General features: G+C 40.8%; 13 protein-coding genes across 16 annotated transcripts; 5 read left to right on the forward strand and 8 right to left on the reverse strand.

Annotated features, from left to right (window-relative positions):
* Positions 1-1,351: 1,351 nt before the first annotated feature.
* Positions 1,352-3,419, reverse strand: LOC104443543 (RING-H2 finger protein ATL51). Of its 2 annotated transcripts, none has more exons than XM_010057011.3 (2): positions 2,948-3,419; positions 1,352-2,847 (listed from the first exon to the last, which is right to left on the reverse strand). In XM_010057011.3, exons 1-2 carry the CDS (start codon positions 2,996-2,998, stop codon positions 1,645-1,647), a joined length of 1,254 nt encoding a protein of 417 aa, XP_010055313.2. In that variant the 5' UTR covers positions 2,999-3,419; the 3' UTR covers positions 1,352-1,644. The 2 variants fall into 2 exon arrangements, with proteins under 2 accessions (XP_010055313.2, XP_010055314.2); XM_010057012.3 differs by having other exon boundaries at positions 1,352-2,862; positions 2,948-3,413.
* Positions 3,420-5,164: 1,745 nt separating this feature from the next.
* LOC104443545 (protein TORNADO 2) lies at positions 5,165-7,402 on the forward strand. Its single transcript, XM_010057013.3, has 2 exons — positions 5,165-6,228; positions 6,782-7,402. The coding sequence occupies exons 1-2, from the start codon at positions 5,731-5,733 to the stop codon at positions 7,091-7,093; spliced, it is 810 nt and encodes a 269-aa protein (XP_010055315.1). The 5' UTR covers positions 5,165-5,730; the 3' UTR covers positions 7,094-7,402.
* An 8,552-nt stretch (positions 7,403-15,954) lies between these two features.
* Positions 15,955-18,682, reverse strand: LOC104443546. The gene is made up of 4 exons (XM_010057014.3): positions 18,454-18,682; positions 17,862-18,062; positions 17,217-17,432; positions 15,955-16,683 (listed from the first exon to the last, which is right to left on the reverse strand). The coding sequence occupies exons 1-4, from the start codon at positions 18,454-18,456 to the stop codon at positions 16,402-16,404; spliced, it is 702 nt and encodes a 233-aa protein (XP_010055316.1). The 5' UTR covers positions 18,457-18,682; the 3' UTR covers positions 15,955-16,401.
* A 10,732-nt stretch (positions 18,683-29,414) lies between these two features.
* Positions 29,415-31,166, reverse strand: LOC104443547. Its single transcript, XM_010057015.3, has 4 exons — positions 30,879-31,166; positions 30,471-30,604; positions 30,246-30,343; positions 29,415-29,909 (listed from the first exon to the last, which is right to left on the reverse strand). Exons 1-4 carry the CDS (start codon positions 31,090-31,092, stop codon positions 29,696-29,698), a joined length of 660 nt encoding a protein of 219 aa, XP_010055317.3. The 5' UTR covers positions 31,093-31,166; the 3' UTR covers positions 29,415-29,695.
* Positions 31,167-44,772: 13,606 nt separating this feature from the next.
* LOC104445939 (transcription factor MYC2) lies at positions 44,773-47,537 on the forward strand. The gene is made up of 2 exons (XM_039311798.1): positions 44,773-45,151; positions 45,199-47,537. Exons 1-2 carry the CDS (start codon positions 44,962-44,964, stop codon positions 47,085-47,087), a joined length of 2,079 nt encoding a protein of 692 aa, XP_039167732.1. The 5' UTR covers positions 44,773-44,961; the 3' UTR covers positions 47,088-47,537.
* A 2,561-nt stretch (positions 47,538-50,098) lies between these two features.
* Positions 50,099-50,479, forward strand: LOC104443548. Its single transcript, XM_039312807.1, has one exon. It carries the CDS (start codon positions 50,099-50,101, stop codon positions 50,477-50,479), a length of 381 nt encoding a protein of 126 aa, XP_039168741.1.
* A 4,078-nt stretch (positions 50,480-54,557) lies between these two features.
* Positions 54,558-55,761, reverse strand: LOC104443549 (abscisic acid receptor PYR1). The gene has a single exon (XM_018874083.2). It carries the CDS (start codon positions 55,658-55,660, stop codon positions 55,019-55,021), a length of 642 nt encoding a protein of 213 aa, XP_018729628.2. The 5' UTR covers positions 55,661-55,761; the 3' UTR covers positions 54,558-55,018.
* Positions 55,762-57,749: 1,988 nt separating this feature from the next.
* LOC104443550 lies at positions 57,750-58,655 on the reverse strand. Its single transcript, XM_010057019.3, has 3 exons — positions 58,488-58,655; positions 58,028-58,198; positions 57,750-57,926 (listed from the first exon to the last, which is right to left on the reverse strand). Exons 1-3 carry the CDS (start codon positions 58,653-58,655, stop codon positions 57,750-57,752), a joined length of 516 nt encoding a protein of 171 aa, XP_010055321.2.
* A 1,001-nt stretch (positions 58,656-59,656) lies between these two features.
* LOC104443551 (mitochondrial carnitine/acylcarnitine carrier-like protein) lies at positions 59,657-63,283 on the reverse strand. 3 transcript variants are annotated; one of them, XM_010057020.3, is made up of 4 exons: positions 62,918-63,283; positions 62,432-62,545; positions 60,697-61,088; positions 59,657-60,352 (listed from the first exon to the last, which is right to left on the reverse strand). In XM_010057020.3, the coding sequence occupies exons 3-4, from the start codon at positions 61,086-61,088 to the stop codon at positions 59,848-59,850; spliced, it is 897 nt and encodes a 298-aa protein (XP_010055322.1). In that variant the 5' UTR covers positions 62,432-62,545; positions 62,918-63,283; the 3' UTR covers positions 59,657-59,847. The 3 variants fall into 3 exon arrangements, with proteins under 3 accessions (XP_010055322.1, XP_018729627.1, XP_010055323.1); XM_018874082.2 differs by having other exon boundaries at positions 62,787-62,921; XM_010057021.3 differs by lacking the exon at positions 62,918-63,283 and adding an exon at positions 62,656-62,908.
* A 1,121-nt stretch (positions 63,284-64,404) lies between these two features.
* On the reverse strand, positions 64,405-66,777 carry LOC104443552. The gene is made up of 2 exons (XM_010057022.3): positions 65,760-66,777; positions 64,405-65,226 (listed from the first exon to the last, which is right to left on the reverse strand). The coding sequence occupies exons 1-2, from the start codon at positions 66,357-66,359 to the stop codon at positions 64,585-64,587; spliced, it is 1,242 nt and encodes a 413-aa protein (XP_010055324.1). The 5' UTR covers positions 66,360-66,777; the 3' UTR covers positions 64,405-64,584.
* A 2,870-nt stretch (positions 66,778-69,647) lies between these two features.
* On the forward strand, positions 69,648-74,582 carry LOC104443553 (flap endonuclease GEN-like 1). The gene is made up of 8 exons (XM_010057024.3): positions 69,648-70,024; positions 70,435-70,611; positions 70,787-70,957; positions 71,473-71,654; positions 72,341-72,587; positions 72,716-72,851; positions 73,087-73,562; positions 74,099-74,582. Exons 1-8 carry the CDS (start codon positions 69,824-69,826, stop codon positions 74,357-74,359), a joined length of 1,851 nt encoding a protein of 616 aa, XP_010055326.2. The 5' UTR covers positions 69,648-69,823; the 3' UTR covers positions 74,360-74,582.
* A 1,494-nt stretch (positions 74,583-76,076) lies between these two features.
* Positions 76,077-76,739, reverse strand: LOC104445940 (zinc finger protein 6). Its single transcript, XM_010059869.2, has one exon. The coding sequence runs from the start codon at positions 76,737-76,739 to the stop codon at positions 76,077-76,079; it is 663 nt and encodes a 220-aa protein (XP_010058171.2).
* Positions 76,740-92,338: 15,599 nt separating this feature from the next.
* LOC104443555 (AT-hook motif nuclear-localized protein 23) lies at positions 92,339-94,047 on the forward strand. Its single transcript, XM_010057025.3, is given in 2 exon segments — positions 92,339-93,009; positions 93,012-94,047. Coding segments are annotated over 2 exon segments (846 nt in total). The 5' UTR covers positions 92,339-92,795; the 3' UTR covers positions 93,644-94,047.
* Positions 94,048-108,800: the final 14,753 nt, after the last annotated feature.

A 108,800-nucleotide genomic window follows, 5' to 3' on the forward strand; every position in this document is an offset into this window, starting at 1 on the left:
AATGTCTCTCCAGATGTATCTCCCGTATAGATGCCCGCTACAAGTACTCATGTCCATTCGTCTACAGTCTTCCTTCCTTCTTTCCTCCGTCGAGTTACAGTGTTTCGCGTCAGTTCCTAGATCAAGGCTCGATTCTAGGGAATGTACTTTGTTTCGCGGAGCGTGCTGTGCATGAGCTTAGAGGATGCCATCTTCACACGGTTTTCTTCACGAAAAACATGGATTCGTTGCGAGAACATGCGTGTCCAAGCTGCACGGGAGAAAGTGATGATGGTTTGTGGGATCGGGGCGATGGAAAGGATGTGGGGTTTTCTAATGTTAGTGGGATCGATGCTTTTCCCTTATGCAGAGGGTTTCGAAAATCATATTCAGTCTTCAGATTTGTTTCCATGCGTGATAGGGAATCCACATGCCCCGCCACATTAAGGCTCGTGTCTTCTTGCGCGCCACTAGGACACACGATCCGAGAGAGAGAGAGAGAGAGACAGAGAGATGGTGCCTGGATTGGACAAAAGAATTCGTGCTCACGAGTGACTAAACATGGAATCACGGAGGAGTTAATGAAGGACGTAACAGCTAGATGGTGCTGGATCTTTTGCGAGAGACGAGACAATCAATGGAAGTACATTCCGCCTATATACATTCCCCAAAGCACAACACTCTTACTTAATGTCCCATCATAATTCACGGTTTGTCCTGTAACCATTGGCATGTCGATGATGGGTTGGAGCTACTGGACAAGGGTTTAATCAAGGAACTCTGTACACTGACTTTAAGAGTGCATGTATTAGGAGAGAAATTATGGCTATGATTCATTCTAGTAGAGTAGACCAATAGACTTTGAAGATTATAAGAGCAAAATTTCTTAGGCTAAACTCCAGCAACGATAAAACCCATGATGGCACATTTCTTAAGTTTTGATTGATTATATCAATCGTGTTATTTAGTGAAATGAAACTTAATGAAAAGCCTGTCGAACTAGAAAAAATGACATACATAAGATAATTGATGTAAAATGAGCTCAGTGCTCTCAATCATGGATTTGACCATAATAGGATGTCTTTCCGACATTTGGTTTTTCGAAAGCTTAAACTTTTCTTTAACCCTATATGAACTTATGGCGATTATACTTTTGTATTTCAATCTAAGTTGGAATGGGAAGACTTGAAAAGCATGTCCATTTGCTCCTCCAAGCAAGCCCATTTATATTAGTATGGGGTTGGCCCCATCTTTTCATTATTTTCTATGGACTTTGTTCATCGATTGATCAATGGATGGGCCTGGATAATTTCAAGCTCAGCCCGTTCGACAGAAGATGCTTTGTGGTGATGCTAACGTTGGACCTAGAAGGTGAATTCTCCATATAAAGCATGCTCCTTTCTACTAAAAGAGTTCATATTTCTTGCAATGATCTACCTTACAATGGGCAGCTAGATTCCTTCACTATACTCAACCGTAGCTCAATGCTCATGACAGTGTAGTGCCATGACAGCCATGGCATTCATACTTTTGTGGGCATATATAACCATCTCGCTGATGGAGACAAGGAATTACGCCCCAAACTGATGACGCTGCAATCACTCTCCCCACAAAAAAAAAAAAAGAGCAAAATTCAGCTGCCGTTTGTCCCCACTTACATTTATTTTAGACAGGAATTGTAGCATTCCTCGGCCTTCCGTGCCGGGAGAGGAAGGAAATCCTCCCGCTCGATAGTGATCTCTTCAGGGTCGCCGGACTCACTGCACATGCACAGTGCAAGTACGAAGGGCTTCTCTTATTATCTGCCTTTGGTACTTCCCCTAGCGAATGCTTCACCGGTCCTGGTTCCGCATTTCCTGTGCACTCGTCCACTCCGATGACTAGCTGCTCTTCGCCGTTCGCCTGAAGCGATATGCCGGCGACTGAAACGCAGGTTCGACACGAGTGATCCATAGAAAACGATCTCCTGACATGCTGCGACTGCGAGCTTCCTTCCCTCACCTCAATTACGGTATGTGTGCGTTCAGGGTTTGCCAAATCGCTAGAAATCTGCGATGGGGTTCCAGGACTGTTACTTATGTGCACTGTCTTGTGGGCTGAGCCTGGATCTTGTGCGGCCGGTGAATTATCATCTTCACTTTCTTCCTGGTGGATCTCTGGGGAGGATTCAGTTCCTAACGAGCTCCCATCGGTCGCAAGAGCAGGAGTCAGAGCTGGCGAAGCACTAGGAGCACTGGAAATGACGTCAGAGCGGCACAGCGGGCAGTTTGAATGGGACTTCAGCCATGTGTCGATGCACGGCACATGGAAAACGTGAGTGCACTTGGGCAAGAGCCTGATGCTCTCATCCTCCTGGAACTCGCTGAGGCACACCGAGCAGGTCCCTTCTATTAGCCCACCATCGTGCTTCTTGTACCTGCACATCGTGATCGACTTGATCAGGGCCTCATCCAATCCCCCGGTCGCGATCTGCCAGGGCTCTTGGACCGACGGGGGGCGGTTTTCTTCAAGTTGCGCATCCAGGTCATAGATTTCACTTCTTCTCGAGTTGGTGCCGCGCCAGCACTTGGAGATTAGGGTATAGTAACTCACTAGGAGGAAAGCACTGGCCAAAATTCCAATGATTGCTATGACGAGTGGGGAAAAAGTTGGGCCTGAATTGTCATCATCTGGAAATCGAAAAGTTGGTGGAGGAGGCAAAGCAAAATTGCACCACTGTGTACAGTAAAAGCTGCAGAGACCTCGTGAGCAATCTTTAGTGGTCAAGTATGGAATCCAAGTTTTGGGGTATCCTGGAGACTCCATAATTGGATCATAAGTAGAGTGACCGGGAGGCTCTAGGAAATTCTCCTCCGCTTTTTGGACAAGCTAGAGAGAAAAACTCTGAAATGTTTCAGAAGATGCTATTAAATTGAGACAGTTCTCACTTGATGTTTATACCAACTAACCAGACAGAAGCAAAGAATACCTGGAATTGCAAGGGGATTGGAAGGCTTGTGGCTCGTGGCTCGTGGCTCATTCCACTGGCTCTGAGTCTGAGCAAGGAGTGATCTAACTGTCAAACTTGTGTGAATGGACAACTTCTCAGGCACAAAGATAGAGATATGAGGATTGAGGCAAAGCTGAAAAGCAGCAGCTGAGTTGGAACAGCATAGGAAAGAGGAAGGTGTGGGGCTGCCGATGGGGTAATATTCTCTTCCTCTCATTTCTTTTGCTTTTGGTGCTCTCTTCTTTTTCTTTTGGTTTCCATCTCTCCTTTTTTGCCCTATTCAATTGCTTCTTTTTTTCTTTCCGAGGGGATGCTGGTTTGTTGACTAAGGTGGGAATTCATTGAAAGTAATGAATGCTTTCATTGTTGCTGTCCAAGCCTGCTGTAATTGCAGCTGAGTGGGAGTATATGGCATGACCCCATAAGAGACATTGCAATGTTTTCCTCTTTTTTCTTTTCCCTGGATAAGCTTTGAGTACTTTGCAGATCAAAAGAAAAAAAAAAGCGGGAGGAGCTGAAAATTGTGAGAGAACAAGAGAAGTAGTATAATACCAACTTTTCAAAAAAAAATATGGTGCCAAAACTCACAAGTCAGAGGATCACGCTCGAGATCTTTATACACAGCATCTGATTCTCTCTAGAGTTGGCAACTTTTGTTAAAGATTTCAAAGATTCTCCATCAACGTTTCGAATTTCTTTGATCTAGACAATGTTCATCTTTCTACACATGCTACAAGGGCCATCTGACCATTGTGCCTACGCCAACAATGTCACTCATGTCATCAACTGATGTTATAAACGATAACCAATGATAACACGTCAATGCACCGGCCCATCTTAGTGTCTTTCTATCTTTAAGTATGAATTCCACAACCTCCATAGATGACATTGATTGGTGACATATTGATGGTACTTTTCCAGCACTACCTCATTTCATTCAATCCTCTGAAACCTTTTTTTATTTATTCATAAATTTCTTTAACAGCATCGAGTTCCATTAGCTTTTTCTCCCATTTTTCTATGAGTAAGAAACCCCTTTTCTTTTTCCAATATCAGAATATTTAAGTATCATCTAATAATTTAAGTTCTTAGAATAATTAGTAGTGATATCACAAATGTATTAGAGTTAGAAGGTCATGAGTTCAAATTTTCTAGGCCCTTATTTGTCTTATCAATCATACATTTCTATGCTTCAACCAAAGTCTAGTCTATGAGTGAAGAGAAATTTTAATTTAAATATTAAAGCACGCCTTGCCCACCTATGTATTAGTGTGCTCTACCATTGCCTTAGGACATGTGTAATTCACCTTTTTCACCAAATTACATGTGGAGGCAGTGTTTCTTAAAAAATCCATTGTCACGGGTAGAACCTGCACCTGGCAAAGTTTCTTTGCCATGACCAGCAACACATTGAATCGGGGGCTTCACGTCAGCCCTCAACATCGAGAATTTCCTCCCAACACGAGAGGAAGATGCAGACTAAGTCATCTGCTCAGAAACTTCTGCGCTTCAACCAATGTGCCTTGATCCAAGAGGGCCATAGAGAGCCAGCTCTCACGAGTTACATCCATGTTAGCTTCATGGCAATAGCTTTATTCCACTAATAAGTTTGTTTTGAGGCACCCAACCTACCCTCCTAAAGAATGCTTTTATTCTGGCAAGTGAGTATAAGAGCTTATACTTCAATCTTGAGACCAAATCAGCTGAGCGGAAGCTAGATATCCGCATTTTCTTTAAGACCCTACATTTTGTTAGAATTGTTATAGCTCTAGCACCGTGTACTATGCATATCTTCTATTGAAAAGGAATTCAAGCAAGAATGTGCATCAAAAGAAGGTATATTATGATTCAAGGTGAGCAATTCCTTGTCCTTTCTTTTTTTTCCCTTCTCTATCTTATGGAAATATCACACAAAACCCACCGATGGACAGTTGAGTTGGTTGGACTTCAATTACTTCATTGTAAGATCTCAGAGTCGAAACTCCACAATTGCTAACATATCTTAAATAAGGGGCTATAGTCCGGGGTGCACCACGCACTTTACGGGCCTTGGGCTGCCCGGCGTAAGCCCGACGAGCTTAGCGGATCCTGAGCATAAAAAAAAAAAAAAAAAAAAGTAATGTCACGCAAATCTTGATTATGGGATTTATATGACCTTTATGTAAATGTAGTCTCCATCAATCTGTTAATTAAAAACTTTTAGATTAGATTTTCTAACTATTAGAATCTGATTCTACACTGTTAATTTCGCGTTTCCGTGTTCCTCCATCATACCGTTTCCTTGTCAATTAAGGACTGAACCTGGATTTGATGCATAAAGCCATAGGTCCTCTTTCTTCATATAGTTAATTCTAACTTTTATTTATGTATTTCTCTTTAGTTTTCGTTTCAAATCTTTTCACGTCTCTCTATGCACGGTATTCCTTTTTCAAAAGGGAGTCCTAAAGTGATTTGACGTATGGAAGCAACCCGACAATCAACACGAAACACGTATATACAACACATCATCATTCGATCATGGTTTTTCTTTTCTTGGCTTTTGTCCTGCATCCAAGGCAGGGGAACCGAAACCCTCAGAGCAAGCGTGGCGGACAGCAAAAAAGCTCGATCTTGTGTCCACATTTCAACATCTCTCTCCATCACTGTACTGTACTATACCTTTTACCCTCATCATTCTCCATGACAAATCTCCCTTGGCTTCCTAAATCCTGAGCCCCTAGATACATTCTTGGCTTGCATAGTTTCCTCGGAACGAAATAATTATGGCGCTAAGCAACAACGTGATCGGGGCCATAAACTTCGTGGCCGTCCTCCTGTCGATCCCAGTCATCGGGGCGGGGATCTGGCTGTCCACGGAGGCCGACAACGCGTGCGTGAAGATCTTGCAATGGCCGGTCATCATCCTCGGGGTCCTGATCCTGGTGGTGGCGCTCGCCGGATTCATCGGAGGGATCTGGAGGATCCAGTGGCTCCTGATATTCTACCTCGTGGCAATGCTGGTCATGATAGTGCTGCTCGGTTGCCTGGTGGTGTTCGTGTACATGGTGACGGTGCGAGGCCACGGCCACCCGGAGCCGAGCCGGGCCTACTTGGAGTACGATTTGAACGACTACTCGGGGTGGATGAGGAGGCGGGTCAAGAGCTCGTTCAAGTGGGACAAGATTAGGAGCTGCCTGAGCTCCACCAGCATGTGTGCCGAGCTGAACCAGAGCTACAGGATGGCTCAGGATTTCTTCGACGCCAGGATCAGTCCGTTGCAGGTAATTTTTTATCCATGTATTAATCTTCGTCGTTCTTCCGAAACTGATGTTTCCCCTCGAGTTGGCGTGTGAGAAAACACCGTTATGGTCGTGACTTTGTTGTGACCTTGTTTCTAACGAAAGAAGAAGAATCCGCCTTGCGTATAAACCTTCCAAAACAGCTCTTTTTCAGCATTCTCACTCTAAAGTACACAGTGCATAGACCGTCTCCTTCCCGGTCTTCTGGATGCTCATACACGAGTTGAGATGGGGGAATCGCGATGGCCGTCGATTAAGGTTTTCTTCCCAGGGTTTTACGGGCCAGGTCGTTCTTGATTAATAAATTCCTAGAGCTTAACTAGCATCTTAGGCTGGGGTGTTTTCTTGAACAACGGTGAACAGCAAAAACGAGAGAGAAAAGTAAAGCGAAACTGGGGTTAAAGGTTCTCGAGCCATGTGCTATCATCTTCTTTTCCAAATATTCCTCGACTTTACCATCAAATGTCTTTTCTTTTTTTTGGGGGGTTCTTGCATCTTTTCAAATCTTTTATCCTTTTTCTTTCTCATTAAACAGTCGGGATGTTGTAAGCCGCCGACGGAGTGCGGGTACACCTTCATCAACCCGACGTACTGGATCAGCCCGATCAACAATGCCGCCGACATGGACTGCCTGAACTGGAGCAACGACCAGAACCAGCTCTGCTACAATTGCAACTCGTGCAAGGCCGGCCTGCTCGCGAACCTGAAGAAAGAATGGAGAAGGGCCGACGTTGTCTTGCTCATAACGCTCGTGGCATTGATCTCTGTCTACCTGATCGGGTGCTGTGCCTTCAGGAACGCCAAGACCGAGGACCTCTTCCGCAGGTACAAGCAAGGCTACACTTAGTACGTAAGAGAGAGTGATGCTGGTGGAGTTTTCTGAGTGGAGATAAGTGGGAAATGGGTTTAGGGTTTGGATTGAATTGGAGGGTTCTTAGTTTGTTGACTTTTTTTCTTGCTCATTCATCATCGCTTTCAATACGTGGGGTCCTACTTTCTTGTTCATATATGTTCTAAAATCGTGGCTTGGGATGGAAAATCATGGTACAATTTCGAGTGTCCAAGATATAATTCTATATCATAGAGTATGAAATATGCGAAAAGTTGTTATTTCTCAAGAAGAAATAACACAAGCATCGAGAAAGTGCGTTTGATATAATACATCAATGAGACACTACGTGTTCAAGTGATATAATGCCATGTAAGCAATCGCATTATGCTTCTCGTTTTGTTAGATATAAACCAAACAATCTTGAAGGTGATATGGAAAAATTATATTTCTTTTATAGATCTCACTTTTTGGTCAATTCACAATGGAATCATATTTTGTACCTTCATGAAATGGACATTATTAAATGGGGCCTGTGGATATTTATTATGTCCTCAGAAGTAAGTAATTTTATTGAAATGTGTGAATTATTTTATTTTTTATTTTCTAGGTGTCTTGCATTTAGTTAAGGGATAATGACATGATGATTGAACATTATATTTGTTTAATGTGGTCTATGAATTTTAATTCAATATGTAATGTTGCCGTTGAATTTTTAATTATTTCAACGTGATCACTCAACTTTTAATACATATTTAATTTAGTCTATGAAAAAATAACATTAAATATTTTTGAATAATTTAGAGACTAAATTAAACGTGTATCATAAGTTTAGGGATCACATTTTAAAGATAATGTTATACATTAAGCTCTTAATTTATGGATCAAATTGAAGAAATTTAAACTTTAGGACATATTAGACCAAAATTTACCGTCTAATTTACCTTTCAGTTAACTTGACTAGTTGACAAAAAACTCTTGGACACATTTGCGGATAGGGTCCAGAGCTTCGAAACTCGAGCTTTGAATGGTGAAGGTGATATGGAAAAATTATATTTCTTTTATAGATCTCACTTTTTGGTCAATTCACAATGGAATCATATTTTGTACCTTCATGAAATGGACATTATTAAATGGGGCCTGTGGATATTTATTATGTCCCCAGAAATAAGTAATTTTATTGAAATGTGTGATTCTTTTATTTTTTAGGTGTCTTGCATTTAGTTAAGGGATAATGACATGATCATTGAACATTATATTTGTTTAATACGGTCTATGAATTTTGACTCAATATATAATGTTGTCGTTGAATTTTTAATTATTTCATCGTCATCACTTAACTTTTGATACATATTTAATTTAGTCTATGAAAAAATAACATTAAATATTTTTATATGAATTAGAGACTAAATTAAACGTGTATCATAAGTTTAGGGATCACATTTTAGAGATAATATTATACATTAAGCTCTTAATTTGTGGATCAAATTGAAGAAAATTAAACTTTAGGACATATTAGACCAAAATTTACCGTCTAATTTACCTTTTAGTTAACTTGACTAGTTGAGAAACAACTCTTGGACACATTTGCGGATAGGGTCCAGAGCTTCGAAACTCGAGCTTTTTGAATGGTGAAGGTCAGGAGCTGCACGAGATTTGCGGAGCGCACCGAAAGCTGATCACTTTTTGACAATTTCGAGCGCATCTATTATCGTACCCGGCCACATAAATGCCACCTCGATAACGATGCATGGATTCAAACTTGAATAATTGGGGGGAAAAACCACGAAAGGACGGGAAAACCTTTTGCACTCGAATGGCGCCGAGGACGCAATACGACATCGTATATTCAGAAGACTGTGTTCTAGGAATGATAATCTGCTTTTTTCAAGCTAAGTGCTATAAAATAACATCGATTTAACACAACCACAAAATTTGTAAACCAAACTCGGAGAATGATACGATTTCCCTTGTTGTTCCAATTCTGTGAGGAGTAATTGAGGAAGAGGAAACTATGTGAGAATGTATATTATTTTCCTTTGGTCAGGTTTGCTTGGTTTAGTTTAATTTTTCCCTTTCTTCGCTTTTTAATTCATTTTCGATGATTGCAAAAGTGCTAAATGATATGCATGTATTTCTTAGTAAAAGTTTGATGGGTGCGGCATCGCTCTATATCTTGAAAATCCTCTTTTTCATACTTATGTTTTAAGAAAAGTATCACTTGCGCATGAGAGTTGCAACCAAATGGTTGCGATCAGCTTTAGCATTATTCGCGCCTTTTGTCAATGGTTGGAATTCCGTCCCTTGAGATAGTACTGCTTTAAATGATGGGACAGAAGAAATCGGTGAGCAATGGAGTAAGTTTGGTTTTGGCATGCGGCTTTATCCAAGTCAAAATCAATGTTCAAGTTTAGTTTATTCAAAGAGGTCAATCATCTGCAATGGAGTTGTAGCTTTCTAAGGCCTTCAGGCCCGCCCAGCAGATTGAAGGCGATAACCACAAATGATCGTGGGCCTCCATTGTAACTTCAAGAACCATGTTTATGTCCCAAGGTTCAGCCCAATGCTCACAATTAGGTTAAAGGATCACCGTTTTATTCGATGCTTATATTATGCGACGTGCCATGCCGACGTTCCACGGAATTTACGCATCCTTCAAAACTAGGATGCATGGCCGGATGAGAAACATCGCGTCGGCACATCACTCGATTGCTTGCGGACTGTCTCCTCCCCTCGATAGTCCATCCAACCTTCTACTTTTCCTGATTTTGAAAAGTAAATGAAATTTGGGATTCCCTAAAGTTTTCATGGCATGGCATGGCATGGCATTTTCTCCGTCCCAAATATGAAATGCTAGCTTCAAGACCAGCAGCGTCATAACTTGTCTCATTCTACGTAAAATTCGCTTACAACATCACTTATATTCCATTCAGCTAAATCATAAGGTGTTAGCTTCTTCATTCATGGCCCGAACGTGGGACACGAAGCAATTAAATCACCCCACAGCTAGGCCCTCTGTCAGAACCCGACCTCCGAAACACTAGACTAGTCGCATATGTTAGGTCCGCCGAACAATTCGAGTAGGCAGGCAGTCGCACGGAAACAACATATGGTACTATGCAGCAATAATCGAACCTGGGTCAATGCGACAAAACACGAAGAATTAGGTAGCGAAAGCAGCAAACACAGAAGTTCGGCCTTTCCTTTTCCTCTCATTTGGAGCTTTCCACGAACATCATGAGGCGAGTCAAGTCCACATTGATAGACAGGTCCCTCCAACTTGTGCGCTCGAGAGTTATCATCATCATTCACCGATCAGCCTCGAGCTATTATAATGGGGGGAGGAAAAGGAGGGTGGTGCGGATTGCGCTGAGACGACCAGTGAGATCGGCGGGGAAGCGTTCTTGCATCATCACCTTTTGGTATTATTATGTAAACGAAAGAAAGGGAAAGAGCAGTGGAAAAAGCCACTTTAGGGTTTCGGCATATTCGAGGGGTATGGGCAGTTTGCTCTTATCTGAGTTTCCTCAATTGAATTTTTTTTTACTTGATCGATCGATCGATGGATCGATTGATTGATTCCGCATGGGCCCCAACGCACGACCGAAACGTGAGATGCTGTTGATCCTGAACTTAGCAAGTTGGGTAACCTAACCCTCAGGACATTGCCTCCTAATCTCATGCTTAGTTGATGTTGATGGCTGATGGTGGAATTGTCGTGTGGGGTAGCAGTAGTTCGCTTGGCTTATTTTTCTCCCATTATAATCAGGGACTTTCTTTCTTTTTCCTGTGAGAAAATCCGACTTCGAGTCGGTGCTCGTGAATCGAATAATGCGCAAGTCAATTAGGTAATGTGACCATATCAAAATGTCATAATTTATCCGTACAACAAAAGCAGGAAATGCGGATTTTCAAGAAATCAACACGTTAGAGAAGTCACGCATGTCGATTAGTTCCGCTCCTTCAATTCAGTGGATCCAAATCAGTGAACGCTGAATGGGTAGGCATCGACGATCATAGTACGATTAATATGCAACAAACCAGCGCATTAGATCAAGAGGATTCAGAGGCGTTCGCTTGCAATCTGCCAAAGTTTTGCAGCACGAGAGTTCTTGTGCAACGTATTCTCCACTGAGTATTATTGTCAAAACATGAATGATCTAATGCCCACGATCAAAGCCTCGAGCTGGAACACTTCGTGTGGGCCGCCTGTATTATTGTAATAGTAGATTAGGTAAATGTTGGTGACCAGACACAACATCATTGGCCAATCAGCTCGAGCCGAGGAGGATGCTGATGAATACGTGAGAGAGAGAGAGAGAGAGAGAAAGAGTCGCGGTCATCGTCGTGTTCAGATGGACTCTGAGTTTCTTGCTCGATTATAAAACCCTAAAAAGACTTGGTAAACGATACATGTAGTGGTCAGGCCATCTATTCCATGTTGGAAACCCTCGTGTACATTACGATCGAGACAAATTGCTACTTCTAGCGAAACCCAGATGCCCTGTGGGGATTATTGATATGGGTTTGCTACATGCCAGGATGATGGGATGGCAAAAATACAATTAGTCTAATTCTTTTTCTACGTCGACAGAGACTTTTGAAGCATCGGTTGACAAACGGCTAATCTCTTGTCGTCATTAACCTTGTCAATACACTCCAAGGTAGAATTTAAAGCGTTATCACGCGACTTCACGAGCATCGATTAGCCAACTCTTAACCTAAGCTCAATTTATTGGCTCATAAACGAACGTAAAAAAGAACGAAATTTACATTAAATGACGCCTAAAAGATATTTACGTTGTCGAGTGGCGTTTGATGCAAAGAATAAGAAAAGCATTTCAATGCAAAATGATCTCTTCATTAGCCTCGCAAACATCATCGCCAGGCTTCCTTTCATCTTTGAAATTCAATAAATCTTCATATGACATCAATAACATCTTTTTTGCGACATAATTTTCGTGGCTTATCTATCTTCGATTCTCTTGAATCTATCTACTTCCCTTATCATCGACCTTTTTCTTTAGACGATACTTTTCTCTCTCTCCCTTTGCTAAGAGACAATTCAGTCGGATGTGCGACGGCACCAAATTCGGACCGATGAGAACACATCGCGAGAAAAACTCGTACGTTGCCAACTCTCTAGCTTCCGGACAAAAGCGGGGGGCGCATCAAATTCGTCGCGTTGTTTTTAGCGCGCCCAGTGGGGGCCCAGCCACCTGCAAATTCGCCGTCGTTTTTGGGCATCGCGATGTGACGCATCCAAATAATTCATCTTGTCTGCTCGTCCATTTTCCTACCTCCCGCTGTCGAGGATATCTTGGCTTTATACCATATAGTCCTCATTTAATGGTTCCTCACTTACCTTATCCTGGAAGTTAGGGGGGAGGAACGTGCCATCTCATCATGAAGAACAAGAAACATCTTCATTATTTCATTTAATATTGAAAAAAAAAAGTGGCAATCCATCCAGAGTCTGAAAACAACTTGTGCCTTATCGTTTGAATTCTCAGACAGGGTTATCAAGCATACTCGATTCGAAATATTGTATTATTCTAAAAAGATTGTAAATATGAATTACAAGAACAATTGAAGTAATGAAAATTGTCGATGATTGAGTATTTCAGAACCATTGTTGGTTTCAATCGTAGAGGTTAGAAAAAGCAAGTGATTGATAGGCACTCAACTCCTCATTCACGGCAAGTTCAACTTCTATTTTTGGTGGAAAAAAATTTGAAGCTACATTTTACTATTTATGCACCTTCTACCAACGAGATCCAAAAGCGTAAGCATTTGAGATCCTAATAGGAAAATAGCAAGGTCTTGAAATTCGAACTCATTTAGGGGTTAATGAGGAATCTCATTATAGTTGTCAAAAAGCCTCGTAATTCATCACGCCACTTCAATCGTGTAATCATCATATGAATTATGTTTCATTCTTGAAGTTAGGGATTGCGACTTTAGGTTATCACGACAGAGTGTCGAAACGTGGTATAGCATGAGGTACATCCTGTATTCGTCATCAGATTAAGTGCATACCAATCAGGAAAGAGCACGGCTTACTGATTTAATAGGCCCGAACTCATAAGCGAGGGCGGCCCCCACAGTTTTTCCTCGGGTGGACCACCGGCTTTACCGGTCCCAAAGCCTCAATCGCCAAAAGGGAGCTGCGGACTCTTCCTTGCTCTCGAAGGAACGCCCCCGACGTGGCACATTGATTTCGCCGCCCACCGGCACGTGGTGGTGCGGTGTACGGCTCCCGAGCCCCCCCCGATGCCCGGAATCTCCACCCACACGTGGCAGTCCCTTTTCCACTATTTTCCCCTGTCCCGGTAGAAGTAGATGCGGACAAAGGAGGGGGAGGCTAGTGCTACGCGTTCGTCCGGTCGCTTTCGTCAGACATCGGCCCCAAGATGCCCTCTACCGGAAATACCGGTAAAAACAGTGCTCCCCCTCCGCACGTGTGGGCGGTCGTTCGGTTTCCCGTCCGGGTTGCACGTGGCTACCCCGCCTGAAGAAGGGGTCATCAGGACTCACGGACGGAAGGGCTCTACCCCTCTTTAGTCTTTAATTGACGGAAATTTCTTTCAATTATTGACTTTTTCAACTCCGCCCGCATATAATTTTGATTAAATATATATATAATCTTAGACAATAGCGCACTAACCCAAAAGAAGGACACTAAAAAACAGATTCGGGAAAATTTCCTCGAGTTTCATATCGAGAAACATGACCTATGACCCTCCACCAGAGATGAATGCCGTAATTGATTAATTAAGATTTCCAATTGACCACGCTGTACCTCTGTATTTTCAACGGAAAAAACTTCCTCTCATCAATTTCCGTAGTCTTTCGTTTCATGTCTCCATTGTCAAAGCGAAAAGCAACCCTTTTCTTGCTTTTTACCTTTTTCTAAAGCTAGCCCTCTACATAAGGTAATGAGGAATTAACCCGCTCGTTCCCAAAGAAAAGTTACCATTTTTGATTTTACACTGTTAAATCATGGAACTTAAAATACGGACTTCCAATATTCAACTTTGCATGAGGAAAGGAGACTCGATTAAGCACGTTAAGATCGGAGCCAAGCCAGGACGAATGATTCAATCATTAATTTGTTTTTGCATTTAATTATTGCAGCCGGACCTATGATCTAGCCAATGTACTCCTATCCTAAGTAAAGGTGCTAACATGACATGAAAAGCTAAAAACCATCATTATGATTTTTTTGTATAATTTAAGTTTTTTTTTTTTTTTTTGCCAACGTATAATATAAGTTATCGAGGGTGCTTTCATTCATATGGTCAAAAGTTGGCACGTGAAAACAGCGGAAAAAGAATTAGGGGATTAGGTGGTACGAGAGGGCCAGGCATGGCGAATCTCGTGTTGCATGGTGATTTTCCCCACGTAAATAAAATTTTTACGCGACGGTCGAGTGGGAAAAGGGAGGAGGGGACAAACGCTGCTCGGTCAAAAAGGTGAAAATCGCGCTGTCCCATAAACTTTTTGACGGCGAGAAAAAGAAGAAGGTGGACAGACAAGAGAGAGGGAAAAGGATCGAGCAACGTGGACGGCGATGGGATCATCCCAACGTCCGACGTCCCCGTAAGGAAAGGCTTTCCCTTCACCGCTTTCTTCGCTTCGATCTCAAAGCACGGACGTGCCGTCTCGCGTTCTTCGATCAAGGCCTCCGGTCAGTGGACCGCCGTGCCGACAACCGGTCGAAAACCCCGCCCGAAAAACCCAGTTAACCCATCGAAGACGGAGGAGAAAACGAAAGACCCCCGTCCCACCCCAATCTCGACAATTCTTGAACCCGACCCGTTTGCTCCAAACGCGAGCATTTCAACAATTTGTCCTTTGCGTGGACCCAAGTGCCGAGAACCGGTCGAAAACCCCGCCCGAAAACCCTGTTAACCCATCGAAGACGGAGGACAAAACGAAAGACCCCCTTCCCCTCCCATCCCGACAATTCTTGAACCCGACCCGTTTGCTCCAAACACGACCATTTTTAACAATTTGTCCTTTTGCGTGGACTGAACTCCCATAGGATCGAACCGGGTCCGACTGGATTTTACCAACGAGAAACACGAATTTCCACCTTTTTTGGTCCTAATAAGCTCGTGGGGCTAATGTCGATGGCTTTGCAACCCCTTTTTCTTATCGCGTCGACAAGGGGGGTTGGGCCGACGACGTGCATCGGGATCGTAACACGATCGGGCAAAAAAGAGAGCTCGGATCGCGCGCCCGGAACGAGGGGATTCCCCCACTTCGAACTTTAACCCGTCCGAACGACAAGACCGGACCCCACGGCCGAGTTCAGCTCCACTCACTTCCGCCGGCGGGCCCCCACCACCACCTTCCCCACCATGGACGATGCCCCAAGGGGCGGCTGGTGTTTATCATCGCGTTCGCCCCCGAATCCGGACAAAATTAGATTTCGGCCCACCAACCGCTTCCCGACACGTCACGTCCCGGCCCCGCCCCCAACAGGGACCACCGGCTTTGACCGCATCCCGCAACACGCCGCCTCAAGCCGGCCGCCGTGGGCCCCCACCACCACCACCACCACCACCTCCGCGGACTATTAGCTCACAATATCGACACGATTTACGCATTCATTATCTAGTCAGTAGTCACGAACTTCACGAATCTTCTGCTGAAGACTTACCTCGATTTCCCACTTTTCTTTAATGGAAAACGGACGTTTTCCTCGATTTCGTATCGTCTCGCCATTAGAGCAATGGAAATGAGTCGAAAAAGGACAGAGAGCTTCTAAAAATGGAAACCCAAAACGCGAAAATTAGTAAATCCTTCTTTCTTTCTTTTTTTCTTTTTTTCAACTTCACTTCCAATCCACATATATATTACATGCACTGACATCTTTTTTTTCCTTTTTTTTTTTTTTTTGGCTTTCTCCCTGGAAATACTAAAAGCTGAAGTGAACCCCAACAAAACCCCGTATTCACATTTTCCCCCCCTTACAAAACCTATATGTATAAAAGCCCTCACTCTAAAAACCTAAAAGCTCACTTCATCTATACGCTTGTTTATTGCTATTATTACTTGGTCTTCTTTTTGCCTTGTGGTCCTTGACTTCTTAGCTTATTGCATCTTTCACCCCCATCTATGCTTCTATGTACAAAAGAAAAAGAGGAAAAAGAAGAAAAGTCTAGAGAGAGAGAGAGAGAGAGAGAGAGGGCCCCACTCCCCATACCGGCCTCTCTCCTTGGTGAGAAGCTCGGGTACGGAATCGCAAGGACCTCGACTTGCTCGGCGTTGACTTCGTGGCAGCGGACCGTAATTACGCGTTGAGATGGAGGCTTTGATCAGTACTCGATGATGAACCCGCCCGTCGGGGCACGGTGCGGGATCCCCTTCCGGCGCTTGGCGATCCGGTAGTTGGTGGCCGTCGGCGGCGGCGTCGACGGCGTGAAGCTGTGGACCTTGTGGTGGTGGTGGTGGCCACCGCGGAAGGGGCTCTTGTGGCGGCGGCGGCTGCTGCTGCTGTTGCTGCTGTATGAGTCCTCCTCGGAGTCGTCGGAGGCCATCGCCCGTTGCTTCTTCAGCTTCATCGGCTTCTTCACGAAGTTCTTCGATGTCCCCACAATCTGAAACGAAACAAGCGAGAAAATTAATCGCTTTGAGCGTACCCGTCGTCGTTCCAGAGAGAAAAAACGAGAACTTTCGACAAATTTGACCGGCTGAATGAGAAAGTTCTTTTCTTGAACAAAATGTTCATTGACCCAGAAAGCCAAATCTCCCATTTGAACAAATCGAAGAGTCTCTTTCTAGCACAAGTTTTGATCAAAAATGGAATTCTCGAATTCAGAGAAGCGGACTGATCGGGTAAAAGGTTTTAACTCCCTCTTCATTGGCAAAGCAACAGGACATATAACCAAGTACTTTTTGTGAAATTTCCGACATTGAAAGAACAATCTTGCATAGAAATATTCCAAAATACATGTGCATTTTGGCAACAATCAAAAGAAGCAATGGACAGCTGTTGAAACGTTGTGCTTTCGGCAAAAAACTTCTTCATTAAATGCCCTTCGTTTTCTTGGTTTGGCACACCAAACAAAACTGTTTCGACTGCAAGAAAAGTCCAAAACTTTTTCCTTTCTTCTTTTGCTTTTAATGTTACCTTGCAACCGAGCGAGCAGAAACGGAAGGAATCAAGGAGGCTGCGCTCGCAGACTTCACAGGTGTTGGTGACGCCCTTCCCGGGCCTTGGCTGAGGTCGCTCGTTCAAGAACACGACCCGGGCACTGTTGATGATGTAGGTCTGGACACCAGTTATGTCCAGCACTTTCTGTATCTCGGACACTCTGATCACATCGTGGTACGACGACCTCCTTATCTGCACAATGAATCACGAAAGCCATCAGAAGACGGTATAGCTGAAATTTGCAGATTTGCGGGGCTCATTCAAATATGAACGAGTGTGAATGCCCATAAAAATGAGAACTTTATTGAGGCAAGTGGGGAAAGAGGAAAAAGAGGTAACTTTGATATTGCGTGCGAATTAGAAAGATGCGATGAACCGGTTTTAATGCTGAGATAACCAAGATTCAGGGGATCAGCTAAAAATGTTGAATTTGGGTAATCAGTTAAAAAGAGGAGGAAAGGAGTATAAGATTGGGAAAGGAAAAGAGCCGGACCCAAGCCGGGCAACAAAACTTAAGCATTGACGAGCGGAAAGAAGACCCAGACGAAAATGGTTAAAAAGGGAATCGTATCGAGAAAATCTCACAAAATAATGGCGGAGAGAGATTTGTGGGATTGGGACCTGAATGGCACGATGATCCTTGTGTTGAGACACGAGGCAGAGAGAGCAGAGAGCTCCGTTCATGCAGTCCAAGCAGTACATGTTGCACTCGCTCTTGTGCGAGTCAGCGTGCGTCTTGCATTGCACGAAGAAGCTCTCGCTGAGCAGAGGCTTCAGCCATGGCGGCCACCTGTTGTCGTCATCATCTGGACCTCCAGCACCCTGTTTTTTGTTCAATCCAATACAACAAACCACAGAACCCAACATCAATCGAAACTCGAAAAGAAACAAAAAAAGACGGGAAAAAATCACAGCGGAAGGACGATCAACGATCCTAGAAAGAATCTGGATCCCTTTTTTCAACAAGGACCAGAGAAAACAGAGTTCACTTTCAGAAAAGCAGAGGAGATAAACAACACCCATCAGAGATACCAAGAAAAGGCTCAGTTTCTTTCTGCTGAATGCAGCCTCCGAAAGGAGATTGAAAAACGATGAATTCGACACCCATTTGATGTCGCGGTTGATAAAAAAACAGCATTTTTCAGCAGACCCAAGAACAGAGCACGGAAAACAAAGAAGAAAACGAGAGCAAGAAACGATTTTTCCACAATACCATGATCCTGCGGTTCTTCGGCTTGATTTCGCGGACGGTGGTGTCTTGATTTTCGATCGCCAGCTTGAAGATTGAGCACTCCAAGTGTCTGGAGAGGGAGGGAGGTAGAGAGAGAGAGAGAGAGAGTAATAGTGGGAGCAGCAAAGCTTCCTAGAGAGAGAGAGAGGGAGCTGTGGAAAGTGGAGGAGATGGTGGTGGAAGAAGAAAAATGGGTTTCGCCGTAGCGAGAGGGAATGGGAACAGGTCGTTCTTATCCGCTCGTGCTGATCGTCCGAACCCGGCGCCCGAGCCCGAACCCGGACCCGAACCTGCCCCCTTCCGCAAGAAAAAAATACTTCGGTGGACGATGATCCTGGGTCACGTTCAGATTATACGAATTGAACATCATCGTATCTTAGATTAATGTCGCCACGGCGCACATCACTAAACTTTCGACTGGGAAAAAGATCTTTAAATAATCCCGGGGGATTCTACGTATTTTTTTCCTTGATATTCAATGCTAATTGCGACAAAATAAAACAGGGATTCCTAAAACGCGATTGGCCCCGGCCTCGGTCCGTGGCGTTAATAATGGAATAAACTAAATTAAGCTTTACACTAAAGAAGCATTTAGTCGGCTAAAAATGCGTTGGGTGCAAGGAACCAACCTCCTCCTTTCCTTTTTCCACATAATTTTTTTTATAATGAATTATTTTATTCCCTTCTGCCCTTTCATTTTCATGCTCGCCTTGGTCTTGTCAAAAAAGAATTAATGCATTTTTTTAAAAATAATTCTTTTTCCCTCTCGGCAATATTATAATATCAGCTTTTTGCCCTCCGTCCATTATTGGGGATCAAATTAAATTTCCTAAAAATTTAATTCCGCAATTGCCAATTTCCGGGCACACCTGTCCCATGTCGTCACTGCTCAGGATAAGCATCGCGGGAATTTTGGTGTCTTGGCTTTTCTTTTCTTTTTTTATTCTCTTTTTGAATTACTTAAATGTGGAGCTGGTTTATGTTGCAAATTATATATTAAAAAATACCCTCTTTTTTTCTAACGATTATCGCCGAATTTTGGCAGGGTTTTGTCTGTGGTTTGGCTCTGTTGACTAATGAGATTGTCGATTATTCGCCGGGTCTTGGGGCAAATTTCTTTTTCGGTTCTTGTCGTGTATTAATTTTTTCTTTTACAATTTTTAGACTTTTCTTGGTTTTAGCTTAGCGTAGGTCCTACACTTGGCTCTAATATTAAGGTCCTATTCGCAATTACGTATGGCTGGAGCAATGTCGACGTCCGCCGACTCAAAATTGGAGTTGAATTTTTTTTTTTTTTTTTTTTAATTTCGACGGCATCAACCGTCGAAAGTATACGGTGAACAAGGCCGAATGATGCAATGGAAGATGGGAGAAGATACGTGCATGACACACGTACGTATGTGTGAGAAAGAATTGACTTGCGGGTTCCTTTGGACTTTGCTTTCTGGAACGTATCCGTGATGTAATGCGATGTATCGGAAAGATACGTTTTGATAATTTGACAAGGACGTGTACAGCGAAACATAACCGTGGCGGTTTGGACTTTGGATTGTGGAGTAGTTAGTTCGAGGATCCGTTTCGGCCCAAGTCAACGAAGATAGTCGAAATTATCAAATGCGTCGAGATTGTGCAAATTGCATTGATCCTTGTGGCAATGGAAATTCGAAACGATGAATCCCGCTCCTACTATAACATGCCCACTTTTGGCAAATTATTTGGTATAAAGAGAAGCGCATTGCTTTTCGGAACATTGGTCTTCAAATTCTTGCTATTACGATTCAAGGAAAATCAATCAAATGGTCTCAATTCATTGTTGGCCATTCTTCCTATGTGACATATTACATTAGAATTTCACACAAAAGTTTGGTACTAAATTGACAAAAATTGAAAAGTTTCAAATTGAATTAACATTTGCATAACAAGTTTAAAAATTGATTGGACAATTACCCCCATCATCAAGTATGCAGCTATCCCTTTAAGGTGGTACGGAGATTCTCGAGGGTAATCAAATAATTAGATGTTTATATAATTAGATTCTCTAAACTTTTAGCCATTGCAACTGCTCAGCGTTATGAACCCGCTGAGGAATAGAATTAAAGTATTAGAGTGCTAAGATCGACGTGGCCATCCATCGTTTGATTTAAGGGGAACAAGATGTGTACTAAAAAAGTAATAAAGTCATTAGTGGTTTTGTCATAGCACACTTTAAAAAAATAATAAGACCTTACGAGAAAGTTCAAAAGGTTATTCACTCGGTTAAGCAAGTGATTATGCAGACACGACGGCCTCCGGTGGAAATCACATTGTCTAGTACAACAAGCAAAGGTCTAATCTGACACTTAATTTCTTGAGCAACTTCTCAAGACTCAGCCAAAAGCTCAATAAAATTGTTTCTTCTCTCTTGTGTGTATTTCGAAATAGTCCTTCTGGCTGCCACGTAGGATAAATAGTAATGATTGGACCGTCATGCAAATCAAGCAAAAATTGATCAGAAGATTGGGGGTGATTAATTTCAGAATAGGTCGATTCCCACCTTAAAACTAGATCGAGTACGGTTAGTTCCCCGTTTGTGGAACTGTGAAACGACTCACCCAATCTTATCTTGGACTGGATTGATGATTTTTTATTTGGTCTCTTCTATCCCTACAAGTGGGAGTTTTCCAACATTAAAAGAAAAAAAAAATTCTAATTAGGATTGCTTTAGAATAATAATAATAATAAATATTGATTGGTTTGTCAATTTGGTTGGTACAATTTGGTCGGTTCAGTTCCTTATGTGGAACCAAGAATCAAACCGGTCCCTCCGAGAATCCTCATGAACTGGCCAGTATGATTTTCGAAATTAATCGAGATCGATGCACACCTCTATGAATGATTACATTGGAATTTCGTGTAAAAAGCTAAGTTGACAAAAATGAAAGGCTAAAAATGGAATTGACTTTTGCACAATCATTTTAAGATTGATTGGATAATTTTCTTATGGTATTTATAGATTGTGTCGATTTTCAAAAGTCATGTAATCCACAAGAGACAAGAAACGATGAATCCGGAGATGGTTGTGTTTATGGCAGTCCTTGTCACCTAATGGTTTGCTTTGGACAAAGCCATTACCGAGTTTTCATGATGATAATGAAAGAACCAATTAATGTAATTGTTGGTATCAATAGACTTGTAGCTAGTACATAGAAAATTAGGTGTATAGGCGTGTGCCTTAATACAAGTTGCGAGCAACTTGATGACATCGCATGTGCCGTTCGGTTTTCTCTCCAGAGTTATATAATGAAGAAATTACCTGGATTCAAATTATAATCGAATTTATCTGACCGGTTAGAATTCTATTTTGTGATTCTTTATGATCGAGCATGGTAGCCCAAATAAGGGTTGCCACCGTTTCTCATTTTATCATAAACTCGAGCATTCTCGAAGGAACCTCTTATCAACTTATATCTTTGACATCGACATTTCGAGACGTTTGGAAAGCCACGGTGACGAGCTCGTCGATCTTGGAGTTCCTGATCTAAGTATACAGTGTAACGACGATTCTAAACCGAGCATTTTGCACGGATAGGGGACCCGACCCTTGTTTTTCATAATCCAGGGTGCATTTAAGTGGGGGCATTATAAAGTGTTGCGATATTCATAGGCATATTTGACAGCACTTCTCCATCAATCACAATTGTTATTAATAGCACGGAAAACCGATTTTTTTCAAGTTGATTATGACTTGACGGGAAGACCTTAACATCCTTTCTAGTGCTCCAAACTATTTTGGTGAACATCGTCCAGATTTGCAAAATTTGCTTTCTCCTTTAATAATTCGGAAAGAGAAAGGAACCCTCCTCCTCTGAATGCCTTCTTGAATGGATTTTGAAAATGATTTGCTCGCAAAGGTGTTGGGAGTTGATGTAGGTTGCGAGGTTTTAGTGAATATAATTTGATATTAAGTAGTTGAAATATGAATTTAGTATATTAGTATGAGTAAGCTCGAGAGGTAGTAAGTTCACCAAAAAAATGACACAATTGGACTATGATTTTGGCTCCACGTGCAATGTTATCCTCGAACTTTTAGTTTATTCAATATAATATTTGAACTTTTAGCAAATGTTCAATCTAGCCAAGAACTATATGAAAACATTTAACTCAATCTCCGAACTTAAATCAATGAGAGGATAATATTAGATATTTTTATATAACTAAGGATTAGATTGAATATTTACTAAAAATTCAATGATCACATTGAACACATTAAAAGTTTAGGTACAAGTCCATCGAATAGATTAAAAGTTTAAAAAAAGTATTAACCATTGATCAAAGTTCGAGGATCATTTATGTAATAATCCTCAAGTTCATTTAGGTATGTCGATAGGCTAATAATTCGAAATTCCACTCTCCATATCTCATTCAAGATATTAAACTTTCATTATTTCGAATAATGGGAAGGTTCATTCAATTCGATCTCATGCAAGCTCGAGATGGACAAAACCTACAACATATGATAACATAGAAAGGCGTGGATCATCAAGTTTTGCTAATTTGTTATATCTTGTCTTTGTCATTGCATTGGCATAAATTGCCAAGTTTTGCTAATTTGTTATATGTTGTCTTCGTCATTGCATTGGCATAAATCACCAATCGAACTCCTCCTAGGGGTGGCGACTCATCATGAGAAGTGTGAAGTCGCAAGTTTAATTATTATTCAATCGAATCTCTGTATTACAATACGGAAGTAAGCCCTAGAAATCCCTCATCTCAATGTGAATGGCTTTGTACTCGATAGAGCTATTCCTTCTCTCATTAGTGTTATCATTAGCGTGTGTGTATATATAAATATATATATACATATGTTTTTTTTTTAAAAAGGGCCTTATATGCAAGAGATATTATCGAGATTATTAGACACTAATCACTAAAGTCTAGAGTGGGGTTGGACCACGATTCCATCCCGGAGAAAAGTCAGAGAGAGAGACAATGTATGGACGTATTCAACCGGGGTTTTCAATGCTCCCAAGAAAAAATATCAAGAGGAGACTTCAAAGATCAATCCACTCGTACCACAGCCATCCAAAAAGCTGCCATTACAAACGAGGCCTAATCCCACATTTCATTTTTTTTTTCTTTCAATAAAATATCTGGAGATACCCAACAACAAAAGATTAAATAATATCTAACTAGGACTCAATGGACAATTTTTCGACACTTGGTCATCCTAGTCGGCAGCAACATGGTCGGGCCAAAAGGGCAATAAAAAGAAAAGTAAAAATAGACAGCCATTTGTACGGGTCTTTGTTCTTGAGAAGATCATCTTTGTGTTCGTCGATTCCCCTTATTGTCTAAACCGTGTGTGAATATTACTTCCTTATCAACATGATTAGCATGCATAGCATCATTCGTGTGTTGATGTCGGCTAGGTCATTTTCCGCTTGTCGATTGGACATTTACTTTTTATCTAATGAACAATGGTTTATCTTCGACGTTGGCGTTCTGAAAATTACGGTCGATAAAATTGTAACGGCCGACAACAAATGAGAAATAATAGGATCAGATGCTTCTAGGGAAAAATGATTTGGCGATGTCGCTTTTGCTAATGGATACTTAACCCACATAAAATCTTAACTCCCCTCCCCCAAAAAGAAAAAAAAGAAAAAAGAACACCATCCTTGCTATGAGTGCCTAATCAATCAAATCTCAGTAGCCTTTTGCTAAAAATTACACGGGCGGTACGGGCTTAATCATGTGGTTCTTAGGGGACGGCCCGTTGGACACGAAATAAAGGTTTATCTTTTCCTTTTACTCAGTTGGAAAACAATACCAAAAGAGTACCCAAAAAAAAAAAAAAGTGGGAAAAAACTATATAATTAATATAATTTTAAATATTATTTTTAAAAAGTAATGGGGATGGTCCGAATTTGACTGAGGAATGCGGGGTGGTGGGTACATTGAGTCAAAGTAAGCCCTTGCAAACCCCACTTGCTATTTATTTATTGATTAGTTTATTATTATTTTATTAAACGCGTGGCGCGGCACGCCACGCTTGACCAACCGAAAAAGGAAGAGGCTTCGTCCGCCGTGTTCCGCACTTTGCTTTTTTTCTTGCCGTTTTATGGACTGTTGCCCGCCTCGTGCTGTCGTTTCGGGTCCCGGCTTCAATAATTGAAAGCCCCCCGCGTTGGGCCCCACCTCTGTGGGCCCCGGAACGCTACGCTTAACTTCCTTGAACGGCCGGCCGACCTGGTCCTCTTTTTCAACATCAGTCTCATTTTTTTTTATAAATATCTTTTTATTCTTATTGCGTCGTTTTTATTTTATTTTTATTATTTTTTATCATTAGGGCCAGGTGATATCCGGAATTAGTTTTCAGACGACCGGCCACGGGCTCCAGGCTCTCCGGCCGATCAAGCCCTCGATTTTCCTAGATTCTTGACATGTGTCGATCGAGCACATATATAGTCTTCGTTTGAGCCATGGAGGTTATTGTGGTGGCGAGGCGGCATTCCTAATCCAAACCTTGCGCACTAGATGGCTCCCTGATTCATCAAAGTGAAATATCCAAATCAGAATAAGGGGATTGACGATTATCTAGGTATAAAATTGAATTCATTCTTCATTTATCCTCAGTTGATAACTCAATCGTGTGGTGCCTTAAAGCGTGAAAAAGGAAGAGCTTTCACCAATAAATTTGTATTATTTGTTTTTTTTTATAAACTAGTATCGGTTATTTACTGAACATCACACTACACTTCACTGTGAATGAGATCAAATAAAAGTGACAACATGATGGGACTCGAGTCCACTTTAATAGAAACTTATACTGTATACTTAATTTTTTCCACACATGGCAATTGATGGCTTTTGTTCATGTCAATTGCATTTGACCTTTTAATTATATCACTCAACTCCTAAACCTTTCGATAATTTATTAATGTAGTCCATTCAATTAGTTTTGGCTAAAAATTATTGACATGATGCCGTCCTACCTATTTGACATAATTGGTATTGACATTAACAATTTTTTATTACTTTTTTTATTTTCTTTCCTTTCCCTTTTTCTCCCACCCACGGATCGATGAGGGCATTGGCCCTCGCCCATATCCAGGAGAGGCCACAACTCTCACCTATTGGCTAGCAAATGACACAAGCTCCTTGCCGGTGGCTAGCAAGGGCATTGCATCTCTTGCTTGGATCTTAGCGAAGGCGTGGGGAAGATGTTGGCCATCGATTGGATCTAGACGAGGGGTTGATGCTCTGCCTATGGCCAACAAGGGCCACAACACCTTTCGCCTGTGGCTAGCGACAGTTAGTTAACATTATCATCTCAAAATTGTAAAACATAGAAAATTAAATAAAACAAAAAAAAATATTTTGAAATTTTAAAATCAATCCACGTCAATATTGGTCATATCACGTAAGACAATCCTTATCTATGTTAGAATTAACTAGATGGATAACATTGGTAAATTATCATAAAATTTAGGATTCAATCAATACAATTAATAAATTTAGGATTGAATTGGCATAAGTTCAATAGATTTAGAACTTTTTTGTACTTTTCCCCCAATAATTTGCCCGTGCATCGAAAGGAAATGTGTAATGAACCCTAATCAAAGGGCATCATCTTCATCTTCTTCCTTCTTAACTAGCAAGTTGCCAAGGGAGTGCGAAGACTTTAGGAACGCTCACGATGGTCCAGCAACTTGTACTTCGCCTTTTTCGTCGCTTTCTCTCCCTCTCTTTCTCAAAAGCAAGCATTAACAATACTTTGCCCAAAAAATAATTTATAAAATTTTGGGAATGTGACTTCTTGACTCTTTTAATCGATAATGGGACAGATCGAAAGATATTGCTTTTCCATTCATCAAGCCCACTGATCTAAGTATCTATTTTATCTTTCTTTTTTTTTTTTTTGATTTAAGGATTTGAGCAAGAACAAGTAAAAGTGAGTAGGTAAGCATTCTGTAGATGACTCCATGCTCTATCGCTTGATGTTATCATACTATTATATGTTGTTATCGTAATTGCATGTCGCTCTTGGCATCGCCCTCATTTGATGACATTGTACTTAGTTTTTCTTTTTTTCTTTTTTCTTTTTGGTTTGTTTCTTTTCTAGTGGCTAGCCCCTATGCATTCCACCAAAAATATCCCTTTCTCCACAGTTAATTTAAGGTTTCCCGGAAAGTATCTCTTGAAGATTTAGGTGATAGATATCCAAGCATTTAATGTTTTCATTTATGTGTCTAGAGACTAAATATCTCGAACCGTGCACGTTAGGATCTGTCGCTCCAAGTATATGAGTCAAATTTTACTTTAAGTTGAAAGCTGCAAAAGAATGGTGTAAAACTAAAATCTTGGTTCTGCAAAACAGTTAAACCTGATAATCGGGTGTTTCCGATTAATAAATTCGACGGTTGTTAGAGTTAATAAATTGAAAACCTAACTCATTGTGGAAAAACAGGATTTTCCAAGATTACTATGTCAAAAATCTTGGACTGATTGGCTTAAGAGATTGGTGAGATGGGACCAAAATCTGTCGTCGTTAGAAAATCTAATGGACAATCTAGATCGAGGGAATGTTCTGCGCTTGTTTTTCAAGGGATTTGATAGAGAATTAGATTAATATAAGATAAGATCCAAGTGCGAAGTTTGGACTTGGAGCTCTATACATCGGATGGCCATAAGTCATATATAGTCGCAAAGGCAAATACAAGAGAAAATGAGCATCGTTAAGATGTTTTTTCGTCCTTCTCTTTAAAGGCCTGTGACACACAATTAAGTGGTGTTCTTGAGAGCTAGTAAGAGCAACAAATTCATTTTTTAAGCACACAAGAGCAGTGGTTGTACTTAGAATGAAGGCATTAGTTTAGGTGAGAAACAAAAGGTATGAAGAACTCTTAAAAGCACTTAAGACCCGCAATTTTAGTTTGGAGAGAAGATCTATTATGCTATGTGTACAAGATATGAGAACATCTATTGGGTGGTCCATAAGTTACTTAAACTATAGTGGGGCTATTGTAAAAGGAAGTCAGGATCAACGCTGTACCAAGTTCTACACTTATAAGAATGTGGTATTAAACTCTTGGTGTAAATAGTGGAATTAAGCCTATTTAGACCTTTAGAACTAGAAAGAGAGGAGTTCACACACCCAAGGCGATCCCCTATAAATCTCGCTTGTAATTTCTCTTTCCCTAAACTTGTCAATTGCCACCGCTTATATTGCTAGTTATTTATTGAGGGTTACTTCTACAAAATTAGTTTGTATTTTCTAGAATAACCCTTGAGCCCCTTTTTTTGTTGGTTATGTGGATCTAACAAGGTAATCATCTTAAAGAGAAAGGAAACCGAGAAGTCCCTAAAATCCTTGTGGATGAGCACCAGCGTCATTATCCACTGATGCTTTTCTAATTCCCTTAAATTAACTAAACTTGAGTACTTTAATCAAAGTTAGGGATTCTTTCAAACCATCTTTAAAGGATCATATGATTATGTCAGCATTCCAAAATCTAGGCATGAATGCTCCAGCTAGGCTTCTCTCCCTGACTAACTATTCTTTAAGCATGCCACTTGAATGCATAAGTGATAATAATTACTATGTATCTGCCTTTATAGATTGGCAAAATATCAATATCCAACCCAAGTCATACCGAATTTCATAGGAAAATTTTGTTTGTGCAACCTCTAATTAACTTTTTTGATCTATTTGTAGCAAATGGGCACGGCGGGTATCGACCGATAGTGCTGCCCAATCTCATGCATTCGGCGCCTCCCCGGTTGGAATCCCGGGTTCGTTCATCAGGGGGTTGCGAACGCCGTTTGACCGGGCATGGATCCTCCATGATATTGAAAAAAGAAAAAAAGAAGAAGAATATTTTACCTATTTGAAACTTCCTGTGGTGGTGGATTTTTTCTATAGATGCTAATTTATGCAGCTACTATTTGTTGAGGTGGAAAGGAACATATGCCGAGGAAAACAAGATAATAGCAATGCGCAAGATTCCAAAGGGGCTCTCCCACACATGGTGAAAAATTCATCTGTCATGGAATAAGAAAAGGCGTGTGGAATCTAAATGATGAAGCATATATGGAATGTGATGGGGATTTCTAGGGAAAAGAGAAATAAGTCTAATGCATACTACAGGAAGAGATATATTCCCATCATGAATGATCATTACATGCGATGACCATAGGATAATTATGCTCTCTCTCTCTCTCTCTCTCTCTCTGTACTTATGCAGAATTGCATCTTCTTTTGTGTCGGCTTGCATCCCATCACTAGAGCTGCATAGTGAATATCGTGTGGAGCTTTGCTAGCTCGAGATGAGTCGGCCGAACCCACGACCAGTTCTACCTTTCAACACTAGTTTTGAGGGAAAAAAAAAAAAAATTTGATTAATCATACACGGCACGAGATCTAGTCACATGTTAGCAGTGACTAGCATCGATATCTGCCTGAAAATGAATGTTTTCGGCATTTTTTTCCACTTTGGCCACGGTTCAACCCCAGAGGCAGTCCCATGCAAGAACCGTTACTCAATTTGCAGGAAGAAGTTGAGTGTCTTATGTCTAATTTCTCTTCTTCGTCGTTAGATTTCGTAACTACTTCTTTCTGACCTTGTTCGGGGTTCGTTTTTACAGTTGGAAGGAAGTACAGATTTTAGCACAGGGATCTATATGCTTCGTCGACGACTGTTCTTATGATTGAAATCCGACCACAAGTTTTCGTGAGGATCCAATGAATATCATTACTTCTGCTGGTGGCACTACCGTGAGAATCTTCAGTCTGCTTTAAAGCTACAACCTTTTGGTTAATGCTTTATTTCACTGTCCACTTATTTGTGGTCATCATCACCGAGTTCCACGACACTTAAGAATCTCTCCTTGCCTAACTTCTTTCCATTTCTTCACTTAAATCATTCAAACTTAAAACGATTCGGAAAGAGATAACTCCAGAATAAACTTAGAATCCAATTTTGACTTCTCTTATTCATATATCCGCAACAGAAGAAGATAAAAAGAAAAGGTTGCAACTTTGCTTAAAAAAGCATCAAGCGCAAATGGTCAGAAACAGGACCGAGGCAGTACAAGAAAGAATCAGACAGCACAATCAATTTTAGAGTGTGGCCGTGGTCGATTAGATGCTATTACAAGCTGTCTATCCGCAAAAATTTTCATTTAGTGATTGCGGATTAAATCCAACCAGCTAGTAACATGGAACGCGAAATACGGTTCGGGCTCATGGTTTCTGCCTGAGGATTTTCCTGAGTTCTTCAGAGATCAAAACCTCCGGAGTGGGCACAAAGGACGCAGGAGACTCCCCCGGAGTGCTGCCTTCGCAGTCGCTCATGCAGCTTCTGCCTCTGAACATGTCTCCCTCTCCGTTCTGATTCATCATCACCATGTTGCACGGGATTCTCTCAGCATAGAACTGCCTGTTCTTTCTCTGATGCCTGCCACAACACCATCGACCAAAGTTTAACTAGTCCTCGGACAACCTATCCTTTCATGTGCATCCGCTGCTTAAAAATGATCGTCTTGTAATGAACATTGATGGGTTGTGCCGTGTCGATGCGACGGTGGTCATAATCACGCATTTTACAGTTCGTGGGTAGTCGATGCGCCTTACACAGGCGGTCCGCTTAGGGACCTCACTTTCTCTTGGTCAGAGAGTGTTACTTGGGCTAAATCTAGAGTGATGCAACATGTGCGCGCTCATGTGAAAAACAGTTCACCGTATAAAGGCGAAGGGAGCAAATCTTTTCAAACAAATTCTGATGGTGTATTACCTATCAAAGACAACCCATGTGGCATGGAGGCTTGTAATTTTCTCCACAACCAGAAGCTTTGGAGGATATCCCATCACCAAATCCTTCTGTGGCACCACCTGCAATTACCCATCATACATAAGTAAAATTCTCTAATTCGAACCCCTAAATTTTAAGTTTACCAAGACACTTCCTTTTCAGGGCAAGAAGTTCATCAGGAGAGAGTTGATCTTCGAGCTAATTTACCCCATATTTCTTGCAGAGATCAATCACTGCCTGCAACTTTAGATATTTCACATCACTTCTCCACTCACTCTCTTGTAGATTCGCCAAGGCCTCCCATTCCACCGGCCAAACATCAGACCAGATCTTGCCAGAAACTGTTAGCACCAATACCCAAAGAAACATCTGAGATCATGAAAGCAGAAATAGTGGAAGTCGTGGAATCTAAGTAATTAGATTAGCCCATTGGGTTCAACCCAGTAGAAAACGATAAAGCAAGGCAAGCCCAACTTTGAGGCCAGCCTATAAAGCTCCCTGCAATTCTCTAGCGATAATATCGGCGTCCGCTTGTCCGGTCCGTGCCAGTAGGTCGGGTTCTCGACAAGTAATTAGCGGGCTCACACAATATTCGAAGAGAAATTAAGGACTCACGAGGAATGTTCAGCCATGGCATCACGCCTATAAGGGTGACAGTACAGCCGGTGCTGATCAGATTCTCAAGCGCCCACTCCAGCGGAGCCGTCGTGAAGCTCTTCATGCCGTCCATGACTATGACCACGTGCCTCGGGCAGTTGGCCGAGGCTGGCGACTCTTTCGGCAGAAGGGCTTCGCCAATCCTTCTCTTCTGGAACCTCACCAATCCCATACTTGGATCTCACGAAACTAGAAGATGAGCCCAGGAATGTTGAGTAGAGGGATAGTCCTGAGTGGGAGAAGGATCAAAGGAGGCTGCACACAAATTTATATAACCAACACGTTCTTGTCATGAATGTAGGCTGAGATAGCAAGGAAATGGTTTTGTCCTGCTTTGACAAGATCAAGAAGCTTCCTCGTACAACTGTCGAGGGAAGCGGCACGCCTGGAGTTTCGGTTCTTTTGGCTTTTTTAGTACTTGTTCATGCTTTCAGATATCCTACCGTGCGTTTCCTATGTATCCTAATCATTGTAAACAAGTCGCGTTGCGCACAAAGCCATCGGAGGTGTCCTGCCTCGTTGTCTTTCTGGAACCTCTTGCTTCTATATTCTCGGAGAGGCGAGGAATGCGAAGTTTTGGCATCTCCAAGGACAGCGTGGTGAGATCAAGGAAGAATCAAAGGCGATTAGATCTTAGAAAGGTTAAATTTCGTTTCTTTTGCTGGAAAGGTGCATCGCGCGCAGGAAATTTAAGGCTGTGCAGGTCTGCTTGTCGAGTTTGCTCGGACCATTTTGTTTGGTCGAGATGTCCATGCTATTCGCAATAAGGAAATGCGTACAAGAAACTATCCCATGAAGCTCAAGGCCCCATTAGGGGGAGCCTGCGCCGAGCATTGTGGCCGACTGAGGCCGAGGCCGACTTCCCGATGTAGGACAAATTGAGCGATTCTAATTATGTGTTGAATAACAGAATTCAAGCATCAATCAGAGTTGCATGCAGAAAACAGGACATAAAATAAACCAGACCTCCAGCCATTGTTCTAGTTTGGGTGGGGAGATCTAACGGCAATTCAACAACAATTATGGGCGCACTCTACTAACGCAATCCCCTCATGTAGTAATGGTGTATTTCCAAAAGAGAGGGTTTGATTTAGATCTCATCAGGCCCTAACGAAAATGATCGATCGTCTTTTATAAATTACCATCCATCGAGGCGATTCCCAATGGGTAGTTGCCATAAAAAATTTATGAATGTGAAAAACTGTCTGGTGGAATAACCGGTGCTCAAGAAAGAGCATGTGACTAAAATAGCAGATCCTTCGAGGGTTGATGCTAGTGGAAATCCCACAAGAAAAACTATCCTAAATTGGCATCCTGAGAAGGCCCTTTTTCAAAACAAGGTGCTTGCTTCTCATACCATTGCTTTTCAACAAATTGTTACAACTCTTGAAACCATCCATGCATGAAGGTTTCAGTGCGATGTGAGAACGGCTTGATCGTGTACACCAGAGAACTGACCGAAGTGTAGAAGCTTCCATCGATATTGAGGAGATGATTAGAAACCTTGAAGAAAGGCTCCCAAATCTTGAAGTTGGAAGAATCCAACATCATTATTGGGAAAACTCGAGGGAAGAAATAGTGAAGGTGAAACAACAATTTGCTGAACTTAAAGAGCATCATGGTCTTCCCCAGCATCCGAAGCAACTAGCTGATCCTTTTGCCTCAATTACTGCCTCAAACTCTGCAGCTTAGTAGTTCTCCTTTGAGTTCTAGCAGAAATATCTTAGAAGAAATCTCGGCCAGGCAAGACTTGGCGCCTTGACGCCCTAGTATCAAAACTCTATGAGATTGCGTTGGAGACTCGAAAAAGAAAAGGAAAGTTTCAGAAGCCAAGGATGGAGATCTTCCTTCATCATTTATGATCTCTAATCCTATTAAGTCCTTTTTACGACAACGGCACCAGCAAATTCTTCCAGCTATCACAATAATTGTAGTCGAGTCATCTCAAGTTGAAGAAAGTTTTGATGATGATTTGAGTACTTATTTGAAACATTTCATAACATTAGTCCAGAGTGGAGGTGTAACACCTTGGATCCACCACTGTATACATTTTATCCGCTTTAGACACTAAATCCTTTCGATTTTGCTCTTCTCAGAGTAGTCCATACTATCCCAAGAAAATGTGTATACACAGTTAGAGAACCTAGAACCTTATAAGCCAATCCAGGATTCCCCTTAAGCGATATTGGACAAGAGATATGAATTTAGCCTCATCCATGTACTGCCGAGGTGCAGCCTCTCCTGCTATTCCTTCATATTGCCCAAGGTCTAGGTCATCATAGAAGTGATGATGGTAAATGAAGATGAACACATGGAGCCAACTGTAGAATAGTTTCAACCAAGCTCATTCAATGTGCTTCAAACAGAAGCTAAAAACACAACCTCCCAAAGGTTGGTTTACTTTGGATGATATTCCATGCTCAAAGTGAAAAAATCGGTTGCAAGAATTAAATGCTTTGATGACTACCGGATAACTAGACCCAGAATTATCCAAATGGGATATTCTATCCGAATATGTTAGTTAGTTTACAGGAAGTCTAAGAGGATGGTGGAATTGTCTCACGCCTGTAGACCAGAATCGTTTTCTGGCATTTGAAGGTTTCTGCCATGCCATCAGTTTGATTCACCAATTCTTTATTGGTGATTTCAAGGACCAAAAGGAATTGAAACGAAGAGAATTCTTTGATAGGAAATGTTGTTCCTATAAAATAAATTATCTAGATCGACCCTTAAAATAAATAATTAAGCTCTTCTATGATATAGGAGTTGACCCAGCCCTCAAGACGGTCTTCTTAATGTCCATTCTAAAGAGCTTTCCACAGCCGTTGAAAGAGATTTTCAAATTAAAAGAAGAAGAATTTTGGATGCTATGCTTAGTGAAATCTAGCCAGAAATTCATTTAGCCATTGATGATCTTTGCCATAAAAGACAGACCATCAAATCCTACCTCAAAGCTCATGCTCGGTTCGATAAAGCTTGCTAGAAGCCTGAATTGCAAATCAAGTGTCCAAAAGGACATGCTAATTGTAAGTGCTCTAAAAATAAGCGGAAGCATTTCAGGAAGATTAAAATCAAATCTTCCAGGAAGAAGAGATATAGTTTCTTCGCAAGTCAAAATTTCCAAGAAGAAATAAGAAATGAAATAGATGTTTTATTTGCGGACAAAATGGACATTTCGCTAAAAAGTGTCCCAAGGCAGCTAAGAAGAATAAGCATATCAAGGTGATCTAGAATCTCGAGAAAACAATAGGTATTTCTCTTAACGATGATCTTGAATCCGTCTTCTCTCTTGAAAATGAACCCTGAGAGATTATTATCTGTGCTATCGAAACTTTGGAAAGTGACGGTGAAACATCTAGTGACATTGATGGCCTATGATTTCTCAACATCGAATTATCCCTGAAGTCCATAGACCTGCCACTTGAAACCACCTCCAACAATCCAAATTCTGAAACCCTTGAAAACTTTGAGAATTTTAAAATCACCTCCTCTCATGATCCATATCTTCCCATACACATCATGCCCACTAAGTGTATGCCTATCTAGGTTATCGCACTTGCTGATATTGGAGCCAGTGCATCTATCCTTGATCCTAAAATTCTTCCCGATGAATTTGGGAACCACAAATCAGATACTTCCAACTTGCATCTGAAATAGGATTCTCTACAAAAGTAAGGAGCAAGCCCATAAAAATCTAGTTTTTCCCTAAATGTTATATTACTACTAGAATCCTTGGTTCCTCATATCCCAATAGAGATCTCATCATTGAATGGGATATTCTCAACCAACTCCCTGCTCTTTGAATATTTCCAAATGGTCAATGTTTCAAAGACCAATTCAAGGAGTTTGTGGACATCAGAAGGATGTTTTCCTCGCAAGCAACCCAAAAATGAAGATATCGACCCAATTAAGGTAACTCACTCCGAGATGAAACCAGAAGATACAACCTTAGCTCATCAAAAATGCCAGTAGTTAAATTTCTTTTTTCGCTAGAAAGATGCATCAATCGCAAGAAATTTAAGCATGTGCAGGTCTGCTTGTCCAGTTTGTTCGGATCATCTTCTTTGATCGAGATGTCCGTAAGATTTGCAATTAGGAAATGGATACAAGAAACCATCCCATGAAGCTTAAGGCCCCATTAGGAGGAGCCTACACCGAGTGCCGTGGCCAACCAAGACCGAGGCGGACTTCCCGATGCAAGACAAATTGAGCGATTTCATCATGTATTGAGGAACAAAATTCAAGCATCAATTAGAGTCACATGATATAAAATAGATCTAACCTTTAGCCATCATTCTAGTTTGTGTCTACGGAGATTCGATGGCAATTATGGGCGCACTCTACTAATCCAATCGCCTCACGTATTAATGATTTAATTCCGAAAGAGAATATTTGGTTTAGACCGTGTCATGCTCTTAATAGAACGATCGTTTGTCTTTTATAAACTGTCTTCTATCGAGGCAATGTCCAATGGACAGTTGTCAACGAACACAAAAAATCGTACGGTGAAATAGCCATTGCTCAAGAGAGAAAATGTGGGTCAATGTCAAGAGGACAAGAGCGGACGGCCGAGAACTCTTCGGCATTCTGCGCATGCCACGTTCAACCCACATGGGGACTAGCAGTGAATCCTCAGTACCGATTCACGCACGTCGAACTAAGTATAAATCCTAATCAGGGCCGATGTACCTTAGGGGGACCGACTTGAATTAAGTCTTTACACTTCAAGCCAAGCACTCGCAAAAGGGTCGGCAACCGAAGTGTACGTCGATCCCGATACCGACTCGAGCCCTAATCCGTAAACTTGCTCGCCGGAAGGATCGTTCTGTCTTTGCTGTGCAGAGAATAGGAAGAGAGCAAAGGGACGAACTCGCGCAGCATCGACATGGAGAGGTCTCCCGAAGTTTTCCAAGGGATGGCAGCATAACAGTGATATGGTGAACGAGAGAAAGGGAGAGACGGAGAGACGGAGAGACACAGAGTCCAGTTTTGGGCCCAAACAAAAGAGCAGAGCAGCCCAGCCTACTGAACCGAACCAGTCCCCGACCTGACAGTGACAGGTCATGCAGCTTCGATCGAGCAGGACAACGTACGACCCACGACGATAAGGCTAACCGGCCATAATCATGAGGTTTTGCGAAAGATTCCTTTGACAAAACCATTTGCATTACATCCTAGTGCCAACTAGGTCGAACTTTTCGACCCAAAAAAAAAAAAAAAAAAACTAGGTTGAACTTATGATAGAGTTCAATATAGGAAAGACCCTTCCGCTCAAAGCAAGGCCTAATTTATGCTTGATTAAGAAAGAACGAGCCACATGGGTAATGGAATACAGTTCGATTGCAAGCCCGATGGATTCCATCCACCCATTGGGCATCTCTATAAATATCCATACTTTTGCCATTTTGCAATGGATATTGTCCTTGAAATTCATTAACAGATCTCATGTTTTGTACTGAATTTTATAGTTTAACTTGTTAGGTCAATTTGAGAATGTGCTTTATGAACTGGTTTTTTTTTTTTTTTTTTTTTTGTGTCAAAGTGCTCTATGAGCTGGATGAGGAGCGCAAAAATTGATTTGAACGCCCTCTAATCACTAAACCTCCAAAAACATAATATCATATGAATTGCATTAATCTCGAAGCGAAGCTTTATATTTCTTTATTTCTTTAATATAGACATCGCATGGCACTTTATTATCGCCTTGTCATCATTGTATCTTTTTTTTTTTACTTTGAGGTTAAAATAATGACAGGACATTTTAACCTTGACGTGCATTTTAACCTCGCGGTTGTTACCTTGATGTGCATTTTAACTTTAAAGTAAAAATCGAATGATGACAAGTGCACGGACGTTGTTGAAAGTGAAGTGTCGGTGCCACGTCGGACGCCTCCGACAAGGGACAACCTGGAGGTTGATCGAAATTAGAATCACGTGCTGGTAATTCAAATGCAAGGTCAAGGTTGCCCACCATCATCATTTGGCTGTTGATAACTCTCTTTGCGTGTTTAGACTCCTCGCAATCATGGTTACTAAAAATAAATCACTATTTCCTAATGTATTAACTATACATAACATGAGGGAAAACATGTATCGATTACAACCAGTTCGACAATGAAAAGAATCACTTTTGGTCGAATCCCAATACATTTAATCATGTGTGACAGGTGCAAACGCATCGCATCAAAAATTGTTGGCTCTACTTTTCACTATCGATATTATCAACTCGCCCACTTATTCCTTCACATCCACAGTAAATTTCTTTTTTCCATTATAGATTCGTACTCACCACTTGCCGCATTGTAGGAAAAAAAAAAAAAAAAAAAAGCCACATCGACCGCTCTCATGACACTGTATCGATTACGGCCAATATACATTTTTCTCTCATGACACTGTATCGATTATATAAAAGATGTCGCTTTAGATTGGATCCCGATTCATTTAATCATGTTCGGTAGGCAGCTGTGAATGGGTCGCATCGAAATTGCCGACACTACTTTTGACGAGCGATATTGTCAGTTCGCCCACTTATTCCTCCACATTCACAGTAAATTTCTTTTCCTCGTTATGGATTCGCACCCGCCACCTACCGAGTTGTAAAAAAAAATAAAAAAAAATAACCACATCGACCACTCCCATCATTGTGATGACCGCTACCATCTTCGGGGCATTGGTCAGGGACAAATTCAATGTGCTCAAAAAGCATAGGAAAGAAATTATAAACTTTCCTTCTAGATCGCCGATATTTTACAATTTGTAAAGTCGTGAAATCAACACCCTTCGTTTGTATGTTTATAATCTGTAAATGCATTAATTGGAGATATCTTTTTTACAGTAAGTCAGCTCAGGATTTCTCCGCGTCGTTAACCCCCCAAAAAACATGAAGCACGAACGAAAGCGGGCGTTGCGTTGGACTGATGCAGAATCCATGGACGGAAGGTGGCCCCGGGCCGCACTTCGATCCGGGCGTCTGGGAATCGGGGACGGATTCATGCATCTCCCTCGTCCCGCTGACTCGATTTTTGTACCATCGCCCCCTCCCCCTCGATGATCACGTGGTGCTTGGGTTTGTCCGTGGGCCAACGCGGGGGGCGCTTCCATCTTCGAGAGATTCCCGAGTCCTGTCGCCCCCTCCCCCCTCCCCTTTTCTGGCCACGCACGACTCGCCTTGACCCTCTCTGCTTTTTGCCCATTCCATTATCAGAAACTTGTCAATTTTGGACCACGCCCACAGGACGCCATTGCTTTCGCGGCCCCCCTTGCGTTGATGTCGGCTTTAGATTCCGATATCTTAGTCTCGTCCCTCCTCCTCGTTTGGATCTATTCGCAACTAGAAGAAGACGTGATTTATTATCCAAATATTTGAACATACGCGTGAGGATTAGTATTCGAATGGGAAACGAGACCTTCCGGGCGAATCTGCTATGGAATTATCATGCGGGTTGGTGCATCCATGATGTGGCTCGGTGAAGTCGGCACGAGCCTCGAAACGGCGAAAAATCGATTCGCCCCGACCGACCACCGGCCGGCCAATCCTCCGCGGCGAGACTCGGACCAGGACCAGTCAAGGTCAAAAATGGCGGGCTTATGGGGGCGGGAACAGCGCGGCGGCTTTTTCTGGGGTTTGTTGGATAGGCATGAACGCGGTCGTGCGGCCAGCCCGGCGGGGCCGACGTCACCGCCGACGTTGCAAAGTTTGCGGATGCCGCTGGAAGGGTATGAATCACGTGCATCTGCCGTCCATCGAGTGGGGAAATTTTATACACATATTTAATTATTTTTATAAATATATTTTATATTAAAATTAGGACCCCACTCCCACATGCGTGCACGTTTATTTTTCTGTCAATCGTCCCCCTTTGTCGTTCCTATTTTCCTTAATTTCTTCTTCTTCTGTTTTCCGGGTAGAGTTAAGCCCTATCATACGGACAGACCAGGGGTGGGCCCCGCCGACGGGTGCCCCTGCGCTTCCGGTGAGGCCCCCCCCCCGGGCCCGTCGCCATATAGAGCCACGCCGCGTCGGTGTCGCCACATAATACCGTTTGGACCACAACCGCAAGCGACGGAGGGATGGGCGGGCGGCCGCCAGCGAAGGGCAGTTTCGTAATTTTGCCCCCCTGAATATGAAAGTCATAACCATTTTGGAGTTATTGCGCAAAGTCCTTGCTCGAGTTATATTATTTCCCCCGACACTGGTCGATATCCTTTTAAGATGGTCGACTGAAAGGATTACTTAGGCAATTCAGTAAGAATCAATCGAGAGAGGGTTCATTGCACGGTGTCGAGATTTCGCCCCGCTGTCGAAGCCGTGTAAGTTTTACTTTCGTTGCTATGGCTGCTTTCGAAATTTCACGTCGGACTGTGACGAAGGCAAAATCCCTGATCTGATTGGTCGTCGCCGCCGCCCTACGAGGGTACGGGTGTCGAGGAGGTGCGGTGTCGACGTGACCGATTGTGTCGCAGCGCCGAGAGAGGCGGATTCCGAATGGCCGTGGCGTCTGAAAGCGCACCCTGATTTGGCGCTTGGTTTTAGCGTGCGGTGCAATGCATGTAATAAAGCGTGACCTGTTTGTTTTCCACACTTTGAAAAGCCCAAGGAAGGTAATGATTTGGGTGACGCGTCAGCTAAAATAGTCAGCACCTGAAGATGCTGTAATGTGACATATTGAGAGCACATGCAGTTTCCTTTGACTTTACACTTGGACAAGACCGTACCAGGGGAAATCCAGGGAACCGAGACTATGTTTCGAAAAATTCAACGAAGAGTAAAAGAAGCATCCGGCTCCCTTCGTGCACGCTCCACTTGGTTCGAGAGGAAATAAAACTCGGTTGGTAAAAAGCTCTGATCTTGCAATTGGGCAATTGCGATTTCGATTTGGATGTTTGATTGTGTAATAATGATATCCCGTGTCTGAACCGCCAGCTCACTTTTTATAAATAATGGGAAAGAAGACGGAAGCACGCAATTAAAAAAATTTATTGAGATGAATATGGGCTGCTAAGGACTTAGAGGAGGTAGATCCAAAAGTTGGAATATAATAACACTTCATTATCATTCGATTCTCGTATTACATAATTGCAAGATAAGTATGAGTGTTGTCCACATGGCTAATGATATGTGATAAGAGTATACTTTTAAAGTAAATGACAAATCTACCATCTATCCCATCCAGTCACATGCAAAAGAAGAAGAATAAATAAGTAATCTATTTGATTATTGAAGTCATTTGATTCCATGCGGCACCAATCAATGTGTTTCGGTATATTTTCGAAGCTATTTATTTACATTTATGTAAAAACACTTTCTAAAGTAAAGAAGTGAACTACTTTTTGTATAGGATCACTTTTTCGGCAATCATAGGTAAAATCAGTTATTAAAAAATTAAGCATAATTTATTCTCTTGAAAGTAGAAATTAGAGTGCAAAAGAACATATGTTTTCCTCTTCTTCTTCGAGATGACACAAAAGATATTGTTGTCTCGAAATTGTTGTTTTTTTTTTTCCTTTTTTCAATAGTTCGTCCTGTGAGTGATAAGATTATGAACCAATGAGGTTGTTGATCAGGTGGTCCAGGATTTGATTTATAAGTTGAAAGTCATAGGTGGGATTCTTTAGGTTATTTTCGATTTTAGGAAACCTTGGTTAGTTTAATTTGCTAAGGACAACGGTGTATTGCCAATATGGGACTTCTCATTTTATATTCAGTGGGCAATGGGTGCTTCGATAGAGCCTTAAAACGAATATTTCAATAACAATGAGGTTCTTAACCTATTCCAAACTTTTTTTATGAACAAAAAAAAGAAAAAAAAAAAAAGTGATAGGTTTATGGATTACCAAAGTGCACTAATTCATCTAGGTTTTAATGTGTGTTGCCCTAGAATTCACGGAATGCTACTAGCTTCTTTGCATGTGTCAAAAATCCTCTACACTAACGGTGGATCTAATAAAAATATTTTGTCTTTTTAAAAGTTTATGCGATGGAAAATGTATTATATAATTATTGCTTCCTTTGTCTTTAAATATTAATACCGAAACGTGCTTCTCTTGTCTTATGGAGCAATAGAACAAAAACAAAATAAAATTAGCCGGCGGTTTAGACATGACAGATGTGATTTAAAAAGAATGATGTTAATTAAGCATCTATTATCAGATGTGATCAAAAGAAATCTCTGAACCGAGGAATGTTTAGACAAACTAAAAACGAGTCATATGATTTGATTATTTATAAATGAAAATAAATATAAATTTTAAAGTGGTAATCATATGGATTTTGTCGCTAAGCCGCGAAACCCTCTATGGTATTTTGCCGACACTGCCTTTTCGTCCACTTAGCAAAGGAAAAAGCACAATTATCATGATTAGGTTCCAATAAAGCACAAGCGACCCGGTCCATTCATTCTGCAATCACCCCATTTTTAAAACAAGAGAATCCTCAAATTTAAAATTTAATTTAAGATATGATCTCTAAATTCTTAATTTTTCCAATGTGGTCTCTTGACTTTAATTTACCATACAATGTCATCTTTAAATTTTCGATTTGTTTAATGTGATTTGTAAACTTTTGGTACATATTTAATTTAGTTTATGGATTGATATTGAATTTGAATTAATGAAATGACAACATTTAATATTTTCATATAGTTAAAGGATTAAATTGAATATATACCAAAAGCTTATGGAATACATTGAATGATTTGAAAATTTATGAATCACATTACATATTAAACTATAATTCAATAATTGTATTGAACAAATTAAAAATTTATGGACCACGTTGAACATTTAGCTTGAGCTTAAAAATCACTTGTGTCATTATTCCTTTTAAAAATGTGATAATACTTGGCAAAATAATTCACTAATATTTTGAAACACTAATTAAAGCCTATAAAATTTAATAATCAATCATATCGAATTGGATCATGTTGACTATTATTATTATTATTTTTTCAGTCACGACAACTCTACGAGATGCTTCCTTTTGAAATTAGCGAACTTGCGGCTAACAATTCCACACGATTTCCTCTATGTGAATTGAGTTCTCTACGAACAGACAAGCTTAGCTTCATCAAGCATTCTTCCTCTCTTGAATTATCCGATTGGGTGCGCCACGAATTACATTAAACATGTACAGCAAAAATAAACTTTGTTACAACTATTTATCGGGTCATCCTTTTCTAATCAGCAATTTTTTTTTTTTAATCGACGTGTTGTGATTCGATCGGTAATTGGCTAGCTATTTGCATATTTCCGATGCAATGCATCCAGACGATGCAGTGCATCCGGACTAACCTTAGTTGGTAAAGAATGGAGACCAACATGAAATTCGTCTAATGTATAAGCTTGGTAATCATGTGGTAAACATTTGTAAGAAAATAATCGAGGTATGCCTGAAATTCAGAAAAGTTCAAGGACATTTTAGCAAACTAAGATTTTGTTGAATGCAGAAAACAAAATGCCTAATTCCCTAATAATCCCTAAACTTTAAGTTAAGTCAAAATTTTGTCGTGAATTTTATTTTGTCTAAATAAAACCCATAAATTATAGGTCTAGTACATAATATGCCCCAAACTTTTTTTTTTGGTCTAAAAAAATCACAAAATTTAACTCTAGTCCTAAATCTACCAAGAACTCTTTTCTTTTTAAGAGTAAAGTCATAAACTTTCAATTTAATCTCAAATTTGCACTTGCTAAACCCTCTGTCCTTTGACAAAAAAAAAAAAATCCTCTGTCCAAAAATCACAATTTGTTATTTGTCATGGCATTCCCATGTTAGTGATGTGGAAATGAAACCCTTTTTTGATACGAAAATTAAGGAGATTAGGGACAGCTAATGGTGATTTTTGAATGGATGGCTAACGGGATAGATTTTGGTGGGTTTTTCAAGATAAAAATAAGTTTGAGATAGATTTGCAATTGAACTTAAAGCTAGAATTTTTATTTTAACTAAAAAAATATAAGGTAGAATGGGGACCAAATTTATAATTGGCTGTTTTTTTTTTTGTTTGAAGGGATAGGGCTGAAAACAGAAGAGGACAAAAGCAGATATATCGTTATAAAATATGAGGTGGTGGTGGTGGGGCGTTTGATCACATGGGAAAGCGGTTTCAACCACGTGCCCCCACAAAAACGTAGGTTCAAAAAGAAAAAGACAACAAACGTTGTCGTCATTTCCCCACGCGCATCAAGCAAAACGTGCTCCAATATAATTGCCATTTTTTTTCTTCCCAAAAAATTAAAAAATACATATCCCCCGAAACTACTTGCTTAGCGTCTAATTAATTAACTTATTAATTTATTGATTAAACGTTGCGAGAATCGGACGGAGGTTGGATGAGCCGATCGAGGGTCTGGATTCGAATGGTCCCTCTTGATGTGTACTCGTCCCTAACCTTTTGCAATTGTCCCCACACGTATCGTTTATTTAATTAATAGTGATTAATTAATTAACTCGGGTATATATTCGTGAACTGTTATTGTCTTAATCTGATTTTTTTTTTTCTCCCACAGGAATTATCAAACTAGAGTTTAAGGGGAAAGGGCTTAACTCGAGTCAAGGTGACTAGTGGTTAGTTGGACCATGCTGCCAATTTTTCCACATAACAGCCTAGGGAACTAAAATTGATTGACGTTATATTATCAAACTAGAGATAATTAGAAAGTGCCCATGGACTCCATTAAGATATTTTCACATGATTTTTTTTTTTTTGGTCGGTGATTTTTTTTCACACGAATGTACATCAAGATTAATGATGCTAAAGGGGTCGTTTGTGGTGGACTCATTGACCTTTTTATTTCCTCGTCAAAATCAAGAAGAGGGTTAGAGTTTTAAAAATTATGACAAAAAGTATAAATAAATTAATGGGTCAATGTTTGTATATATTATGAAAGTTTCAGATGTTGAAAATTATATAAAAAAAAGAAGAAGTCGAAGTGCACTTACCGTGAAATTTACAAAAAGAGGAAAGTCAAAAAGTAAGGTCACTCTAAACTAATTTTTTTTTGTATGGATTTGTCACTAATTTCCCCTTTGCTTTGTAAAAATTAATGCGTAACGGATGAGATTTAGTACCCGATTGTTGCCAATACGAAAAGAGATTGAGGAGTTTTCTTTTTGGGGGGGTGGTTCGTTATGTAAACTGCTTTTAGGACTTAAGTTGTTATGTTTCGCATGCAAAATGCAAGAATTAACGGTCATGATCTTGCTACAATTGCAAAAGTTCCATCTATAGAAATACCCCATCTCAACTCTCACCTCACAGGGGAAGCGGGGAGAATGTGGGGGAGATTTTCTTCATTAACTACAAATATTTTCAAAAGGGGAAAAAAGAAAATTCCCAAACTAAATTGCCTGGATTTCAAGAAGCAAAAGATATTCTCGGCATTCAATTACCATTGCCATCTATGCTTTTATCATATTCGCTCACTGTTTCCAAATGGACGTTTCAAGAAGAGTTTTGGATCGAGTCGACCATAGGAAAAAGGCTAAATTAAAAGGTTTGGAATGTGAAGTTTCGCAGAGAAAATGAGGGCCTTTTTTGGGGATAAAATTAATGAAAATCAAGGTGAAATTTTCCATATGAAAATTCCAGGGCTGCCACGTTTGCCAAACCAGATATTTTGCTTTTGCGGAGATAATTCATCTTTTACCAAAAACGAGAGAGCAAGAAGAAGGATCCCAGAAAGAAAAAGGAGAAAAAATGGGAAGAAGAAGATGAAGGAGCGGCAGCAGCAGCACAACGCGAGGACAGTAAAAAAGTAAAAAAGTAAAAAAGTAAAAAAGAGTGGGAAAGTAACGAACGCGGGCAAACCCAACGCCGGCTTTTCGATTTAATCGGCGACCAATCCTACGAACTCAACTAACCTCCCCCCCCCTCCCTTCACTCCAAAACTCTCTCTCTAACTTTCTCTCTCTTCTCCATCTTCTCCATCTTTCTCCATTCTCCATTCTCCATCTTCTGCAACTCCAGCTGCTGCAACCCTTAGTTTCTCTCTCTAGCTCTTTCCCGTCGGAGAGGAGAGGGGGAGAAGAGAGTCGTATGGAATGAGCGACTACAGGTTGACGCCGAGCATGAACCTGTGGAGCGACGACAACGCGTCCATGATGGAGGCCTTCATGTCCTCCGACCTCTCCTCCTTCTGGCCGCCCCCTCCTCCCCCATCTCCACCCCTCCCCTCCCTCTCCCCCACCACCAGCAGCCGCCGCCCCAGCAGCCGCAGCCGCAGCCGCAGCCGCCCTCCTCCTCCGCCACCTCCTCCGCCGCCGCCGCCGCCGCCGCCGCCGCCTTCAACCAGGACACCCTCCAGCACCGCCTCCAGACCCTCATCGACTCCACCTCCCGCTACCCCTGGACCTACGCCATCTTCTGGCAGTCCTCCTTCGACGGCTACCCCGGCCCCGCCGCCGCCCCACCCGCGGCCTCCTCGGCGTCGCCGCCGGTGCCCGTCCTCGGCTGGGGCGACGGCTACTACAAGGGCGAGGAGGATAAGTCCAAGGGGAAGGCCAAGATCAGCGCCTCCTCCGCGGCCGAGCAGGAGCACCGGAAGCGCGTGCTCCGCGAGCTCAACTCCCTCATCGCCGGGCCCTCCTCCGCCGCCGCCGCCCCCGACGACGCCGTCGACGAGGAGGTCACCGACACCGAGTGGTTCTTCCTCGTCTCCATGACGCAGTCCTTCGGCAACGACGGCAGCTTGCCCGGCCAGGCCCTGTACGGGTCGACCCCGCTTTGGGTGTCGGGCGGGGACCGCCTCGCCGACTGCGGCTGCGAGAGGGCGAAGCAGGCGCGGATTTTCGGGCTCAACACCATGGTCTGCGTCCCCGTGATCGGCGGGGTCGTCGAATTGGGCTCCACGGAGCCGATCTACCATAGCCCAGATCTGCTGAACAAGGTCAGGAATTTGTTCAATTTCACTGGTGGGATGGAGTTAGGGTTTGGTGGGAATGGTAACGATCAGGGCGAGAGCGATCCTTCTTCGCTCTGGCTCAATGATCCGGCGGGCACGGTCGAGGTCAAGGACAGCGCCGTCGCCGGGGCGGCCGCCGTCACGGGTTCTTCGAATTATAACGGTAGCAATCATGGGTCTAAATCGATTCAACTCGAGAATAATCATGTCTTGAGTAGCATGGGCGAGAAGCCGACCGCGATCCATCGGGACAATCCTCGCCACAATTACCCGCAGAGCAATCAGCAGATGCAGGGCCAGAGCTTCTTCACCCGCGAGTTGAACTTCTCCGAGTTCGGGTTCGATGGCAGCAGCGCGAGAAACGGGAATTCACATCCCATGAAGCCCGAATCCGGCGAAATCTTGAGTTTTGGTGAGAGCAAGAGGGTTTCTTGCAACGGAAATGGGAATCTGTATTCTGGTCAATCGCAGCTCACGGCAGTGGAAGAAAGTAAGAAGAGGAGGTCGCCTACTTCGCGCGGTAGCAACGAAGAAGGGATGCTCTCGTTCACCTCAGGCGTGGTTTTGCCGTCCTCGGGGATGGTGAAATCGAGCGGAGGCGCGGGGGATTCTGATCATTCAGATCTCGAAGCGTCCGTCGTGAAGGAAGCTGATAGTAGCAGGGTCATTGAGCCGGAGAAAAGGCCGCGAAAGCGAGGTAGGAAACCTGCTAATGGCCGAGAGGAGCCATTGAATCACGTTGAGGCCGAGAGGCAGAGGAGGGAGAAGCTTAACCAGCGGTTTTACGCGCTCCGGGCCGTGGTTCCTAATGTTTCCAAGATGGACAAAGCGTCACTTCTTGGCGACGCGATAGCGTACATCAAGGAGCTGAACTCGAAGCTCCAGACCACGGAATCTGACAAGGAGAATCTGCAGAAGCAAATGGAATCCTTGAAGAAGGAATTAACGAATAAAGACTCTCGGTCTGCTCTGCCCCAGAGCGATAAAGATCTCAGTATCTCGAGCAATCACGGTGCCAAGTTGATAGAATTGGACGTGGACGTGAAGATAATCGGATGGGATGTGATGATACGGATTCAAAGCAGCAAGAAGAACCACCCTGCTGCGAAGCTAATGCAAGCCCTAATGGAGTTGGATCTTGACGTGCATCATGCCAGCGTCTCCGTGGTGAATGACTTGATGATCCAACAGGCGACCGTGAAGATGAGTGGTCGTTTTTACACACAGGAACAGCTAAGGCTGGCGTTGTCGTCCAAAATAGGATAAGCCCATCAGAAGTAGAAGAGGGAGTGATGGTAATTAAACTGTATAAAAAGAGCTTGCCGATGTTTGAATTGTCGACGCGAATAATCAGGGGCTGGGATATTTTAAGGCTCCCGGCACAGCAAGTTCTGAAGCAAGAGCTGCCATATGCTGTTTGTTCCTCTTGTAGTTCTTAGTGTAGCCTGCTAGTGTTTCTTATTAGGTACTTTCGATTGTGGAGCACTGAGAGGATATGAAACAAGGTGGAATTGTTGTTGAAGATAAAACAGCTCCTGATCGAGTTAGTAGCATTTTGTCGTCGGGTCGATTGTCTACCTTGTCTTCCTATGTATATAGATGTTCGGTATTCGGGTCTTATAACGACATTGAGGCTTCAGGCATGTATGCTGTGGTTCTTGTTCTGTCACGAAACCTGGGTTCTTCTGTTTGCAAATATATACTGTTCTTGTCTCATCCATCTGCATCAGATTTTAATCACTCTGGTTTGGCCACAACGAGGGAAGAAATTCCTGCCACAGAGCTTTTTATAGCAATGGCAGAGGGAAGCAGGATGCTCTTTGCTTCGCAAATGCCCCGGTTCTGCTTTGCCTCGGCCTCATATTTCGTTTAGGCCAGACATGCGTGGATCGGTTTGGGAAAGTCATTCGAGCATGTGCGGTTGCGACACTCGCTCGGCATCATGATGAGTCGTTCGACAGCGAGAGGCGGCACGACCTAGAACATTCATGTCTTGAAAATGAGATCTTAACGTATCTTTTGAATAATTTTGGATGGAGATGTCTCTCCTGCGCAGAAGCATCCAGGCTCGAGCGGTGGCGCGCACACGCTCGTGATGGTAAAAATTAAAGAATTGGAAACGTGAAAAATGCCTGCCACTGATATGGGCCACTCGAAAGCCGATCGATTCAGCTCGAGAGGAGGAAAGGGAAAAGGACAAAAAACCCACCAAAAGATCGTCGCTGAAAAGTCCAAAAGAAAAGAGTAGGTGGGTGAGTGCTTCCTTTTTAAGTTTCTCCTGTGCTTGAGCTAAAATACTCCTTCCACTTGCTTAAAAAGTGGCATCGGCTGATCTGTGCCTTTCTTTCTTTATTTCTTTTCTCTTGTGGTTCAGAAATTATCGTGATTTTTTCCGCTTTCTCATGCAGTTTTCTAAGCTGGGGGAGGTGTCTTTATCTTTGGTCCTATAAAACTTTGTCAGAATATTGTTTGGGGTGGCAGATGTAAGGTTCCCATAACATCATAGGAATGCAAAGAAAATCTGAAAAAAAAAAAACAACGTAAAATAAAAACTGAGACAGCTGCGAAGAATATCGAGCGAAAAATAGCATCCGTTGACCGAGCGGGAGGTGAATAATCTGCAAAAACTTTCCTGCAAAATCAAGTGACTTTTAAAGGTTAATTGATATGACAGAAAAGGATGAGGCGGAGAGCAGAGAAAGGGATCGGTGCAATGCTTCGCGGGAATCTTTTTTGCAAGAAGGTAAACGATTCTGTCATTTGATTGATCCTCAACTTTATCGGGTTACAATATATTCTTGATAAAGTTTATAGAGATTCATGCATATAATTCATGATTCTTCTAGACAAAGTTGAGCAGAACATTTGGGCGGTAATTCTCCGACTAAACAATTCGTCGGGGTCGAGTTCCTGTTGTTTCTTTTGCCTTTGTCCGTCCATTTCAAATCACAAGAGAATAAAGCTTGCAACTTTGGAACCTGCTTTTCTGATCCCTTTCGAAGTTTTTCTTTTTTCTGTTGCCTTTGGAACTGTTATCGCTAATGGCGGATCAGCCAGCGAAATGAATATGTTTATATAGCTCATGGAAACTGATTCCTTCAGAGGGTCTCCTGATGATATGCAGACTATCAGAAAGCATTTGAAAAGTCTCATAGCAAGAACATCAGCAACGAATACATCAAAGAGGACCGCAATCTTCGAAAGAACTAAAACGATCCAAGAACTACTAAACATGCTTTGCACAGATCATTCATCATTTTCGTGTCACGTTTCGTTCCACTTCCCTCTTGCCATGCGGGTAATGCATATAACGTCTCTGGCAAACGAGTAATGCTAAAAGAAAAGTAATTTTTTCGGTCAGAAAAGGGAGACAGTCTACCAAACATCATGCGTAGGCATTCACACAAGCTCTAAGAAAGCTTCGCTGCGATGGGCCCACGTGGGCATTTTATGTGCTATGATTTGATCTTTTTCGCTTAGATGTCTCATCAAGCCTAATCAAGTTCTCAACCTTCTTGTGGAAAATGGAGTATTCAAATGTTTGCTGCTAAAAATTTTCTTATGTCTTTTACATTCTGCTATTCTCACCATTCCTTCATGTATAGAGAATGCATTCTCAGCCTGCCTCACCATTTCCATATGCTGAATCATCTCTTGGATAATTTCAGTTTGCTAATTACATGTCTCTCTGTTGACCAGCAACTTTTAAAAGCTCGATCTTTTTATCTCTCTTGACCTTGTCTCAAGGAATGCATCCAGAAAGCAAAAATAAAATTCGGTTTTTATTCAGCAACTTCTTCACAACCGGTATTCACAAAAACGACAAAAAGAAAAGAGAATTTTGAATGGTGAAAACCCTTTAATCAGAGGATGCTATTTGTTACCTTCCAATCCAGAGTGGCAACTTTGACTTCAGGTCCATAATTAGACCTTGCAACTTTTGACAAAAGAGCCTGTTTGCAGCTGTCAAATCCTCATTTGACCTCTCTCCCCCATTCACGTAGAATCGCTCGGTCAATATGCTGAATTATCTCCAGCCAAAACCACGGTAGCTTTTTGCTTCTTTTAACCATCGGCAGAATTATCTCCATCGCCACCACCACCATTATAACCATCTGCAGAATTTCCATCTCTTCTCTGAACCCCATTATAAACTCTCAACGTGACCATGCATTACTAATCCTCGTTCCTCTTTCTCACGCCTCCCTGTCGCACTAGTCCTTGAAGGGCAATATGTAAGCATTTTGAGGAAGGGAAGAAGGGGAAATTCAGTAGCCATGAGTCTCAATTGCCTTACATGCCAAGCCCAGAGAAAGGAAGATACAGAATTAGACTATGGCTGTATTGATGAAGAAGGGCCTCGCAGTTTGTGTTGTGTCCTGGTAGATAGGAACTGGTCAGGCCCCTTGGTCACGCCACCCGCGCCTACCACACCATACTATGAGCACAGATCTAGAAGTGGGCCTCTTGGGCTTCGCAAGAAGAAGGCGAAGAAGGGCCACCGCCGGCTGTGGGGCACTACGGCCTCTTCCTTAGGTGAGAAGCCGATTGCGGGCTCGGGGGAGGCGAGGCTGGTGCGGAGTAGCGGGATGAGGAGGGATTGGAGCTTTGAGGATCTGAGAAAGATGAGGGATGGGAAGAGCAAGAACAGGAGATGAATGTCCAAGATTTTCCCTAATGTCCATACTTGTTTTATCCCTATCATTTGGTTCCGATTATCCACCCTTCTGTTTATTTGTTCATTATACTCTTGGTATCTTTCATATATCAATTCATATCCCACCTATCTTTACATCATACTTCTTTTTAGCTTCGCACTTTTTACACATGAATGATATGCAAAGAGGGGATGCAAAAGCCTCCGGTTCAGATCGGAGTTGGCTTTCCAGTTTTATACATCTTTGAATAGATGAATGAAATCCTGGAAACAAAATGTGAGAACTTAGAAGCGCGGTTGAAGTTAATAATACCAGAAAGGGGTTAATGTAGCCAAAGGCACGAGCCTGCTTTAGCTTTTGCACCGCTATGGTGCTGCATAGCATGGTGACCATCAATATGTCTATGGATGCTTGTAGGACAGGCCTCAAATTGTCAACCAGAGGCAAGAAATGATTTTGGCAAAGCTTGAGTAGATAAAACAAGAACAGACTTTCTTCATGAACAAAGGGAATGAGGTCCCTGCATTGTATGGGATATTGGCAATAAGATCTCCTCAACATCCTCTCTCTCTCCATCGAGCCAAGTGGGCTAGGACCATCTTACTATCGGTGCAGACATAGATAGGATCTCTCACAGTGATGCCCGAAATAGAATCATCTTCGATTCGTCTAGCGTCCCTCGCCCTTTTCTTGGCTAAACAAATTGTTCGATGAATGGCATCAACACCAACATGGCAATGGAACCTTTGTCAAATCTGGAAAATGATGCTAATCTTCAGTTTCAGCTAGAAATTAGTTTTCTATCAGGGCAATAGATTCTCCTTGTGTGTTTGAGCAATTCAGTATCCGCCCTTATGTTTCGATCATATCGTTTTAAGGGTGCATTTGAGAAAGCATATGGAAAAAATATTTGCACAAATGCACTTTTTCCATATGTGAAGAACTTTAGATTAAAGGGTTTTCAAGAAATGCAAATAGTGTTTGATAGACCGTAATCATAAAGTTTATTGAAAAGCAATTTTGATTTAAATACTGTTTCAAATAGACTACACATATGGAAGAAAACATATAGTTTTTTTCCTTAAAAAAAAGAAGTCTCCGGCGACCTTCAGCACCTCAGGTGACTTCTTGTCGCCGAAATCAGGTAGGCAAGGTGATGTTGAGGTCGTGCGACCTTAGGGAAGCCATATTTGGGAACAATGACAAAGTAGATTTAAAATAGATGTGAGCTTAGGTGATTGCTTGTTGTGTTTGCATGACTAGGTGAGCCTCGACCTTGGAGAGTGACACTCGACGTGCAACCAGGCAAGCCTTAATAGGTGACACACATTTGAGAATAGTAGTGAGGTAGGCCTAGGACTGAGATGAGCTCAAGCGACCAACAAGCATCGACCATGACCCTTGTCATGCAATTGAGCGAGCCTTGATAGGCGAACCATATCCGGGAATAGCAGTAAGGTAGATCTGGAATAAGCAAGTATCGACTTTGGTGAGTGTCCATGCACAGCCAAGTGAGCCTAGACAGAGAAGCCACATTTGAGAAATGACGAGGCAAATTTGGAATGGGGGTGAGCTCAAGCAGTGGATTGCTAAGATCACGTGACTAGGCTAGTGTCGATGTGTGACCCACGTCGTGCGATTAAGCTAGCCTTGATCTTGTCCACCCTCATGCAATAGCTGGGAACTCACAGTGAGTTTCAAGTGATGATTTGGTGACCCCTGACTTTGTAGAGAGATGATGAATACAAAAATATTAGTGATGGCAAGATTGGAATAAAAAGATTCATTAACTTTAGGCTTCAACGGTCCAAAAATGCTGCTATGTTCAAAGCCCCTTGATAAAGTGTTGCCGGACGCACTTTCTAAGTACTTATTTCGAGCTGTCGTGTTTTATCATGCCAAGTAAGATGAATTTTATCAAACGTTTCTACATCTAGGGTCCCTCTTCTTCTTCCAATCAACACTATCTCTTAATTATATGGGCTCACCAGGTCAAAGCATCTAAATACACTCTTTCTTTAAAGCATGGACATACACAATGATCACACTTACGTGGATCGGATAAGGCTTTAGTCAAGTAACTTAGTCCCATGTCCTAAAGCCACCCCCTCTCTTCTTTCTCTCGTTGATTGCTGGGGGGCCCTCCTTCTGTCCCTCTCCTCTCTCTCTAGATTGATTTGCTGGGATCGATGAATGTAAGCTAAAAAAGAGAGAAGGACAACGCGTTAGAATGGGGCAAAGAATCTCTGCTTCTCTCTCCTTCTCTCTCTCGTTAAGGGGTATTGAATTGTCCGGCTTTAATGAATGAGCAAGTGGGCAACTTGCGCCCTAAAAGAAAATGGTCGAAAGGACGGATTGGTGCTTTTCCTTTAAAAGCTCTACTTTGACGGCCACCATGCGTCGACGCACCCATCGACCCCGTCCAATCGCGCGGACCGAGTTGTGTATATTCTCGTAACCGCACAGAGCGAGCGAAGAGGAGCTTAAGATGCTGGATGGTCCCCCCCACAGCTCAGCAGCTCCTGATTAGTATTTAAAGAAAAATTCTGGAACCTTCGAGTATAATTTAAGGAATTTGAAAAAAGAAAAAGAAAGAAAATGTGACCGGGGGATCTCGATCCTCTCGAGTACCCTCCATCTGATTTGAGGATTCGGGTTCTCCCACCCCGATACGAGGATTCGATTTCACTAGCCCTCGTTCGATGGCCGACACTAATCGCCCTCTCCTATCACCACAAAAGCATCCCTAATTTCCATCAAGATTTGGGTGCTCTTACCCGATCTGAGGATTCGATTTTACTAGCTCTCATTTGATGGCTGATGCTAATTGCCCTCTCCTATCACCACAAAAGCATCCCGAATTTCCATCCTTCTGTTCTCGTTTCGTCAAATTCCATGCCTTCAACTCTAAAGAGCAAAAAGAGCCCTACTAATAAAACTTTGTTTTGACTTCTATGAGTTTAGGCAGCTCGCATCACCATCTTATCCATATGTCATGGACTACTCCGATGCGCCTTTTAGGATGAAAGGATTACCCATCGGGTTCATGGGGCATCAATAAGGGCCGGGCTACGCCACGTAGAAACATGGCGGTCGTGTGCACCTGCTAATCCCCCGTCAATTCTGTGGAATCGGGTGGCACCTAACGCAAAAACGCCGACCTCTCTCCGCCACACAAAGCTCCAGCCCCATACGCACGTTAAATACTCGCCGGACCTAACATGGCGATGTTGACCGTACGCAGCGGGGTTAGTGGCCGATAATTATCAGCCCCCTGTACATAAAAAAAAAAGATCCGATTTTTATGACGACCCAAGATTCATAATGGCCCGTAAAATAATTTCGTGATGAAAATGGAATGACCCACCAAAAAAAAAAAAAACTTGCGAAAAAAAGGAGGGAAAAATCCATACCCTCTCGGAACTTCCAAATCATGGCGTTGACCGTCCTTATTACAGAACCAAAAACCTAGCGAGAGCATCAATCATTGAGACCGGCTGGCGGTGTTCCATTCATTACTCTCCCTGATTAGCTGATATTTCCAGATACGTTGAAGGGGCATTATCTCTTGGCATGAAAAAGTAGGTCAACCGTGTGCTCGATTCCGCTGGTTGTAATCATGGAGGTCTTTTTGTCAGATTGGGAAATCGAAATTTCTTTCTGCAGACACTCTCATCAGATCTGGTGGCGACGATGAGGTTAGTCCACCGATCTCTCCCCTGAGGAGAGAAAGGTGGAGCACGAGGAATGGGAACGGGTAGGCGGGCGGTAATTAGCCGGGAAAAAAACTAACGACTAACTAATGCCGTCCACACGAGAGATGCGGGCTAAGTACTTAGCGGAGATACGCTCGAAATGGAGCCGAGGTGAAAGGGTTTAAGGACTTAAAGATCTAACTCAAGTCCCGTGCTGTTTATGGAAAGGACAGCTCGTTGGGAAAGAACTATTGCTGAATCTATGCTTCTCAGCCATCGTTCAGCTCGCTCCCAAGAACGAACTGCATGCGCAATCCCAGTTTTCTACTCAGTACGACCGCAACATCCCCCCAGAATCACATTGCCTCATCAAAGACGGAAAAAGCGAAAAATTTTACCTTTTACCGGGCCAAATTTTAATGGACAAGACGACAGTGCCTGCAAAAAATTATAACGTTTCCTTATCCTCCTTTTTCCGTTTTGCCAAATTGGCATTGCAAGTGGCAAAAAAGAGGAGGAAAACATGGAACAGCACCGGCCATTATTAGCAAGAAAACAGACAAAAGGGCAGCAAGAAGAACGGAGAACGAGATCTTCAAGCGGACAGAACACAACAACGGCAAAGATTGCAGCAAGATCAACCGAAAATGCCCTCCACATTTTTCCATTGATTTGTCCAAGCAGTCCCCCGGTTTCCCAAAACCATCCCCAAAAAAAAGAACCATTTTTGGTTTTGTTTTGACTCCAGATAATTCGCAAATCAAGAACCCCTTCGGATTCGTAGAAAGAGGAAATCAAAATGGGAAATTTCAAGTAAGAGAGGAGCAGGAGGAGGGAGTTGGTGCTATTGGCCCTCACCGTCGCGGGCCACCAGCCCTTCGGCGACGGAGGCCAGCTTCTGCAGGTTCAGCTTCACCACGGTGTCGGCGAAGAGGCGGGTGTCCTCCTCGGTGTTCCCCTCCGGCACGTCCACGACGTAGGACTCGAGGACGACGCTCCAGATCCCGCCCTCCTCACGCGCCACCTCGTGCACCGTCGTCACCGACCGGTAGTTCCGCAGCCGGTGCTCCCCGCCGATGATGGTGAACCCCGTGACGAACCGCTCGTCGTCCAGCACGTCCAGCCGCTCCTCGCTGGTGGACGCCGGGAGGCCGGAGATGACGTCGACGTAGCGCGTGGCCCCCGCGGCGAGCTCGAAGCCGGGCCCCACCGCGCAGTTCTTGATGAAGTGCTTGTACACCTGGGGCTTCTCGAAGCGGCGCACCACGGACCAGACGGCGGCGCGTGGGGCCCGCACGCGCTGGCCCAGGAGGGAGGAGCACTTCCCCGGCCCGAGCTCGTAGGTGTGGTGCTCGACCACCGAGGGGACGAGCTCGGCGAACTCGCCGGGGGTCAGCCCCGGCGGCGTCGTCAGGTGGTGGGCCGTCACCGGCGGCGACAGGTCTTCGGGTTCTCCGGCGGATTCCGATCTTTGACTCCTTTCCATCGGAGTGAGTGACGGACGGCGATTCACAGAGAGAGAAAGAGAGAGAGAGAGAGAGGGAGAGATTTAGAAAGAGGTGGGGGGTGAGGAACTAGGAGTTGAAATTTCGGCCGATTTATAGGGGCCATTTCAGTATTATTTAAAAGTTTAGGGTCCTATGTTTTTGGGGGAGGGTTAGATTTTAATTTTTTTTCTTTTTTCTCTTGATCGAGAGGGGTATGGGATATTTTCTAATTTTAGGGCATCTAATAATGAGTTTATTTTATAAGGGGGGGATTTTGGCATCCTATAAAACACACATGCGGCCATATTCGATGGCGTTTCGTGAATGCCAAAATTCATAATCCTAATTCGCTTTCTTATCAGCACCAAATAAATATGTTTAGATGGTATACGAAAGGGACGGTTCATACGAAAGTTAGTCACAGTACAATTTTTTTTTTTGCATACCCAACATAATTAAGAAAGAAAGGAAGAAGCTCTATTGATAGCATCCAAGTTGGAATTGAGGTCCCATCTATGGTGGGTTGTGGCTCCCAAGCTAAGCCCTAACCCTAATTTTGATTGAGAATTTTCTTGATTTTACTAGACAAACGTGAATATTTGTCAATTTAGTAATATAAAAAAATGGATGCTCAGAGAAAAAAATTAGCAATCAAATCGCCGCAAATTAATTGGATTAAACCACTCCACACTCAGAAAGACAATCTGCCACTAGATGGAATTAATTCTTCCAACCTCAAGTGGATACTTACGTTAGGGATCCGTCAAGTTTTTAGCATTTTGCATTTATGTTGTTGACTTTCGTGAGGGGCGGTTGTGAATATTTGTCAATTCGTTAATTTAAAAAAAAATGGATGTTTAGAGAAAAATTAGCGATCAAATCACTGTAAATCAATAGGACGAAATCACCAACGCTCAAAAGGGTAATCTGCCACTAGATGGAATTAATTCTTCCGACCTCAAGTGGACACTCATGTTAGGGATTCATCAAGTTTTCAACGTTCTGCATTCCTACTGTTGACTTTCTGAAATATTTTTTCCATTGAAGTGCTCAAAGACACGAACTCGTATATGTATAAACCATGGCTGTCAAGCACTAACAGATCTTTAATGGAATTAATCCTGAGCATTTTCTCTTACGTACTGTGTGTGAAATGACTTGATGTCACAATCAAAACCAGTAGTCGCTTGGAAGAAAGACCAACTGCAGTACGTGTACATGCCTTTTAACATTCTTTTCTCTACACGCTTTGTGTACATGCGGTGAGAGAGGGAGAGGGAGAGAGAGAGAGAGAGAGAGAGAGTTGTCAACAAGAAAATTGGAGGAGTCCATGTCAATCCACAGCTGCTAAAGTAAGAGAACCGTTTGTTTTTTTCGCTGCTTTTTATGGTACTGAAATCATACTAAGCCTCATGATTTATATTATCTGGATAATCTAAGTACGTGTTCTTATCCACCTTCTTTGGTTGGCCACTTGAACGACCTCATCACAGGCATCACGCAGACACAATAAACCAATCAAGACCGAAACCTCCCTTTTTTTTCTCTTTCCCCATGAAAAAAATTAATGAAAACATCACGAAAGCATTTGATCATCAGCCATGACTTTGTGTCCCTATTTTATGTTTTTCAACATTATCTTCTTCCTCTTCTCTTTGGGTGTCGTGTTCTTGATTCTCGGCCACTCCCTTTTCTTGATTGAGGCACGGACAAAGTAACAAGCAAGAACATACCAGCGAAAGCACAGGCACTGATCTGTCATGACATAGGTTGAGAGCGTCTTTCCTTAAGGAAGGGGTATTTGAAAAGTAGATGAAAACAAAAGAGAAGTTGAGTGTATTATGGGATCAATCACCTTTCTTTTTCTTAATGTTTGAAATATGGCAGCTCATCGATCAACATAGGCTAAAATTGCAGGGCTGAGGTCATAAGTGACTTGAGGTCGAGGTAGCTTCTGATTCATAAAGTTAGTTGACGAACGCATGGGAAGAAAAAGAACTGAAAATAAATTTTGCGGCTCCATTTTCCTAGAGGAAAAGCTTCCTAAAATAACAGAGAACGACACGAATAGGAAACATGACTGGTGCATCAACAACCCAACAAGCTCGGTAGTGGCCAATTGCGAGGCTTGTCCTTTCTTCCGACAAGCTTGGATGTTCTCTTCTTGTTATTGCTAGCAATCTTGCTCTTTCCAAGCTTCAGCTTGCCAGGAGCTGAGTGTTTAATCTTTTGCTGCTGTGGAATGTTATCAGATTTCCCCTCTTCCTGCAATCACATGTGAATTACAACTAACATGAACGGGGAATAATTTATTCACCTAGCAGCCCAAAATCCCGCTTTGATTATATGTGCAAGGACATATTTACCTGGATTTCAGACAAATTTCGATGAAGTTGAGGCAGGTTCGTTTCAGTTTTGCAATTGGAAATGCTGAATAATGTGGAGGATGAGGAACCCGACACTCTTTTGGATTCTTGGCCTGATGATTTTTCCCCGGAAGTCCGTGAGCTGCTGCTCGAATCCATTTCGAGGCATAGCTGAAAAATACATTTTTGTGTGCACAAATATTTAGAGGCATTAAGCAAAGACTGCATTTGAGATCATAGCATGACCGTCTGTTCAAAATTTAAAAAGAGTCCTTCTATCAACGCTTTTCAAGTCAGGTTCTTGGATATGTTGAGGACATTGTTAAAGTAGAACTTTCGTAATGAAATGATTATTTCATTCACAGTTTCAATGAATAATTGTAATCATTTACATGACGTATTATGCACTGTGACAGTGTCTACGTATCCATGGCTATCGTAGTCCTCGCATAAACACTACCTGAAGAAGACGTTGTTCGAGGGTCGCCACCCGATCTATCAGAGACCCTTTGAAGTAACCTTCCCTCACTGCCAAATCCAATGGCAGAATCTCCCCCGCCTCTCCTCTAACTGTACTTCTCTTGCTCCCCCGTTTCGCAGAATCTTGCTTGCTTTCTAAACGTTTCATCTATATACGATCCAATTTCCCAGGAAAGAGAGATCGATGAGATAAAACTCACTTTAGAAAAAGCAAAGTTCAAAGAAACAAAGTAAACAAGAATAAAAAACAAAAGAACAAAGACGGGAGAATGAAAGTGAAACAGTGTTAGACAAAGCAAACGATGTCAGAACTCACGATAAAATCCAAATGATCCAGCCTTGAAACAAGTGGTATGCTAGAGTGAGGTGGCCTTGCAGAATCCATACCTAACAACCCAATTAAAAGTTTTTCTGCTTTGAATACCGAGGAGCCTGAGTCTAGTCAGGATGAGTTGTTTATATATATGTTTCAGCTGAATTAGTTAGAGAGTCAATCGGTTGTTTGTTCGTAATGTTTATCTTGACTATTCAATCGGTGGTTTGTTTCCCCGCGTGGCACAGCATCTGATGAAGCACCAATGATTTGCTGGCGGTAGTAGTTGACTTTGAATGCTTCCAGAGTCACCATTTCCTTTCACTTTGTAACAGAATCACCTTGTATTGATTACGAGAAAACAGCACTCAAATTCTGTCAAAATGATACCATTAGCAAATGGGTATGAGCTAGCAGGTGGAGCTCATTATCAAGGTGCCCAAAGTGATGTAAGTACAGGCAATTCTCAATTTTAGCTATTTTGTGACTTCACTGAAAAGAACCAGAAAACATAAGACCTCGCGAAAGCCAGACGTAGACAGTCGAAATAATTGGAAGCACAACCTTGCCTCTGTATTTTGCATGTACATTGTCGTTCGAATGTACTACTGACTATGAAGTTGGGTAGACGTTTGGGTACCTCTGTCCGGTCAACATTTTTAACCTCAAGGATGTGAAAATTAGGAAGTAGAAGCGATATATGTTAACGTGCCAGCACAGTTAAAGGCCACCGTAAAGCAACCAGAGAGCACCACATTGCCAACCTGAGTCGAAACAACTCCAGAGATGCACAAAAGACACAGGCTGCTATGCAAAAAGAATCATTTTGGAAAGCATTAGAGTTAGCAAATGAAGACCTTGCAATTGCTGCATAAAAATGCCACTACTTTGTCAACGTCAATTGAGTGACAATTACAGGACTTTTGAAGAATCGGGATTCTCAAATTGAGGAAGATCATCATGCAATGGCCCCAGTAAACGGATACAAAAGGAAATCCAACAGAAGCAACAATATGTTTGGCCCATTTCATCCCAAGCTTGATCTCGTCACTTCATAAGCCAAGAAGCATGCGGCATTTGCAGGAACACTTCTCGCCATTGCTGGTCCGAAACCCTTGTACAGTCCTTTGACACCCTCTGAGGCCAGAATCTTATTAAAAGCATTGAGAGAACCCGAATACTTTGGATTTTTGTAGTCATCTACCTGAATCACACTCTTCACTACGTCAGTTGGGTAGACCATTGCCCAGAAGGATGCTCCTGCCAGGCCTCCAGCCACGATTAATGACCCCCGTCCCAATCCAGAAGTATCACCCCCTCCAGCCAGGTACTGCTTGATCCCCTCATAGACGCCAAACATTGCAGCATTTCCTGGTACTTCACGGGCCAGAGTGGGAAACAAGCCCTTGAACAGACCTCGTGTACCACCTTCTGATCTCAGAACGTGCCTTGCCACATCCATTGGCCCTCCATACTTAACTGCCACGGTAGCAGTGGGGCCAGCGCTTGCCAGAGCACTTTGCGCCTGCAACCTGCTCTTGCAATGTTCATAAAACTTTTACCATCCCTTCTTTTAATGGAAAGAGACAGAAACATTGAGCCATTTCAATATTTTCTAAACAGGCGCCTCAAGGCATGTCTTAACCATTGCTAGATATGATGAATTTATCATAAAGCACGGTGCTCTCATGCACTCAATAAGATGACATACAAAGCTGCCTCTTTTTCTACGCATATATATATTGTAACTGAAGAAGCGTCCTTTGAAACTCATTGTAGCATATATTAGGAAAATGTGTTCAGCACTGAAGCTGCGTTCAAAGATTCAAAAAACTGAATCAAGTAGGGAGAAAATGCAAACACCAAAGACACTGACCTGCACTTGATTAATTCGGTAGGGCAAGCAAGGAAGGAAACAGCAACTCCAGCCCCAGCCCCAGCAACAACCTGCTGGTTGATGGTTAAAGGGGCACCAGGTTCAGACCTCAGTAGCGCCTCCATTTGCCCCCTTACAGTGAAGAGGACGGCATTGAAGGCCGCCACTGTGGCAAGTGGGGCCCCCATGCCTTTGTACAAACCCCTTGGCCCTTCGGCAGCCAATGTTTGTCTGACTGCATCCATGGCACCTGAGAACTTGGGAGGTTGGCCGGGGGCTGGAGCTGGCTGACTTTGGAGCTTGACCTTGATGGTATCAAAGGGGTGACCAACAATCAATTGTGCTGCCCCACCAACTGTTCCTGCAGTCAGATCCTTGGCCACATCCCCCATCTGCACATCAAAGAGTTCACCATCAAATTTTGCCCCAGGCATTGGTATTTAAATGAAAAAGACTTGAATGAGGAGATAAGAACATCCATCACAGTGACATGAGTAAAAAGATATTTGTGGACATTATTCAGGCACAGGAGTGCATCTTTGAAAATAAAATAACTGACTCTCTCTCTCTCTCTCTCCTGGTTATTGGCAAATGCAGACTAGCATGGGCCTTCATCAGGAAAAAAATGTCACAAGATTTTGGAAAGATGTAACTGCTAACAGCAGTTCTGTTTCTCTATGAAACTTGTTCTCATAGCATATGATGCATCAAAAACTATACAATTCCAGGAACACCGATCAAAGAATTTTCAAAAAGCATGAGAAAATAGTCAATGCTCATGCTCATTCTTCAGAAGATGCCCAATATTAAAACACTTGGAGTATGATGAATGATGACAGAGGATTGCACTTTAGGACCTCACAAAAGATAATCCTACTAACTAGCTCACAGAGAATATCACCAATACACAAACATTGAGATGGATAAATAATGCAATTTTGAGAATTTATCACTTCCACCATTGTTATGGAATGGCCATTGCCAAAGCAGTAAAACATGAATTTTGCAGACAACACCACGTAACATTTTGCTATCTCATAAGCAGGCTGAAACAGTTGAGACTAGTTTAGCAGGAGCGGCTGAACTCCCCAAAAGGTGAGATTTTCTGGTCATCAAATAAGTTAAGCGACAAAATTGCAAAATAAGCAGACTCTGGATTCACCCACTCTGGGGACAGATTCTTAAGCCCTCGTATTACAGAGGACAATGGAAAAAGTTCGAGCGTTCCAGTCCCTTGATGCCCTTGATGCAAGGATGCTGTTAACATAAAACTCGCTGCAATATTACTTTAGGTGCAGCAAGCTTGCTCACTGACCACTATTGAAAAATACACCCGAACAACAGTGCAAATTCAGTCTGCCTGCCTACATACTAGAATGTTAATACTTATAATGGTATTCTTATGCGCATACTGGACAAGATAATGCACCTACAGAAGTAATGCAGATCGTCCATCATGGATAACTGCAAAAAAGTTTCCCTTGGCCCTGCCAGCAATCCACATGATTATCGGCAATTTCATGAAGTTAATGAAGTCTTGTCATACCGCATTCCAAGCCGATGACTTTAAAAAAAAAAGAAATAAGTTCACAGATAGATGAAACCTTCAGAACGAATGGTTCCTCTTAATATTTTTGCTTGGCATAACAAATCCCTCCATGAATCTCCAGTGGATAAAAATCAGAGCTAGAACAGCAAAGAGAGAAATCAATTCAATAACAGGTGAGGATTTTACCTTTGCGAATCAACTTCGACAAATGCAAGAAAGCAATCAATAGAAGCGTGGAGCTGAATCCAGGCGAAACGAACTTCTACTCAAATTGACGAATCACCAATCAGCCACTCCAATCTGATGAAACAAAAACACAAGAACCATTTACTGATGAAAACCACTACCCTCAAAGCAAAAAGGATCGACAATGTGAAAAAGCAACGAAGATATCAACACGAGACAATTACCAATGACCGATAACATATCACCATTGTTGCATAAAACAACCTCACAAATCAAAATAAAAAAAGAACTGGGAACGGAACAAATCGTGCAATCAGTGAAGAAAGTTCAGGTTTTGAGGGGAACCCAAGATTACAATACGCAAAACGTGAAGTGGGCGGGCGTCAAAAGATGGGAAATTCATAAAATTTGGAGGCAGCAGAATGAATCTGGGGGAGAGGCAGAGCCACGCAAGATAAGCGGAGAAGGGGACAAAACAGTTCTCACCAATTTGGTGGGTGGAGGGAGTGGAGTTCACACAAAGAAACAAATGGTTGAGATGTGACCCGGAGAGGCTAACGCAGGTGAGGATGGCGTTTGACGAAAAGCCGATCGCAAGTTCCTGATCTCTCCCCCTCCGTCACTCACCAACCCTCTCCCCGCCTCTCCCTACCTTCCGTTGCAGCCACAAAGGAATCAGAAAAAGTCCGAATTTTTATAGGACCAGTTGGCAGTTGATGATCACCGTGAAATCGACAGATTCTCGCTGTTTGACATCCTACGGCACGAGTTTTTGCCTAATGGGTCTGTGCTCCTCATGGAAATTTCTCAACATTGGTTTCCTGTAGTGGCATGATAATTAATATCCTTCAAGAACATGTCCAGATTCCTTTTTTCGGGGGATTCCGTGGGTGACTCGTCTAGTTTTGGTAATTTGTCCTTTGACGGAGCCGAAGGGTTAAGGTTGATATCCTGCACAAAATTTGTCTCTGTATATAAGGGGAAATAAAAAAAAAACAGAGCCTCGCATGCTTGGAAATTGCAAAGATTCCAACTTTCATGTACCCTCGTCAGCTACCATTATATATAGTATTATCTCCTGATATTTTTGGCTTTGTCCTCTCAGATCTCATTACGATGCCTGAGGATTAAACTAAGGTAGAAGAAACCCTTTTGCTCTTTTCAGTTGAAGAGGCGGCGGCTTTTCGTGCTTCTGGGAAGTGTGTTGGTGTAAAGGGATTGTCCTCAAATGTGGAATATGACTGTGCGAGCATTGATGCCCTTGTCTGGTCCACGTTGGTAGGAAGAAAATGCAAAACGTCGCACTCCACAAGTGCAGTTGGTAGTGTACACACACGTTACAAATGTTTGATTTTGAATCGCTGGGGATGGCCATGTTTTTATCGAGATTAGCTTGAAGCAAACTCATTTTCATTCGACAACCAACATTTCCCATTGGGTCGTATGGGATATGGGAGGGGCTTGGATAATGGTTCCAGACTTGCCAAGTAAAACACAATTATCTTTTTATATTGACAGGCATAAACAAACGATTTCTTTCTTGAGCTGGGCTCACCTAATTCGATCAAAATTGTCAGTGAATATGAAAGATTCAATATATAATAGCCCGACCAAGCGTGGGCTTGACCGCCAGGCCACGTTGGTGGATCAGTTGAAGCCTGCTCGGACCAGACGAGTTTTCCCTGGAACAGGTTGATGGGCCAACGGACTAAAAGTCCCATCTTTGCTTAATCACAGCCCTCAAGTGCTATCTTGAAATATCTTCATGCATTATAAAAATAAGAGAATGATGATGGAGATGTACTGATAGTAATCCCTAAAATTTGTTTGTTAGTACTGATTGACGGGAATGTTTGAACAAACTCATCATCCAAATCATGATTTAGTAAACGAAAGTTGAATGAAGCGCTTCAATTCTCCTAGTTGTCTTTAAGGACAAAACGATGGTCATTTCTCTAATCTTGACACCAAGAAAAAAGAATGCCTAAAAGTTTTATTTTTACATAATTCTCTAGATTGCTACAGAAGTTATCTTCCTCTTCTAGACATACATTACAGCGGGGAGAACTTTCTAAGCATGAGCTATGCATTACATCTTTCTTCTACATCCCTACATTGCTTTCCCTCTCATCTAACAAGATTTTTCTCTCTGGTCAGTTCAATATGAAATCAGATAGAAGCTCATCCACCAAAATACCCATAATCTTAGCCTCAACTTCCAAAGCGATCTCCTCTTTTTCCTCTTCGAACTTTCTCCACTTCTCTCCTCTGTCCATTTCTCTCAGATAAGAATCTTTCTTGCTATTGATTCCCCATTCGCACTTTGCACTGAGCTCGTTATTCATCCAAGATTTTGCGGTGCTCACCATCATAAGCTCAGAGTCATCGTTTGTAGTGTCGCATCCTGGAGTGGCTAGTTCATTTATGAAGTAGTCCAACAATAGCATATCCACATTGGTCTTCATGCTAAGACCAGAACTTGAAGCTTTGACTTGGTTTAGCAGCATTGTTGCCTTTTGTTCAGTAGGTTCATTTGAGTCTCCCTGTTCTTCTCTGAACTCATCATCCTCTTCTTCATCAGATCGTTCATCAACATCCCCCAATGACGTGGAACTTTGCACATAGGCAACACTTTCGAACTGCCAAGGTTGTCGTAGAAGGAATTGTGCATCCTCTGTCGAAGTATTGTCTCGGCTTTGATCTCGAGACCAGGAAAAGCCTTCATCTTCTCCAAATTCAGCATCAATTACAGAAACAGGACTGTGTTGTTCTTCCTCCTCATAGAATGAGACTCTCTGTGTCAATGCAAGAAACACATACGTAAATAACAGAAACCAGTTTACTCAGGCAAATGTCCAAGTTAAATACAATAACTGGTCAGAACAAAGACAAGGCCAATAATTAATCCTAAAAATAAATAAATGATGAGGCCATTGTTTTTATTATGTTGTAACTTCTGTGTAAAAGGCTTATATTAAGGCAACAATGAAATCTCCTATTTATTGTCCCCCCAGTTGTACTGCCGTAAAGAGGACAAGAATGACCTCTATTTTGTCTCATCTGAATTTTGTAGTAAAGTTAATACAAATATACTATACACGAGACAAGAGTTCCACTCTATTATGGAACAAACTACGCGTTTTAGATTAATTTAACCAAGTACTATTGCGGTACATGCCAAGTCACATCTGTATTTTCTTAATGGGGAACATAGACCCTGAACAGTGAGCGCTGAACAGCAGACAACAACCAGCAGACAACCCCTTATCGAAACTTTATAATATGTAGAGCTAGCATAATATACAAGTGTTTAAATTCAGCAACTGACCTTGCGTTCAACATCACAGAAGCTTCTTGTTTTCGGTCCTGGTAAAGCCTCCACTGTGTATTTACCAACACATGGTTCACTGTATTCCTGAAAATTACCATTCCAGGGCGGTGAAAACTCCAGCGTGAAATCACTTTCACACCAACTTGAGCCATTACTGTTGCTCTCAGTACTACTGCTTGACCCTGTGGTCGTCACTGTCGCCGTAGAAGAGCATTGATGTGGTGGCGAGGAACGGAAATCCGACGGCCAAGATCGCTCTTCGGCCAAGTCCCGGAAGGACGTCCACCGTATGATGTCCTTGATCTTGACTGTCATTTTGGCCTGCTCACCGCCACCTCCATGACCATCATCTTTTCTGCTTTTCTTGGGCAATCTTTGTGCTGACAGCTTTCTTGAGAGGCTCCTTAGGAAGATCATTGAGTAGGGCTTATTCACCGAACTAGTGAAAGGGATGTTTTTGAATGCATTGATCATGGTCTCTAAGGCTGGAATTTTTCTCGATCTGCTTCTGAGAAGTGTTGCTGCTTCAATATTTGAAGAATGAGGTCGAGGATCTTCTCTAAGGAAGTCCTTGAGCAACATCTTCTGCTTCTGCATTCTTGTCAGTAGGCAGGAACTAGTGTTTGGACGTGCAATGCCAAGAAAATTATCAAGAAATTGAACAAAAATCACCGCGAGTGAGCGCTGCAGACACAAGAACAAAGACAAGGGCTCCCAGCAATGCCTTACCAGAGAAAATGGGTAGTAATCCCTTTTCTCCACAGAGCTGGTTTTGGTTTAGGTGGGGGAGTGGGTGAGTGGGAGAGAGTTAAGTTAAGGAGAAGAACTTACAGAACTTATAAAGGGGTTGAAGGAGAGGAGGGGGAGAAGAAGAGAGGATGCTTCCAGGTGGAGATCTCTAGATGAGCACAGCAAGCGAAGTGCAAGCGAAGTGAATGAAAGATTAGAACGCAAGATATGGACAAAACCGGTGTAGAAACCAGGATGCTTCTCCCATCTCTTCTTAAATCACCAAAAACAGAAACAGAAAAAGAAGAAAAATCAACCATAGGACCCTTCCAAATTTTCGTGATAACATAATGAGATTCGGTGGATTTGGACTCGGGAAGCATGTCGTCCAAGGGTTAGACAGCGGACCATATTTTATGTGTCAAAATCAATCAGATTTTTCTGGAGGGGGCGCTAATGAAGGTAGGGCATATGGCATGGGGCGTTATAATTGTACTCGCGAGTTATGTCGCCACATGGAGCCATTCGGAGCGTACCAAACAGGGGAAGGATCTCATGATCTTCATAGATTCATTTGCATCAGCCCTCCCACGTCCAATAATGCGGTGGCGCCAATATAGATCACAAGCCTTCATGGACCACACCTCGTCCGACAGTAAGATTTTGGGACGAGGCAGAGATGCATTCAAGTGATGGGGATTGACAAGCACACGCCCAAGTGACTCGAGATCTTTGTTGGGTAGCTTTGGGTTTAGGAAAATATTGAGCTTGAAATTCTATACAGAGTTCCATAATCTATGATACGGCACTATTGACAAAGTAGACTCGCGCTATCTTTTAATACATTTTGATTGGGAAAATAGTTTAATAGCCCTACAAGCAAGTGAACCAGCGTCACGAGCCCTTGTGAGGGCCTTGAAATTGGCCATAGCCGCTTGAGCCAAGTGCGCACTTGCTTAGGAGTATTTTCGTCTTTCAATATTTTGCATATCTGTTCAATTTATGAATAATGTCATTTCAAGCATTTATAGTATTTGCTCATTATTTGGGAGATCCTTTCAGGGAAAATTCAAATGAGCGGTGGATATAGTTAGGATCAATGATACTTGTCAAGCTCTTTAAATGTTTGAATATTCAAACTCTTTCTTCACATGAGCACTCTCAACAAACATTTATTATCCAGTTGATTTTCACAATCAGGGAGGACATTTTTTTGGTTGATGCGCTTTCTCATATGGCTTATAAACGATCCCGCGATTATGTATGGGCTTTGTAGCCTTGACAATTGAAAGCTTGAATCGGTCATATGTACTACTAGTCATCGGGGATGGTACACTTGACACGGTCCTCGAACAAGGGCCACCGGCCCCACACGGCGACGATAAGATACGCTGTCGCGCAATAAAAGAAAGTTAACACGAGTCCATAGGACACAGGCCGAGTGACTAGTACACTTGGATTAATTAGCTCACCTAAGTTCTGGACAAGCTGGAGAAAAGCTCTTTTTCGGAACCGACACATCATGAACATGACGATCTCAATGTCACGAATCATCTGAGATCCACGCCTTCGACGATTGAGATTCAGCTGGTTCGACGATTGACCTGATCTTGAGTAAGAATTCACCCTCGGACAAGCCACTGAGGACGTCCACGCGGCCACCTGCCATTGGCTAATTACACGTGCAATTAACAAAGGGGGGAGCACGGCAACCGAGTCAAACGAAGGATCCGATGCTGCATATGGATCGCAAAGTGCTGCACAATTGTCGGTTGGCTCACGCCGTGGGCTCTTTCACTGTTCTTGTCGTTTATCGCACTGCAACGCTGGCAAAACGCATCGTGGCCGGGGGTCGACACGCCCCCATGCTTTTCATATTTTCGGTGGACGTACTACGGTTCCCGTTAGGTCCACTTCGCCAATAAAGAGAAAATAAACCTGCCCCCCATAGGATGCCAACGTTTTGTCACGAGATGGATTTATTAATCGAAACTTGAAAAGGGTATCTAGTCAATCGTTCCACGGATGCATCAAATGCCTTACATTGCATTTGCTGATGTTGTCCTTGGCATATGACCTAAGCGTTAGTTTGTCGCATTTTCATATGATTCATGGATCGTGTAGTGTCGTTGATATTACTAGAGGGAGCATGAGTTTAGGAGGAATCGGCTATAGAAACCAATTTGGTTTTAGGTTCCCACAATTATCGGTTCATAAGAAATTGGAATCAGTATTGTGCAGTTTGATTCTTGCCTCCTATGCAAGAACTAGATCGAAAATTGGGAAATCGATAAACCGGAATTGATCTAACCCTAAATGTTAATCAGTAAATAGCGTTTATAAGTTCAAGTATAATGAATATACATGGCAAGGTTTTCTAATAATTTTTTAGTTTAAAATTATTATTAAATGATCAACCATGCTTGTTATTTCTTTTGATTTCAAGTGGTTCGAACTTGGAGAAATTTTTATGGAAGATTGAGGACTTAAGTTTTATAATTTAGGTTTTTATGCTATGTTTGAAATTTTTATTATTTATTTTATCTTATGTGATCATCTTTTATGTATTGTTGTTATTGACAAATGGGGATTTTTTTTTCTGCATTCAATTTGATTTTGCTTAACTAAACATGAAAAAAAAAAAGAGAAGAAAAAAAAATTGGCCAATAATCGATCTATAGGATAGATTCTAGGTTTTAGGTATGCAAGTTAGGCTTTAGATTTCAAAACTAGAGAATTGATTTTAATTGGGTAAGTATTAGGTGAAGTTTGGCCCGACCATGAAACTACTCACCCTTAGATATTACTAATTCATATTTAGTCGTGTATACCAAATCAATTAATGTACAACAACAATCATACATAGAAATAAAAAAACGCAGTTATCTTAAATGATCGATCAAGTGGTTAAGCGTTGATTTGGATGCAACAGATTCCATATTCAAAACGAACAGGAATATGAATCCGACATAGTTCTACTTTAAATCTATCGCACGAAAAATTAGTATACTTCTAAATTATTTTCTAATATTCCGAGAAAGGAAAAAAGGAACGAGGAAGAACGGAGCAGCGTTGGGCCTTCCCAACGGCCCAGGCCCATTGGCAACGCCTCTCTCGCCAGTAACGGCACGGAAACGTCCGACCACCGGCCGTCTCCGTCTCCGTCTCCGTCTCCGACGCCATCTCCACGCCCACGCGCGGCCTCTCCGCCTCCGCTCCTTTGCTTCTCTTCTCGACCCTGCAATGCGAGTTCGCCGCACTAGGCCTCCCGTCTCGCCGCCGCCGCCACCGACCACCTCGTCAAAATCGAAACTTGAGCTCGGCCCGGAGCGATGGGCGTGGGGGGTCACTTCTGGGACCTGCTGAAGCCTCACGCCCGGCGCGAAGGCTTCGACTATCTGAGGAACAAGCGCGTCGCGGTGGACCTGTCGTTCTGGATCGTCCAGCACGAGACCGCGATCAGGAAGAGGTCTTTCGCCCGCAACCCGCACCTGAGGCTCACCTTCTTCCGCACGGTCAATCTCTTTTCCAAGGTGGGTGTCGTTGCAGTTGCAGCATTTTGGGGGCAACTCTGTTCTTGAGGGCAAAGCATGTCTGCCTGCGTTCCATTTTTTGTTGAAAAAAAAAAGACCTTTTGGTTCGTGTATTGTTCTGTACGAAATGGGTTCGACTGGAATGATGAATTTTGTCGGGTCGAGTTTCGTCTGCGCTTTTTCGTTTGCTGGGGTCTGTTTGGTTGCTCGTGAGATGAGGAAATGGATTTAGAATCGAAGTTGTGGTTTCTGCGGAATTTAGGGGTTCTTTTTATAGTTGCAAGCACTGATCACACTTGGTGATATGTGCATTTGCTTCGGACTGAGTTTTTTGTTCTTTGCTTTTCTAATAGTCGAGTATGCATTAGCTTTAATTTGGCATTAATTTGACAAGCTTCAGGCTTGTGTAGTTTGGAGCTTTTCCTACCTTTGTGGTCGATGGCACTCCTTCTCCGCTAAAATCTCAGGCGAGGATCCAGAGGTTCTTCCAAGCTTCTGGGCTTGATTTGTCGAGTTTGCCGGTGCCTGAGGATGGTGTTTTGGTAGAGAGAAACGGGGCGTTTAGGAAATGTGTAAAAGAGTGTGTGGTAAGTTTCAGTTTTGAGTCCTTGACCTGTTACCTCACTGAATTTGTTGCCAAACAGCATTCCTGCCAAATTTGGTTTGCCAGAAGCCTAAGATGACAAATGTTGACACATTATAATGGTTCTTATTTGATGACTGCTGGATTGTTTATCTGTCTTTGTTCTTTTTTTTCTATAGGAACTTCTGGAACTGCTTGGTATGCCTGTGCTAGAAGCAAGAGGTGAGGCTGAGGCACTGTGCGCGCAGTTAAACTATGAGGGCCATGTAGATGCTTGTATTACGGCTGATAGCGATGCATTTCTATTTGGGGCAAGTTGTGTGATTAAATGCATCCATCCTAATTCCAGAGTACGTTGCTGCATGTTTTCTCTTTTCATTAAACTTAATTATCCCTTTACACAATGTTCTTACTGGAGAAATTTGTGCCATGTCATTTTTACCTGGCTAGTTGCAGATTCTTCTAAATAGTTTACTTATGATCTCTCTTATCCATTAAAATTCCAAAAGATCATTTGTATAGTCTAACTTTATGCTGGTTTTCTGATATATTGGATTGAAGAGGCATATAGCTACAGCACACCATGTTGATGAGTTAAGGATAGCTTTAAATTGAGGTGCAAGTTAGATATGTGAATCTAGGAGGTTAATGTAAAGAAATGGGTTAAAGTTTAGGGTGATGTCAGGAAACTTGAATGAGATTTGAAAGCTCATGTACATCTCCAAACAGGGAGAATTTCAGAAAGAGAAGGCCTAATGTGCAAGGATTTTGCTTATTGCTGTTGGGTAACAGTCATTGCCATCTTGAAGGTGCTATTATTGGCTTAGTTGTTTTGAGGGAAATATGAATATCTTGTTGCATGCAGGAACCGTTTGAATGCTATCATTTCTCAGATATTGAAGATGGTCTGGGATTGAGGAGGAATCATTTAATAGCCATCGCTCTACTTGTTGGCAATGATCATGATTTACGGGGGGTACAGGGAATTGGAGTAGATACAGCACTTCGCTTTGTCAAAACTTTTAGTGAAGAAGAGATACTAAACAGGTTTATCCTAGAGGCCTGTCCATGCTTCGTATTATTGTTCTTGAATGTTGTTTGGATGATATTAAAAAATATGTTTGTAAGATGAAGCACTATTGTGACAACCCTGCCCCTCTGCACATGTATATTGATGATCAAACAAAACATATTGTAACAGAAACGCAAATTTGTCAAAGTGGCTGATGTGCCTGGTATATTTTGCATGACTTCATTTCTAAGTTAATGTTGTTTGATTGATCATGAATGAGTGGAAGAAATATAAAAAGACTGAGATACGTGCATAAGAAAAGGATGGAAAAGCTTACCTGAAAAAGTTATAGATAATATAGTTAGAATTAGAGGAGCCTGCATCAAGCATGAGTTTCTTCTTCCTCGTTTGCATTGTTTAGGGTTGATGGTGGGTCTCTGTCTAATTTGAGAAATGGGGGAGCGTGGGATTTGAAATGGATTGCTTTTCTTGGCCATATATCTACTAAATTGTTGAAAACAGGTGTATACTGAGGTGTGGAAAATTTCATTAACTGCATCTTCACAGATTGACTAAAAATGATCTTATAATGCAATCATAGGCAAACACAAGGTGTGGGAAACTTTTGTAACTCTATCTTCATACATGGACAAAAATATGTGTGTATATTGTGGGTGGAGTAATCAATTGATTCACTGACTGAAGGCAATTGTCCTTGCAGTTTAAAGGAAATTGGAAATGGTGAAAAGCTGCTATGTGAAGGGGATGCTGGGTCTGCTGATGATCCACTACATGGTTCAGATAGCATCTCACCAAAGCCAAGACCATCTCACTGCTCTTTCTGTGGGCATCCAGGGAGCAAAAGAGATCACTTCAAGTTCTCTTGTGCTGATTGTATCACTGGTGATGGTCCAGGTTGCCTGAAAAAGCCTTATAAATTTAAATGTGACTGCTCCTCATGTAATATGGTAATAGACATCAATTTCTATATCCACCACGAGTTAAATAGTTTTGAGTTTTGTCCTTAATGAAGTTCATCGTGCACTTCGTGGAATGCTTTGCTGCTATTCTGACATGTGGCAAATGCATTTTGTAGGACAGGAAAAGGAAGGAACAGAAGAAGCATGAAAGTTGGCGAATAAAAGTTTGTGAAAGGATCACGTTGGAGCCAAAATTTCCGAACGATGAGATAATCAAAATGTATTTGTCCAACAATCATGGATACTTTGATGGTAGGTTTGCCAGTGCTTATCTGTAGGACTTAAATGTGTTTTGGATTAAGCTTATATTATGGACTGAACTGTGTTTAGACAAGTAACCAGCTTTGTTAACCAATTTTTGTGGGATGGATGTGTTCAGATGTTGATTTTGCCTGGTAATGGCATTATGGCTTTTATGTTTACTTAATTTTAGACAACTCGGAATGTACTTCTCTTCTACCCTTGAATTCTTTGAGCTTTTTGACAGGAAGCAGTGGACCACATATATCGTGGGATAGGCCACGATCTGAAATGCTGGTTGATTTCTTAGCTTTCCATCAACGCTGGGACCCATCCTTCATACGCCAGAAATTGCTTCCAATGATGTCCACTATTTATCTAAGAGACATGGCCACAAATACAGCAGATGAGTTGCTCTGCGATCAGTATGAGTTTGACTCAGTCCACCGCGTGAAGACGCGATATGGATATCAACTTTTTGTGGTAAAGTGGAAGAAAGCTGCTCATACGACTGGAGGCGCTGTGTGTGAAATCTCTGATGACCTGGCTGGTTCTCGGCAACATGAGGTCATTGATGTTGATGATCAGGATGACATTTTGGAGGAGTCTGAGGTCCCACAAATTCAGGCTGTTGATGGAACTTGGTTTTTGTTGACTGACGAGGACATAGAACTTGTTACGGCTGCTTTTCCAGAAGAAGTTGATAGATTTTTGAAAGAAAAGGTAAGTAATTTGATTTGTTTAGTTTGTCTATTCCTCATCTTAGCTAGAATTAGGTATTTTGCAATATGGTAATTTTACTGTTGAGGATGAGCAATGAGGGATTGAAAAAATGGCTCATACAATCTACAATTTTGAATTGAGGATTAGAGGACAAATGAGATTTTGAACACTAATTCTCTGAACTGATTGATGCGGAGTAAAATGCAATCAATTCATAATAGAAGCATTAACAGGATGCCCTGAAATTCAGAAGCAGTACCAGACCAAGGATTGCATTTATTGGTTTATGACACAAATACGCTCGTTGTAGTCTCATTTAAGGTTGTATTTCTACCACTTGCATAGGTCATTTTGATTGGTCAGTGGTTCGTGACCCTGTGAGTAGCACATGTATTGTTTGTTTTCTTGGTCTGAGCCTCATCAAAGTTTGTTTTTCTGATAATTGGTTTTCGACAGACTCTCGTGCTTTATGTGTCAATGACGATTGGCCATTGAATGGTAGAGTTTCTCATTTTTCTCTTTCATGTGCCATGCAGGAGCTAAAAGAATCGAAAAGAGGAAAGAGCGTAAGCTCGACACCTGAAGGGACAGAATCAGAATTAACAAAGTCAAAAGGCGTCCAGCTGAGTATTACGGAGTTCTATCGCTCCACCAAGGTACTGTACCAGGCGAAACCAGCTGATGACATAGTCAACGATTCCAAGAGTTTCAGGGATGCCTCATCGAAAAAAAGGAGTGCAGGCTCGAGCTCTAAATTTTCCAAATCTGTAAGACGCCGCCTTCTGTTTGATTCATGAATTTGTACAGTCCTTCCAGAGTTTTTGACTCGCAAGAATGCGGACCGTAGCTCGATGGCCTTTTGTAAATAAGTTCAGGTTTTTATTTTTTTCCTGGTCGGAGTAGATAAATAGAGGTCTACCCATTGCTTCTTCAAATTTTGCAGATGAATTCTGTATTTGTCATCTTCCTCTCTTTCTCGCTTTCATTTTCCATTCAATGTTTAACTAAAGCTCCTCTGCATCAGATCCAGTTTCAGGTCTCAGGAATTTAGCATTCTTTGAAAGCGGATAAGTTTATTTCCCATCTAGATCGGCCTTCTACGAATTTAAGGAAACTTAGCTGAACGGTATTTGGTATTCTAGATCTTCTTAAGGGGTTTGACCTGGCCCGACGATGCTCATGCCGGTTGGGGTGAGAAATCTGACCGATTCAACTTGAGAACCGGGCCAAACTGGCCTTCAAACCAACCGAGCAGACTGGTTCTGAGATTGAACCCGTCTTATGCACGTTACTTTTTGGAAGAAAATAGTGAAATGCAATCAGGAATAATGGAACCCACAACCTCCAGGTCGAAGTAGACACACAAGATCACTTATCTAACGAGACTTTGCTATTAACGGGCCAAAAAAATAATATATAATATATTTGTGTGACTTTACAAAATAAACCGGGAACCAGCTGGTTTGGTTCCGACCAATTTGAGTACAACCAGTTCAGTTTTCGATTTCAAGTTCTAGAATTGGGATCTACAAGTGAGTTCCATATTTCGGTTTTGGAACCAATCATTTCTATTCATGGGCCGGTGCCCAAAAATTGTTTTTGGCCCTGAAGTTTAGTCGTGGGTCTGGTAGGTTTACCTAGTTTGATTAGGCCCTAAAGTTGGTGTAAGTCAGGCTTAACTTGTCCATTGATCAAGTCTGGTGAGTAGACGAACCTACGTCCATTGACGCTACTCGCTTCCTCTTTCGCCCTCTTTTTGGGATACAGCATGTGGATAATCTGGCGATTGCTATCTTCCGTTGTGTATGTGAAAGATAAGAGGATGGATGTTGGAAAGCAAACCCTAAGTTTCCCATGCTTATGAAATATTCTCAGAACATAAAGAAGTTTAGCTATGGCTTTTGAATTGTCTCATGTTTCTATTTCGTACGTTATTGAACATGAGGAACAAAACAGTTTCGAATTTGTCTAGCTTAGCCTTATTATAGATTCAGAAATCCAAAGTTGATTATTTCTTTATATAAGCACTTGATGCTTTCTGTTGAATGATTTGCTCTCTTTTATTGCTTGCGGTCTGCACAGACATATCCACTACGTGCAATGACATGATAGATCGAATCTGTCAAAGAGACATTATAGCATTCAAACTTTGTCAATATTTCATATTCAAACTTTGATATTATTAATACACACTGTTAGAATATTTAAATATTAAACTATGCTAATTGTTCTAAAAGCTTGCACTTTTAGACAAAGGCGCAGTTTAATACATAAATATTTTAACACACTTGTAGTTGTATGACACACCTTGTCATGCTCTAGTATAACCAACTATCATCAAACCCATCATACGAGAAACGTAATTGTGTAAAACCATAACAGAGCAAAGCCAAACGTTGCCACATAAATCTTCGTAGAAAAGACATTTTTTTATCTCTCACACTTCTCCACTCTCCTATATTCTTCAAGTATCAGTGAATAAGGAAAGTCGAACTCCATCCACGTAGATTCTTACTATCGTGGAGATGCCGCTGGTCCATGTCCTAGTCGAAGCTCCAAATCCAGCCCGTCCCCGGCAGAGTCGCCGGAGTTGTTGCTTGTGTCATCGACCTTAGGTGACTTAGAACCGGCAGTATCATATTTTCTGGTGTAACTTTGGGAAGGAGATGGGAAATTGGTGTCGTTGGGTGGATAAGGTGAGACTGAGAGGAGAGTGGAAGGTGGCGATGAAGTGTTGAAGATGCCATTAGGGCCAGGTAATGGGTAAGGAAAGCACAGCCCTCCATTGAGGACGAATTCGTTGGCCGGGATCACGAGCAGTGGAGCGGTGGAAGACGGGCATGACTGCGACTGGTGGAGCCTTGCCCGGTCCCTGCGGTGCACGTTCATGTGTCCTCCGAGCGCCTGCGCGGAACGGAACTCTCTCCTGCAGAAGGTGCAGGTGTAAGACCTCGGCGGCCAAGTCGCGCCCATCATGTTCCTGGTGTCCTCCGCGAAAGCTTTAACCTCCCACGAGTCGTCATCTTGTTGGGTTTGATTAGCGTTCCACATCCACGAACGGTTCTTCGAGCTCGAGCTAGGGTCAGTTACTTGATTTTGGTGTTGGGTCTCTTGAGATCGAGTCTCTTTGTGAGCCTGGGACGTCAAGGAGAGAAGGTCATCAAGACCAATTCCCATGGTTGTAGGTTTGAAATGATGAAGAAGTGGAGCGAAGGAGAAGAGGGTTAAATACTAAAATGGTGAATAGACAAAGTAATGAAATTTAGCGGAGACAAGGTGAAACCCTAACTCTTGATGTACACAAGGATTTTGTCGGAAAACGGTTGATTTTTAGCATGGGCTGGCAATTAAAATAACATGTCCCACTCAACTAGTCGTCTCTTGCCACGATACCCTTCCAATTACTTGTTCACTGATCTCACCTCGTGTCATAACTAATTAAAAAATTATTTGAATATTATTAGATGTGAAAGGGTTTTAGTGACTTAACGAGTAGTCGATTAATGTAATTAATTCTATAGGGAAGAGCTAAGTTGTTGTTGAAGAACTAAGCCTCGTTTCTTCTATGTTTAGATGAAGAGATCGTGTGGCAGATCCTGAATCAGCTTTTTGCATGCTAGGCTCAATCGTTGTCTCTAGTTCATTTACCCAAACCCGAGCAAGAATCCGATTCCACGTCGAGTTGGAGACCGGACTCAAGTAATTCCTTGTGAATTGGGCTAACGGACATGTTCTCTATTGATCAGCTCCCTCATGCACAGTAGAGTCTTGACAAACCAGGAGCAAGATCTTCCTTAATCTTTTCATCAACTTGTGCAAGATCACATCACTTCCTTTCATATACTTTCATGATCCATCGAGTTTACATCATACACGCGCATAGTTTTACTTGAAATTCGATTGCAAAGGTTTTGGCTTTGGTTTTGTTTCTAGCAAAGAAACCCAACTTTGGTTATTACCAATCCTAAAGGTATTACTTTGTATCCTTCGTTAAATAAGGGAAATGATTTTCACCACACACGTGCTGTAAATCACATGTCAATCCTAATTCTAGTGATCGGCCTATCATTGTTCTTGTAACTCACCATCCACTGGCAAGTGCATCGAACTTTGCTTCCCTAGGATCCTCTGTAAATTTTTTTATTACTTGATCATTGTCCTGTCCACCCCAACTTTCTTTCGGTGTCGTTCATTCTAAAGGCAATTTCTTGGGATTTATTTTGACTATAGAATATCACAGCAATCATTTGGCGTGTCCCACATTATTAATAGTCGTGCCAGCCAAATCTCAATCCTATTTATTTTACTTTGGTAGGGACAAAAACATTGAGATGATTGATGGTAATCTTCTTAGGAGTTGTCTTCTTGCTCCTCTGTTATAATAGGGATATATAATCAGAAAACTTGTTAACTTATGCTTAGAAATGTCTAAAATATATATATACTAAATTCGACAGAATTTACAATTAGTGTGTCGGATTATTCTGCTTTACATAGTCATTTTTAGAAACTTGAGAACATATGATCTCCTACATTTAATGATTACTAACAAGTGCAATTGTTAATCTTTTTCGCGTGATTATAGACTTCCTCCCTTGGCTCTTTCTTTTTCTTGTCACATTTATAACTAGGGAAAGCTACAACGGCTGCAATTTTCTTAAACAAGAGTCTCTCTGGCTGTAAAATGGCAGGAGCACGGCTTTATTCAGAGCAAGATTCTGTGGATTAATAATTTGATACGCATGCGGAAAACGAGCTCCATCTAGAAGCAAGTTCCAGAAACAACCTGTTGAGGAGGCATAGCATTTTTCGCCTACGAATTTACCGAGAAAACCCTAGTCTTCTTTTTTCATTTCTTTGTCTTCTTCTCAACTTCACTTCCTGACTATGTCTCCCGTCTCTGGGGCCCCAACCACCTGGATTTGTGACATCCCGGATGACCTATCCCAAGTCAAAACTGACCGAAAGAGAAAGGGAATGATATAAGCAACGGGCGTTTTATTTCCTTCAGGCCTTTGACTTGAATAATCTGGCAAATGGGAGTCAAATTTAGACAGAAGATGTTCAATTTATTACTTAGTGACTAACGACGTGTTTAGCTAAGATAATATTTTTAATGTCACATTCAACGCCAGTTATTGATCTTATCACTGGAAGGATATTCTTGATTCATGGGCTGGCGTCAAAAGACCAGCTTTCACGAGGGGTTAGATTAAAATGCTGGGCCAAGACAAAATAGGTAAAGAACATGAAGAAAGTGCTAAAACAAGGGTAATTAATGAGGAGATTTTACATTTTAATAGTGTTTAGGAAGCTCTATCGAAACTCTCCATGATGTTTATACTAAGAAAGAGCTAGGGATTGTGTTTGTCTACATCAAGCAAGTGGTACATATCACACATGGAAGCCAAGGATAAGAAACCCAATCATTCACTCGATGAGTTCTTAACTTGGAAAAAATGACACATCACAGAATTGAAAGTTTGCGTGTTGAAGAGGTAGCTCGAAGCACTTGTCAATTCAGGTGCAATAATTAAGTTTTGGGAATGAATAAAGGATGATCTTTTCATGTACTTAGTTTGCCTATTTATGATGTCTCAAATTGGTTATTATTTTCATCTTTTAGTAATCTCGAAAAAGAACATGTCCCATATATATATAATAGCTCTATCCAGGCGTTGCTCCCATGCCAACCCTCGTTAACCCAACCGGCCCTGTTCGGTTGAAACAATAATCTGTTGCGACCATCAAAACCGTCAATTTATTTTCCTTGGCTTGTCGCTACCCAACTTAAGCATATAGCTTAACTCAGCCTGTTCGTTTCAGTTACATTGAAAACTCTAAATGTCCTTGCTTGTGACATGGTCTTCTTCACCAGTTCAGAAGGTTTCGAGCGCATGATTACAAGATTTCCCCGTCTCTCATTCTGTTTCTCGATATTTAATTGGCTTTCCACTTCTGTCCGCAAGCAAAGCATTGATTAAGAAAGCTGACGTAAACGGAAGCCTCTGATGTGATTTCGTGACATAATTCATGAAGTTTCCTCCGCTTTAACCATGCTTATCGTGGGGCCGAAGTTAATTTCTTAAATGGAACTGAAGAGAAAAATCTCTAAGTTGGAAACGCTGACGGACGAAGAATCTGATGATTCGATTGTTTTCTGTGGTTGTTTAGTCATTCGAAGTCAACCCTCTAGAACAGACGACAATTTTTATTCTTTGAACCTTAAGTCCCCATTTTCATTTATAGGAAGGGTAAGAAGGAGTTAGGCCTGCCTTAAACTTTAATTATGGTGTCTTTGTTACTTGTGATCTATCATAGAGGCGATTCTACTATCACCTTCCCAAAAAACGGATATTTTTTTTATACTGGTAGAATTCTAAAAGAGCTAAAAAAAATTAAGTATCCAAATACTATCGATGAAAGTTGGTTATTCCAACTAGTTTTGGGCTACTAATTCCCAAAAAAAAAAAAAAAAAGAAGTTAAGTTAAGATAAAACTTAGACGTTGGTAAGTAATTGAAATGTGAGTCCATAAACTAACACTAACTGGTAATTTGATCCGAGAAAATTTGTGAAATCACTCTAGTTTATGTAGTAACTTCGTATAAGAGTTAGTAAATTCGAAAAGCTGGTGAGTTAGTACAAAAATTGCTAGCTTGTAAAATATAAAAAGTTGATTATTTCTTTAAAATCTTGGTAAGTGACCGACAATTTATATTGAGAAGAAAGTTAGCAATCATCTTTTTCATTGAGTCATTTTAACGTTATCAATATTTATTGACATTTACAGGCACGAAAAGGAAAACTGTACTTTTTTTGTACTTAAAAATAGAATTCTACCTATTAGATAGCATGAATTGTAGTAGTCTTGATGGTTTCATGACTTCCATATCAGCTTCCTGAAAAGTTTAAAGTAGACATGGAAATGAACCATTATTTGACTTTTAAGCGGTCGAAGAACTTGTTGTAGAAGCTGTATCACGAGGGAACTATGGCATAACAATGGAAAAGGATACATTTCCAATGGCAAAATCAAATCTCTCATGCATAATCTCAGAAGTTATTGGTTCCGATATGTAGACCAAATGAACCATTTCGATTAGAACTGCATCAAGTAATTAAAGCAAAGTCACGTCTGTGGCCTATTGAGCTTCCAGCTCAAGTCCATTTGTATATACGTCATTCTATTTGATCACTCGAGCCATGCTAGGCCGTAGACGCATGGATTCCGCCACCACGTTTTCGAGATTGCTCCTTGAAGAAATTTCTGGAGATTGATTTTACTGTAGCAGATCAAAACCCAGATCCGTTTGAAGTAGATTCATGTTGAAAAGCAGGGATTGAAAGTGCCTTAAAAAGGATTATCATCAAGAATCTGATAGAAATCTAAGAAAAGAGATCAGAAACAAATGGACCCTCCGTTTCAAAGATTGAAAAGGGCCCAGCAGTTTAACCCAAGATTAAAGGTCCATTAATCATTTGATCACATCTGAACCCAAAAGCCTAGACCACGCTCTGATTGATTAGGCTTATTAAGTAGCGGCTAGCTAGTTCTCTCTCTCTCTCTCTCTCTCTCTCTCTCTCGTTCTTATATAAATTTTTTATTATTTACTTTATGTTTTTGAGCTCTTTGTCCGATGCTTCTCATGTGAAGGATCTATGTATAATTAATTAGGGTTTTGGACCCATTTGATGATAAAACAAAGTGGGTGCTATGTTGCACATGGGAAGGTGGAGGGAATAAACCCTAGCAATTAAAGCTTAGGCACATGCGAACGCATTGATAATTGGGACTCGTGATCAGCACGTGGTCGACTTTCTTTTGGCTGATAATATGCCCATCTTCAAGGGTGCCTTGCGTTTGTACAATGTTCTGTCGATGTGATTGATGCGTAGGCGCGACCTCTCTTTTGTTGATATCTGATTTTGAATTACAAATTTACATGTAGTTTTTCATTTGGAGTATATATATTTGTTTATATTTTAACCGAATGATTGCATATCGAACTTTGCTTTTTTTTTACTGGACGAGACAAAATTCAAGATATTCATTTCCCTCCGTCCACACTTGCTCTCATTCACACTATCAAAGCAAGAGCAAAAAAAGGATAATTGCAAAAAATATTTTGAAGTATACAATATTCTATCAAGAACCGCCGTTACTTTTGAAAACCTTTTGACTTTGCATCTCTTCCAAACCAAAAAGATACATTTACCTTCCAAACATTACACTTATCTCTTCCCATTCCCTCTCTCTTCCTCCACTTTCCTCACGCAGTCACACGCACACACACACACACACACACAACGAACTCTCTATCTGTCTCCCTTCACCCCTAGCTGCCGCTGCCGCCACGGTCGCCATGGGAGATGATGCCCCAATCCGGTCCAGATCGGTTCGCCCAACCTTGATTTGGACCAGATTTGGGGTGGCGACTGTCACCAGCCATGAGTCCAAGGTTGGCAACGACTGGGGACAGCATGGGGCTGGGCAGGAAGGCGGCAGTGGGCCAATTACAAGTAGAAGAGAGATAATGGAGGAGAGGAGAAGTATATTAGGGTCTGTAGGTTTCCTTAAGAGAAATGACATTTCTGAAAGGAAAATCACAATTCATGTAAATAAGTGAAGTTAGAAGGATGCAAGGTACTATGAAAGTAAAAAACTCACGATTTAAATTATTGGTTTTGAAAGTGGGGATAATAATTAACATCTGAGTGAAAATATGGAAATGCTTTCTATTCTTATTTTTAAAAAAGAAAGAACAAAAAGCTGGTCAAGGTCGTCACCTTCTCTATAAGCGTGTCACTAAAAACTGACAATCCTGAACATATGTATGCATTGTTTCCTCCCTAGATTTCTGTCTTCGTGGAGTGGCGGTTTCAGAGAAGTGAATTTAACCTGCTTTCTTTGCACTGAAATAGAGGCGTATTGATTTCCGAAGGGATGATTTGAAACCCCGAGAAAGATCATCCAATTCCACTCCCGCTTAAATGCAGAACGTTTTTAGCTGAGTCGAAACCTCATATGACTGTAAAAGCTGCTTATATTTGGACCTATAAAGCTACATTCACTTTATTTTGATGCTCCACTGAAATTAACCTATGAAAACATCACTTTGGCACCCAGTTAAAATGATAATCCAGATCATGTCATGCTTACAGAGATTCTAATGAACCCCAACAGCAGCTGCACATTCCCATTAGTCCTTCTCATTTCTAGGGTTTCCTATTGTGTCCCCTAATTAAGCCGGTTGAAATCAATTTCCATTCTCGTCTTCTCCACATGTTCATGAGCAAAAAAGAACATAAGACAAAAGAACCGCGTTGCTTCTTGAATGTGAATATATGTTACCCATGAAGAGACGTTCATTTATTACTATTCTCTAAGCATTTTCTACAAGGGATGCTACGCTTGTCAATTATATATCTTATATACACAATAAATTAAGAACTAGCAGAAAGAGAAGGAAACAAAAACTTGAGTTAATTAAGGATAAAAAGAGATGGAGTATAAATAGAAAACTAAACTTTAGAATATAAAGCACGATCCAAGTAGGTCTCTCGTTTTTTATTAGTCATATGTACAGAATTCTAATTATCCAATGATTAGACGTTTGGATTAACAACATTTTTTTCAGCAATTCAACTATAATAAGTCAAAAAAGAAATCTATAATAAGTCTTTGCATAATCGATATATAAAGGACAGTTATTATCTTAAAACAAAGCGAATATATTATTGATGTCTCTAAATAAAATAATAGATAGTATAGAAAATTAAACAGCCTTCTTGACGCTCGACACTCCCCATGCGTACTTCTCTAAAAGTAAAAAGGTAGGTTAAAATAATCAGTGTTTTGTTCAATCAATTAATTGATTAGTGCAGTTAATTTCATTCTCCTCAAGAACAGATAAAATATTTCTCAGCCGTCTTTTTTTATAAAAGTTAGAAATCTTACAACAGTATCAAAGCAGAGGCATACGACTACTCTCTCTCGTTGTTGGTGAGGAATACTAGTTGAAGAAACAATATCGATCTATGAATCAAAGATTAGAAAGGACAATCTCCGATTAGTTCGCTGATATCAATTTGATTGGATTTACGCGTAGATTCAAGGGATTTTAATACTTTATAGGCCTTTATTCCAAAGACGTGTCACAATCAGGGGATAACATCGACTTTGAATCCTATGGTCGAGAGCATCGAGAAAGGGCTCGGACAATTTCGTTACGTCAAAAAAAGACAGACAAAGGGCATGTAATTAGACTACCTCGGAAGCAACCAATACTCTAAATTCACGAGCAAGCCGCACCAAGCGTCAAGGGTGCAAAACAAGAGGGTCATACATTGGATCCAAATTAAGCACTTGGAAGACAAGAGAAAGGAGACGAACTAAATGTCAGAGCAGCTCATTTTGTATCCAACGATATGATCCCTGCATGAGCCCGCAGCTACTTAAAGAGACTACATGGCAATTGTAGATAACTTCAAATTTCTTGTAAATTTATCATTTCTTACAGCTTGCCATCAGCATATAATTCAAGATATCAAAAATAGTTTTACGTACATGAAATGCAGCTTGAAATTCTGGTCCAGACCCAATATACACGAAACAATTTAGCAGCTTGCATCAAAAGAACATTTTTGATGAACTATTTTCTTATCGTCGTTGTTTTGTAATTAATATTGATTGTTACTAGTAAATTTTTCTTGTGCGCAATTATGGTCGGTCTTAAAATGATAGGTTTTTCTTATTTTTCACAGAAAAAGAAAACTATTTAGTCTGATGAGGATCCAAAGAATTATCAACGGAAAAGGCACAATCAATTGTATTCCACATGGTCCATGCAAGACAGAATCACTCAGAAGGGGGGGTCTCCAAGAACATAATAAATTCTCTCTCTGTAGGGTGAGAGAGAGAGAGAGAGGTCAGCTTTTTGGGAAACCCTAACCTGTGATTCGATATACCGTGTGGGAGTATTGGAGAATTTGACTGGTTCTTCAGAGAGGCGCACGCACGCACGCAACGATCAGAAAAAGTTGGCTTCGCTTCAGGTCTCTCTTATTACACTTGTGGGGCATTGGTTTGACGTATTGACAGGGACGTTGTTTGTGGGTTAGTAATTGGGTGGATCTTTCCAAGGACAGATCTGGTCAACACCCCCATCCTTCCTCCTCCCCAAAGTCAAGGCCACACCCACATCTCCATCTCTCCTTTATGTAAACTTTCACCCTCTCTGACCCTGCACCTGCAGGTGATGACTCCCATGGATTTTCTTCAGGTAATGATCTCTCTCTCTCTCTCTCTCTCAGTCTCTGCCTCAAGACCACAGAGAGAGAGAGAGAGAGAGAGAGTCTGAAACTTGTTTTTGGCTTTGGAATACTTTTGGAAGGACAAGGTTTTGTACTTCTTTGGCTCCACCCTATGCGAGAGTTACAGTAGCTGATGCAGCAATACATACACATAGGGTATCTTTAGTGAGCATTCATATCCATGTCTGAATATCCTTTTGCTATAAAAACAATTGGAGAGAGAATTACTGTGGGCACGCTTGATTTCAGAGAGTGTTTTCACCTTCCTTCTCTTGGAAAATGAAAACCAAAAATGGTTTTCAATTTTTATGCCTTTCTAAATTGTGGCCTGAATTATTTCATTTGCCAACTCGATTTGTTATCCACCCCCCGGAAATTTTGTGACAACCTAATCAGTTTTTCGTTATTTTACAAATGAAGTCTATGATGGAAGTAGCGGAGGGCCCAAGCTAATTCCTGGTACTGTAGCCCAATATCGCATTGCCAAGAGCTACGGAGGCCATTTCCCCCCGCTGTTCAGATCTTGCGTTTTCATAGACATATTCCCTTCGTAATATTTCGAAGGGACTGAGAGATATATGGCGAATTTAGAACGGTCACGATTTTCGAAAATTCTTTGTCTTTTTGTCGTACTCTGAATTTGGACTAGTGAACATTTGCTTCTTCTTTCGCTAGCAAACATAGGCCTCTAGCAGAACCACATATAATTTTCATGTCGATTTTCAAATTTGCCCAATGTACTTTCTTGTTAAAAGCATCTTTGACAAGTGAAAAGAAAAAAGTATCCTCATTAATTACTTACACATCTCACGAGGACGCTCAATACGCGACCGTTCAACTTTTAACGTATTGATTACCCAAAGTACGAGCCAACTCAATCTATCGAGAGTCCTTAGAATAGTTGTTAGTGCAATCGAGAAAGCTTAGATGAAAAACTTCATTTTTTTGGTCATCTAACTGATATCATTTTGGAGAGAGAGAAAGAGAGAGAGAGAGAGAGACCCCCGGGATTTAAGGGGAGGGGAGAGAGAGAGAGGAACAATTCCCAAAGAGAAAATGTGCCTCGTGGCCGACAGCTATACGCCTGCCTCTTCAAAGCTCTGAGTTTTGACTTTGTTAGACCGCACGTGATCCCCTCTCTTGTTGCCCCCCCCAACTTTTGTCGTCTCCCTCCGATGTTTATAATCGTGTCTGTTTGTACTTATTACCATGCTTTTGTAACGGAAGAATTGCCATCTTTTTAGTTTCGACATAATTGACTATTGGCTCCCTAGTTAATACCGAGCATCTCTCAAGTATCGACACATGAAAGACCATTTTTCAGTGATCTGAAATATTCTCATTTTTTTGCAAATCAAAGTATATTTTTTTTTATCAGTAACATTTAAATACAATACCATTTTACATTAAATCGATGTTGCACGATTCGTGATATCGGTTGACATATATATAGTACAAAACCCTTGAACTTTTCTGCCCCTCCAAAAGATGGATAAGCTTCAACATCCCAATTTTTCTAGGCTATATGATTTTCTCAATAATACAGAGAGAGAGAGAGAGAGAGAGAGAGAGAGGCGTGGTTCACTTCATCCATGCGCTCTTGTTGTTGTCTACAAGGTAACGACAATTCCAAAGGAAATAATTATAGTAACAATCAAACATTAACCTTTGGGACCATGCTGTATATCATTTGCTATCCGGTTTTCTTGCCTTTGACGAGCTCGAGAAAACACCTTAAAGTGCTTAGCTAGGTGGTGCATAGGTAGCCTATGCCAAAGTACAAAAGATGTGCACTTTATCTAACCCCACCAAGAATATTACAATACAACGCTCGCGCATCCATTATATTTTCTTATTCATTTATATTAGTGCCAAATACCAGCGTATAAATAAATAAAAGTTTTTCTTGTCCCAAGATGGAAATGCTCCTTTTTCGAGTGTGCTAGGAAGCTATCTCCCTAAGCTCAAATTATGGGTTTTCAAGTTATGTCGCTGAATTGAGATAGTTCAATCGGAAACATAAGCGTTTTTCCGTAGCACCTTTGATACGGTTTATACGATTCCAAGATAGGATTGATTAAAGTCGTGTCAATGTAAGTTCTATCGGTTACATACAATAAATTCACATTAGAAAAAAACTAAATTTCAGCTAAGTTACAGAAGATTTATAAACATAGCAAAAATCGCAACTTTCTATTCTTTTGACTCAGTCTAGCTAAAAAAATACAGAGAGGACATTGTAAAAGCTCTTACTCAAAATGTTTTATGGACTGATGAAAATCGAGAAAGTTCACCAAATATAGACTAACTAAGAAGCGATCACTACACTATACTAACTAACTTTGACAGAAGCATTATATGGTTCAGTAAAATTCATGTCCTTTATATGGTTAGAATGGTTGAAATTAGGAAGAAAAGGGCCTATTGAGTTTTAAGTCTTCAAGACATCCGTTTGGGTCGCTCTATATGCGTATTAGTGCACTTGACGTTGTAGTTATGTTGTTAGAAACAAAGGACCAATCATGGCGGGATTAGGTGCATCCTTTCTCAGTCAAGTCTCAGATGAAACAAAAGTAAAGTTCAGTAGGACGTGGCCCTAGACATGATAATCAAACACCAACGTTGTCTTTCTCTAAATTGTGATTAGACGTGGGAACAGTAATCTGATTGCGCATTTCGTGGTCACACAAAGCACGAGGATTAAAATATAAATCTCCATCAGGCCGCCCTTTATCGATATCGAGTATTATAGCTAATAAAATATCTCTTGCGAATAAATTCAACATGTTTTTATCGGTTGGAATAGTAAGGAGAAAATGTCTTGTGGCTAAACTCATGACGTTGATGATAAAATCTTATTCAATCCACGTCGAAGAAACGATTCGATATCTTATGTGCATTAATTGATTCGAATGTTAAAAAAAGGAAGAATGAGGCGACATGCAGATGCTAGATGTTGCATATTTATCTGGGTTCCATTGATGATATTTTGCGAGGATTACGTGGATCCAGAGCTTGATTTGACGTTTTCCATTCGTGCTCTTCTCCAGGTCTTTATTGATGGCAGGAGAGAGAGAGAGTCGCAACATAGTCAAACACCTTCCGACCCTTTGGATCAGAGCGACGCACGTCTTCTCGAGGAGGATTGGATGTGCATGCAGGATTCACTTCCTAATCAAATCAATCAAATTTTAGCTTTGAGGTAAGCATAGTTATTTTTCATTTATATTTGCGATTTGACGTGGGGGTTGTTTTATGTATTAATTGCTAATAAAAATAAGTGGCTCAAAGAGAGATTTCTATTTAAACATACTTATCTTCCAATCAGATCCTCGTGATGTAATACTTAAGGTTATAATTTGGTATGTTAAAGGATGTGCGTGGATTGTTCCACAATCTCATATTATTCAAAATTAAGGGTGGTTGAATCGAAGCATATATAAAAACTAGACACGTGGGAAGACCTATATTATCTAAAAATTGCACATATATTATAATAGTGAATGCAAAATTCATTGTTTAAAATAAGTTAAACTTTTAGAGGGCGACTCATATCGTGTTTAGTCCGAGCTATTGGTATTGGCTCATGCTTTTGGCTTTTAAATAATGTGTGATGTTAAAATACCATGCATGTAGTTATCAAAGATAACGAACCTTACTTTGATCTACAATTTTGTTCTTTGTTTCCCCTTCTCTTTAATGTAAAAGTTATAAGCATGGTAACATTGAAGTTACAAATTTTGAGCATTAAAACGCGGAGAGTTAAAATCAAAACAATAACTTAAAAAGGTATAAAGTCACTAAAAGAATCCACTATAATTTCCAAACAATCCCTCAGACATTATTATTGCACATAAGATAGAGCATAATCTATGCTCTTACCTTCTAGCCAAAAGGGAAATTTTTTTTGGGTATGTTTGTTTCACAGAAAAAAATGATTTGAAAGATATTCTCTTAAAAATGATTATTTGTATTTCTTACAAAAATAAATCGATGAAAAATATTATCATCGTCCACAAGGAAATTGAGACATAAATTGTTATTGATAATGAAATATTTTTCATCAATTGATTATTTTAAGTGATACAAATAATTATTTTTAGGAAAATATTTTTCAAATTATTCATTTTTTGAAAAACAAAACGAAGTCCAAATAAATTGCCTCTAGAATATCATCGGTTGACCTCGATTTCCATGGCCCAAATTTTCCTCTCGTTACTTGCTCATACGGCTACGAATTTGACAAGTAGAACGTGAAGAATTTCCCATCTCTGACTTTCACTGTGTATTCTGTGTACTTTGCCAAAGTTCAAAAAAAGGATTTTGAAACAGTAGATTCAACGTTGAACGACTCCAAATCGGCCACAGGGTTCTCCGCCCTATTGGCCGTTTTCAATTGTCTTCAGCTCTCTCTCTCTCTCTCTCTCTCTCGCATAATCATTTTGTTTATTGATAATTAGGTAGGTCCATAGTCAACTCTATTTATCACCTAAGCAAGAAAAATATGCACATCGTTGTCATTTTCAACTTGGTGAGGCAAGGCTTCAAGCATGTCATCCTAATGGCAGATAAGCACTGTGAGTACATTTTGTACAAGTACGACTTTCATGCAGCTATGCAATCTAATCTGTGCATGTCGTCATATGCGTTCACGACAAACACCTCGAAGCATCGGTCGGTCAGCTTCCTAAACAAGTATAAGGTGTTGTAGCTGCTATGGTTGTAGACATAAGATGTTTACAAGATTTCTTGCAAAGCTGTAACCATTGTTGAGAAGTTGTAACACAATCCACACATTATGGCACAAGCAAGCCACTTTCTTAGCATATACTATCATCAATTCCCTCTGAACACTGTAAAGCATACCATTGCCTATGCCATTTCACTTAGATTAAACCAATCACAAATGCAAAAAAAAAAAAAAAAAAAAAAAAAAATGCAATTCTTGTAATTCTTGCATTGCTATTGATTATGAAGTCTGCACAATGAGTCGTGTGGTATTGGGACATGATATATGTACTAAAACATTCACCCACTAGATTTGTTGCCTATGGACACGTTTTAACATGATTTTAGAATGTCAACTCAATCATACTTCCCCATCTTGCTATTTTGTTGCACATCCCTAGGTAATCCCGTCTTCTTGTTTTTTTTTTATCTATCTTGTTCATAAAACTTGGGGTTTAGAGTATCCCATTGCGTCAATGGACTTTATATGCACGCCGCTTTTCTAGCCATGGCAATTTAAACTTTTGGAATATTGGGTACACATTCAATTTTTTTCAACGCAATTGTATCCTAACCTAATATATATATCTCCTAGCTCTTTAAACTTATGTCGTCAATACTTGACCCCAAAAAGAAAAATAAAAAACCTTATATTGGCAATAGAGGCTAGACTTGTGTACTTTAAAGGAAAGAAAGCAAACAGAGAGATTTTGATCCCCTCTCTTGGAGGGAATTGTCAAAAGGAAACAAAAACCAGCCTTTCTAAAAGACATTGACCTGATTAGTGGGTAACCATAATTAATCTAAATTATGCCATACATAAGTAAGTGGAAATTGGAATGGGATCTTGGCATATGATACGATAGATTCCTCTAATTTTTTATACATCCCCATTATTAAAAAATTGCCTTTTCTTCTCCATTTGCCTTTCCACATAGAAAATCCAAAAGCATCACCCTAACTAGGAACCCATTTCGCATCTCTAACTGCTGGAAAAAAAAAATGGAATGGATGGCCATCGAAGTAAGTCATAGATTCTCGCGACCACCATAAAAACTTCACCACTAATTATTATATAAATGAATCATTTGTTTATTTCTGGGTATCATGTAGCCACTTTATCTTATCACAAAGTCGGGATCATATAGTCATTCTATTTCTATTAAGTTACACCGATATCGTACTATGGGTTCCCTTCGGACACGTGGTTAGTTCCCTTCGGAGGTCTAGGTTTTAGAAAAAGAGAAGAAAAATTACCGACACTAGATTGGTATCAAAACAACAAAGGCTGAACTCATTTTTATATTTGTGAGCAACGAACTAAAAGATCGATGCAATAAAATATAAATCAAGCGAGTCCTGAGATTAAAATAGATTAGTTTACATTGACGTAACTAATGAGTCATTTAAAAAAAGAAAAAGAAGAGGCAGCACCTCTGTTTCAACAAGTTCGTGCACTTGGGAGAGCACTTATATCTTCTCCTTTCGATCCTCGTTCTTGTTTTCTTGCATAGTTTACGATTTAAACCCTAACGACATTTGTACAGCAACATGCATGATTACGAATCAAAAGCGGCCATCAAGCTAATGGAGAGAAAGAGAGAGAGAGAGAGAGAGAGAGAGAGAGAGGTGGGGAAGAAAGATTAGTTTATAGAAGATGAAGGACCAATTGGTTTTTGCACTTTTTTAGAGCGGATTAATTGGTCAGTGAGCTCGCTTTCGAGCCATGGTGGTGGTGGTGGTGATAGTGGTAGCGTCGTGGTGGTGGGTGGTGGCACTGACGGCGAAAAGGTGGACGGAGAAAGGAGAAGGCCGTCCAAGGAGAAGGCCGTCCAGGGTGGGGGAAGAGGACAAGAGAGACAGGCCCCACGCGCCGCAGCACCATCCTCCCTTCCCCACTTGCCCTAATTTCTTCCCTCGTTTCTTGATCATTTCAATCCGAGCACGTCTCCCTCTCCGGGAGAGGCTTATAGTTTCGACTTGTTCTATTAAATCAAGTCAATCAAAAAGTTTAAAAACAATGAATTTTTCACATAATTCTTTTGAAATCGAGGGCAAAATTCTTTATATTTTGATTGGCTTTGTTTGGCTTTGTTGTTTTATCATATCGATCACGAGATATTCTGTTTTTTAGTATTCTGTCTCAATCCAACTAATTGGTCAACTTTGCTTAAACCATGGTTAAGTCCCACCTTAGAAAAAGTCTAATTACTCCAAAAACGCATCAATCATCTGTACCATGTCCACACACATTCATCTGGGTTTTTTTTATAGTTTAATTAATTATGATGTCCATATCTTTTCTGGATTATATATCATATGGAAAAGTTTAATAAGCTTGGTCCATTAAATTAGTAATGCCTTTATGTTACATGCCTAGGATAAAACCCAATCTCTAGGAACCCTTTTTCCAATGAAAGAGATGTGAGCTCATAGTCGTAAATATATATTAGTTCACATCAATCAAACAATCAAAATATGAAGCTTATGGCTTCAAATAATAAACCTAGAAACCTTTTTTTTTGCTCATTACATTGTGCTATATATATATTTTAAATCACGTCTATCATTTCACTTTGAAATGAGAGTATAGAATCAGATGTATAATACATACACATATATAAATATATGCGCAATTAAGCTGCATGAATTTTATATACTTCACGAATTAAAAATTCGTAGGTGTGGGGCTATATGACACCCTTTTGAGTCTTTGTTTATTTCCCTCCCCCACCCCTTCCTCTCTCTCTCTCTCTCTCTCTCTCTCTCTCTAGCTCCATCTTCTTCATTCGCCTTCCTCTCTACTCCATCCTTGCGGTTCCCGTCTTCTTCTTGCAGCTGTTTTATATCATCTTCTTCATCTCCTCCTCCTCCCTTTTTCTTTTCCTTTTTAAAGCTTTTCTATAATCTCTGTGCCTGTGTATTCAAATCAAGATTTCAAGTTCCCGAGCCCTTCCTTCTCTCTCTCTCTCTCTCTCTTTCCCTTTCTTCTCTTGGGTTCTTTATGATTACTGCTGTCCCCGAAAACCTCCACTTTCTTTAAGAACAAGCACGCACTGTGTGCTAGTTTTTAATTTCCCACACTCACTTAGCATTAAAAAAGGAGCAAAGAAATTCTAAATAATAGTTATAATTTTATTTTTTGGCCACCTTGTTTTCTGTTTCCTCTTCCCCTTTTTGATGCGTGCTCATGATGGCTGGTCTGGATTTAGGCACTGCTCGCTTCCTCCCTCACCACCTCCAGCTCCAACGTCACGGCGATTCCGGGGACGACGCCAGTAACCCTAATCACAACCAATATTCCGGCGAACCCCAAGATGACGGATCCCACCACCACGGCCTCGATCTCGGCCCCGCTGGGAACCATGGGCCCGGCGACCTCGTCGCCCGCCGGCCCCGGGGCCGGCCCCGGGCTCCAAGAACAAGCCGAAGCCGCCGGTCATCATCACCAGGGAGAGCGCCAACACGCTCCGGGCGCACATCCTCGAGGTCGGCAGCGGGTGCGACGTCTTCGAGTGCGTGGCCATGTACGCGCGGCGGCGGCAGCGCGGGGTCTGCATCCTCAGCGGGAGCGGCACGGTGACCAACGTCAGCCTCCGGCAGCCGGCCGCGGCCGGGGCCGTGGTGACGCTGCACGGCCGGTTCGAGATCCTGTCGCTCTCGGGTTCCTTCCTCCCACCGCCGGCGCCCCCGGGGGCCACGAGCCTCACGGTGTTCCTGGCGGGCGGGCAAGGGCAGGTGGTCGGCGGCAGCGTGGTTGGGGAGCTGACCGCGGCCGGGCCGGTCATCGTCATCGCCGCCTCCTTCACCAATGTCGCCTACGAGAGGTTGCCGCTGGACGAGGAGGATCAGCAGCTGCATATGCAGCCGCCGGCCTCGCAGCCCCCGTCGGGGCCTGGGGCCGCCGCGGGTAACTCGTACCCGGATCCGTCCTCGGGGCTTCCCTTCTTCAATTTGCCGCTCAACAACATGGGGTCCGTTCAGTTGCCGGTGGAGAATTGGCCAGGAAATAATTCAGCACCTCGTCCTCCATTTTGAGAAGCTGACAAGAAGAAAGAGGACGATGACGACGAAGATGACGATGCTTAATCCCCTCTCAAAAGGTCAGCAATTTCATCGAAATCTATTTCGCAAGGTTCACGATGGTGATGATGATCGTGGTTTGCTCGGATTCTTAATTCTGTGTTGATGTCTCTTTAGCTCTTTCTCCTTCTTTCTTTCCTGGGTTTCATTTTCTTCTGTACGTTCTTCGTTTTCATCTTCTCTTTTGCGGTTTGGAAGTAGTGTTTCCGAGTCTCTCTTCTTGAGCATTGTGGGACTCATCCTTTTTACTTCCCTCTGTGTATGATTGACTGGGTTTGAATGTGAACAAATTGAAGCTCTAGAGAACAATTAATTCCATGGTGTATATCGTCTGTGCTTGAATCCTCAAATTTAGTTTATCATCATGCAGTGAATGAGCCCCCGTAAAAAAGAAAGGGCGGTGCTTATTCCCGTTAGGTTCTTCCTTCTGAGCTCTTCATCAAGTTGACATATTTTTTATGATCTCTTCACGGTGTTTTCCTTTATGTATAGATTGTCCATAAATCCTAAATACATGTAGGTATATGTTCTCTCATTTATGAATGTGCAGGTGAAATAATATAAGATTTTCTCAGCATGGTTATACCTGTTTTTTGCGCATTGTTTTTACACAAAGTACATTTGAAGATTCTTCTTGATAAGTGGGCTTTTGCGTTGTGTCGATGCCTTAGCAGCGCAGGTTTCAGTGTGAAGTTCTTCGACGTTCTATTTGTTTCGCGATCTCTGCGAAAAAAAAAAAAAGGGATTCACGACGATGATAGCTCTTTTTTTGCACACTAAATTAAAGCGTGATAATAACTAGTTTCATCAAAATAAATTACGTGCATTGATAATCTAAAACGTCTCTTAGACAAATGATATGTTTAGTATACAGTACACATAATTACTAATCAACTATTTAAGGTAGCTAATTTTCTCAGAGTAGTTAACCTCACTTCTAGTGTTGTTTTTTCTCTTGGATCCGAACCCTGGCCCAAGATTAGAGCCATCTAAGATGATCAAATGATTTTAATAACCAGCGATGTGCAAAACATTTCCTGAAGAAAAATGTTCAAAACGAAGCAGATATAATATATATATTCAAGAAGCATGTTGCCTTGTAGAAAGTACAAGTTCTTTCTTTAAATGTAAGCTGAAGATACTTAAACTAACTTATAGATGTCGTCTATACTCGGGATTTTTTATGACAAAAGCTTGTCGTGTTTAATTATTTACTACCTAAGTCTAGATCTATTAAAGGCATACTAATTTTCTATGGTGACACTTTGAGCACACATTACAGAGATAGGTGCAGAAGATCTTTGTTAGATATATCTAGAGTTTTTTTCTTATGATATTTATTTTTGCTATAAATGGAAACTATATTGAGCTTTCCCATGCACATTCTTCCGTTTGAAAATAGAAGAGATGTTTGACAAAAAAAATAAAAATAGAAGAATAGAATGGATGATCCAGTTCAAGTAGAATCAAGCTCTTTAGTTATAATTAAGGATTTTATTATTGCTATATAATCGGTCATGTCTTAGAATGCATCTAAGTATGGTATGGTTTTTTGTTACTTCTTACTTATATATGTAGTGTCACCACTTGCCTGTAAATAATTTTATAAAAGTGATGGAAACAAAATTTGCATAAGTACCTTCACGAGAATCTGTTGATCCAAGCGTTCGAATGTCCTATGGAACAATATGTACATATACAAATCTCATACAAGTTGTTGGAGCTTAGTTTGTATATGTACCTTCATAAGGATTAGTCGAGCCAAATGTTCGAATACCTATATATAAGTCAAATGAAAAACTTATCATGCAGGGATATCATATTAACACCGATCATTTCCTAAAGTTTAGATTACTTAGTAGTTGATGGGATTTGGTAAAAAAAAAAAAAAATACTGTAAGCTGACCTACATAATACAATATTAACCTAATCGTGCCGATGCAAGATAACCGGGCCACTTGGTGCCCATCTCATTACTTAGCTAATAGTTCTTTTTGGGGGTCTGAATCAATTTAACCGAGAAAAATGTCCCCCTCCGTACTTTGCCATCTATGGTGCTTTCAGATATCCGCAGCACACGTCGATATAGGATCATACAAGCAGGTTCGGTGCTTTGATTTCCATCGTTTTATTCGACCTTGGGCTTTTTTAACCACCATTTTGCTGACAGATAAAACTTATAAAAAACCAGCATCTCTAATCTTCATTGTGTATGTATGAATGTATGATGAGGAAGCCCAGTTCCAGCCCTCCTTACAGACAGTATCGTGGATGCTTCGATTTACTTTCTCGAAGTAAAAATCTTCTAGGGCAGTCCTTTGGTTTGTTTAACTTTTGCTCAACAATAAAGAGGAACAGAAGTTAACAATCACGGAAATTGCCACCTTTTTTTTCCAAATTCCCTACTGCAGTTATTTTTCTATTCGTGTCATGTCATGGAATCTGGAATAAATTTGAACATATTCTTTGCACACCAGGAAGAGGACGGCGAAGTATGATCGATACAACAATCGCGTGATGCGGTTGTGGGTACATAGCTCAAGGTTCCATTCTTACCTAATATGAGACGAAACCTTCGTTGCGGCATCGCTGTTGATTAAGAAAAGGAAAAAACCTAGCTGTAGTCTCAGAGAGATAAGGTCTTAACTTTTGCTGGAGCAAATATAATAGTGCAAATGTGAGGTGGAATCGCCCTTAAGAAAACTTGGATTAAGATGCTAACTACGCAGGATCGCATGCGGGGCTACAAATATAAAACTAGTGCCCAAATTCAAACCAAATTTGATTTTGATGACTGTCGCTTTAGGAACACATAAGCAAGAGCAGTTGAGTCATGCGCATATGTATATTATATATATAAGCTAGCCCCGCCGGAGCTGACGATAGATTTCATATTTTCTGGTAGCGATCAACCACATTTCCATGCATTTGCACAAAGAAAACATGACTAAGAAATTTGTCCAGGCATATGGAAAAAAAAGAAGAAAAAGAAGTAATCTATAGCGTCATTCTCTTATTTACTTGTAAGACTTTTCTCACTATTGAGTCATATTGTATTTTAAATTGTAATGGAAGTTGACGGTCGAGTTAGAAGAACAGCAATATATTTTTATTTTGGCATGATGAGGATGACATTAACATGCTACCGGTTTTTTTATTTTTATGGCTATCAATTTTGTGGGTCTAGATTGTTTAGTGAAATTATGAAAGTGAAGATGATATTCCAACTTCCCTCTAGGAGTATTATCTATAGTTTGTACAGAGATTGGGGGGACAACATGGTCCAGAGATCTATCAGAATCGTACTTTCAATGTCCCAAACAATGTCCCAAACACATATGATGGATTAACATGAAGTCGGGAACCAAAGGGTGTGCTGCAATTATGGGAACTCCCTACATTCAATCATGCCTATTAGAGAGATGAAAGAAAAAGTACCCGTTGCTGAGAAGTTGCTCCTAGAAATATGGGGCATTTTAGCTACCCGGTTCGATCTTGGGAGGCTATAGCGGGAGAAAAGTTTTTCCTGATGAATTCTTCCGACCTTAGATGCGGATTGACTGAGTCGGTCTAGCTATTTTGTGTCAAACGAAACTGATTGTCACATTGTTTTACGAAATAGAAAAGAAGATAAAGCTGATTGTATTCATGCACTTATTTACCTATAAAACAATACATGATAACACTAACCAGTACGTGAAGAATTTGGCTTGAGCTTGACAATCAACGTGTGGACATTGTGAAGAAGAGAGAAAATAGAGTTTCTTGTTCCTACTAGGTTTTAGATCCATTTACAGAACTTCTTGCTGTATGAATGTCGTATATATCAGCACTGCCTCAATTACCTTAACGATAAGTATGTTATTGAATTATCAAGGCTTTTTCAATACAGAGTATACATGATAAATTTGAAACTTTTTGCCACTTCGTTGATCAATTTATCAGTTTCCTTCATGAACTTCTTCGGGATGATCAAGTAGACAATGAGACATCCTTCGTTCTGCAGGGAATCAAGCCGAAACGCAGGGCTTGGATCGCCATTTGGGCTCCATATTCAGCCCAGTTTTAAGATAGCTAAACTGCTGTTCCATTCCACCCCGACTTTGGGGGCAGAAGAGTTTCCAGTTTTTATATGAAAGTAGGAATTTAAGTAGCACAGATACCGTATCAGTTCGATCTATTTCTGTCTTCAAATACTTTGTTTGAGCAGCTGGCAAGCAGAACCAAGTGATAAACCAAGAAGAAATTAAGTTTCTTCAGCTGGTCGATCTATTGGGTTCATGTTTCCAAGAGCTGGTTGCTTTCACTCTTCCTTCTTGGTACTTTGCTCAGTTTGAAATTTATACAATCAATAGTACTTCCTTTATTGTCAATTTATCTATAGGCGAAGTTTGTAAAGTGCAATTGATCGAGGCTCAATCTTTGTTCTTGATGCGGGAATTTGGGGCTTCAAATTACTTCTCATTCCATCATTTTTCTCTTACCCATATCACAATGTTCTCGTCTCTCTCTAAGGTGCGTCACCTCAAACTTAAGGCCATCGTGGCCTCCGAAAAGTCGAGACTGCCTTAGATCTCAGACCTCGTGCCTCTTATAAGAGAGAGATTGCTAATGGGGACAGGCCATTATGTAAATTTGATTGCAAGTTAGTAGCAGTAGCAACCACATAACCTAATCCCATAATTTTTTTTGGGAAAGGACTTCGAGCAAAATAATGAAAGTTTAGAACTGAATAGAAAAATTTAGAACGTGATATTCAACCATAAAGACACTCTCTATGTCACTATCCTTTTTTAGCAAAGATAAATCTATGTCACTTATTATTCAATGGATTATCCCCATGACGTGACGATGTTTTTCTGAAATTTTCTGTCAATAGTTTCACTAATGGATATTCAGTTTCTTATTCAAGTAAGAGCTTGAGGTTGAGACTAGCTTTACTTAGTATGAAAGTGACTTTCTTCGTGCTTACTTGCAACTTATTAAGCGCCGACATAACATAAACTGAATTGATAATTACTTGCATATTCATTGAACACCATACTTTAGAATGGATGTTTTGGTGCTTACTAGATAGTCGAGAAATTTTCTTACAGAATGATAAAATCTCCGTATGCTTATTTTGCTATGTATGATAAACTTCTCAGGTTGTAATGATCTATTTATGATGAGTATAAAGAAAATACATATTAGTAGAATTAGAAAGAATAAATTTATAAAATCAGTAAATTATCATTAAAACTTGTGCGCTCTTGTCAAAGTGAAGGTTATGGTCCTCAAACTCTGGCTGAGCAAAGGAATATGGGTTGTCCGATAGTCCTCAATTGACATTTGATCAAGATCGAGCTAAACTTTCTTATTGGTCTTGTTTGCAGTTTGGATTTGAGAACAATAAAATCGAGGATGATATACCATGCCCCTTTTTCATGCCTATTACATGTCAAAAATTTGGAATGTAGCAAGTTTCTTCACACTTACATCACTCACAACTAATAAAATGCGAATCTAACTATAGAAGTTGATCAATTCTTGCATATATTTACTAAATTAGAAAGCATTTACTTAGGAGGATTGACATGAAATTAAATCCAACCAAATATTTGATATTGCATGGTTGGAAACTAATCCAACCCTTTATGAGCCATGACTAGGCTGACATATTGTTTGACATGATGAAATGTAAGCACATAGTTTGACAACACTACTCTTATTCAGTCATTGAGTGATTCACAGGTTATGAATATGGTCGATACCCATTAAATTGATCATTTATAATAGCAAAAAGAAAATGCTTCATTCAAGTAAAGTTATTAGAGATGCTCAAACGGTATACCAGAATATTTCTTTTGACAGAATTTTTTGCTTTTCTTGTCTTTGGGTAAATTGTAATTCGATAATAGTCATTCCTTTTGTTAGTATCGACATGCAAGTGTGAAAAGATGTTGTGCGATCCACATTAGTAATCTGCAATTAGAGATAATGCTAATTAAGTATTTATTGATTTTCCTGTTATTTCCTCAAGTTCTTCTATTTCTTATCCATATCCCTTTCGTGGTAGTGACTAATTTTTTCCTTTTTGTTCCTCCCCTTATTGCAGGTGCAAGTGGCCAACATGTACGTGGCATGAGGCTCGGAAAATCCACAAGATATGCTGATATTGCGGTGGATAAATGAGATTATTGTATTAAATTCTGTAGTAGAAGTTAAGTTCATTTGTGTCTTTTTTACAATCATTTGGTGAAGATCAAGAGAGATTGTAATTTAAGCAAGAGCAGTCTTTCACTACCATAATTGTGAATCTGCATTTTACGATATTTCTCTATTTGTTGATATTTGTATCATGTCAGTGCCCGCTTCTAATTATGTATTTTTTTTTTCAATTTGCAACTAACGAGAAGGGAGATGCTCTTGTGGTTCCAATTCCCAAAGAGCTAATTGGTTTGTTGAAGATCTCTTTAAACTTTAGGTGTTTTTGTAAGCCTATAGAAGCTAAGGTCATTTGGTCTTCTTTTACAAACGTTTGGTGAAGATTAAGAGAGATTACAAAAGTAGGTACACAAACTTTTTATTAGAAAATTCCTTAAAGTCAAAAAAGCAAAAATCACTATGACCCATTAGGCAATCTCCTTAGAACGATGGTATGTTTATTTGCTGATTTTGTTGGACAAGACAAACTTCTTAAGTCATAATAATCTCTTTAGAATGAGTATAAAGATATTAGTATAGTATTAGTAGAGTAGAAAGAACTAATTTATGAAAAATGTAAAATATCCTTAAGAAATTATGCTAATTTATCCAATTGGAGGTTATGGTCGTCAATCATTAGCTGAGTAAGGAATTCGGGTGGTTACACCGATCCTCTACCTTTGGTTATCACCGTTGAAAAATTCTTATTTAGGTAGTTCACCCTATTCATACATTGCATTTTTTGACATTTGACGCTGAACTTTCTTGTTAGTTTAACTTGCAATTTGGAAATAACAATCGACAGTGATAGATCAAGGTAGAGCATTTTTCTTTTATGCCCATTATATGTCAAATTTGGAATGAAGCGATTTTGTTGGCACTTGCATCACTCGCGACTATTAAAATGCAAATCTAACATCTAAAGAAATCATTACTTGCACATATTTAGTAACTTAGAAAGCATTTACTCAAAAGGATCGACATAAATTAGAACCTAACCAAATGTTAACATTGCATGACTAACAGTTAATCTAACCTTTATAAGTCATGATTAGGCTAGCATTTGGTCCAACGTGATAAAATTCAAGCGCATAGGTCAGCAACACTATTGATTCAGGTAAGCAGTGATCCCAAGCTATAAATATGGTATGTATTCACTAACTTAGAAAGCATTTACTCAGAAGGATCGACATGAATTAAAACCTGGCTAAATATTGAAATTGCACGATTGGCAAGTAATCCAACATTTTTTGAGTCATGATTAGGTTGCCATATGATCCAATGTGATAAAATGTAAGCGCATAGGTCAGCGACACTATTCCAATTTAGGTAATCACTGATTCTCAGGCTATAAATATGATTGATGCCCATCAATTTGATCATTCACAAAAGCCAAAGAAAAAAAAAAGGGAGGGGGGGAAGGGGGCTCCATTCAACCAAAGGGATTAGAGATGTACCTCTGTTCGGGCAGTGATCTACCAAAAAATTTCTTTGACAACAAATTTTGTTTTGCTAATTTTTTGGTGAATCATTGATCCGATCAGAGTTCATTCCTTTTGTCAATATCAACATGGTAATGGTGAAAAGATTTCATGTGATGTACCTCGTTGATATGCAATTCTGAGAAGGCTAATTGAGTATTTATTGATTTTCTTGCTAATTCCTCAATTTCTTACTTCTTATCCAATTCCTTTTTATTGTAACGACGGCTTTTGCCTTTTTGTTCCCTTCCTCATCGCAGGTAAAAGCGTCCTTCGTGTACATGGCACGAGGATTGATGAATCACAAGATATGCCAAATGTTATATTGATGAACAAGATTCCTGTATCGATTCTTATCATAGAAGTTAAGGTCATTTGGTCTTCTTTTAGGACCGTTTAATTAAGATTAAGAGAGATTGTAATTCGGGCAAAAGTAATTTTTTGTTACCAATAGTGTGATTATGCATTCCGGGTTGTTTTTATGCTTGTGCGATGTTTGTATACCCACTATTAACTATGTGACTTTTTAAAATAGACTTGTGTAATGAACGAGAAACGTAAAAGAGAAAAAAATTAGAAAAGTAGATGCACAAACTATTTACGTGAAAAATCTCTAAAGTTAAAAAAGCAAAATTCACTATGCTGCATTAGGCAATCCCTTTAGAATGATAGTATCTTTCTTTGCTTATTTTGCTGGGTAGGATAAACTTCTCGAGTCATAATAATCTCTTTAGAATGAGTATAAAGATCAGTACAATATTAGAGGAGTAAAAAGAATTAATTTATGAAATAAGTAAATCATCATTAAAAATTGTGTTAATTTATCAAATTGGAGGTTATGATTGTCAATGACTAGCTGAGCATGGAATTTGAGTAGTCCATTAATCCTCTAGCTTTGGTTATTTGCCATTGAATTTTTTTATTTAGGCAGTTCGCCCCATCCATACATTGCACTTTTTGAGATTCGACGCTAAGCTTTATTATTAGTTTAATTTGCATTTTGGAATTTAGAATAACAACAATCGACAGTGATAGATCAAGGTATAGCATTTGTTATGCCTATTATATGTAGAAGTTGGAATGGAGTGAGTTTCTTGGCACTTGCATCATTTACGGATATTAGAATGCGATTCTAACGTCTAACGGAATCAATCATTATTTGGACATATTTACTAACTTAGAAAGCATTAAGTCAAATGGATCGACATGAATTAAAACCTAACCAAATATTGACACGGCAAAACTAGCAACTAATCTAACCCTTTATAACTCACGATTAATGCTAGCCTTTGGTCCAACGTAATAAATGTAAGTGCATAGCTCAGTGACACCATTTTGATTTAAGTATCTAGTGATTCTTAAGCTATAAATATGGCACGTATTCACTAACTTAGAAAGTATTTACTCAGAAGGATCAACATGAATTAAAAGCCGGCCAAATTTTGAAATTGCATGATTGGCAAGTAAATCAACACTTTCTGAGTCATGATTAGGTTGCCATATGATCCAATGTGATGAAATTAAGTGCATTGGTCAGTGATACTATTTCAATTCAGATAACCACTGATTCTCAGGTTACAAATATTATAGATGCCCATCAAATTGATCATTCGCAAAAGCAAAAGAAAAAAAAGAAAAGAAAAAGGAGGGGGGCTCCATTCAAGTAGAATGATTGGAGATGTACCTTTGTTTGGGCAATGATCGACCAGAAAATTTCTTTGACAACAAATTTTGCTTTGCTAATTTTCTAGTAAATCACTAATCCGATCAAAGTTCATTCCTTTTGTCGATATACATGGCAATGATGAAAATATGTCATGCGATGTATCTCAATAATATGCAATCCTAAGAAGGCTAATTGAGCATCCATTGATTTTCTTGCTAATTCCTCCGGTTATTATATCTTATCCAATTCCCTTTCTTTGTAACGACAGCTTTTTCATTTTTGTTCCTTCCCTCGTCGTAGGTAGAAGTGTCCTTCATGTACGTGGCACGAGGATCGAAGAATTCACAAGATATGCCTAATGTTGTTGTGATAAATAAGATTCTTGTATCAATTCTTATTGTAAAAGTTAAGGTCATTTGGTCTTCTTTTACAAATGTTTGTTTAAGATTAAGAGAGATTGTAATCAGGGCAAGAGTAACTTTTTATTACCAACATTGTGATTATGTAATTCATGACATTTTTATGCTTGTTTGATGTTTGTATATCCACTACTAACTATGTGACTTTTTATAACAAACTTGTGTGATGAATGAGAAATGTAAAAGAAAAAAAATTAGAGAAGTAGATACACAAACTATTCACATGAAAAATCTTTAAAGTAAAAAAAAAATTAAATTACTATATTGTGCCGATTTATCAAATTGGAGGTTATGATTGTCGATCACTGGCTGAGCATGGAATTTTAGTAGTCCACTGATCCTCTATTATTTGGTGTTGAAAAATTCTTGTTTAGGCAGTTCAACCCATCCACAAATTGCATTTTTTGACATTCGACGCTAAGATTTCCTGTTAGTTTAACTTGCATTTTGGAATTTAGAATAACAACAATTGACGGTGATAGATCGAGGCATGGTATTTTTTTTTGGGGTAAGTATAGTATTGACTTTTAACCAAAGGAACTTTACAACAAAAAAATCATGGCACCAACAAAACTTGCACTTAGTGACAAACAAATCATAAGGAGTGGAAGGGTGTCGAAAGTAAAATAAAAGTGGGAAAGCCAAAACTATGGCAACCCTCCAACAAACTCTACAAAAAAAGATATGACACCTCGGAAGAGAAAATAAGGGGATCAAGTCCCCAACTTCTTTAAATCCTCCTATTCCTTTGCGTGTCTACCACATTGCTAAACGTAATAGTCTTGTCCTTAACAGCTTTGACGAGAAGCATTTGCAGTGCAGGCACAAACAGAGCTTGGCTTCTGAAGAGGATGTTGTTCCTTGTCTTCCAAATTACATGACAAAGGGCCCCAAGGCAAATCGGGCAATACAATGCGCAAACTCATTGCCGAAGAGAGATTTGATGGCCCATTGTAAATTTTCCATTCTCAATCTATTTTGCTAAGGGAGATTGCATATTGTAGCTCAAAACATAGCAAGACCAGCAGTAATATGGCAGCCAAAAAACTGATGATCAATAGAATCTGGCCTTAAGTTACAAAAAGCACAAGCACCACCAGCAATTGTACCATAGGAAAGTAAGAGAACCTAATTAGGTAACCGATTTCTGGTGATGAGCCAGAGATGGAACCAGTGCCTAGGGGAGATAGTTTTGTTCCAATGAAGGAGGACCACGAGACCAAGCATTTCTTTAGACGAATAGCTTCCCAAGCAGAAGCAACCGAGATGGATCCTGAGGAGTGTTCTAGCCAACAGAATCGATCTGGGTGCTGCGTTAGTACAGGGAGGGTATAAGTCCATGAATCCAGGATGGCCTTGGTGGCTTGGCCTTGCGAGGAGAAGAGGCATGGCATTTTTTATGCCTATTATACGTCAAATTTGGAATGGAGTGAATTTCTTGGCACAATCTAACAGAATCAATTGTCGCTTGCACATTTTTATTAACTTAGAAAGCATTTGCGCATACAGATCGATATGAATTAAAACCTAACCAAATGTTGACATTGCATAACCAGCGACTAATTTAACCTTTATGAGTCACAATTAGGCTAGCATTTGGTCCAACGAATAAAATGTGAGCGCATAGGAAGGTGACCCTATTTTAATTCAAATAACTAGTACTTAGAAGAATTGACATGAATTAAAACCCAGCCAAATATTGTCAGTGCATGATTGGCCAGTAATTTGACACTTTTTTGGGTCATGACTAGGCTGCCATATGGTCCAACGTGATGAAATGTAAGCGCATAGGTTAGCGACACTATTTTGATTCAAGTAACCACTAATTCTCAAGCTATAAATATGATTGGTGCCCATCAAATTAATCATCCACAAAAGCGAAAAAAAAAAAAAAAAAAGGAAGGGGGAGGGGGCTCCATTCAAGTAGAGTGATTAGAATTGTACATTTGTTCGGGTACTGATCTACCAAAAATTTTATTTTACTAATTTTTTGGTAAATCTCTTATCTGATTAGAGTTCATTCCTTTTGTTAATATCAGCATGGCAATGGTGAAAAGATGTCATGTGATGTAGGGGTGTGCAAAATACGTGGGATCCGCCCCACCCTGGACCGCCCGAACCGGATCGGAACCGACCGGAACCGGCGGTTCTTGAGGGAACCGGTTGGGTTCCCGTTCCAGCTTTTTGGGAACCGGTCCGGTTCCCGATTCCATGGGCGGATCCGCCCGCCCGCCCACCCGAACCGGACCGGTTCCCTTTTAATATTAAAAAAAAAAAAATACTAAAACAAACCTAGGTCTCACGCTTACCGTCTCATCTCACTTCTCTTGCTCTCGCGGCTGCCTCTCTCTCTCTATCTCTTCCTGGTTCCTCTCGCTTTTTCGATTCCTCCTCGGTGACTTGTGTGTCCGCCTCACCACCCGAGCCACAAAGCCGTTGTAGCCCAGTCGTCCGCCACCCTCTTGCCAACGCCACTCTGATCTCATACCCGTGCGCCCGCCGACTTGCGACAGCTCCGCACCTCCGCCATCGTCGTCCTGCCAGATCCGCCTTCCCCCAACGTGCAGCACCACAACCGCCGCTCGTTTCTTCACGCCGATGGCCGCGACTCCAGCAACCCACGAGACCCATCCGCGACCAACGCTCGGTGTCCCCTGCTTCAGCCGCACTAATCTCGCTCGACGACTATAGATCTGAGCTCATCTCAGCCTTGACGCCATCGCCGTCCAGCCGCCTAGCGACCTGCGATCCAGTTTTGTGACCCACGACCCAGCTCCGCCGCTGCCTCTCGCCCAAGCAACCCTTCTGCAGATCCCGAAGAATCAACGTCGCCTGCATCAAGATCGGTTCCATGGATCACCCGAGACCGGACTGGACCAGCGGTCCGGTTCCCGGGTGGATCCCGGTTCCAATTTTTCGGAACCGGTACTTAGCGGGCGGTTCCTGGTTCTAGTCGGAACCGCCCGCTCGGACCATGCACACCCCTAATGTGATGTATCTTGGTAATATGCAATTATGAGAAGGCTAATTGAGTATTTATTGATTTCTTGCTAATTCCTCTAGTTTTTATTTCTTATATAATTCCCTTTTAATGTAACGACAGCTTATTCCTTTTTATCCTTCCCTTGTCGCACGTAGAAGTGTCATTCGTGAGCATGGCACAAGAATAGAAGAATTCACAAAATACGCCAAAATGTTGCAGTGATAAATAAGATTCTTGTATCTATTCTTATCGTAGAAGTCAAGGTCATTTGGTCTTTTTTTTTTACGAACGTTTGGTTAAGATTAAGAGAGATTGTAATCCGCGTAAGAGTACTTTTTTGTTATTGTCATTGTGATTTTAGGACGTTTTTATGCTCGTTTGATGTTTGTATACCCACTGTTAATTTTGTGACCTTTTACTACACGACTAATGTGAGAAAAAAGAAATGTAAAAGAGAAAAAAATTAGAGTAGATACACAAACTTTTTATGTGAAATTGTTAAAGATAACAAGGTAAAAATCACAATGTCACATTAAGCAATCTCTTCGTCACAGTATCTTTGCTTATGTTGCTGTCCAAGATAAACTTCTCAAGTTATAATAGTCTCTTATATGGTATTGATAAACTAGAAAGAATTAATATACAAAGTAAGTAAACTATCATTAAAAAATTGTGATAATTTGTCAATTTTGAGATTATGGTGGTTAATCACTGCCCTAGCAAGGACTTTGAGTCTCCCTTATCCTCTAGTTTTGGTTATTTACCGTTCAAAAATTCTTGTTTAGGTAATTCACGCGAGTTTAGACATCTTTTTTTATATTTCTTTTTTCTAAGTGGAACTTCGATATATAGATTATAGGGATAATTGTCCAAAATCTATTTTGCGGAGGCCACTCAATTATTTAAATTTAAATTTGACCTATTTAGTCTTAAACCTTTTATGATTTGTCAATGTAATTATTTTTACCAATTTTGGTGAATAGTCACTAATATAAATGTTGGTCGTCCTCCAGCACAATCAGTAATGACATTGCTAATTTTTAAACTTTTTTAAAATGTTTTATTTTTTCTCCTTTTCTTTTTATTTTTTCATTTTTTTCTCTATTTCCATTTGTTAATTGCTTAGGCCTCAACAATATTTGGCGAAGGTTGTCGACCATAGGCAAGGTGCCTAGATACCCTCGATAGGCCTCACCCAAGCCCTTGCCACCCATAGCGAGGGTAGCAATGCTTGCTCTAGGGCTAGCAAGGGCATAAAGACCCTTGGCTTGTGGCTGGCGAACCATGAAGAAAAATAGGGAAAAAAGAAGAAAAGGTTAAAAAAAATCAAAAAATTGCAAAAATAGTCAATGTTAACATGAGTCGTGCCACATAGAATAACCAATATTGTTAGATTATTATGCCAGTGATTTCCAATCAAAATTTAGAGAAAAAATTACATTGGCAAATCATTAAAAGTTATAGGACTAAATTGACAAATTGAAAAGTTTAGTACTAAAGTTATACGATAGATTTAGGATTATTTTTTTTTGACAATTTTCCAGAATTTTAAAATCAAATCTTGTGAAATTAAATTTAAATGAGTTTGATACTCAAAATCAGGGATTGAACCAAACCTTTTCGATTTGAGGTGACGCTCACATCCGCTCTAGATAGCAAAAGCAAAAAAAAAAAAAACATTAGGACCCTTCTCCACTTTTAGATTTTATTACTTCTAACTTTCATCGCAGTCCCATCAAATAGGTTCCTTCGAATTCTCTCAATTTCGTTTTGGCGGATGGAAGTTATCTCCTCAAAAATCTCGAATCTAAAATAGATTCGCGAATTCGGGAAATACATTTGCTATTTCTATTTTATTTTATTTTTTTCTAATGAGCTATTATCTCTGAGTTGTGAATCTCTCTACTAGACAAATTCTCAAGGAGTCTCGAATACTTCACTGCCGGCAAACAAAGAAAAATTGAAAAAGAATTCCAAATCAAATGGAAGCTGCAAATAAACTTATAAGTTGCTCCGTAGGAGAGAGAGAGAGAGAGAGTAGTCGCAGTTATCATAATTCTAAAGAAGACAAAAAAGAGGAGAAACAAACGAGATCGCGGCGGATCCGACGACGTCCACGTTCCTTGTACATTTTGCAAGCAATCCACATTGCACCTACCATTAGATTTATCATTTTCCTTCCACCGACAAAATCGTCTATTTACGTATTGGTATAACATAACTAAAAGCATATATATATATACTTGTTCTATGCGGGATCTATTTGCATGAATTTCTTCTTTTCTTATAATTAGTAAACCCTCTTTATATAGATGAATCACGTGCCACAAATGCATATATGTTTTGATTATTAATTTATTCGCTAAACAGAGTTTTC

Source organism: Eucalyptus grandis, chromosome 5 (genome assembly GCF_016545825.1).
Source record: "Eucalyptus grandis isolate ANBG69807.140 chromosome 5, ASM1654582v1, whole genome shotgun sequence".
Taxonomy (NCBI): Eukaryota; Viridiplantae; Streptophyta; class Magnoliopsida; order Myrtales; family Myrtaceae; genus Eucalyptus; species Eucalyptus grandis.

What these genes read in the sequence shown, in the direction of transcription:
- LOC104443543 (XM_010057011.3), bottom strand. Translation starts at nt 2,998, where the DNA reads ATGAGCCACGAGCCACGAGCCACAAGCCTTCCAATCCCCTTGCAATTC. An exon ending in CAATCCCCTTGCAATTCCAG is followed by an intron (nt 2,848 to 2,947) that starts GTATTCTTTGCT and finishes TTTTCTCTCTAG; the next exon opens with CTTGTCCAAAAAGCGGAGGA.
- LOC104443545 (XM_010057013.3), top strand. Translation starts at nt 5,731, where the DNA reads ATGGCGCTAAGCAACAACGTGATCGGGGCCATAAACTTCGTGGCCGTC. An exon ending in CCAGGATCAGTCCGTTGCAG is followed by an intron (nt 6,229 to 6,781) that starts GTAATTTTTTAT and finishes CTCATTAAACAG; the next exon opens with TCGGGATGTTGTAAGCCGCC.
- LOC104443546 (XM_010057014.3), bottom strand. An exon ending in AGGATCATCGTGCCATTCAG is followed by an intron (nt 17,433 to 17,861) that starts GTCCCAATCCCA and finishes TTCATTGTGCAG; the next exon opens with ATAAGGAGGTCGTCGTACCA. An exon ending in TCTGCTCGCTCGGTTGCAAG is followed by an intron (nt 16,684 to 17,216) that starts GTAACATTAAAA and finishes GTTTCGTTTCAG; the next exon opens with ATTGTGGGGACATCGAAGAA.
- LOC104443547 (XM_010057015.3), bottom strand. Translation starts at nt 31,092, where the DNA reads ATGGGATTGGTGAGGTTCCAGAAGAGAAGGATTGGCGAAGCCCTTCTG. An exon ending in GCCATGGCTGAACATTCCTC is followed by an intron (nt 30,605 to 30,878) that starts GTGAGTCCTTAA and finishes TGGTGCTAACAG; the next exon opens with TTTCTGGCAAGATCTGGTCT. An exon ending in ATCTCTGCAAGAAATATGGG is followed by an intron (nt 30,344 to 30,470) that starts GTAAATTAGCTC and finishes GGGTAATTGCAG; the next exon opens with GTGGTGCCACAGAAGGATTT.
- LOC104445939 (XM_039311798.1), top strand. Translation starts at nt 44,962, where the DNA reads ATGAGCGACTACAGGTTGACGCCGAGCATGAACCTGTGGAGCGACGAC. An exon ending in CCGCAGCCGCAGCCGCAGCC is followed by an intron (nt 45,152 to 45,198) that starts GCCCTCCTCCTC and finishes CCGCCGCCGCCG; the next exon opens with CCGCCTTCAACCAGGACACC.
- LOC104443548 (XM_039312807.1), top strand. Translation starts at nt 50,099, where the DNA reads ATGAGTCTCAATTGCCTTACATGCCAAGCCCAGAGAAAGGAAGATACA.
- LOC104443549 (XM_018874083.2), bottom strand. Translation starts at nt 55,660, where the DNA reads ATGGAAAGGAGTCAAAGATCGGAATCCGCCGGAGAACCCGAAGACCTG.
- LOC104443550 (XM_010057019.3), bottom strand. Translation starts at nt 58,655, where the DNA reads ATGAAACGTTTAGAAAGCAAGCAAGATTCTGCGAAACGGGGGAGCAAG. An exon ending in TCGAACAACGTCTTCTTCAG is followed by an intron (nt 58,199 to 58,487) that starts GTAGTGTTTATG and finishes TGTATTTTTCAG; the next exon opens with CTATGCCTCGAAATGGATTC. An exon ending in GAAATTTGTCTGAAATCCAG is followed by an intron (nt 57,927 to 58,027) that starts GTAAATATGTCC and finishes ATGTGATTGCAG; the next exon opens with GAAGAGGGGAAATCTGATAA.
- LOC104443551 (XM_010057020.3), bottom strand. Translation starts at nt 61,088, where the DNA reads ATGGGGGATGTGGCCAAGGATCTGACTGCAGGAACAGTTGGTGGGGCA. An exon ending in ACCGAATTAATCAAGTGCAG is followed by an intron (nt 60,353 to 60,696) that starts GTCAGTGTCTTT and finishes TTGCAAGAGCAG; the next exon opens with GTTGCAGGCGCAAAGTGCTC.
- LOC104443552 (XM_010057022.3), bottom strand. Translation starts at nt 66,359, where the DNA reads ATGCAGAAGCAGAAGATGTTGCTCAAGGACTTCCTTAGAGAAGATCCT. An exon ending in TCTGTGATGTTGAACGCAAG is followed by an intron (nt 65,227 to 65,759) that starts GTCAGTTGCTGA and finishes GCATTGACACAG; the next exon opens with AGAGTCTCATTCTATGAGGA.
- LOC104443553 (XM_010057024.3), top strand. Translation starts at nt 69,824, where the DNA reads ATGGGCGTGGGGGGTCACTTCTGGGACCTGCTGAAGCCTCACGCCCGG. An exon ending in CGGTCAATCTCTTTTCCAAG is followed by an intron (nt 70,025 to 70,434) that starts GTGGGTGTCGTT and finishes AGGCTTGTGTAG; the next exon opens with TTTGGAGCTTTTCCTACCTT. An exon ending in GAAGAAGAGATACTAAACAG is followed by an intron (nt 71,655 to 72,340) that starts GTTTATCCTAGA and finishes TTGTCCTTGCAG; the next exon opens with TTTAAAGGAAATTGGAAATG.
- LOC104445940 (XM_010059869.2), bottom strand. Translation starts at nt 76,739, where the DNA reads ATGGGAATTGGTCTTGATGACCTTCTCTCCTTGACGTCCCAGGCTCAC.